At 47.6% G+C, this 123476-nt stretch overlaps 1 protein-coding gene across 2 annotated transcripts; it reads left to right on the top strand.

Annotated features, from left to right (window-relative positions):
- The first annotated feature begins 11934 nt into the window (after positions 1 to 11934).
- Positions 11935 to 91425, top strand: LOC136579835 (uncharacterized). 2 transcript variants are annotated; one of them, XM_066579899.1, is made up of 4 exons: positions 11935 to 13231; positions 13590 to 13743; positions 14093 to 14184; positions 91355 to 91425. In XM_066579899.1, exons 1-4 carry the CDS (start codon positions 13057 to 13059, stop codon positions 91384 to 91386), a joined length of 453 nt encoding a protein of 150 aa, XP_066435996.1. In that variant the 5' UTR covers positions 11935 to 13056; the 3' UTR covers positions 91387 to 91425. The 2 variants fall into 2 exon arrangements, with proteins under 2 accessions (XP_066435996.1, XP_066435988.1); XM_066579891.1 differs by lacking the exon at positions 91355 to 91425 and having other exon boundaries at positions 14093 to 14769.
- The last annotated feature ends 32051 nt before the right edge of the window (positions 91426 to 123476 follow it).

Below are 123476 nucleotides of genomic sequence, written 5' to 3'. Positions count from 1 at the left end.
CAGGGACACATGTTTCCAATCCTCACTGCTGAGACCCCTGCTAATCTCAAGAACAGGGGGTCACATGTCCCCCATCCTCAGTGCTGAGACCCCTGCCAATCTCAAGAACAGGGGGTCACATGTCCCCCATCCTCAGTGCTGAGACCCCCACCAATCTCAAGAACAGGGGTTACGTGTCCCACATCCTCACTGCTGAGATCCCCACCAATCACAAGAATTGGGTCACGTGTCCCCCATCCTCACTGCTGAGACCCTGTCAATCTTAACAAAGGTCACATGTCTTTAATCCTCACTGCTGAGACCCCCACCAATCTCAAGAACAGGGATAACGTGTCCCCAATCCTCACCACTGAGACCCCCAACAATCTCAAGAATTGGGGTCACGTGTTCCCCATCATCACTGCTGAGACCCTGCCAATCTCAAGAACAGGAATTACATGTCCCCTATCCTCACTGTTGAGACCCCGCCAATCTCAAGAATGGGGGGCACCTGTCCCCCATCCTCACAGCTGAGACCCTGTCAATCTCAAGAACGGGGACACGTGTCCCCCATCCTCCTTACTACAGGGTTACTGCACTCCTCCAATGGGACTGCTGAGTACCTGAGCCGTCGCTCCCATTGTAGTTAATGGAGCACTGATCGCTACTGATCAGCCAACACTCCATTCAGAGCAATGTCATTGCAGGTGGAGAAGCAATTCCCACAATGACAAAAGAGCAGGATGCTGGAGTCCCGTTCTCCAGATCGTCGGACGTCTCATCGATGAGTCCCCTACTGATTAGCAAGTTAACCCCTATCTGGTGGAAAAATGAAGGGAGTTGTCAGTAAGAGTCTTTAAAGGGTTGGGCCAAGGAATAGAGTTATCCTGTGGATAAGGGATAACTTTATAGTTAGTGGGGGGCTGGTTTTCTAAACTTGCAGAATAGGGGACAGAAAAGGAGGCATTAATAATAATGGGGACAGAAAGAGCAGCATTATTAATTATGGGGACAGAAAAGGCGGAAGTATTAATAACGGGGCAGAAAAAGCATTATTAATTGGGGGGAGCGAGAACGTGTGGCATTATTCATTATAGAGCAGAAAAGGTGCAGATAGCTCCAGCTGACGAGGCATAAATAGCCACCCGTTTTGTTACGACTGATTGGTGGATCGCACCGTAAGGGTGGTTTCACATCTGCGTTGGAAGGTTCGGTTGGAGGTTCCATCGCAGATCTGGCACAAAATACTGCATGCAGCCCTTTTTCTTCTGGCTAAAAGCCAGGCATCTGGGCGGAAGGCGAATGGACCTGATTATAGTCAATGGAGTCCATTCAATGCTGTTCGATTCCGTCCTGAGACTGAGCTGTTCAGCTACAGGGATTCCCCATTTCTTCTCCCTAAATGGAGCAGGGACGTTGACCCCAAGTACAGATGTGAACCCACCCTAAGGCTGCCTTCACACGGCTGAGCGCGACACTGGGACGCGTTTCTGGTCCCGATATTGCGCTCACCAACCTGCGTTTTCTTGGCAATACGAGGCGTTGTGATGCCATGAACACGTATCACTGTGAAGTAGTGATCGCCCGATGCGGCTGTCAGCCACCACGGAGGATCGGCAAGTGGTTCTCATTTTTTCAGTGGGAACCTCTCATCACACGCCATGCGGTGTGTTTTAGGCCCGATGTCCACGGGTGGGCTTGATATGAGGAATCCGCACGGGAGATCCGCCAATCAAGACGCTAATAGGGAAACCTAGGCGTCCTCAAATGAAGTAAAGCGGGCGGATTTGATTTGCAGACCTTTTGGCCCGGAAAAAGAATAGCAATTGAATTGCGGATAGGCTGCGGATTCAGCGGGAAAGCAGCTTAAAAAAAAACTCCACTGCGCACATCCGCAGTGAAGAAGTTAGAAGACCCGCAGTGTCCTCGGCCGCGGGCAGGGTCTGAGTCCGCTACGGGCTCCCGCATGTGGAACCCGATCCGCGACACGAGGCCTTACTGTTCCACTGAAAACAATGGGCGATGCGTTCCGAGGAAGGTGAAGATATGGGGTGCAGGAAAACACCCTTATAGATACGAGAGAATGGGGTACAGATTCCTGCGCCTCGCACGCATTTCTCCACCGTGTGAAACCGTCCTATAAGTGTCTCCACCGCGTTTTTCACTTCGTTGCTGTGATTATGTCCAACATTCCGGGTTCCATCGTGACGGAACATAGGGGAGCCCTTCATGTCATTAGCGGACACGTTGGTGCCCACTTTACAAGGGTTCTGCCCGCTTCCCTTATATTCGGCGTACAGTTTGGCGCGGTTGACTACATTATTTTATCATTAAAATGTAACAGAAGTGAACAGAGCCCGTCGCCATGGCGTGTCTGCTCCACTAATGACGCCAAGGATCCCATCTCAGTGCTGTGAGGTAATCGTGAGGTAAAACCAGCGCGGCGGGAAGCCTCCTCCATGTCCCACCACCAGCCTAACATGTAGTGATACATGCCGCCGGGACCAGCAGCATATATGCCGGAGGGGAGGACTAGCAGCATTACAGGGAAGCAGCGCCATATATGAGTGTGGGAGGGGCGGAGGCTGGTGCTTGAGAAGCCGCAGCCATCTCCTCCTCCCCGGCCGTCAAGTGCCAACGTCAGCGGCTGACTGGGGGTTCCGGGCCGCAGCTGCCCCTTCCTCCTCGCCGTACATGATGTCGGAGTGATTCATTAGTGGGGGCTGCAGCCGCCCCGACAGACGTAGGAGGTTTTACCGACACTCAGCGCGTCGTGACTGTGATGTAGATGGCTGCATGGGACGGGTGATCGCTGTGATCCCCGAACACCACCCTAATGTGTAGATGGCGGGGTCTCCCCTGTAAGCCGTGTGCCGCTGGGGAGGAAGGTGCGCAGCAGCACTGCGGGGCCGGCCGCCATCTGCACTCGGTCTGCTCTGCAGTGATTCATGTTTGTACTGCAGAGCAGCGGCGCTCCGGGGTGGAAGAGGTTAAGAGCAGTGATGGCCCCCTCCCCATTAATCAGGGCTTGTTGTCTGCTAGCATGTGGCCACCGCCGCCTGTCATGTGTGCACAGAGGAGGCTGCACGTCCCGCCATCTGCCAGCCGCAGCCCCATCCATATTCACGCCGCTGCAGTAGCTGCGCCGTCAGACATTGCAGGCTGTAAACAAATGTGCCGGGAGGCTCCCTGCTTGTTTACCAGGATGCCAGTGAGTCACGCCGCTCCCGGCAGACTGCTAGTACTACCGCACAGTGCGGGGGCTTAACCCTTACAGCACCGGCTGGAGCTTCCCTGAGGACCCGCTGCTACCAGGGACGTGTTATTGCCAAGGAGACTGCCAGCTTGCACATTTCACCTGCAGCAGCCCAGTGCCCACAGCGTGGCACAGGGCGTGCAGGATGGGGGCTTCGTGCTCAGGGAGTAGTCTGTTAGCTTGTAGTCTGCTGCACAATGCAGGATTCTATTGCTGCTCCCTTCCTCCATGTATAGTACCGCATCTTGGACTGAATGTTCCCAAAGAACAGGGAAAACCGTAATGGGATCCCGTAGAGGACGCCACATTATTAGATTTTTTTTTAAATGTGGGTTTATTAAAAAAAGTAAATCTCTCTGCACATGTGGATGATTATGATTTTTCTGCTCATGGGAGAGAAAAATCCCACGGACGGCTCCCATTGCAGTCAATGGAAGCCGTCTGTCCCGCGATATTCCGCACAGTGAACACTGGGGAGTATTGCGGGAATCCACGTCATAGCCCAGCGCTGGTGCGCCGTGCCCCACACTGCGTGGACTCGCAAGACACTGGACAGGTGAGTATAGGGGGTTTGATTCCGCTGGGAGATTTCACAGTCGGAGTCCGACCCGGCTGTAGGCATGGGGGCTTAAGGCCGCTTTTACACGGCCGAGAAAATCACGCACTAATATAAAGCCCATTCTTTTGAATGGGTCACACACGTAAGCAATGCTTTTCTACATTACATGGCACCGCAATGCAGGAAACATTGCGGCATGTATTATCTTTGGGTGTGCCCTCGCATTGTTTCCAATGGGGCCGGCAGCAGCATCGCACCACTTGCTAGGTGCATGCAGTGCGATGCAAGGTCTCCCCATTGAAAACAATGGGAGGCACTCTGCGATCCAACGCTGCAGCTCTCAGCCACTCCGGAGAATCACTACTTCCCCGAAGTGATGCAAAGCGGTCTTGATATGAAAACGCCTCGCATCTGCAGGAAAATTGCATGTTGGCAAGCGCAATATCGGGGTCGTGATCCACAGCCCTACATTACACTCGCCTGTGTGAAGTAAGGGTGGACACCCACTTGGTATTTTTTTTTTTTTTTTTCCTCTGCGATGCGACAGCGATGAATATGAAACCATTTTTTTAATGGTTTCATACTCGTTTGCGATGTTTCAGCAGAGCTGTGCATTGCAGAGAAGAAATCTGCGATATCGCTCAGTGCTTTCAATGGGGCCAGCGGCAGCAGCGCTAGCCCCATTGAAAATATAGGGTGAATCTCACGGACTTCTGCCGCAGCTGTCACAGCTGTGACAGGAGTTTTCTTCAGCCCCACGGGAATGAAGGAATCCTCTGCCACAGCTGTGGCAAAAGTCTACCATGCTGTCCCATTACTTTCAATGCCGGGCGGCCCCATTGGAAGCAGTGGTTTGTGGCAACCCCCACAGTATGATTTTCGGGGAAGGGCTTGAAATATAAGCCCTTCCCCGAAAATCATCAACTGGTTAAAAAAAGAAAAAAAACTACTCACCTCTCCGCCGCTCAGACGTGTCCTCCGGCTGGCTCACCGGCACTGCTGTCGAGCACCTTCAGCAGGCGGGGATTTAAAAATTCCCACCTCTTGAAAGGGCTGTGCTGATTGGCTGAGCGCTCAGCCAATTACAGGCAGCGCTTGATAAATAGTTATGCACTGCCTCTAATTGGCTGAGTGCTCAGCCAATCAGCACAGCCCTTTTAGGAGGCGGGGATTTTTAAATCCCCGTCTACTGAAAGTGCTGGACAGCAGTGTCGGGGAGCCAGCCAGAGGACGCGTCTGAGTGGTGAGTAAATTTTTATTTTTTTTAACCAGTTCATGATGATTTTCGGGGAAGGGCTTATATTTTAAGCCCTTCCCCGAAAATCATACTGCAGAGGTTGCCACAAACCACTGCCTTCAATGGGGCCAGCAGCAGCGCCGAACAAATTGAAAGCAATAGGATAGCATTCTGCACTTCTGCCACAGCTGTGGCAGAAGTCTGTGGTATACTCCTATATGTTTTCAATGGGGCTAGCGCTGCTGCCGCTGGCCCCATTGAAAACACTGGCGACATTGCAGCGTTTTTCTTGCGCTGCAAGGCGAGTGTTTTCACTCCCTCTCGCATCGCAAGAAATAAAAACGCCAGTGGGTGTCCACCCTTACCTTGAGGCCACTCTCACACATGCCTCTCAAAATCGCAGGACTTTTTACCTTGATCTTGAGCTGCGCTTCTGAACGCATGTCATAATGTTTGACAGCACTTTTTAGGGCACCCCATCATTGTGATGGGTGATGAGGAGCATTAAAAAGCGCTAAAACGTGCAAAAATAGAACAGACAGCGCTCAAAAATAGAACAGACCGTGTTTAAAAATGGCAGCGTTAGAAATGTTGCATTTGAGCACAGGTCTACAAGGCTCCATTGAAATCAATCGGAGCGTTGTACTGCGATTAGCACGGTGCTTGGGATGCTGCTCTAATCGCGGTGAAAACCGCCTAAGGCTGCGTTCACACGTTGCCGAAATGTTGCGTATTTGTTGAGGAATTTTGCGCATCTAAAATTCCTTCATCTGAACGTTTCTATGGGAAACCATTGGATCCATTAGATCAATCTTTTCATGCGCCTATAATGCACTAAAACCACGCTCGTGTGTACAAAGCCAAATAGAAAGGCTTTCCTCCTACTGAAATCAGTAGTAGTGATGTCTTCTATTACACTTCTGGTGATGACCGCAATGAGGAGCTGACAGTGGGATGGAAGGCATCACAATGCCGAATATGGAGCTGGGCATTTAAATGTTGCTGTCAGAATTGACAACCGTATTTAAAGGGTCAACAGCCGTGCTCATCATCCATGCTGATGGCAATTGTTGCGTGCGGGTGGCAAATGCTGTGTAATGATGTAAATGTATGACCTGGGGCGTGAAGGGGTTAAAGGACTCCAAGGTTTCCCAGCAAAACGTTGCCCAGAGTATCACACTGCCTCTGCAGGCTGGCGTTCCTTCCATGGTACATCATTATGCCATCTGTTCCCCAGGTAAGCGACACACACTAAGCCATTTACATAGTGTAAGCGAATACATGATTCATTAAACTAGGCCATCTTCATTGCTCCGTGGTCTGGCTCTGAAGCTCACATGCCCATTGTAGGTGGTTTCAGTGGTGGATAGGGCTCTGATCAGGCTCTGATCAGTGATCAGCCCTATATGTTGTAAGCTGGGCTGCAGTGGGCTTTCTATCATAGCCAGTAGTAACTTTTTCAGCAGTTTGTGCTACAGTAGCTCCTCGGTGGGATAAGACCAACTGGGATAATCTTAACTCCAAACATCTATCAGTGAGTCCTGGGCACCCATGCCCCATCACTGATTGTCTTTCCATGGGCTGTACTAGTTTATTAGATACAATAAACTTTTTTTCTTTTTTAAACTTTATTTTTTTACTTTACATGATCGCTGTTATCCAATGGATAACAGCGATCACGTGACCAGGAACCTCATGACATCTGGTACGCGTGTGCAGAAGGCGCCGTCGGAACCGGGAGGCCAGAACGTTACGGGACATCGTGGAGGACGAGGGTGAGTACTTTCAGCTGCCCTGATGGATCCGATCCATCAGGGCAGCTGAATCTTTAACTTTTATTTACTTTTCATTGACTTTCATATGTTCGCCGGCATTCAGTAAATGCCGGCAATCATGTGACCAGGGGGGAACCTGCAGTCCAGGATGACCGCTCCAGGTTGTCGGCTACCTCTGGGAGCTGTCACATCCACCGCTTGCAGGGTTTTAATCCCCGCAGGGAGCACATTTTTACGTCCCTGGGGATTAAAGCCCAGCAATCCAGGATGTAAAAACACTATAGGGTGATCACTAAGGGGTTAACTCTGTGTGTTATTTGTACTCTTATTTGTGTGGTGTTTATGTGAACCCTGGTTACATTGATCTACTACTCTCTGTTTAATAGTGCATCAGACAAGGTTAGATTGCACTAGTGATGTGCGAACGTTTGAGAAGTTTGGGTTGGCCAGTTTGCCAAACTTTTTTTCCAAAGTGTTCAGCTCAGTCCTTTTTAGTTCAGACTGAATCGGAGGTTCACCAAAGACCATAAAACTGGTGTATAACAGTCTAAAAACCATAAAAGCCCTATATAGCACACTGAAGCTGTAATACAGGGATTTCATGGTCCTTAGTGTTATACACCAGTGTTCAGGACTAGTGTTGAGCAAACTGAATCAGTAAAACCCTGTTTCAGGTAGAGCTTTACTAGAAGCTGGGTTCGGGTTCATGCTGAATGGATTTTTTTTTAGCAAAGTCTGGCCTGAGAGCGGTCTCACGCGACTGGATTTGAATTGTGCGGGGATTAAAAGCCATGTATCTTCGAATTTACTCACGGACACCAATTGCATATTCTGGGAGTAGAAAAAAGAAAAATCGCAGCATGCTCTATTTTACCACGGAATCCGTACAGAGGGCCTCCATTGATGTCAATGGAGGCGCCTGACCCGCAGCCCATATGCAAGTAGCATTGCGTATGAGCTGGGGGTACCCACATCATCGCTAAGCAAAGGCACGGGAAATAATAATAATAATAATCTGTATTTGTATAGCGCCAACATATTCCGCAGCGCTTACATAGACAGGGGGAATACAGAAAGACAAAAGTACAAAAAATTACAGAACCACGGTTACAATCGTAATCAGTTGGTGGAAACAATAGGGAAGGGTCCTGCTCCAACGAGCTTACATACTACAAGTAATGGGGGGATACAGAAGGTAAAGGGCTGGAGATGTGCACGGTATGGCGGGGTGGAGAGTGAGGGATTCTATACACAGACAATGGTCAGACATTTAGCCGTGTGACGGCAGAAACAATATGACTGCAGGAGCGGTTTATGACAGCTAGCAGGGATTGCAGTCAATAGGTCAGGGAGCATGTTATCAGGTGGCATACAGAGGAGTCGGTTTAGGGTATGCGGTATGCCTCCCTGAAAAGGTGCGTTTTTAGAGCACGCCTGAAGTTTTTCGAGTCCTGGATTGCCCGGGTATCCTTTGGTAATGCGTTCCAGAGGGCTGGTGCTGCTCTGGAGAAGTCTTGGAGGCGGGAATGAGAAGTTCGAATTAGAGGGGTGTGCAGTCTAGTTTAGTTTGCCGAGCGGAGAGCCCAGGCTGGGTGATGGATTGAGATGAGGGAGGCAATATAGGGGGGCGCTGCACTGTGGAGGGCTTTGTGGATTAGGGTAGTAAGTTTGAATTGAATTCTGTATTTAACGGGCAGCCAGTGCAGTGACTGGCACAGGGCAGAGGCGTCCGAGTAGCGGCTGGACAGGAATATCAGCCGGGCTGCGGCATTCAGGATAGATTGGAGAGGGTAGAGTCTGGTGCAGGGGAGGCCAATCAGCAACGAGTTGCAATAATCGAGTCGTGAGTGGATGAGGGCAACAACAAGTGTTTTCAGCGTGTCTACGGTGAGAAAAGAGCGGATTCTTGCGATGTTCTTGAGGTGCAGCTGACAGGTTCGGGCGAGAGATTGGATGTAGGGGGTAAATGAGAGATCGGAGTCGAATACAAGCAAAAGAAAAAAAAACCTCTACTGCGCGTGACCACCTGCAAGCCTCCGCGGTCATGTGCAATACAATTAATTGCCTACGCAAGGTCACCCGCCAGAATCAGACCCGGTTGTGTGAGCCCGGCCTGAAACGGGGTTCTTCTGGCTCTGTGTGCCCAACACTAGACAGCACATCGAAACCAAAGGGAAATAACTGTACATGCTACACGTTACTAATGCTAGACTGTAAAACAACACTTTGTATCTGCTCTGTTTCGCAGTGCTCCTAGAGCGCTACAATGTATACATGTGCCTCAGTCCCTGTCTTCCATACACAGCCTCTTTCAGCTGAATCTACATGATTTGCTTCTGTTGCAGTTATCACCACAATTCTCCTAATAGTGACACAAGCCGTTGAATGAAGCATTTCTCGTTAGCTGTGATGATGTGCATGTCTTAGGTGTCCCACACCTGACACACGACATCATCCCCCATGCGTACAGTGTAGCCGTTGTGGGGTGGGATGACACATTTGTGCTCCCTCTCCTTTCTCCTTGCATGGAGTTCTATTGAAGTCATCTGTTTTGAATGAGCGTAGTTTCCATAGTGCATCAACGGGGCGGGATTACTTTCATCTCCCTCATAAGGCAAACAATCATTTCACTCCCTGTGATGATGGCTCAGTAAAAAGCTCTTGTCTTATTGAGCGTAGGATCGCACATCTCCACCCCCTTACAAAACCCACAAACAAGCGGTGGGCTGAAGAGAATTCACAAGCGCTCCATATATGGCTGCAGTCACATATGTGTCTCCTGAGAAGACTGACAGGCTTATGTATTATGGATGGGTCTTGGAGCTGGCGTCTGACACCTCTGTCTAGAGGACCTTGCATTCATACGGTTTAGGAACACAAAAATGCTTCCGTCTTAAGGCTAATCTGAAGATAAAAAGGAAGGGATTGGTTGGAGCTTTTACGTTACTGTGTTATTATCTTCATTAGTAGTGTTAATCTTGTATATAGTTGCATATGTTCTACTACTGTAGGGCAGTATTGCCTTGAAATACACGACCACGTGTTAACCTTTTCATGACCAGAGCCGATTCATTATATTGCAAAATTCAGATATCTCTTAAAAGCTTTGGCCCATTGTGCTCCAGGCTTTTTGAATACTTTATATTTCCTCATAGATAGAACTTCATGTAGTTCTGTAGCTGAGGCGCGGCATGTAGAGCAATCTAGATTGGTGGTATCTTTATTTATGCCCATTGCCGTGACGGACTCCGCCAGCGGAATATCGCAGCGAAGTCCGCCACGGCGCCCCCCTTCCCCAAACCCCCATACTTATCACTCTGGATCCTCCGTACGCGTCCCGCATGGAGGGCCAGTGCGCATGCGCAGTACTGTGCATGACGTGCCGGCAATGTCAGATGACGCGGCCGGCGGTGGGAGGGGCCACGTATTCACGCCATACTTCCTCTGTGCTATAGCAGAAATATAGCGTGACGGATGGCTTCCATTGACTACAATGGAAACCGGCCGCGCGTATTCCCGCGGCATTTAGAACATGCCACTGTTTATTTCACTGTGCGGAATAGCTCCGGGGCAATGCCGCGGGTTTCTGCCACGTACGACGCGGCAGAAATCCGGCCGTGGGCATTAGCCCTTAAGCACAAATGTATTTTATTTTGAACACTACTAGACTGGATATATTTGTACCTATGTATCTATGTGTTGTATGGACACTCGCTCCTTTTTATGTATGTTGCTTATGTTTGTTTTATTGTGATACTGTGTAATAAAGGATGATATTCGACTTTATATTTTGGTCCTGTGCCTTAGGCCCCTCTCACACATCAATTCAATTAAACGCCACTTGAAACTGCAGCGTTTTTGAACATGTCACAGCGTGTTCAAACGCACCCCATCATTGTCTTGGTTGTTGAGGTGTGTTTAAAAAAACGCGTGTAACTCTCGTTCTTCATCCTAATACTTAATACGTTTTCAATTTGAACAGCTTCCTGTGATCTGAAACTATTGATCATTGCCGTGTTAGCAGTCATCAGTTTTATCTTCCCATCAGTGGCCATGTTCAGTTCCAGACACAAGACAAACAGCAGACTGCAGAGAAGTTACATCCGCAGTGCTTGAGCAAGCAGGAAAATCTGTGCTCCTCCAGCCTTTACTGCTGATGGGTGTCCTAGAGGAGGACTGCAGCAAGAGGAAAGCTCAGCTTGCTGTAGGAGATTTGCTGACTGCCTAGAATTCATCATGGTTTAGCCAGGTTTCTGTGGTGTGTAGCTTGCACTTTATCCCATTAACAGTACTGTCACCTCTTCCAGCGGCAGACCCTGAGCTTGGCTCAAGAAGCTGTGTAAGTATCGATCACAAGTTCTCAATGCAGAGCAGGCTACGCACTCCAGAAAGAGTAGTGATGAGTAGAGCAGCTTTCATCAGGCTTTGTACACTCTAGGGCGTCTTGATCAACAAAACCTTATAGACTGCAGTGCTTGGGGGTTTTGTAGTCAGAAGATCTCAGTTTTTTTTCAGTTTATGCAAAGTGATATGCTGTGTGTGCTGTAGAACGAATAGTTAAACAGTAACTGAGAGTTATGGTTGCCACCAAGCCAGTATTTTTACTAGGAGACCATTGCCTATAAGAATTGTGCAGTGTATATATAGAGCAGATACTGTACAGGTTATCTGCTGCAATATGTTACGTGTTTATATAGGGTAACTGTAAGTGAGGACTATGTGTTGATATAAAGTAAAATCATACTTGGTGGTAAGTGCAGCGTCCGAGGAGAGAGCAGGGTAGAGATGTTAACCTTGTCATGGGGCTCTACCATCTCCTCTCTAAGGGTAGCTTGCGACCCGACCTCGTTACTGCTGGGGGAGATCACAAGGATAGTAAATGGGAGTGATCTTAAGTCCAGTTGTCACTCGTGACGCCACCGTTCCTTTTCCTAGAATGGATCTCGCAGATTAATAAAATAGTCTAACACCAGAAGAGTATATTTTAGAACAAAACTGGGAACGGTTGATCTTGTCCATTTACTTAAACTTCTTACTAAAATAATATAACAGTACAACGGTATACAGAATTATTTCATGGTGAAGCTCATGGGGTATTGGAGCAATTCATAGGCCAAGTTATCTGCAGGTCCTTTCACTCCCGGCAATCACTTTCCCCACCGGCAACAACACTCACTCTTGCTTTCTTCTCTTCCCACTAATAAGCAGTTCCTTTCAGTACTCAGCAGTGATACAGAGGATCCCTGGGTTAAATGGGCCCAGGCTGAGCATCAGGCAATCGCTCGGCCTCCTCCATACTCTACACACCTGACAGCTTCTCTATAGTGTCTCAGACTCACCGACCGACTCTCTCCTGGAAGACTCTCTCTTTGTAGACTGACTATTGACTCTTTGCAAACACATATATTGAACATCATCACGTGCCCACAAATGATACAATTTCCAGACAGGACCGAACATATCAGATATTAACCCTTTCAGTCCTGTAAACATCCAATACACATAACCTGATGCATTACATAAACAAGACATTGACATGAGACAGAACATTCTGGAGGGGAATCCATTAACTCTGAGCCACTACAGTAAGCCACACTCAAAACGGCACCCCCACCCCCTCTTTTTTCACCTTTGGTGAGAGAAGTGGCAAACCTAGGCAGGGTCCATGATGTCAGAGCACATTTAAGAAATCCTAACAAAGGTTAGTGAGTAATGCCCCGTTTACATGGAATGATTATTGTTCAGATAATCGTTTGAGCTAACGAAACAGCGACAATCATTTAGTTTAAACACGAGCCAATGACAAACAAGAATCGTGTGCTCCTCGCTGGTAATTCATTTTCAGCCGGCATAAAAATCCGCGTCGGTTCAGGCACTTATCGTACTGTTTAAACCTTGATCATTCATAGGAATGTAAAACCCTGAACGATAAGTAACATAGTATATAAGGCCAAAGAAAGTTCAGCATATCAACTAGAATTGTACAGTCTAAACTGGCTGCCCAAGTGCAATCAAGAATTGTGAGATTTTCGGCGCGTGTAAGAGGATGGCTTAAAACATGAACGCTGCGTCTTTTTCGGAACGAGCATTGTTTTTTCGCGCACGCTTCAATGTATTTTACTACACTTTCTGCACAGAATAATAAATACATTTGCGGATTCACTGCAGATTTGTAGGGGGAATCAGGCTGGGAGGTGGGGAAAGGGGCTGTCTAGTGAAGACAAAGAGCTCCGGAAGCCATTTTGCAACCATGTTTGACATGGGAAAGTTAGTGGCATTAATGCAGGACTCCCCTGTAATCTGGAATACTGCCGATGAAAGCTTCAAGGATAGAATTCGTAAGGAGCTTGCCTGGGAGGAGTTGGGGCTCATGAAGTATGGCGACCAGTGGACTAAAGGCACTGTCACAGAAAAAAAGCATCTCTGTGAGTACTTTCTTCCCCTTATGTAATATACATGCATGCGTTTCAGCGTGAATGTAGGCATGTGTGCATAAATGTATGTGCGTGCATGTTTTCATGCATGTTTGTGTTCGCGTATTTGCATGCATGTTTGTGTTCCTGACTTCTTGTTTGCATGTTTGTACGTTTGCATGCATGTTTGCATACATGTTTGTGTTCGTGCATATTTGCATACGTTTGTGTTCACATGTTTGCATTCATATTTGCATTTGCGCATGTTTGCATGCATGTTTGCAATCCTTTTTTGAAGTTATGTGTTTTATAGCTGTATACCTGTAGAATTATATTTTCTCTTTATTTTTGCTACATGGCTCTATTGTAGTGGATGAAATAAAGAAAAAATGGCACAGTGCAAGAGACCAATTTAGGAAGGAATACACTGCAGTCCCTAGAAGTGGAGATGGTAGAAAAACAAAAGGACAGTACTTGTTCTGTACGCAGCTGCTTTACCTGGCACCGACAATGGATATGCAGGCGTAAGTACAAAATAGCACAGAATCGTGACACATGCTGAAAGTAAGACCCTCCTCACACAGGTGCTTTTTACCGCAATTAGCATGGCACTTTTAGCACTGCGCTAATCGTGGTACAACGTTCCCATAGTTTTCAAGGCTGTGCTTTTCGAGCGGTGTCTGTTATATTTTTGGAGGTGTTCCTCATCAATGATGAGGAGTGCAAAATACTGGCGTTGGCCGCAGCATCGCTGCGCCTGAAAAAAAAAGTAAAATGCAGCAAAGCACTGCAATTACAATCCGGGCGTTTACCGCAACGCCTGTGTGAGAGGCCTAAGAGGTCAACTGCCAATGATTTATCTCTTTTTCACAGGTTCAGTGACAGCTTACAAGAAGAGGCCACACCAGAGGTGCAGGATGTGGAAGACACATCCTTGACAGTTTCAGTGGACTTCCCTACTGAAGGTACGTCGGAGGGTATAGGGGCAGAGTCTGCTTCCAATAGCATGCCTAGAACCCCATCAACCTCTTGTCCAAAGAAAAGAAAAAGGGGCAGGCCAACTTCAGCAGAAGCTGCAGCAGCAACAGCATTGACCCGCCAGGAGGAATTACGTCAAGAGGTTCTTTGTGTGCTTCGCCAGCAAACACCCCAGCATATGCTGCGCAGGATATGGCCATTTTGTCACTGCAGCACTGCGAAGTATGTTGGACACACTTCACATAAGAACACATATATATCATTATATATCATTTTTAATTGAAATGACCATCCCTCCAGATAACCCCTACGAACTTCATTACTCGATTGAGCAGTTTCATCTGCACCATACACAGCAGCCTCCACGGCTGCCACAAGGCATTCACGCCTTTGGTCATTACAGCCAAGGCATGCATGGCCCAGCACCAGGTGCAGCTTGGCAGAGCTTTTTGGCAGCCCTATAGTCAAAGTGTGGAGCAAATAGACGAACTGCCATCCAGCTTACAAGGACACTCTAGCATGCAGTTTTCAGCACCCAGCAGTGATGATGGGCTGCGGTTTCAAAATTTATAAGAAAGGATTAAAAGTTTTATAAAATTTAAAAGTTGTTTGTTTCTTTTCAAAATGGCATTGCACAAGTTTAAAAAGTTTTAAAAAACAAATGTAAAAAAAAATAGTAAAAAAGTTTATATTGTTATACCTGTTTAAATATAGTTTTTTTTGGAAATGACTTGCACCCAAAACCTCCACTTTTTGTGTTTGGGCTCCCCTCTACCTCCTCCACCTCGGATAGCTTGTCCTCGAAAAAGGTGTTGTAAACCAGCCATACAAGAAGCACATTTCTACTAGCTCCAAATAAAGCCATGCTGCTTTCTCCAGTGCTGAAAAGCAAAGTAAAATGGGTCCTAGGTGTTGACCAGTGGGTTGGACAACTTATTCGGCAGGGTTTGGCTTCTTTTTCAGGGGACTGTGTTTTTTTTTTCTCCCCACGCGGATGATCCTCTCTGCCTCCACGCAGAAAAAACAAAGAATCTGCGATCTCCCGCAATCATTAAAAAATCTATTTCACGATCACTTGCTGTGCATCCACTGCGGAAATCAGCTTGCAGAATCCACGTGTCCCGTGAACATGAGGTCTAAGCCCTTGGATAGCTTTGTTTATGGATAAATGAAAGTTTTGTTTGTTTCTTTTTTAAGTGGAGAAAAGAAAATTTAGAAGAAAAATCAGTCACCTCATTAATGGGGTTAATCACGGAACATATTTAAATTCTTTTTATCAAACCGAATAGAGAGCCTATGAGAGCTGTAGAGGCATAGTGCTGAGCAGAGCAATTGTGCTCTTTCATTCTAGCAGTTGGTGGAGGTCTCCATGTCTCTGACACACCATAAGTTTAATGAAATGACAGTGACCCTCTAATTAATTTTGTCTCCTCTCGGTCAGTGCATTGGTTTACTAAACCTAGAGGGGGGTTTTGTCTTCATTTGTTTTGCAAAACTGAATGCAATCTGTTACTGGCTGTAATTACCCATTTTATAATCGGGAGATACTGACTATTGTACATAATGCTATGAGGTCCAGAATGCTGTCTGCTGTCATCATCTCTATATTATCTTACATAACTCTTGTTCTATTCTCTTAACCAATTGCTTGAAATGGAAGCACTAGCTCGGTGTGTGCATTGGGAAGTAGGGTTCAGGTTCTATGGATTGATGGAGCTCCCAGTTGATTGGCCCTGACAAATAGTGAATAGGTGATAATTGAATGGTCAACAAAGGCAGTATTCACATGTTGCTTTAGCTTTTTGTCCGCAGTGCACTAGCAAACTGAACCATTAAAGATTTTGGCAGAGTTTTAAGTGAATACAAATGAAAACACTTTAATTTTTAATGACCCATCTGGTGAACTGCCATAACTATAATGCGGCTGCAATGTGTGAACGCTGCCTCAGGGCTTGAGTCACAATGTAACAAAAAGATTCCATTGTGACTCAACTGCAAGTTATTCAATAGGCCATAAGACTTTATTGATGTGTAGTGGTAAGGCCCCGTTTATCATTCAGAACATTTTTCAAATGAACAAAACTGAATGATAATCGTTCAGTTTAAGGCCTTATTCACACGGGCTACAAAATCACGCAATTTTGTAGCACTACAAAAATCAATGTATGTGAAGCCCATGGTTTGCAATGGGTTCTTTCGCATGAGAGATGTTTTGTAGCCTGAAAGAACCCATTGGAAACCATGGGCTTCATATGCATGCGTTTTTGTAGCGCTACAAAGTTGTGCGATTTTGTAGCCCGTGTGAATAAGGCCTAAATGCAGGCAAATGACTGAACAAGTAGCGAGAATCGCGAGGTTCTCAATTGTTGTTCAGTTTCAGCCGGCATAAAAATTAGTGCCGGCTCAAGAACTTATCGTGCCATTTAAACACTGATCAGTCAGTGTTTCACATAGGAATGTGAAACACTGCACGATAAATGCCTAAGAACTTCACAATACTCTTGTGCTGTCCAAGTAGGCTGGCCAAGAGCAGACGAGCCGATGATGACGTCACTAGCTCTTTCCATTGGGCAAATGAGAATTGTGAGATTCTCGGCCCTTGTAAAGGGGGCCATAAAGCTTCATTTACACTAGCACTATTCGTTTCCTTTCTTCATTTCCTTCCTTGGAGCTGAACAACAGAGAACCAAAAGTGCCGAATGTGGCATACTCTGGACCCAGACAGCACCAAATAGACCCCATTGACTATGATGTGGTCTGTCTAGCTTCGAACAGATCCTCTGTCGCAGATATGAATGTAGCACAGATATTATTCTCATGGTTTGCATCACTTTCATCTTAAAGTAGTAGTTCTAAAAAAATATTTAGAAAACTACATTGTTGACTTGTTTTCAGTATTGTACTCTCCATATTGAACTCAGTGGAGAAAAACGTAACAAGCCCACGAATGATAGCCCATGATAGTATGCTCCAAAATACTGCCAAATATACAATATAGTATTTTTTAATAAATTGCATTTTTTTCCCAACTTTTTTTGCCCTTATTGACACCACAATTGCTGTTGATCTCAGGGGTTGGATGGTTGTGATGGCAGGACACTAGACACATCCAAAACCACAAGAACAATAAGATAGAATACTTTAGTTCACTGTTTGAGCCTTGTAAACTTGATTAAAGTGGCTGTTCTCTCAGGCAATACATTTTTCCTGAAGCATTGCATTAAGTCCCCCAAAGTGTGTGCAACAGCTCTTCCCTAAAGTTAATAGATGTTGTCATGGTACTGGATTTAGTGATCTGAGTGACGAAACCTGCTAGCAAAATATTCAGTTTTACTGCAAGGACACCAGAGGGAAAATGAAGCATACATTGAAATCAACGAGCAATCTGTAAAACAAAAAAGTTTAGCGCACCTTTTCACCAATAACGCTAGCTAGGATAGCGAACGCCTGCAGGCAATTTGTGAAAGTCTGCGGTATCAGTTGCCACCGCCTCTTTTTGCCTCCTCTTCTTTCTTATATTCCTTTATGTTCCCTTTGTTTAAATTAAATTTTTCCAAAGGGAGGAGAGAGAAAATTTCCACGTATTCGTCGTGCCAAATATTTTCCCCTCACCTCTTGTAAGTTTATAGTCAACTTCATACTATCAGAAATCGCATAAGTGGAGATTTTGAGATATGAAAAACCAGGGCAGAGGTAACACATTGGCCTGTTGGTGACCCCCTAACATCAATTTAGAGACTATAAACTTTCACATTGCTTGAACTAATTATTTACTGTTATGCTCATCCCTCCCTGGTATTTATCTAAGTACTATTAATCACAACACGTCTGTGCCCTCTTACCCTGTCTCTGGTATTTATCTAAGTGCAAAGTAAGTTCACCATGTTTGTGCCCTCCCATGTGATCATGTTTCTATATTTTACTATAAATACATCTTTATCTTTGTTTCATTAAGCCTGAGGAAGAACCCTGAGTAGGTTCAAAAGCTCGTTATAGCATCATGTATTTTTGTTCGCCATTTAAAGGTATCACATCTACAAGATTACTTGGTTTCTCTTACTGAGAACAATCACATGAGCAATCTGTGTAATGCACGGACAAGACCTCCAGAGAGAGATTCTTTGCAGTTGGTCTTTGATCGGGCTACTCACAAGAGGTCACAAATGAGGGACATTCCTCTTTATTTACAACACGTATGGCACATGTGTCCAGACTAATGCATCAGATGAAAAGGTCTATAGACCCCTATAAACCCAATGAATTCCAAGAGAATGTCCCTTTGGCATACATTGAACAGGTACAGCTTAGTATACATTTTTTCTATTTAAAGCACAGAATGCTACACTTTTCTATACAGTTGAACATTGCAAAAAATGCATGCAATTGCATTTGGTGTGTCTGTACATTTGCGCTATAGACTGGATTCAAGTCCGAAAGGGCAGAGCCTAAAACAGAGCATCCTATCATCATAATCTTGGAACCACTACATTTGTTTCATCAGGAAACTGCAATTTATGTGATTATGAAGGTACTTACTGTGATATATAAGGTTAGGGCTGATTTTTCAGGGTCTGAGGGCCATAAAGGAAAGCTTTCCTTCTAAGTTATGGTTTACCCATATGTTTTGACTTTTTATTGTTGCAGGAACAATTATGTTTGGAAGACTTTAATTTCCTTGACCAACCTTTAAGTTTGTTTCTCTGGCTAGGGTTTCAGGTAGGAGGTAGATGTGTGAATAAGAGGAAGATCATTACCATTCACTTTGTATTTCAAATTAAAGCCTGCAGCCATATTAATAATTTGCATTTAAACAGGATCACAAGGCATTTGCCTCTGATGCAATTACCTAAGAAATGAATAAGTCTAGGACTGCACTTAGCACGGACTCCCTGTGAATTTCAGATGGGAAGTTAAATGTGATATTAAATTAAAGAGAAGCTGCATTTATTTGCATTAGAGCAGCATTAAAAAAAAACATGGACACACTAAAATCTGTTGCTTTCCTGTCTACTTTATCGGCTTTCCACCCCATTAACATACCAGATTGGCTTAATCAAATTGTGTGTTATTTCATTTGAAAGGTGGGACAGAAGGTGCTGCCAGGCCATGCACATCTGATTTGTCACCAAATCCAATAAAATAATTGCAGGCAGCTCCAAATATTTAATTCATTGGCTGATATTTAAAGGGGTTTTACTAAAAACAACCTTTATCACCTATGCATAGGATAGGTGATAAGAGTTTGATCAGTGGGGGGGGGGGGGGGGGTCTCACCACTAATGGCCCATTTGGATGCAAAGACAATCTTTCAAACGATTGAAAGATTGACAGCTTTAGCGATCATTTTGCATAAAGCGTTAATGGACACTAATGTCTATGAACACTTTATTAGCGTCACTTGCATGTAAAAGGGCCTCAAGGAGCTGTTTGCAGAGCATGGCATGTGGTCTGAGCTCTGCACACAGCTCCTTTGTTCTCTCACGGGCTGTTGGCAGAATACAATGTATTCTCTTCCTCTCGTGCAGAACACAGCGTGTGGTCCCTGTTATCTTCTCTCCATCTGAATGATGGATTTTAGGCTCATCTTAAAATCATCATTCAGCTGAAGAGTGAACGATGGCAGCATTTACATGCAACAATTATCGCTCATATGTAGAGATGAGCGAACGTACTCGTTTCGAGTAATTACTCGATCGAGTACCGCCATTTTCGAGTACTTCAGTACTCGAGTGAAAAGTACTCGGGGGCGGGGGGCGCCGTGGGTGAGTGAGGGGTAGCAGCGCGGAACAGGGGGGAGCCCTCTCTCCCTCTCCCCCCCCCCCCCCACTCACCCACGGCGCCCCCCCGAATTTTTTCGCCCGAGTACGGAAGTACTCGAAAATCGCGGTATTCGGACGAAAAAGGGGCGTGGCCGAGCACGTTCGCTCATCTCTACTCATATGCCATCGTTTGAATGAATTTTGAGCAATAATCGTTGCATGTAGATGGGCCTTTAGACTCCCACCGATCCTGAGAATGGGACCCCTGTCTCCTCACTGAAGGCTTACTGCACTTCCTACAGTGAGGAGATTGAATAGAGCTATTGTCTCTCATGTGCAGTGCCAGTCCATTCATCTTCAATGACTGCTAGAGATAGCCAAGCAATTACCTTCAGTTCTATTGAAAAGAATGATGTGTCGCCAAGCATGTGTGACCACGGCTCTATTTGACCTCTACATCACTGCAGGTGGGTGCAGTGATGAGAAGCAGGAGACATGGGACCTCTGTTCTGAGAATTGGTGAGGGTCTCAATGGTGAGACCCTCACCAATCACACTTTCATCACCTATCCATATAGGTGATGAAAGTTGATTTTGGTACAACCTCTTTTAAGATGGGCTAATCATGGCTACACAGCCAGTGACAGTGGCAGAAGTCGCGGCTGAGCCCCGGCAGGTAAGTATAGATTTTTTTTTGTCACACCATATTAAAAGGCTTTTCAGGGAAGGTCTTATGAAGCCCTTCCCTGAAAAGCCATTGACGGCTGCCGGCGTTCAGCAGCGACTTCTGCCGCTTTCCCTGGTTCTGCACTGCTGTTTTGAGCTATCAGCAGCCGGGGATTTAAAATCCCCGCCTGCTTATAGCTCTGACTGTGATTGGCTGAAGTGCTTCAGCCAATCACAATCAGAGCTACCAGCAGCTGAAGGGAGGTGAGTATTTATTTTTTTTTAATACACTTTTTTAAATGGCTTTTCAGGGAAGGGCTTACAATGCCCTTCCCTGAAAAGCCATTGACGGGATGCCGGCAGCAGGATTCCCCCAGATGTGGCAGATGTAACCGCAGGGAATTCTTTTAACTAGTGGGTGTGAAGGAAACATCTGCCGCATGCGGCAGATGTGTTCTTCAAGCCCGGGGGTTTCACGGCAGCAGCGGAGAGGTACGTTTTTTTGGGGTTTTTTTTGCAGTAAAATGTTTCTTTTTCAGGGAAGGGCTTATATGTAAAGCTCTTCCCTGAAAAACAATTCAGGGGTGCCGGCAGACCGTTGTCTTCAATGGAGCCGTCGGCAGCAGCAGCGGTTCCATTGAAAACAATGCGTGCATTCCCTATTGTACACGCATGTCCTATCTTTGCAGGCACGCACCTGCAAAGTACAGACATGTGAACACACCATAGGAAATGCATTGTCGCAAATAGAAGCGTGTTTTTGTGCATGCGTATGTACGCACAAAAACACACTCGTGTGAACGCACCCTGAGGCCTCAGTCACACGGGCGTAAATACGCGCATATACGCGTATATACGCGCGTAAAAAAAACGCGTGACCATGTCCATTGCCACCAATATGTTCTATCTTTTGTAGGTGCGTTTTTACGCGCATATATACGCGCGTAAAAACGCTTGTGGGTTTTTAAGCGCGTATATACGCGCGTATTTACGCCCGTGTGACTAAGGCCTGAAAGCTAATACTGTGAAAAAAAAAAATCATTCTTATACTTTGGTTTTGTGCCTAGTCTGGAATGTAGACCAAGTCCCACCTGGTGTACATTTCTGGCATAATTTGATGCCAGTTTCCAGCACAAAGTATAAATAAGTGTGTTAGACCCCATTTAGACCCTTAGATTATCGTCCAATTTTCATTATAAGGATTAAAAGTGAGCGATGGTTTTGCTTTTAAAGACGGACGTTTTAACCTAACGAAAATTGTTGGAGAATGGCCGTAGCGGCCGGGCTTTTCAGTCGCTGTATTATCGTTGTGTAGTGTTTGCATTGAATGGAAAATAAACGATAATTGAGCAATAGTTTGAAAGGTGTGTGCTGGGCCTGTAGCCTGTTGTATGTACGCCCCGCCAAACGATTAAAAACTCCCCTCAAATCGTTGAACGACTGAACAAATGTTATTTTAACCAAACGAAAAATAAACGGTCGAACGATGGATTTTAAGTGGACTGAAAGACAACGATGAGTAAATCGTTAACAAAAACTGTGCGACGGGTGCAAGATAGACACAATGATTATCACTCAAACGATGGCTTTTGAGCGATAATCATTGTGTCTAAATCAACCATTAGTCAGCGGGGATATGTCTCTTTATGACAAGCCGCACTCATGGTTTTTTTTATAGAAGTGGCGAGGATGGCACAAAAATCTGAAAAGTCACAAATCTCCATATGTACAAAAATGTGCGACTTTCTTATGCCAGAAACTGGCGTGTAAGCTTTTATGAATGTCCTCTAATGTACTCTGTCTAGCATGAGACCGTTCTAGCCAAAACAATCCAATGTGACTGAGAAATGTGTTGATTATAATAACTCCTCAATGATGGATCAGTAATGGGCTTCTTGTTGTCAGTTGGCCGGAATCCTGCCTCAAAAACACCCTTTAAGAAGTAAGAGGCAGATATTCCTGCTATCTCTTGGCAAGGAGTCTTCAGTAGAGCTGAGCGAGCATACTCGCTAAGGCAAACTACTTGAGCGAGTAGTGCCCTATTCGAGTACCTGCCCGCTCGTCTCTAAAGATTCGGCTGCCGGCGCGGGTGAGAGGTGAGTTGCGGCGGTGAGCAGGGTGGAGCGGGGGGAGAGAGAGATCTTCCCTCCCTTCCTCCGCGCCATTTCCCACCCCCCGCTGACAGCCGAATCTTTAGAGACGAGCGGGCAGGTACTCAAATAAGGCACTGCTCGCTCGAGTAGTTTGCCTTAGCCTGTACGCTCGCTCATCTCTAGTCTTCAGGCCTATATTCTTATTTCTTTTTCATCACTTTAAGGGTGCTTGCACACGAGCAGAATTTCAAGCGCGTGATTTTAGGCACATAATCCGCCCCAGACCGCAGCCAATATACTCCTATGAGGATCCGCAGTTGTCCCCAGACGGACGGATGTGTATCACGTTTTTTCACGCGCGTGAAAAAATCTGCGACCTGTTCTAATTTTGGTCGGATCATGCGCGTGAAGCCTCCAATACAAGTGAATGGGTGCGTTTTTTCACGCAGTACATCCGGAGTGCAGCTGCGGATGGAGTCACTGGTTGCTATGACTACAGGAAGTAGGCATGGTAGGAGGCGTCCCAACACACAGCACAGAGCTTCACAGGCACATTTCAACTGCAGATCTGTCCTTTCAGTCCCCTCATCTACCAGAGAGCAGCCAGCAGGCACCAGCCTGCCACAAGCCATAATGATCGACATGGGGAAACTTGTGGCAATCATGCAGGACTTCCCCAGCCTATGGGACAGTAACTCCCCAGAATACCTCGACAAGAACAGAAAGGAACAATCCTGGCGTCTACTGTCCGCGCAGGTTTATGGGGATGCATGGACGAACGCAGTAGAAGCGGAACAGAAGAACTTGCGTGAGTATTATTCGCTATTGCGTCAAATGTACTTTTTTTTCATTTTAACCCCTTAGTGGCCAAGCAGTTTTACTTTTGTTTTTATTGTGCTTTTTTCCATCCCCACTTTTAACCCCTTCGTGATGGAGCTTTTTTGCTTTTTTCCTTTTTTTCCCCCTACTCCCTAAAAAATCGTAGTTCCTTTATTTATCCATCGACGTCGCTGTATAAGGGCTTGTTATTTTTTTGCGGGACGAGTTGTATTTTGCAATGGCACTATTTATTGTACCATATAATTTACTGAAAAACCTTTAAAAATTGTAATCGGAGAGAAAAAAAAAAACTTTCCACCATCTTTCGGTGCGTCCTGTTTCTGCAGCGCGCAAAGTGCAACAAAAACGACCCGATATTTTTATTCTATGGGTCAGTACGATTACTACGTTACCACACTTATATAGTATTTTTATAGTACGTCCGAAAAAAGTTACATGGATCAACCATGCCCACAAAGACATCTGCTCACCGGGTGAAAGCATGTTGCCAGAATAATTTAACGGTGCTCGCACAAGCAAGAGGGACAAAACGGAGTCTGGGTGTTGGTTTTTAAGCTGTTTTCCAGGGAATGGGCAGTTCTCTAGGGGTTGGGTTTACAATAAGGGTGTCTTCCGGATTTTTCTGCGCGTTTTTTTCCGCAACACATCCGCGTATATCCGCGCGTGATTTTTCACGCATCCGCACCTATCCGCAAGCACATTTAGGTACCATACGCGCGTGAAAATCCGCTAGTGGAATCTGGAACGCTCGTGTGCAGGCGGTCTAATGCTTTTTATTTACGAGACATATTGGAATCAATTTTAATTCTTCACTGTAGAGATGAGCGAACGTACTCGTCCGAACTTGATATTCGTGCGAATATTAGGGTGTTCGGGATGCTCGTTACTAGAGGCGAGCACCACGCGATGTTCGAGTTACTTTCACTTTCATCTCTGAGACGTTAGCGCGCTTTTCTGGCCAATAGAAAGACAGGGAAGGCATTACAACTTCCCCCTGCGACGTTCAAGCCCTATACCACCCCCCTGCTGTGAGTGGCTGGGGAGATCAGGTGTCACCCGAGTATAAAAATCGGCCCCTCCCGCGGCTCGGCTCAGATGCCTTGTGAGTTAGCTGAGGGAAAGTGCTATCGTGCTGGAGCTGCTGTAGGGAGAGCGTTAGGAGTTAGTGTAGGCTTCAAGAACCCCAACGGTCCTTCTCAGGGCCACATCTAATAGTGTGCAGTACTGTGTTAGCACTGTATTTTTTTTTTTTTTTCAAAATTGGATCTGCAGAGCATTGCGCCCTGCAATAGGGACAGAAGTGGTGGTTAGGCAGGGAGAGTGTTAGCAGTGAGTGTAGGCTTCAAGAACCCCAACGGTCCTTTCTAGGGCCACATCTATCCGTGTGCAGTACTGTCCAGGCTGCTGTTAGCAGTGTTGCATAATTTTTTTTTTTCTCAAAACCGGCTGTGCAGACCATTGCACCCGGCATTAATACTACAGGGATAGAATTGTGTAGGCAGGGCCAGAAGACATACATTATTCATTGAATAGACGCAGTGTGGCTTTTCCTTTGAAAAACAAGGGAAAAAATTCTATTTCGCCTGCCTCTGACAGTCCTCTGGGTACGTGTGTGCTGCGTGCAGAATGTTAAAAAAAATCAGACGCAGCCAGCTACGTTTTACTGCAGGCTTGCGCCAATTTTTTTCCTGCATGGGAAATCCCTGATCTGCTGTAGCGAATAACTTTGCATCACTGCAGTTCTGTGACACATTTGCAGGGCCACAACACAGTTATTAAACTTAGTAGTATTCATTGAATACACGCAGTGTGGCTTTTCCTTTGAAAAACAAGGGAAAAATTCTATTTCGCCTGCCTCTGACAGTCCTCAGGGCTCTGGGTACGTGTGCGCTGCGTGCAGAACGTTAAAAAAAATCAGACGCAGCCAGCTACGTTTTACTGCAGGCTTGCGCCAATTTTTTTCCTGCATGGGAAATCCCTGATCTGCTGTAGCGAATAACTTTGCATCACTGCAGTTCTCTGACACATTTGCAGGGCCACAACACAGTTATTAAACTTAGTAGTATTCATTGAATACACGCAGTGTGGCTTGTCCTTTGAAAAACAAGGGAAAAAATTCTATTTTGGCTGCAGGCTTGCGCCAATTTTTTTCCTGCATGGGAAATCCCTGATCTGCTGTAGCGAATAACTTTGCATCACTGCAGTTCTGTGACACATTTGCAGGGCCACAACACAGTTATTAAACTTAGTAGTATTCATTGAATACACGCAGTGTGGCTTTTCCTTTGAAAAACAAGGGAAAAAATTCTATTTCGCCTGCCTCTGACAGTCCTCAGGGCTCTGGGTACGTGTGTGCTGCGTGCAGAACGTTAAAAAAAATCAGACGCAGCCAGCTACGTTTTACTGCAGGCTTCCGCCAATTTTTTTCCTACATGGGAAATCCCTGATCTGCTGTAGCGAATAAATTTGCATCACTGCAGTTCTCTGACACATTTGCAGGGCCACAACACAGTTATTAAACTTAGTAGTATTCATTGAATACACGCAGTGTGGCTTGTCCTTTGAAAAACAAGGGAAAAAATTCTATTTTGGCTGCAGGCCTGCGCCAATTTTTTTCCTGCATGGGAAATCCCTGATCTGCTGTAGCGAATAACTTTGCATCACTGCAGTTCTGTGACACATTTGCAGGGCCACAACACAGTTATTAAACTTAGTAGTATTCATTGAATACACGCAGTGTGGCTTTTCCTTTGAAAAACAAGGGAAAAAATTCTATTTCGCCTGCCTCTGACAGTCCTCAGGGCTCTGGGTACGTGTGTGCTGCGTGCAGAACGTTAAAAAAATCAGACGCAGCCAGCTACGTTTTACTGCAGGCTTGCGCCAATTTTTTTCCTGCATGGGAAATCCCTGATCTGCTGTAGCGAATAACTTTGCATCACTGCAGTTCTCTGACACATTTGCAGGGCCACAACACAGTTATTAAACTTAGTAGTATTCATTGAATACACGCAGTGTGGCTTGTCCTTTGAAAAACAAGGGAAAAAATTCTATTTTGGCTGCAGGCTTGCGCCAATTTCTTTCCTGGCTTGGAAATCACTGGTAATACAGCATGCTGAGGGGTAGGCCTAGAGGACGTGGACGCGGCCGAGGACGCGTAGGCCCAAGTGAGGGTGTGGGCACAGGCCGAGCTCCTGATCCAGGTGTGTCGCAGCCGACTGCTGCGCGATTAGGAGAGAGGCACGTTTCTGGCGTCCCCACATTCATCGCCCAATTAATGGGTCCACGCGGGAGACCTTTATTAGAAAATGAGCAGTGTGAGCAGGTCCTGTCGTGGATGGCAGAAAGTGCTTCGAGCAAGCTATCATCCACCCAGAGTTCTGCGCCGTCCAGTGCTGCAAATCCGAATCCTCTGTCTGCTGCTCCTCCTTCCTCCCAGCCTCCTCACTCCACTACAATGACACATGCTCAGGAGCGGGAAGACTCCCAGGAACTGTTCTCGGGCCCCTGCTCAGATTGGGCAGCAGTGGTTCCTCTCCCACCAGAGGAGTTTATCGTCACTGATGCACAACCATTGGAAAGTTCCCGGGGTCCGGGGGATGAGACTGGGGACTTCCGGCAACTGTCTCAAGACCTATCAGTGGGTGAGGAGGACGATGACGATGAGACACAGTTGTCTTGCAGTGAGGTAGTAGTAAGGGCAGTAAGTCCGAGGGAGGAGCGCACAGAGGATTCGGAGGAAGAGCAGCAGGACGATGAGGTGACTGACCCCACCTGGTGTGCAACGCCTACTCAGGACAGGTCTTCAGAAGGGCAGGCAAGGGCAGCAGCAGGGCAGGTTGCAAGAGGCAGTGCGGTGGCCAGGGGTGGAGGCAGGGCCAGACCGAATAATCCACCAACTGTTTCCCAAAGCGCACCCTCGCGCCATGCCACCCTGCAGAGGCCGAGGTGCTCTAAGGTCTGGCAGTTTTTCACAGAGACGCCTGACGACCGACGAACAGTGGTGTGCAACCTTTGTCGCGCCAAGATCAGCCGGGGAGCCACCACCAACAGCCTCACCACCACCAGCATGCGCAGACATATGATGGCCAAGCACCCCACAAGGTGGGATGAAGGCCGTTCACCGCCTCCGGTTTGCACCGCTGCCTCTCCCCCTGTGCCCCAACCTGCCACTGAGATCCAACCCCCCTCTCAGGACACAGGCACTACCGTCTCCTGGCCTGCACCCACACCCTCACCTCCGCTGTCCTCGGCCCCATCCACCAATGTCTCGCACCGCACAGTCCAGCCGTCGCTAGCGCAAGTGTTGGAGCGCAAGCGCAAGTACGCCGCCACGCACCCGCACGCTCAATCGTTAACCGTCCACATAGCCAAATTTATCAGCCTTGAGATGCTGCCGTATAGGGTTGTGGAAACGGAGGCTTTCAAAGCTATGATGGCGGCGGCGGCCCCGTACTACTCAGTTCCCAGTCGCCACTACTTTTCCCGATGTGCCGTCCCAGCCCTGCACGACCACGTCTCCCGCAACATTGTACGCGCCCTCACCAATGCGGTTAGTGGCAAGGTCCACTTAACTACGGACACGTGGACAAGCACAGGCGGGCAGGGCCACTACATCTCCCTGACGGCACATTGGGTGAATTTAGTGGAGGCTGGGACAGAGTCAGAGCCTGGGACTGCTCACGTCCTACCCACCCCCAGAATTGCGGGCCCCAGCTCGGTGGTGGTATGTTCGGCGGTGTATGCTTACTCCACTAAAGCACCCTCCTCCTCCTCCTCAACCTCTGTCTCGCAATCTAGATGTGTCAGCAGCAGCAGGACGTCGCCAGCAGTCGGTGTCGCGCGGCGTGGCAGCACAGCGGTGGGCAAGCGTCAGCAGGCCGTGCTGAAACTACTCAGCTTAGGAGATAGGAGGCACACGGCCCACGAACTGCTGCAGGGTCTGACAGAGCAGACCGACCGTTGGCTTGCGCCGCTGAGCCTCCAACTGGGTATGGTCGTGTGTGACAACGGCCGTAACCTGGTGGCGGCTCTGCAGCTCGGCAGCCTCACGCACGTGCCAGGCCTGGCCCACGTCTTTAATTTGGTGGTTCAGCGCTTTCTGAAAAGCTACCCACGCTTGTCAGACCTGCTCGTAAAGGTGCGCCGGCTCTGCGCACATTTCCGCAAGTCCCACACGGACGCTGCCACCCTGCGCACCCTGCAACATCGGTTTAATCTGCCAGTGCACCGACTGCTGTGCGACGTGCCCACACGGTGGAACTCTACGCTCCACATGTTGGCCAGGCTCTATGAGCAGCGTAGAGCTATAGTGGAATACCAACTCCAACATGGGCGGCGCAGTGGGAGTCAGCCTCCTCAATTCTTTTCAGAAGAGTGGGCCTGGTTGGCAGACATCTGCCAGGTCCTTCGAAACTTTGAGCAGTCTACCCAGGTGGTGAGCGGCGATGCTGCAATCATTAGCGTCACCATTCCTCTGCTATGCATCTTGAGAAGTTCCCTGCAAACCATAAAGGCAGCCGCTTTGCGCTGGGAAACAGAGCCGGGGGAAGACAGTATGTCACTGGATAGTCAGAGCACCCTCCTGTCTATATCTCAGCGCGTTCAGGAGGAGGAGGAGGAGCATGAGGAGGATGAGGAGGAGGGGGAAGAGACAGCTTGGCCCACTGCTGACGGTACCCATGCTGCTTGCCTGTCATCATTTCAGCGTGTATGGCCTGAGGAGGAGGAGGAGGAGGATCCTGAAAGTGATCTTCCTAGTGCGGACAGCCATGTGTTGCGTACAGGTACCCTGGCACGCATGGCTGACTTCATGTTAGGATGCCTTTCTCGTGACCCTCGCGTTACACGCATTCTGGCCACTACGGATTACTGGGTGTACACACTGCTCGACCCACGCTATAAGGAGAACCTTTCCACTCTCATTCCCGAAGAGGAAAGGGGTTCGAGATTGTTGCTATACCACAGGACCCTGGCGGACAAGCTGATGGTAAAATTCCCATCCGACAGCGCTAGTGGCAGAAGGCGCAGTTCCTAGCGCCAGGTAGCAGGGGAGGTGCGGAGATCGAGCAGCATGTACAGCCCAGGCAGTGCAACAGTCTTTAAGGGCCTGGACAGCTTTATGGCTCCCCAGCAAGACTGTGTCACCGCTCCCCAGTCAAGGCTGAGTTGGCGGGAGCACTGTAAAAGGATGGTGAGGGAGTACGTAGCCGATCGCACGACCGTCCTCCGTGACGCCTCTGCCACCTACAACTACTGAGTGTCGAAGCTGTGTAAGCCGCCGACCGGGGTGGGCTTTCCAGAATACAGCGAAGTCCTGAACAAAAGACGCGACTCAAAACCAATCCGTAGCAATGAGATTTTACCTAATTTGGCAGAACCCTTAACCAACCCGAACTTCCCCAGAAAGTTACATACACTCAGCGGGGAAGCTGAGACTCTTGTGCCATGCAGCGCTGTGCTCTATAATGTGCGCCTTCAATATCCTCCAAGCTTTTGCCTAGCCGCAGGCCGTCTCTAACCAGCCGCTATTACCTTCTATCACCCTGGAAGTAGGAACAATCAGTGAGGATGCTAGGGAAGCACCGGCGGCACAGCACAAGAGCTTACAATCTTATCAACACACCCGTATTCTCCCCTTACACAACACCACTCAACAGATATAACAATATATATAGCTCACAAGTGAAGGCAAAGTACAGTTGCGTAACATGTGACTTGTAGATATCCTTAGACAGCTCTACGAGTATAGAGTTCTCTGTGTGTTAGGACTATGTCGGACAGCTCAGTCAGATTGGCGGTGCGTGCACGGTTACACCAGAGGCCTTAGTTCTCTGGCTGACCCGGGTCTGGTGGGTACCTTTAGACTTTGTCCGGAACGCAGGAATAGGATTTCATCCAAGAACCATATGAACTCACTGACGCCGCTACTTCTGAGCCCGGTCTGTAATGACCATCTTCTCCGTTAAGATGGTAGTCTGACAAACTCTGGAACAGTCTCTAATGCAGCTCCCCTCATGGAAGCTCCGGTCCTCGTTGGGGTCCTTTTTCCGGTGGATCGCAGTGTCTGTCTCGCTAGCTGCAGTCCTCACCAGCTCATCTCATCTCGCTCACACGCATCTAACCGCATTTCTCTGCTCCTCTCTGTGGTCATGATGCACTTCTTTTTTCTCTGTCCCAGTCCAGAGCACAGTGACCTCTTGTGGTCAAAAAACAAAATGACAGTTACAACAGAAACGGACATTCCCAGCAGGAGGACTGTTTCACCATCTTACATGCCACCCCACTAGATGTTGCCGTCCCCGGCAACCTCCCCCACTCAAACTCATCCTGCGCGTAGCGCTGTGGGGGTACACCAGCGGTGGATCTGGCTGTCCTGCGCAGAGTCATAGGACCAGGGATAGTTGGCACACTCGGTGGATGTGGTTCTGCTGGCTGGGCATCTCTCTCCCTGGGTGGCGAGCTTGTCACGACCGGGGACTCCGACATGGCCGGGACAGGAACTACCCACCATTCATCATCTACCAGGGGTTCCCCAATACTAGGGGTAGGGATAAGCATCTCCTTATCAGCCGCAGGTTGCTGAAAGTGACAGTGTCTCAACATGTTACGGTGGAGGTTCCTTGAGGGTCCCCCATTCCCCTCGGGCTCAACCTCATACACGGGGATATCAGGATCTACCTTCTGCTTCACTATGTATGGAACCGCCTCCCACCGCCCATCCAATTTTCCGGTTGGCCTCTTGGCTCTGACTATCACACGATCACCTGGAGCATACTCGTCCATCTGCACTGGCCCCGGGTTGGGGTGCACCACTTGTCTCAGGCGCTCACCCACAACCTTATGTATTGCTCTCAGTCGGCGACGATGATCTTGCACCCAGGCGGTGGTGCTTCTCGGCGGAGGCTGTCTCGGATCCGGCATGTGAAGATCCTCGATCTCCTGGCCTGCTCTCCCAAACATAAGCATGTGTGGAGAGTAACCAGTGGTATTGTGAACCCTATTGTTGTAGGCCCACATCAGCTCAGGTAAGTACTCTGGCCACTGGGCTTTTTGACTTTCCTCTAGAGTCCGCAGCATCTGTATCAAGGTGCGGTTGAACCGCTCACACGCCCCATTCCCTTGTGGATGGTACGGAGTCGTGCGGGAACGTTCGATACCATAGAGCTGATACAGCTCCCTCATCAAAGCACCCTGGAAACATGCCCCCTGATCTGAATGAATTCTCCGCGGACACCCAAACACTTGTATAAAGTGTTTACAGACTGCCTCAGCAGCCGATTCAGCCGTCTGATCTCTGGTGGGCACGGCCACTGCATATTTTGTAAAGTGGTCCGTCATGACCAAACAGTAGGGGCGTCCTGAGGTAGAGTACCCGATCTGTACATAATCAATCAATAAGATTTCCAGGGGGGCGGAAGTGCGGATAGTTTGCACAGGGGCCCCTTGCTCGGGGCTTTTACTCAGCCCGCAGGACCGACATTTCAGACATGCCTCGGTCACCATTTCTCCCAAATCCGGGCAATATACGAAGCGCTGGAGCCATTGGTACGTCTTCGCGCTCCCGAAATGAGCCCCCCTCTCATGGGCTTCTTGAGCGGCAGCTGGTCCCAGTGACATAGGGATGACAACCTGTTGCCGGTGCTGCAGCTCTGACTGTACGTATATGGTCCGGCACAGGAGCCCCTGGTTAATACTCAGCCTTTCCCATTGTCTCAGCAACTTCTGACCTTCCTGCGTCAGACTGGCCTGCTCGTCCGGGCGAGGCCAAACCTTAGTTCGGACCCACTCTCTCACTTTCCATAGGTCCGAGCAGCTACTTTGGACTCGTTCCCAATCTCCCAACGTCTTCCCCAACACCATCGGCATCCCTGAAGCCACCCCACTAGAATGTGTCAGATTCTGGAATGGTGGTACTCTGCCGAGGTGTGGAATTTCAGTGTCTTCTAAATCCTCTTCTCCCCTCTTGGTCGGCGACCCCACTGGAACTCGGGAGAGGGCATCGGCGTTGCCGTTCTCCCTCCCTGACCGGAACTGGATGCGGTATCGATACTTGGAAAGGCGGGCCATCCATCGCTGCTCAAGGGCGCCTAGCTTAGCGTTCTCCAAGTGCGCTAGCGGGTTATTGTCCGTCATCACAGTCACTTCTGCACCCGTCAGATACTCTGCAAACTTCTCAGTCATGGCCCAGACCAGCTCCAAAAGCTCCAACCTAAAGGAGCTATAGTTGTCAGGGTTGTGCTCCGACTCCCTTAACGACCTACTGCCATAGGCAATGACCCTCTCACGCCCGTCTTGAACTTGAGATAACACAGCTCCAAGACCATGTAAACTTCCATCCGTGTACAGCAAGAACGGGCTATCAAACTGTGCATAGGCCAGGATTGGGGCGCTGGTCAGAGTTCTTTTCAATGCCTCGAAGGCTTCTTGCTGTCGTGGCCCCCACTCAATGGGGCGATTCCTGGGCCCTCCAGTTGTGCCTCTCAGCAGCTCGTTTAGTGGACCGGCCAGATGAGAGAACTTGGGTATAAATCTCCTGTAATAACCGGCCAGGCCTAGAAACGCTTGTACTTCCCGTAGGGTTCTTGGCTGGGGCCACTTTTGCACGGCCTCCACCTTGCTAGGGGCCGGTTGTACCCCTTCTGGAGTGACCACATGTCCCAGGAACTCTATGCGCTGTTGAAGCAGTTGACACTTTTTGGGCTTGATTTTCAGACCATGATCTTGTAGTCGTCCCAGGACCTGCCGCAGTTTTTTAAGATGATCTTCGAATGAAGTCCCAAACACCACAATGTCATCCAGATATATCAATACTGATTCAAAGTTTAGGTCACCCAGACAGTGCTCCATCAACCGCTGAAACGTCCCTGGAGCGTTGGTCAGTCCGAACGGCATCCTATTGAACTCATATAGTCCCATGGGCAAGATAAAGGCTGTCTTTGCCTTGTCTTTTTCAGCTACTGGCACTTGCCAATATCCACTAGCCAGGTCGAGCGTGGAAAAGTACTTGGCTCGACCCAAGGAGGATAGTGACTCTTCGATCCGTGGTAGAGGATAAGCATCCCGGATGGTTCGGGCATTCAATTTCCGATAATCTACACAGAACCGAAGACTTCCGTCTTTCTTTCGCACCAGGACCACAGGAGCAGCCCACGGGCTTTTACTTTTCTGTATCACCTGGTTTTCCAGCATGCTGGCCACCATATTTTTCACCTCTTGATACATCTTGGGTGGGATTTGCCTGTACCGTTCTCGAACTGGCGCAGCGTCGCGGGTAGGGATTTCATGCTCGATAGCGGTGGCACACCCGAAGTCTTCATCATGCCTTGAGAACGCTTCCTGGTATTCCCATAGCGTGTCTTCCAGAAGCTTTTGTTGCCCCAGGGTCAGAGAGCGGGGGTCCACTCCCATCAGAGACATGATCACTCGACCGTTCCACTCAGCTGTTGGGGCCTGTTCTTGCTGGACCTTCACAGCAAAGGTCCAAGCTGACCTCCCATCTGGCTGTAGCGTGAAGCTCCTCCGGTGAATGACACCGCCCTCGGGCACATGAACTTCAGCCAGCAGGGTATTCCCAGGAACGATCAACTCACTGTCCCAGACATTGAGGCAGCGTATAGGCACGCACCCATCTTTCACGGTGACGAGTGCTCGGGCTACCAGTGGGCGGTTCTGCAGTTCTCCCCGTGGAGCAGGTTCGATCAGGACCTCCAGTCCATTCAGTGGCCGCCCAGGTCCCACTGGAAGCATCAAAATTTTCTCCTGGCGTGGTGGAATCTTCACTGGAGCTCTCAGCGGTACTCTCACATGCCCAATAGGACACCCTGACATGAGGCTCTTCTGTAAACTGCAGCTCCTCACCATCTGCTGTAGGACCTTTTGAGTTGGCCGGTGCGTGGTGGTCCGCTGCCAGTATTTAGGCCCTTCCTTGGCATAGAGGTGATGATCGAGGTCTCTCAGCACGTTCATGCCCAGCGTTACATCGAGTCCCTTTCGGGACGGATGATCTACCAGCACGATCCCCTTTTTGCCAATGTCCTGCCCAAACAGCCGGATTCGCATCCAGACGATCCCTTGTACATCCATTGCACCATTATTGGCAGCTGTCAACCGGATAACACTTCCATCTTCCGGTTCCATCATATGCCCGAAGTGTCTCTCGAAAAACTCCAACGGCATCAGGGTGCATTCCGATCCGGTATCCACTAGGCAGTGTACCTTTTGGCCCTCCAGCTCAGCTTCCATAATGGGACTGCTAGCATAGAGATCGCGTTCATTGCGTAGTGGGCTTAGCTCTGAGGGAATTGCCGCAGGATGCCCTGTTACTGCGGCAGTCGGAAGTTTAAAGCCAGCTCAGGTTCCGTCTGTTGGTGGCACTCTCGAGCGATATGGCCATACCGTCGGCAGCTCCAGCAAAGAGGTCCCCTTGATCCCCGCACCCCGGATGGGTCTGGATTAATGGATCCTCGCCCCCGGAACACTCTCTGTGGAGGTGGGCAGGACGATGGGGTCAATCCCGGGGCCCTGGATGAGTCCGCCTTCATCTGGGACACTTCCAGGCGGAGTTCTCTCATTTCTGCTCATAGGGCCTGGACCACATCCTTCAAGGACTCGGAGTCTTCAAGACCTCCCCGGGCCCCTGTCACTTGGGTACTACTCACTGCCTGCACACTCACAGCCGTGGGCTCTTCTTCTCTCTCTACAGCAGCCCGGTAAACGTTATAAAATGTCAGGTCAGCATCTGCCCGGGTCATCTCTTGCAGTTTATCCTGTAAAAATCTATTGGATAGTCCTAGAATAAATTGGTCTCGTAGTAGCCGGTCCACTTCCTTGAAAGCTCCCATGGCCCCTGAATCCCGTCGTTGCACTTCATTCAACACTTCCTGTAGGGTGTTAGAGTATTGTATCAACGTTTCACCCTCTCGCTGGGACCGGTTGAAGAAGCTGCTGCGCAACTGCGCTACCCTGGTTCGCCCTCCCTGTGCCCCCTCCAGCAGGGAGAATATTTTCTCCAAAGTGTCTCTTTCTGACTTGGGCTGTACCATCACGGTCCGTCTAGCGTCGCCTTCCAGGGCTCCCAATGCTATCTCTGCACGCAGCGCAGGTATCAAATTACTCAATTTAACTATACTTTGTACCCTTTCGGTCCAGTCCTGCAACACCATATTTTTACCGTTAAACTTTGGCAAGTGCTGCATTAGTGCTCCAGCCGATAAGTACCCTACTTGGGCTGGCGTGACAGGTACTGGGGCTAGGAAATCTTGTTGCGCCGGGGCACCCTGGGCCGCTGGCGCTAGGGGAATGTTTCCCGCCACGTCTCCGTCCATGACGATCGCTGTATCCTGCCGAACTACGCCAAGTGTAAGCCGCCGACCGGGGTGGGCTTTCCAGAATACAGCGAAGTCCTGAACAAAAGACGCGACTCAAAACCAATCCGTAGCAATGAGATTTTACTTAATTTGGCAGAACCCTTAACCAACCCGAACTCCCCCAGAAAGTTACATACACTCAGCGGGGAAGCTGAGACTCTTGTGCCATGCAGCGCTGTGCTCTATAATGTGCGCCTTCAATATCCTCCAAGCTTTTGCCTAGCCGCAGGCCATCTCTAACCAGCCGCTATTACCTTCTATCACCCTGGAAGTAGGAACAATCAGTGAGGATGCTAGGGAAGCACCGGCGGCACAGCACAAGAGCTTACAATCTTATCAACACACCCGTATTCTCCCCTTACACAACACCACTCAACGGATATAACAATATATATAGCTCACAAGTCAAGGCAAAGTACAGTTGCGTAACATGTGACTTGTAGATATCCTTAGACAGCTCTACGAGTATAGAGTTCTCTGTGTGTTAGGACTATGTCGGACAGCTCAGTCAGATTGGCGGTGCGTGCACGGTTACACCAGAGGCCTTAGTTCTCTGGCTGACCCGGGTCTGGTGGGTACCTTTAGACTTTGTCCGGAACGCAGGAATAGGATTTCATCCAAGAACCATATGAACTCACTGACGCCACTACTTCTGAGCCCGGTCTGTAATGACCATCTTCTCCGTTAAGATGGTAGTCTGACAAACTCTGGAACAGTCTCTAATGCAGCTCCCCTCACGGAAGCTCCGGTCCTCGTTGGGGTCCTTTTTCCGGTGGATCGCAGTGTCTGTCTCGCTAGCTGCAGTCCTCACCAGCTCATCTCATCTCGCTCACACGCATCTAACCGCTTTTCTCTGCTCCTCTCTATGGTCATGATGCACTTCTTTTTTCTCTGTCCCAGTCCAGAGCACAGTGACCTCTTGTGGTCAAAAAACAAAATGACAGTTACAACAGAAACGGACATTCCCAGCAGGAGGACTGTTTCACCATCTTACAGCTGGACACGTGGCCTGAACTAGCGCTGTATGCCCTGGAGGTGCTTGCTTGTCCTGCGGCTAGCGTCTTGTCGGAGAGGGTGTTTAGTGCGGCTGGGGGAATCATCACAGATAAGTGTACCCGCCTGTCAACCGACAGTGCCGACAGGCTAACACTCATCAAGATGAACAAAGCCTGGATTTCCCCAGACTTCTCTTCTCCACCAGCGGACAGCAGCGATACCTAAGCAATACGTAGGCTGCACCCGCGGATGGAAGCATAGTTCTCTCTCACCATCCAAAACGGGGACATTTCTGCTTCATCAATCTGTGTCTAATATTCCTCCTCCTCCTCCTGCTCTTCCTCCTGAAACCTCACGTAATCACGCTGAACGGGCAATTTTTCTTAGGGCCACAAGGCTAACTCATATAATTTTTCTAAAAATTTTTTATACGTTTCAATGCTCTTAAAAGTGTTGGAACTTTAACTTGAACCAATTTTTCGTTAAACTGGGCTGCCTCCAGGCCTAGTTACCACTTAAGCCACATTAACCAAAGCGATTAATGGGTTTCACCTGCCATCTTGGTTGGGCATGGCCAATTTTTACTGAGGTACATTAGTACTGTTGGTACACCAATTTTTTTGGGCCCTCACCTACAGTGTAATCATAGCAATTTCTATGTTCTTCGCCTGCACTCATGGTACAGAAAGGTGTGTGGGGTTGGCCTACACTTTAGCTACATAAATGTAACTTGGGCCTTGGCTATACTGCAGCTACTGAAATGGAACTAAGACTGCGCTCCCACTATACTGCTGCTTCGGAATTGTTCCTGGGGCCTGTGTAGGCTGCTACTATTACTTAAATGGAACTTAGACTATGCTCCTCCTATACTGCTGCTTCGGAATTGTTCCTGGGGCCTGTCTTGAGTGCTACTATTACTGAAATAGAACGAAGACTGCGCTCCCACTATACTGCTGCTTCGGAATTGTTACTGGTGCCTGTCTTGAGTGCTACTATTATTGAAATGGAACGAAGACTGCGCTCCCCCTATAATGCTGCTAGTGATATGTTAGTGGGGCCTGTCCTAATGCTACGGCTGAAATGTTACGAATTCTGGGCTCTGCCTATACCGCTGCTAATGGTATGTCTCTGGGGTGTGGAAACAGAGGCTTCCCAAAGACATGATGGCGGCGAGGCCATTTCCCACCAATGCGGTTACTGTTAAGGTGCATATAACCACGGACACGTGGAGAGGACACGTAGTGCCTCAAAAACATCCCCCTCCTCCTCCAACAATGAAAACATTCTTGGCAAATGCCTTTGCATTGGTTCGTCTGGTGGCAGTCCAAGAATTTCACCTTTACCGACTCAACAAGAGAGCCCCCCCACCATCCCCCCGCCACGGCCCACTTAATCCTGGCCACATTACGAAAACCAACAAAATACAACCGTGCTACTAGGTCCGCAGTCACCACCACATTACCACCAACGCGGTTACTGTTAAGGTACATATTACCAGTCTGACTGGGTCATACAGACACCTTGACAGAATGAATAGTGTGTGGCACATAGGTTCCCCATTGCTATGCCCACGTGTGCAGCTCCTGATGGAGGTGGCACAGGATTGGATTTCTCATTGCTTCTGTACAGCATTGTGGGCTATCGCCCCACCACTTTTAAAGAGGGTCGCTGCCTAGCCGTGCCAACTCTCTGCAGTGTGTGCCTGCAGTTCCTCCTCATGGCAGACGCACTTATAAATAGACATGAGGGTGGTGTGGCATGAGGGCAGCTGAAGGCTGCGCAGGGACAGTTTGGTGTGCGCTGTGGACACTGTGTCGTGCAGGGGGGAGGGGGTTGGGCAGCATGTAACCCAGGAGAAGTGGCAGCGGAGTGTCATGCAGGCAGTGATTGTGCTTTGTTGGAGGTAGTGTGGTGCTTAGCTAAGGTATGCCATGCTAATGAGGGCTTTTTTTAGAAGTAAAAGTTGTTGGGAGGGGGGCCCCACTCTTGCCGGTATTGTGGCTTAATAGTGGGACCTGTGAACTTGAGATGCAGCCCAACATGTAGCCCCTCGCCTGCCCTATCCGTTTCTGTGTCGTTCCCATCACTTTCTTGAATTGCCTAGATTTTCACACATGAAAACCTTAGCGAGCATCGGCGACATACAAAAATGCTCCTGTCGCCCATTGACTTCAATGGGGTTCGTTATTCGAAACGAACCCTCGAGCATCGGAAAAAGTTCGTCCCGAGTAACGAGCACCCGAGCATTTTGGTGCTCGCTCATCTCTACTTCACTGTAATACAAGAGACTATTATTTAGAAGAACTTCCTTACCAACTATTTACACCACAATGTGACTTCCCCGATGACAGTAGTTTTTAATATGTCAAATGTTTAAATGACTATGGCAGCAATTATTGTCAATCGATAAAAAGTCACAGGAGGGAATCTATTAAAACTGGCGTTTCTAACACTGGCCTTAATATGATTCTGGCAGGCACAAGATGCGCATAATGTATGAAGAAGTGTATGCCTTTTCATGCATTAGACACATCTCAGGTTGTCCATGAGGGTAAACAAAGAATCCTATACTATACTGGTTGATTTCTAGTATAATTCACGCCAGTTTCTCACCTTTGACTTTGGCTAAAAAAATGCATTAAAAACTGTCACACTTTTCTAAAAAATGCTGTATGTAAAACAATGCGGCAGATTCTCCTGTCAAGCCTCTCGGGCTTTCAAGCAACATACTGCACTAAAATTCAAGTGTGGAGCAATACAAGCTCTCATTTATCATTGAAGACTCAGGAAACCTAAATGCATTTGATAAAGGAAATGGTAATATACATTAACAGTTCTGTTTTACTATGTAGAGCATGGATCCAGTAAGAAGAGGGCGGAAAGAATAGTTTTCAACAAATCTCTGCATTCAAATGCAAAGTGGGCAATAAAATATGCAGAACTTTTCAAATGCAGTTGCCATCATAAAAAATCTAACTCCTAATGTCTATGCCATGGTATGTGAAGAAGAATAGCAGGATAATTTACTCTCTGAAATATGGCAGCTTTTTGTATGCAAATTGTGGAATTAGGCTAACGGCTAACTGTCAGAGGCCGGTGTGAGAGATGCACTGTATGCAGTATTTTGAAGGAGTTATCTGGGATTAAGTACTTTTTATCTTCATACATGAGCTTATTTAATAGAATTAATAACCTATATTAAAAATTCCAAGCGGTAACATCCATCACCCACTATGCCTACATCCACATAAAAACATGCTTCTGTGCACTTAAAGTCTGGATGCTTTATGAAAAACTACAGCTCGACCCTTTTAGATAGGCCAAAAACCGGTCTTTTGTAATGAGCACTAATCAGCAAAACATATTGACCAGCTTATTCACCTCTGTTCACACGTCAGAGGGGATAAACGATCGTTAACCCTTTCCAATCCACTGTCTGACGTCTAAAGACATTCTCATTGAAGGCTGTACAGCTCTGATGTCAGAAGACGTCCGGTAGGGTATTCTTACTGTATATTACTGGCTGCTCTGTTGTTGGGGGCCTCTCCAGCATGTCACATACCGCAGTACTGACTCTAGCCAGCAGATGGTGCCATTGCATAATGGCAGAAAGAAAAAGCCCCCTAGGAAACCCTGAATCCAAAATTGGATTGCAAAGGGTTAATATGATTGTTTATCACTATACAGCTAACAGTGGTCAGCTGCCCATCTCTTCTTTACACAGTGCAGCCAATGAGCAAACATTTTTACGCTTCCTAAGAAGACATAATCTGCCAACGAGCAAGTCTTTGTTGTGCGTTGGCTGATCATGGACCCTTTCACAGAACCTCATCGGGCAAATGAATGTCTGGACGAACATTCATGCCCAATAATCGAGCCTTGTAAAAGGCCCTTATAAGACATGACAAGGGCAGGTGACACACAGCCTTTCATAGAATGTATGGAGTCCATGTGCATGAAGTAAGCCATGGATGCAATCTTTACGTGGCCACAGGCTTTGAGGTGGTGTTGAGAGGAAATAGCAGCGAATTTTTAATTATTGTATATTGCCCTGATCATTTTAGCATATATATGTGTGTGTAATATATGCAATGAAAAAGAAGAATAAGTATGCAATCTTGGCCTACCCTTTGTTGGGCTACATCCATGATGTGGTCCTGACAGGTGGATAGAGATGAAGTTCACTGCACCTTCAGCCTAATTATACCCTAGACCACTTGAAACAATAGCCGTCTCTTCTATTGTTCCCCACTGGAAACCTCATAAATTGTTGAGTTGCTAACCACATTAATGCTTGTTCTGTTATAGATCGATGGAAAAATCAATGAAAAAATGTCCTCCGTAACATCCCTTCCTACCAACGTCATGTTCTTTTTATGCCAAGACAATGAAGAGTTAAGTAATGTGGTTGGCTGAGAAAACTAAGGGCTTATTCACACGAATGAGATTATCAGGTGATTTTTTTTTACGCTGCGTAAAAAACTCGCTCAAATCTGAAATCCCTTTTTTTAGATGGATTTATTCACATAAGCGATTTTTTTTTTTTTTTCCCCTCCTCGCAGCATGTCCTATATTTTGGTACCCTTCGGAACCCCTTGCCCATTGTTTCATAGGCACCTTGAAAGACATGGCATGGCACTTGCAAGCCGTGCATGCGAGTGTCATGCAAGGTTTTCCATTGACGTCAATGGGAAACACTTGTGATCCCTTCACAAGTGTGAAACATGCAATTTCACAGATGCAATGCAATTTTAATCAAAAGCACTTTGCACCGCCGCTGGCATATGACGTTTGCCCGTGTGAATGTAGCCTTTAAGCTGGCTAAATGCAGTTCACTTTTGTAATCTAAAATGTGATTTTTTTTAACCACTTATTGCCATGTTCTGCCTTTTTTTTTCATAATGCAAAAGACTGCGTCAGACACCAACTAATTCACCTATATGGTACTTTATGTGAAAATCGAATGTTGGATTTTTATTCTGTTGCTGTTGAGTGCAGTAGTTGTTATTTGTGCCCAGGATGTGCTTACAACCTAGATATTTTTCACATCTTTTACATAATTTATGTGTGGGGAGGTTCTCAAAAGAAAATATTGTGCTTAATAGGCAAAGGCAAAATGATGACCCATTATTGTATTTCCATTTTCCAGATCTTTAACTTGTCCATGTCTAGTTTTTGACAAATCTTTGTTTATAATTATGTTTCCAACTTCATTTTTCCCTATCAGGTTCATATAAAACATCAAAAAGGTGTCTTGTCTTATTGCAATCTATAAAATCGGTATATACTTACGTACATATTTTCGATAAATAAGCGGGAGATAGTTTTATAACATAGTCATAATTACAAGGAAAATAATAAAAAAGAAATAAATAGTGGTCACAGAAGATTTAGCCCCAGACTTTCTAACCTCTGTGCGTAAAAGTTCAAAAATGTCCTTTAGATTTATCACACTGGGTATTATTCACCCCACCTAATTACCGTAGCGGCTCCTACCATTGACTACTAATGCTAGGCAACTAAACACCTGCAGTGATAGTCCTGATGGATTGGATGCCGCTATTCTTTTCTATTTGCATGGCAACATCAGGTTGTTAATCAAATTGGTGCGTAAAGATGAAGGTCCTGATAGCCAGACGGATTGAATAAACTATCATTCTTGTTCTTGGATTATGCTCCTGTCTCACCTTTTTACATTTTTTGATTTGGGTCCTGTTCTCCTGATTCTGCCCCCTGACTATCCTGACATTGTTTCTGTCTTAAGCTTTGATCTGTGTCATTCTGACTGCTCTTATGATGATGACCATTCGCTCCGTTCCTGTGCACTAGGCCCATTCTGGCAATCTGCAGAATTTTGGTGGGCCACACTGCCTGTCCGCACCATGGGCTATTGATTCTGGCCTCTTTAAATTACATGATTGATCCTATGCTTTCTCCAGTCCTGGGGCAGGGATGCAGCACAAGCATGTACTCTCCTCTTCCTCAGACTTTTGGTCAATGTTCTGTGCATGAGGAGCTGCTGATGGGAACCCATGTGTCTTCCCTATCTTCAAATTATGCCTCTCACCTCTACTCTTCTTGACTGTGACCTCAGATCAAATGTTTTCAGGTCCAGATCGCCGGCATTGCACCGCAGCATGACCCTGTGACACACACAGCAGTGACTGGGTAAGTGGCCTCAGAAGTGGAGTCGGTGCACCACAGTCAACACCAACATGGCAGCATCATGTAGCCCTAGTTCTCTGTAGCCCCTAATGAGGACAACCATGGATTTTATAGACTGCTGGGCTTAGCTGCAGACATAATTTCACAGCAGGTTAAAGGGGTTGTACCAAAACCAAATATCTCCTGTACACAAGGTAGGATAATGGTGTGGATTTTGTCATGGATTTTATCTGCATTGTGTGAAAGTACCCCGAGGCACCTTTTCAGATGTGTTTATTTCAAATATCTACTTAATTTGGCAGGTTTAATTTTGCCGTGTTTTAGTTTTGGAGACCATAACATAGACTTAATGAGTATCTACAAGGCTGTTTACCTGTCTTTTTTCTTTTTTCGCTACCACATTTAATATATATATATATATTAGAGATGAGCGAACACCAAAATGTTCGGGTGTTCGTTATTCGAAACGAACTTCCCGCGATGTTCGAGGGTTCGTTTCGAATAACGAACCCCATTGAAATCAATGGGCGACCAGAGCATTTTTGTATTTCGCCGATGCTCGCTAAGGTTTTCATGTGTGAAAATCTGGGCAATTCAAGAAAGTGATGGGAATGACACAGAAACGGATAGGGCAGGCGAGGGGCTACATGTTGGGCTGCATCTCAAGTTCACAGGTCCCACTATTAAGCCACAATACCGGCAAGAGTGGGCCCCCCCCCCTCCCAACAACTTTTACTTCTGAAAAGCCCTCATTAGCATGGCATACCTTTGCTAAGCACCACACTAGCTACAACAAAGCACAATCACTGCCTGGATGACACTCCGCTGCCACTTCTCCTGGGTTACATGCTGACCAACCGCCCCCCCTCCCCCCCACAGCGCACACCAAAGTGTCCCTGCGCAGCCTTCAGCTGCCCTCATGCCACACCACCCTCATGTCTATTTAGAAGTGCGTCTGCCATGAGGAGGAACCGCAGGCACACACTGCAGAGGGTTGGCACGGCTAGGCAGCGACCCTCTTTAAAAGGGGCGGGGCGATAGCCCACAATGCTGTACAGAAGCAATGAGAAATATAATCCTGTGCCACCGCCATCAGGAGCTGCACACGTGGGCATAGCAATGGGGAACCTATGTGCCACACACAAAACAATCCAATTGCAGGAATACAGCTTTTTGTGGAAAAACTTGCTTTTTATTTTCTTGTGGTGCTTGAATAATACAGAGAACGCGTTTCGGTTATGAAACCTTGTTCACCTCTGGAGAGGTGAACAAGGTTTCATAACCGAAACGCGTTCTCTGTATTATTCAAGCACCACAAGAAAATAAAAAGCAAGTTTTTCCACAAAAAGCTGTATTCCTGCAATTGGATTGTTTTGCGTCTGTCAGAGCCAGAAGTAGCTGGATGGCAATCAGCTTGTGAGTATACTTGCTAGCGGAACTGAGGTGTGCAGCACATGAAGACAAGGTGGGACTTTTTATTGTTTGCTTCTTATGTGCCACACACTATTCATTCTGTCAAGGTGTCTGCATGCCCCAGTCAGACTGGTAATATGTACCTTAACAGTAACCGCGTTGGTGGTAATGTGGTGGTGACTGCGGACCTAGTAGCACGGTTGTATTTTGTTGGTTTTCGGAATGCGGCCAGGATTAAGTGGGCTGTGGCGGGGGGATGGTGTGGGGGCTCTCTTGTTGTGTCGGTAAAGGTGAAATTCTTGGACTGCCACCAGACGAACCAATGCAGAGGCATTTGCCAAGAATGTTTTCCCTGTTGGAGGAGGAGGGGGATGTTTTTGAGGCACTACGTGTCCTCTCCACGTGTCCGTGGTTATATGCACCTTAACAGTAACCGCGTTGGTGGTAATGTGGTGGTGACTGCGGACCTAGTAGCACGGTTGTATTTTGTTGGTTTTCGGAATGCAGCCAGGATTAAGTGGGCCGTGGCGGGGGGATGGTGTGGGGGCTCTCTTGTTGTGTCGGTAAAGGTGAAATTCTTGGACTGCCACCAGACGAACCAATGCAAAGGCATTTGCCAAGAATGTTTTCCCTGTTGGAGGAGGAGGGGGATGTTTTTGAGGCACTACGTGTCCTCTCCACGTGTCCGTGGTTATATGCACCTTAACAGTAACCGCGTTGGTGGGAAATGGCCTCGCCGCCATCATGTCTTTGGGAAGCCTCTGTTTCCACACCCCAGAGACATACCATTAGCAGCGGTATAGGCAGAGCCCAGAATTCGTAACATTTCAGCCGTAGCATTAGGACAGGCCCCACTAACATATCAGTAGCAGCATTATAGGAGGAGCGCAGTCTTCGTTCCATGTCAGCAATAGTAGCACTCAAGACAGGCCCCAGTAAGAATTCCGAAGCAGCAGTATAGCGGGAGCGCAGTCTTCGTTCCATGTCAGCAATAGTAGCACTCAAGACAGGCCCCAGTAACAATTCCGAAGCAGCAGTATAGCGGGAGCGCAGTCTTCGTTCCATGTCAGCAATAGTAGCACTCAAGACAGGCCCCAGTAACAATTCCGAAGCAGCAGTATAGCGGGAGCGCAGTCTTCGTTCCATGTCAGCAATAGTAGCACTCAAGACAGGCCCCAGTAACCATTCTGAAGCAGCAGTATAGTGGGAGCGCAGTCTTAGTTCCATTTCAGTAGCCTTAGTATAGCCAAGGCCAAAGTGACATTTATGTAGCTAAAGTGTAGGCCAACCCCACACACCTTTCTGTACCATGAGTGCAGGCGAAGAACATACAAATTGCTATGATTACACTGTAGGTGAGGGCCCCAAAAAATTGGTGTACCAACAGTACTAATGTACCTCAGTAAAAATTGGCCATGCCCAACCAAGATGGCAGGTGAATCGCTTTGGTTAATGTGGCTTAAGTGGTAACTAGGCCTGGAGGCAGCCCAGTGTAACGAAAAATTGGTTCAAGTTAAAGTTCCAACGCTTTTAAGCGCATTGAAACTTATAAAAATTGGTCAGAAAATTTATTTGAGTGAGCCTTGTGGCCCTAAGAAAAATTGCCCGTTCAGCGTGATTACGTGAGGTTTCAGGAGGAGGAGCAGGAGGAGGAGGAGGAATATTAGACACAGATTGATGAAGCAGAAATGTCCCCGTTTTGGATGGTGAGAGAGAACGTAGCTTCCATCCGCGGGTGCAGCCTACGTATTGCTTACGTATCGCTGCTGTCCGCTGGTGGAGAACAGAAGTCTGGGGAAATCCAGCCTTTGTTCATCTTGATGAGTGTTAGCCTGTCGGCACTGTCGGTTGACAAGCGGCTACGCTTATCTGTGATGATTCCCCCAGCCGCACTAAACACCCTCTCCGACAAGACGCTAGCCGCAGGACAAGCAAGCACCTCCAGGGCATACAGCGCTAGTTCAGGCCACGTGTCCAGCTTCGACACCCAGTAGTTGTAGGGGGCAGAGGCGTCACCGAGGATGGTCGTGCGATCGGCTACGTACTCCCTCACCATCCTTTTACAGTGCTCCCGCCGACTCAGCCTTGACTGGGGAGCGGTGACACAGTCTTGCTGGGGAGCCATAAAGCTGGCCAGGCCCTTAAAGATTGTTGCACTGCCTGGGATGTACATGCTGCTCGATCTCCGCACCTCCCCTGCTACCTTGCCCTCGGTACTGCGCCTTCTGCCACTAGCGCTGTCGGCTGGGAATTTTACCATCAGCTTGTCCGCAAGGGTCCTGTGGTATAGCAACACTCTCGAACCCCTTTCCTCTTCGGGAATGAGAGTGGGCAGGTTCTCCTTATAGCGTGGGTCGAGCAGTGTGTACACCCAGTAATCCGTCGTGGCCAGAATGCGTGCAACGCGAGGGTCACGAGAAAGGCATCCTAACATGAAGTCAGCCATGTGTGCCAGGGTACCTGTACGCAACACATGGCTGTCTTAACTAGGAAGATCACTGCCAGGATCCTCCTCCTCCTCCTCCTCAGGCCATACACGCTGAAAGGATGACAGGCAATCAGCCGGTGTACTGTCAGCAGCGGGCCAAGCTGTCTCTTCCCCCTCCTCCTCATCCTCCTCATGCTCCTCCTCCTCCTCCTGTACGCGCTGAGAAATAGACAGGAGGGTGCCCTGACTATCCAGCGGCATACTGTCTTCCACCGCCCCCGTTTCCGAGCGCAAAGCAGCTGCCTTTATGGTTTGCAGGGAATTTCTCAAGATGCATAGCAGAGGAATGGTGACGCTAATGATTGTAGCATCGCCGCTCACCACCTGGGTAGACTCCTCAAAATTACCAAGGACATGGCAGATGTCTGCCAACCAGGCCCACTCTTCTGAAAGGAATTGAGGAGGCTGACTCCCACTGCGCCGCCCATGTTGGAGTTGGTATTCGACTATAGCTCTACGTTGTTCATAGAGCCTGGCCAACATGTGGAGCGTAGAGTTCCACCGTGTGGGCACGTCGCACAGCAGTCGGTGCACTGGCAGCTTAAAGTGATGTTGCAGGGTGCGCAGGGTGGCAGCGTCCGTGTGGGACTTGCGGAAATGTGCGCAGAGCCGGCGCGTCTTTACGAGCAGGTCTGACAAGCGTGGGTAGCTTTTCAGAAAGCGCTGAACCACCAAATTAAAGACGTGGGCCAGGCATGGCACGTGCGTGAGGCTGCCGAGCTGCAGAGCAGCCACCAGGTTACGGCCGTTGTCACACACGACCATGCCCGGTTGGAGGCTCAGCGGCGCAAGCCAGCGGTCGGTCTGCTGTGTCAGACCCTGCAGCAGTTCGTGGGCCGTGTGCCTCTTATCGCCTAAGCTGAGTAGTTTCAGCACGGCCTGCTGACGCTTGCCCACCGCTGTGCTGCCACACCGCGCGACACCGACTGCTGGCGACATGCTGCTGCTAACACATCTTGATTGCGAGACAGAGGAGGAGGAGGAGGAGGAGGAGGGTGCTTTAGTGGAGGAAGCATACACCTCCGCAGATACCACCACCGAGCTGGGGCCCGCAATTCTGGGGGTGGGTAGGACGTGAGCGGTCCCAGGCTCTGACTCTGTCCCAGCCTCCACTAAATTCACCCAATGTGCCGTCAGGGAGATGTAGTGGCCCTGCCCGCCTGTCCTTGTCCACGTGTCCGTTGTTAAGTGGACCGTGGCAGTAACCGCGTTGGTGAGGGCGCGTACAATGTTGCGGGAGACGTGGTCGTGCAGGGCTGGGACGGCACATCGGGAAAAGTAGTGGCAACTGGGAACTGAGTAGCACGGGGCCGCCGCCTCCATGATACTTTTGAAGGACTCCGTTTCCACAACCCTATACGGCAGCATCTCAAGGCTGATGAATTTTGCTATGCGGACGGTTAACGTTTGAGCGTGCGGGTGCGTGGCGGCGTACTTGCGCTTGCGCTCCAACAGTTGCGCAAGCGACGGCTGAACGGTGCGCTGAACTACACTGCTGGATGGGGCCGAGGACAGCGGAGATGAGGGTGTGGGTGCAGGCCATGAGGCGGTAGTGCCTGTGTCCTGAGAGGGGGGTTGCATCTCAGTGGCAGGTTGGGGCACAGGGGGAGAGGCAGGGGTGCAAACCGGAGGCGCTGAACGGCCTTTGTCCCACCTTGTGGGGTGCTTGGCCATCATATGTCTGCGCATGGTGGTGGTGGTGAGGCTGTTGGTGTTGGCTCCCCGGCTGAGCTTTGCGTGACAAAGGTTGCACACCACTGTTCGTCGGTCGTCAGGCGTCTCTGTGAAAAACTGCCAGACCTTAGAGCACCTCGGCCTCTGCAGGGTGGCATGGCGCGAGGAGGCGCTTTGGGAAACAGTTGGGGGATTATTCGGTCTGGCCCTGCCTCTACCCCTGGCCTCCGCACTGCCTCTTGCAACCTGCCCTGCTGATGCCCTTGACTCCCCCTCTGAAGACCTGTCCTCCTGAGTAAGCGTTGCACACCAGGTGGGGTCAGTCACCTCATCGTCCTGCTGCTCTTCCTCCGAATCCTCTGTGCGCTGCTCCCTTGGACTTACTGCCCTTACTACTACCTCACTGCAAGACAACTGTGTCTGATCGTCATCGTCCTCCTCACCCACAGAAAGTTGTTGAGACAGTTGGCGGAAGTCCCCAGCCTCTTCCCTCGGACCCCGGGAACTTTCGAATGGTTGGGCATCAGTGACGATAAACTCCTCTGGTGGGAGAGGAACCGCTGCTGCCCAATCTAAGCAGGGGCCCGAGAACAGTTCCTGGGAGTGTTCCCGCTCCTGACCGGTGTCATTGTAGTGGAGTGAGGAGGCTGGGAGGAAGGAGGAGCAGCAGACAGAGGATTCGGATTTGCAGCAGTGGACGGCGCAGAACTGCGGGTTGACGATAGGTTGCTCGAAGCACTTTCTGCCATCCAGGACAGGACCTGCTCACACTGCTCATTTTCTAATAACCGTCTCCCGCGTGGACCCATTAATTGGGCGATGAATGTGGGGACGCCAGAAACGTGCCTCTCTCCTAATCGCGCAGCAGTCGGCTGCGACACACCGGGACCAGGAGCTCGGCCTGTGCCCACACCCTGACTTGCCCCTCCGCGTCCTCGGCCGCGTCCACGTCCTCTAGGCCTACCCCTACCCCTCAGCATGCTGTATTACCAGTGATTTGATTTCACAGGCAGGAAATAAATTGGCGCAAGACTGCAGGCCAAATATAATTTTTTCCCTTTTTATAACTTATAAGTTATAACTGTGCTGTGGCCCTGCTAATGTGTCACAGAACGTGAGGGTAGCAGAGTTATTATAACTCTGGCAGAGCAGGTATTTTTTTCCCAATTAAGGAAAGCAAATGGCGAAGCCAGCAGTAAAACGTAGCTGGGTGCGTCTTATTTTTAAACGTTGCACACGCAGCCGACACGTACACACAGCCCGTAAGGACGGACAGAGGCAGGACAAATAGATTTTTTTTCAGTTTTTTTCCACCAAAAGGCAGCACTGCGTATATTCAATGAACATGAGAAGTTTAATAACTGTGCTGTGGCCCTGCTAATGTGTCACAGAACGTGAGGGTAGCAGAGTTATTATAACTCTGGCAGAGCAGGTACTTTTTTCCCAATTAAGGAAAGCAAATGGCGAAGCCAGCAGTAAAACGTAGCTGGGTGCGTCTGATTTTTAAACGTTGCACACACAGCCCTTAGGACGGACAGAGGCAGGACAAATAGATTTTTTTTCAGTTTTTTTCCACCAAAAGGCAGCACTGCGTATATTCAATGAACATGAGAAGTTTAATAACTGTGCTGTGGCCCTGCTAATGTGTCACAGAACGTGAGGGTAGCAGAGTTATTATAACTCTGGCAGAGCTGGTATTTTTTTCCCAATTAAGGAAAGCAAATGGCGAAGCCAGCAGTAAAACGTAGCTGGGTGCGTCTGATTTTTAAACGTTGCACACGCAGCCGACACGTACACAGAGCCCTTAAGACGGACAGAGGCAGGACAAATAGATTTTTTTTCAGTTTTTTTCCACCAAAAGGCAGCACTGCGTATATTCAATGAACATGAGAAGTTTAATAACTGTGCTGTGGCCCTGATAATGTGTCACAGAACGTGAGGGTAGCAGAGTTATTATAACTCTGGCAGAGCAGGTATTTTTTTCCCAATTAAGGAAAGCAAATGGCGAAGCCAGGAGTAAAACGTAGCTGGGTGCGTCTGATTTTTAAACGTTGCACACGCAGCCGACACGTGTCCACAGCCCTTAGGATGGACAGAGGCTGGACAAATAGAATTTTTTTCACTTGTTTTACAAGCAAAAGGCCGCACTGCGTATATTCAATGAATAATAACTGTGTTGTGGCCCTGCCTACACAATTCTTTCCCTGCAGTATCAATGGAGGGTGCAATGCTCTGCAGAGGCGATTTTGAGAAGAAAAAAAATATGCAGCACAGCTAACAGCAGCCAGCACAGTACTGCACACAGTTAAATATGGCCCTAGAAAGGACCGTTGAGGTTCTTGAAGGCTACACTCACTCCTAACACTCTCCCTGCCTATGCAACACTTCTGTCCCTAATGCCGGGTGCAACGCTCTGCAGAGCCGATTTTGAGAAAAAAAAAAATTGCCACTGCTAACAGCAGCCAACACACAGCTATCAGTGGCCCTAATAAGGACCTTTGCGGGTCTTGAAGCCTACACTAACTACCAATTCTTTCCCTACAGCAGCTCCGGTACAAACAGCACTGTCCCTCATCTAACTCACCAGGCATCTGAGGCGAGCCGCGGGAGGGGCCGACTTTTATATTAGGCGGACACCTGATCTCCCCAGCCACTCACTGCAGGGGGGTGGTATAGGGCTTGAACGACGCAGGGGGAAGTTGTAATGCCTTCCCTGTCTTTCAATTGGCCAGAAAAGCGCGCTAACGTCTCAGGGAAGGAAGTGAAAGTAACCCGAACACCGCATGGTGTTCGTTACGAATAACGAACATCCCGAACACCCTAATATCCGCACGGATATCAAGTTCGGACGAACACGTTCGCTCATCTCTAATATATATACATATGGCATGTGCTTTTGTCCCTCATTGATGAAAATACATGCATTTTAGTCTATGAAAAGTGATGCATACATAGGTCACCAGTATTTGATCTAGATTTGATTTTATTGGCATTATTTTTACTGGGAAAAAAATAAATACATTTTTACCCAGTACAAAATAAAACCAATGGAAGCAAATACGGAGCCAAATACAAATCTCATACTGATGCAATTTCAGCTGAAATACTTCCGCATTTCAGATGTATACAAATACACTTGCCTGGAAGAGGTCTAAGGTTTTGTTTATTGACAGGATCGTATGACCACTGCTTGCCGAGGGTGGTTTTTCGCTGTGTGGAAGCTCAGTGTAAGGGTAGAGATGTGCAATGGGTGCAGTTTTCAAATAATTACTGTCCCTCAGCGCTACTGGCACCAATTGGTGACTTATCTATGGAAGGCAACCTGGAAACCCAACCAGAAAAGTTCACACCTGCTTGCGGGAGTAAATGGGAGTCTGTCAGCTTGAACATGTTGTCCAAACCACAGGCGTGATGTTATAAAGTAGGAGGAGCTGAGCAGATTGTATATAGTTTTATAGGGAAAGATTCAGTAGAACTTGTGTTTCATTCATTTATATTTCCGCTTATTCTGAGCTGAACAGTCCAATGGGCGGAGCCATCAGTGGTTGATCCATATCTTTGTATTACTGTGATGAGCTTCAGTTTTTAGTGACAAGCAGAGAGATGCACTGGTAAAGTTGTTTCTTTCTTTAAAAAAAAACACATTGGGGCACCGTTGACTAAAATATGAAGTATTCGATTTGCACTTTTTGAATTTTGGTTCTGTGCCATTCACATCTTATTAACAACTTCCATATTTTTTAAGCCGCTTTCACGCGGTCGAGAAAATTGTGCGAGATTAGTGCGTTGAAAGAATTGTACAAATCTCGCATGAATATGAACTCTGTTCTTTTGAATAGGGCCATATAAATGACCCTACTTTTCTCTTCTTTATTTGTTCCGCATCACGGTGCAGGAAGAAAGTGGTGGTACACCATGTCTTTGAGCGTCGTTGGGCATTGTTTTCAACGGGGCTGGGAAAAACATCTCATGGCATGTGAAGTGCACGCGAGTGCAATGCAAGGTTTTCCATCGAAAACAATGGAAAGCGCTTACGAATCCTCTAGCTCGACTGAATCAATACAAGGCATTTTTTAAACAAAAATGTCTCACATCCGCTGAGAAATTGCAAGTTTTCCGAGCGTGATATCAGGCCGAATTTCATGGCCTGATATAGTGCTCGCCCTTGTGAAATTAGCGTTTGGGTAGTGGACAAGTACGAATGTTTTTCTTATTTTGCACTTTGTAGGCTTTGGCCCAAACTAATATCTATTGTGAACCTTGTTTCTGCAACTGGCAGCAGTTGTTATTTAATGCTGAACATCATACCAATTATTTTAACTGTTTGGTTGAAAGGTATAAAAAAAAGACATTCATCATGAAATTTTTTTCATCTCCCTGGCTTGGTTTTGAATTCCACCGCCGTCAGTGCTGTGTAACTAAGTGATACTAGAGCCTCCTTACAAGGGATTCAGTTTTCCCCTATAAATAATCCTGGCTGTGATTGGCTGGTGCTCGATCGAATCACTGTGCTTAGTTACACAGCGCTGATGGCAGGGGAATTCAAAACCAAGCCAAGGAGATGACAGCAGGGAGAAGTCTGAAGCAGCTTGCTGCACAGCCAGGGAGAGCGTTGCGCCAGGGACACAGATACCGGCTGAGAGGTGAGTATTGTGTTTTTTTTTAACTTAGTATATACTCGAGTATAGCTAGGCTTATACTCGAATCAATAAGTTTTACCAGTTCTTTGCGGTAAAACTTATTGACTCGGCTTATACTCGGGTCGGCTAATACTCGAGTATATACGGTATTCCAAACAGCTAAATATTGCAATACCTTACTTAAACTGCAAACATTCATTACGTTATATCAAACTTACTGCAAGATGCTGAGCAGCTTTTCCTCAGCAGAGATTGCATTGCTCATGATAGTATCTGTATCGGGATGCAGATGATTCAGTAAGTTAACAAAGCCAAACTGGACAACCGAGGGATGAAATTTGTTGAGATATCTAAAAAAAACCTGAAGAATAGACTGCTCTTACCTTCCCAAATCTTTATGCAAATTCTTGAAATGTCCTTTCTAGTGCCTTTCAAGTAACAGTGTACACAAATTATTTTTCTTTCTGATACATGTTTGAAAAGATTATTGAGCCAAAGCTAAAATGTATAATTTTTTTACTTCATTTTGGGAGCATAATGAAATGTTTCATAGCAAAAATATCTAGCTACCTGACATTTTTGGTGCTGTTTAACAAGTCACATAGTAACATAGTATGTTAGGCTGAACTAAATGGAGATATGTCTTTTTTTCGGCCTATTACACCCACCTAACCCCCCCCCCCTTCCCCTCCAACCCCCACATCCCCTTCAGTGTTGATCCGGAGAAATGCAAAAAAAGCCCCAAATGAGGTAGAAGCTAATTTCCCTCATTTAAGGGAAAAAATTCCTTTTTGACTCCAAGTCTGGCAACCAAAATTATCCCTTGCTCAACAACCCTTCTGAAATAATTAGTGACTATAATATGTAATTTTACACTCAAGAAAGGCATACAGGCATCTCTTGAACTCTTTTAGTGAGTTCACTAGCACTACATCCTCAGGCAGAGAGTTCCACAGTCTCACTCCTTTTACAGTAAAGACCCCCATCTATGGCGGTGTACTACTTTTTCCCCCTTCTAGACGTAGATGATGCCCCCATGTCACAGTCCTTGGTATAAATAGATGATGTGAGAGATCTCTGTATAGACCTCTAATATTTATCTTTACATAGTTATGAAGTCGCCCCATAGCCATCTTTTTTCTAAACTAAGTAACCCCAATTTTGATAGTCTCTCTGGGTACTGTAGTCCGACCATTCCATTTAATAATGTAGTTGCCGCCTTTGTACCCACCAACTCCTTCTTGAGTACCAGTGCCCAAAACTGTTCGTAATTAGAGATGAGCGAACGTACTCGGTAAGGGCGATTTCGCAATCGAGCACCGCGATTTTCGAGTACTTCACTACTCGGGTGAAAAGTACTCGGGTGCGCTGTGGGTGAGCGGGGGGTTGCAGCGGCGAGAGGGGGTGAGAGGGAGAGAGAGAGGGCTCACCCCTGTTCCCCGCTGCTACCCCCCACTCCCCTCTGCAACCCCCCGCCCCACAGTGCACCCGAGTAGTGAAGTACTCGAAAATCGCGGTGCTCGATTGCGAAATCGCCCTTACCGAGTACGTTCGCTCATCTCTATTCGTAATATTCCATGTGTAGTTTGACCAGTGATTTTGAAAAGAGGAAGAACAATGTTTTCGTCGTGTGCACCAAGACCTCTAATAATAAAAAGGAGCAAAACTCTTAAATACGGCTTCTTCAACCACAAGAATCTAGTTAAATTATTTGGCTGCTTTGCAACTGCACCACAAAGGAGGCAACACAGTAGGAACAAAATGGCTTGAAATGCACAAATGTCGCACAATTTTCTCGGTCATGTGAAAGCGGCTTTAGTGTAAAACAAACATTTTAAAGTTCCTGTGTTTTGCTCAAGCACATACTATGTGTGTATAAACTATCATTGTTTTTTTACTTCAAGTATATCAGAATAAGCATATATTTTAGTGTTTTATCTGTTCTCTAAGTTATTTGCGCATTCAAAGAGCACTTACCATATTCCAGAAGATCAGCCCCATCTATGCATTCCTCTTTTGAATTTTTACCAGTTACAACCCTTGTCACAGATGTTTTATATTACTGATGTGCCTTATTCTTTCTGAAGCACTTTTTGTTATGACTTAACACAATAAAGTAATATTAAGATGAAACCAAGCTGTTTGACATAAAGGATTTTTATATAAAGATATAATATTTGAAGTACTTTTCGAGAAATGCATTTAGGGACTTTCTGAGGCACTTTTATATAAATAATTCTTATGGCTTTTGAACACAACACAGAGGTGTGCCTGAAGCCAGTATGGTGGCACTTAAAATCCCAGTTAGGGCTCAGTCAGACGAGCGTTTTTTTCACAGATGTATAGGTCCATAAAACCAAAATGCATGTATAAAAAACGCCGAGACAGAGGGCACTAGGGCTTATTTAAGGTCTTTGACAGTAGGATTTCCTACTGTCAAAGTTGCATCGATTTGCATGAACACTGTGCAAATCGAAAAACGCGTCCTATTTTTCCTGGAGCGAATTCTAAACACATGTGACCGCTTTCATTGGGAAGCATTGGCTCTAATTGGTCAGTTTCAAATATGTGCCTACTAGAGATGAGCGAACGTACTCGTCCGAGCTTGATACTCGTTCGAGTATTAGCGTGTTCGAGATGCTTGTTACTAGAGGCGAGCACCGCGCGATGTTCGAGTTACTTTCACTTTCATCTCTGAGACGTTAGCGCGCTTTTCTGGCCAATAGAAAGACAGGGAAGGCATTACAACTTCCCCCTGCGACGTTCAAGCCCTATACCACCCCCCTGCAGTGAGTGTCTGGCGAGATCAGGTGTCACCCGAGAATATAAATCGGCCCCTCCCGCGGCTCGCCACAGATGCATTCTGACATAGCTCAGGGAAAGTGCTGCTGATGGTGGAGCTGCTATAGGGAGAGTGTTAGGAGTGATTTTAAGCTTCAAGAACCCCAACGGTCCTTCTTAGGGCCACATCTGACCGTGTGCAGTACTGTTGAGGCTGCTTTTTGCAGTGTTGCACTTTTTTTTTGTATATTGGCCGTGCAGAGCATTGCGTCCAGAGCATTGCGTCCTGCAGTAATTTTACATAGTCCACGGTCAGTAGTGGTGGTGAGGCAGGGACAGTGAAAGACATATCCAGTCTATATAGGCAGTGGGCTTTTCCAAAAAAATTTGGGAAAAAAAATCTATTTGGGCTGCCTGTGACCGTCCTGACTGTACTGCGTCTCTGCTGGGGGTAGTTGTCCTAATTCATACGCAGCCAGCTAAGTGTTACAGCAGGCTTGCGCAAAATTCTTTCCTGGCTCTACGTTGCCACTTACATCACCGCTGTCATCCTGTCCAGAGTGAAACAGTCTGCAGTAATTTTACATAGTCCAGGGCCAGTAGTGGTGGTGAGGCAGGGACAGTGAAAGACATATCCAGTCTATATAGGCAGTGGGCTTCCCCAAAAAAAATTTGGGAAAAAAAATCTATTTGGGTTGCCTGTGACCGTCCTGACTGTACTGCGTCTCTGCTGGGGGTAGTTGTCCTAATTCATACGCAGCCAGCTAAGTGTTACAGCAGGCTTGCGCAAAATTCTTTCCTGTCTCTGCTGTGCGTTCCGTAAGCGAAGTCAGCCTCCAACCACAGGCCAATAGGCGGCACATTTAATTACAGCGTTCTGTTTCTGCACTACTGGTAATACAGCATGCTGAGGGGTAGGGGTAGGCCTAGAGGACGTGGACGCGGGTGAGGACGCGGAGGCCCAAGTCAGGGTGTGGGCACAGGCCGAGCTCCTGATCCAGGTGTATCGCAGCCGACTGCTGCGGGATTAGGAGAGAGGCACGTTTCTGGCGTCCCCACATTCATCTCACAATTAATGGGTCCACGCGGTAGACCTTTATTAGAAAATGAGCAGTATGAGCACGTCCTGTCGTGGATGGCAGAAAGTGCATCCAGCAATCTATCGACCACCCAGAATTCTGCGCCATCCACTGCTGCAACTCTGAATCCTCTGGCTGCTGCTCCTCCTTCCTCCCAGCCTCCTCACTCCATTACAGTGACACATTCTGAGGAGCAGGCAGACTCCCAGGAACTGTTCTCGGGCCCCTGCCCAGAATGGGCAGCAATGGTTCCGAATCCTCTCCCACTGGAGGAGTTTGTCGTGACCGATGCCCAACCTTTAGAAAGTTCCCGGGGTCCGGGGGATGAGGCTGGGGACTTCCGGCAACTGTCTCAAGAGCTTTCAGTGGGTGAGGAGGACGATGAGACACAGTTGTCTATCACTCAGGTAGTAGTAATTGGATGAGGTCCGAGGGAGGAGCGCACAGAGGATTCGGAGGAAGTGCAGCAGGACGATGAGTTGACTGACCCCACCTGGTTTGCTATGCCTACTGAGGACAGGTCTTCAGAGGGGGAGGCAAGGGCAGCAGCAGGGCAGGTTGCAAGAGGCAGTGCGGTGGCCAGGGGTAGAGGCAGGGCCAGACTGAATAATCCACCAACTGTTTCCCAAAGCGCCCCCTCGCGCCATGCCACCCTGCAGAGGCCAAGGTGCTCAAAGGTCTGGCAGTTTTTCACTGAGAGTGCAGACGACCGACGAACAGCGGTGTGCAACCTTTGTCGCACCAAGATCAGCCGGGGAACCACCACCACTAGCCTCACCACCACCAGCATGCGCAGACATATGATGGCCAAGCACCCCACAAGGTGGGACAAAGACCGTTCACCGCCTCCGGTTTGCACCGCTGCCTCTCCCCCTGTGCCCCAACCTGTCACCTCTCAGGACACAGGCACTACCATCTCCTGGCCTGCACCCACACCCTCAACTCCGCTGACCTAGGCCCCATCCACCAATGTCTCTCAGCGCACCGTCCAGCCGTCGCTAGCGCAAGTGTTGGAGCGCAAGTGCAAGTACGCCGCCACGCACCCGCACGCTCAAGCGTTAAACGTGCACATAGCCAAATTTATCAGCCTGGAGATGCTGTCGTATAGGGTTGTGGAAACGGAGGCTTTCAAAGGTATGATGGCGGCGGCGGCCCCGCGCTACTCAGTTCCCAGTCGCCACTACTTTTCCCGATGTGCCGTCCCAGCCCTGCACGACCACGTCTCCCGCAACATTGTACGCGCCCTCACCAAAGTGGTTACTGCCAAGGTCCACTTGACAATGGACACGTGGACAAGCACAGGCGGGCAGGGCCACTATATCTCCCTGACGGCACATTGGGTGAATTTAGTGGAGGCTGGGACAGAGTCAGAGCCTGGGACCGCTCACGTCCTACCCACCCCCAGAATTGCGGGCCCCAGCTCGGTGGTGGTATCTGCGGCGGTGTATGCTTCCTCCACTAAACCACCCTCCTCCTCCTACGCAACCTCTGTCTCGCAATCAAGATGTGTCAGCAGCAGCACGTCGCCAGCAGTCGGTGTCGCGCGGCACGGCAGCACAGCGGTGGGCAAGCGTCAGCAGGCCGTGCTGAAACTACTCAGCTAAGGAGAGAAGAGGCACACGGCCCACGAACTGCTGCAGGGTCTGACAGAGCAGACCGACCACTGGCTTGCGCCGCTGAGCCTCCAACCGGGCATGGTCGTGTGTGACAATGGCCGTAACCTGGTGGTAGCTCGGCGGCCTCACGCACGTGCCATGCCTGGCCCACGTCTTTAATTTGGTGGTTCAGCGCTTTCTGAAAAGCTACCCATGCTTGTCAGACCTGCTCGGAAAGGTGCGCCGGCTCTGCGCACATTTCCGCAAGTCCCACACGGACGCTGCCACCCTGCAACATCGGTTTCATCTGCCAGTGCACCGACTGCTGTGCGACATGCCCACACGGTGGAACTCTACGCTCCACATGTTGGCCAGGCTCTATGAGCAGCGTAGAGCTATAGTGGAATACCAACTCCAACATGGGCGGCGCAGTGGGAGTCAGCCTCCTCAATTCTTTACAGAAGAGTGGGCCTGGTTGGCAGACATCTGCCAGGTCCTTGGAAACTTTGAGGAGTCTACCCAGATGGTGAGCGGGGATGCTGCAATAATTAGCGTCACCATTCCTCTGCTATGCCTCTTGAGAAGTTCCCTGCAAAGCATAAAGGCAGACGCTTTGCGCTCGGAAACAGAGGCGGGGGAAGACAGTATGTCGCTGGATAGTCAGAGCACCCTCCTGTCTATATCTCAGCGCGTTGAGGAGGAGGAGGAGCATGAGGAGGATGAGGAGGAGGGGGAAGAGACAGCTTGGCCCACTGCTGAGGGTACCCATGCTGCTTGCCTGTCATCCTTTCAGCGTGTATGGCCTGAGGAGGAGGAGGAGGAGGAGGATCCTGAAAGTGATCTTCCTAGTGAGGACAGCCATGTGTTGCGTACAGGTATCCTGGCACACATGGCTGACTTCATGTTAGGATGCCTTTCTCGTGACCCTCGCGTTACACGCATTCTGGCCACTACGGATTACTGGGTGTACACACTGCTCGACCCACGGTATAAGGAGAACCTTTCCACTCTCATACCCGAAGAGGAAAGGGGTTCGAGAGTAATGCTATACCACAGGACCCTGGCGGACAAACTGATGGTAAAATTCCCATCCGACAGCGCTAGTGGTCGAAGGCGCAGTCCGAGGGCCAGGTAGCAGGGGAGGCGCGGAGATCAGGCAGCATGTACAGCACAGGCAGGGGAACACTCTCTAAGGCCTTTGACAGCTTTCTGGCTCCCCAGCAAGACTGTGTCACCACTCCCCAGTCAAGGCTGAGTCGGCGGGAGCACTGTAAAAGGATGGTGAGGGAGTACGTAGCCGATCGCACGACCGTCCTCCGTGACGCCTCTGCCCCCTACAACTACTGGGTGTCGAAGCTGGACACGTGGCCTGAACTCGCGCTGTATGCCCTGGAGGTGCTTGCTTGTCCTGTGGCTAGCGTCTTGTCAGAGAGGGTGTTTAGTGCGGCTGGGGGAATCATCACAGATAAGCGTACCCGCCTGTCAACCGACAGTGCCGACAGGCTTACACTCATCAAGATGAACAAAGCCTGGATTTCCCCAGACTTCTCTTCTCCACCAGCGGACAGCAGCAATACCTAAACAATACGTAGGCTGCACCCGCGGATGGAAGCATTGTTCTCTATCACCATCAAAAACGTGGACCTTTTAGCTTCATCAATCTGTGTATAATATTCATCCTCCTCCTCCTGCTCCTCCTCCTGAAACCTGACGTAATCACGCCGAACGGGCAATTTTTCTTAGGCCCACAAGGCTCAGTCATATAATTTTTGTAAACAATTTTTATACATTTCAATGCTCATTAAAGCGTTGAAACTTGCACCTGAACCAATTTTTATTTTAACTGGGCTGCCTCCAGGCCTAGTTACAAATTAAGCCACATTAACCAAAGCGATTAATGGGTTTCACCTGCCCTCTTGGTTGGGCATGGGCAATTTTTCTGATGTACATTAGTACTGTTGGTACAGCAATTTTTTGGGGCCCTCACCTACAGTGTAATCCAATTAATTTTTTGCCCACCTGCATTAAAGCTGACGTTACATCAGCTGTGCTGGGCACTGCAATGGGATATATTTATGTACCGCCGGTGGCTTCCTGGCACCCACCCATGCTGTCGGTCCACACGGAGTTGTAACTGCATGTGTCCACTTCTAAAGAACCCCAGTCTGACTGGGGCATGCAGTGTGGGCCGAAGCCCACCTGCATTAAACATGACATTACCTCAGCTGTGCTGGGCACTGCAATGGGATATATTTATGTACTGTCGGTGGGTTCCAGGGAGCCACCCATGCTGTCGGTCCACATGGAGTTGTAACTACATGTGTCCACTTCTAAAGAACCCCAGTCTGACTGGGGCATGCAGTGTGGGCCGAAGCCCACCTGCATTAAACATGACATTACCTCAGCTGTGATGGGCAATGCAATGGGATATATTTATGTACCGCCGGTGGGTTCCAGGGAGCCACCCATGCTGTGGGTCCACAGGGAGTTGTAACTGCATGTGTCTACTTCTAAAGAACCCCAGTCTAACTGCCGCATGCAGTGTGGGCCGAAGCCCACCTGCATTAAACATGACATTACCTCAGCTGTGCTGGGCACTGCAATGGGATATATTTATGTACCGTCGGTGGGTTACAGGGAGCCACCCATGCTGTCGGTCCACACGGAGTTGTAACTGCATGTGTCCACTTCTAAAGAACCCCAGTCTGACTGGGGCATGCAGTGTGGGCCGAAGCCCACCTGCATTAAACATGACATTACCTCAGCTGTGATGGGCAATGCAATGGGATATATTTATGTACCGCCGGTGGGTTCCAGGGAGCCACCCATGCTGTCGGTCCACACGGAGTTGTAACTGCATGTGTCCACTTCTAAAGAACCCCAGTCTGACTGGGGCATGCAGTGTGGGCCGAAGCCCACCTGCATTAAACATGACATTACCTCAGCTGTGATGGGCAATGCAATGGGATATATTTATGTACCGTCGGTGGGTTCCAGGGAGCCACCCATGCTGTCGGTCCACACGGAGTTGTAACTGCATGTGTCCACTTCTAAAGAACCCCAGTCTGACTGGGGCATGCAGTGTGGGCCGAGCCACCTGCATTAAACATGATATTACCTCAGCTGTGATGGGCAATGCAATGGGATATATTTATGTACCGCCGGTGGGTTCCAGGGAGCCACCCATGCTGTCGGTCCACACGGAGTTGTAACTGCATGTGTCCACTTCTAAAGAACCCCAGTCTGACTGGGGCATGCAGTGTGGGCCGAAGCCCACCTGCATTAAACATGGCATTACCTCAGCTGTGATGGGCAATGCAATGGGATATATTTATGTACCGCCTGTGGCTTCCTGGGACCCTCCCATGCTGTCGGTCCACACGGACTTCACAATAGGGAGTTGTACCTGCCTGTGTCTACTTATAAAGAACCCCAGTCTGACTGGGGCATGCAGTGTGGGCCAAAGCCCACCTGCATTAAACATGACATTACCTCAGCTGTGATGGGCAATGCAATGGGATATATTTATGTACCGCCGGTGGCTTCCTGGCACCCACCCATGCTGTCGGTCCACAGGGACTTCACAATAGGGAGTTGTACCTGCCTGTGTCTATGAATTAAAAACCCTGGTCAGGTTGGGGCATGCAGTGTGGGCCGAAGCCCACCTGCATTTAATCTGACGTTAGCTCTGCTGTCCAGGGCACTGCAATGGGATACATTTATGTACAGCCGGTGTATTCTAGGGAGCCACCCATGCTGTGGGTGCACATGGAATTCCCATTGCGGAGTTGTACCTGTCTGTGACTATTTATAAAAAAACGCGGTCTGACTGGGGCATGCAAACACCTTGACAGAATGAATAGTGTGTGGCACATAGGTTCCCCATTGCTATGCCCACGTGTGCAGCTCCTGATGGCGGTGGCACAGGATTATATTTCTCATTGCTTCTGTACAGCATTGTGGGCTATCGCCCCGCCCCTTTTAAAGAGGGTCGCTGCCTAGCCCTCTGCAGTGTGTGCCTGCGGTCCCTCCTCATGGCAGACGCACTTATAAATAGACATGAGGGTGGTGTGGCATGAGGGCAGCTGAAGGCTGCGCAGGGACACTTTGGTGTGCGCTGTGGACACTGGGTCGTGCAGGGGGGGGGGGGGGGGTTGGGCAGCATGTAACCCAGGAGAAGTGGCAGCGAGTGTCATGCAGGCAGTGATTGTGCTTTGTTGGAGGTAGTGTGGTGCTTAGCTAAGGTATGCATTGCTAATGAGGGCTTTTTAGAAGTAAAAATTGTTGGGAGGGGGGGGCACTCTTGCCGCTATTGTGGCTTAATAGTGGGACCTGGGAACTTGAGATGCAGCCCAACATGTAGCCCCTCGCCTGCCCTATCCGTTGCTGTGTCGTTCCCATCACTTTCTTGAATTGCCCAGATTCTCACAAATGAAAACCTTAGCGAGCATCGGCGATATACAAAAATGCTCGGGTCGCCCATTGACTTCAATGGGGTTCGTTACTCGAAACGAACCCTCGAGCATTGCGAAAATTTCGTCCCGAGTAACGAGCACCCGAGCATTTTGGTGCTCACTCATTTCTAGTGCCTACACATGTGTTTAAAATTCACTCGTCTGACTGAGCTCTTATACTATATTTTGAATATATTCTCCTAATTCTTCATCTGATAGGACATGATTCTTCTGCTTGGTTCCTTGAAACCTGGTAAGTGATGTCCTAGAATACAGCAGCAAGAATTGTCTCTTTTACAGTAGGGGTGGCATAATGACTTTAGCATGACTGAAGATGCCTGATAGGTTGGCAAGCAAAGCAATCAACAATCTCAGTCAGAATGTAGTTTTACATATGTAAATAGCCCTTTAACCCCTTAACGACCGTCAATACGCCTTTTATCTGTGGTCTGTGTATGAAGAGAGATCGCGACCCGACCTCTCTTCATACAGCACGGGCGTCAGCTGTTTATTGCAGCTGACACCCGCGGGCAATAGCTGCAATCGGCCCTCAATTCTGAATTTAGTTTTACATATGTAAATAATCTTTTAAACTTCAACACTAGAGATGAGCGAACACCAAAATGTTCGGGTGTTCGTTATTCGGAACGAACTTCCCGTGATGCTCGAGGGTTCGTTTCGAACAACGAACCCCATTGAAGTCAATGGGCGACCAGAACATTTTTGTATTTCGCCGATGCTCGCTAAGGTTTTCATGTGTGAAAATCTGGGCAATTCAGGAAAGTGATGGGAATGACACAGTGACGGATAGGGCAGGCGAGGGGCTACGTGTTGGGCTGCATCTCAAGTTCACAGGTCCCACTATTAAGCCACAATACCGGCAAGAGTGGGCCCCCCCCCCCCTCCCAACAACTTTTACTTCTGAAAAGCCCTCATTAGCATGGCATACCTTTGCTAAGCACCACACTACCTCCAACAAAGCACAATCACTGCCTGCATGACACTCCACTGACACTTCTCCTGGGTTACATGCTGCCCAACCGCCCCCCCTCCCCCCCCACAGCGCACACCAAAGTGTCCCTGGGCAGCCTTCAGCTGCCCTCATGCCACACCACGCTCATGTCTATTTAGAATTGCGTCTGCCATGACGAGGGACCGCAGGCACACACTGCAGAGGTTGGCACGGCTAGGCAGCGACCCTCTTTAAAAGTGGCGGAGCGATAGCCCACAATGCTGTACAGAAGCAATGAGAAATAGAATCCTGTGCCACCGCCATCAGGAGCTGCACACGTGGGCATAGCAATGGGGAACCTATGTGCCACACACTATTCATTCTGTCAAGGTGTCTGCATGCCCCAGTCAGACCGGGCTTTTTAATTCATAGACACAGGCAGGTACAACTCCCTATTGTGAAGTCCCTGTCGACCCACAGCATGGGTGGCTCCCTGGAACCCACCGGCGGTACACAGAAATATCCCATTGCATTGCCCAACACAGCTGAGGTAGTAATGTCGTGCTTAATGCAGGTGGGCTTCGGCCCACACTGCATGCCCCAGTCTGACTGGGGTTCTTTATAAGTGTACAGATGTAGTAAAAACTCTGTGTGCACCTACAGCATGGGTGGGTGCCAGGAAGCCACCGGCGGTACATAGAAATATCCCATTGCATTGCCCAACACAGCTGAGGTAGTAATGTTGTGCTTAACCCTTTCCAATCCAATTTGTATATGGTTTTCCTAGGGGGCTTACTCTTTTTCTGCTGTTATACAACGGCGCTATATGCTGGCTAAAGCCAGTACTGCATGAGCTGACACGTAGGATAGGCTCCGACAGCAGAGAGGCTGGCAATATACAGTAAGAGAACCCCGACGGACGTCTACCAACAACGGAGCTGTACAGCCTTAAACCCTAATGTCTTCACAGGTCACACAGTGGACTGGAAAGGGTTAATGCAGGTGGGTTTCGGCCCACACTGCATGCCCCAGTCAGACTGGGGTTCTTTACAAGTGGACACATGTAGGTTAAACTCCCTGTGGACCCACTGCCTGGGTGGGTGCCAGGAAGCCACCGGCGGTACATAGAAATATCCCATTGCATTGCCCAACACAGCTGAGGTAGTAATGTCGTGCGTAATACAGGTGGGCTTCGGCCCACACTGCATGCCCCAGTCAGACGGGTTCTTTAGAAGTGTACAGATGTATTAAAAACTCAGTGTGCACCTACAGCATGGGTGGCTCCCTGGAACCCACCGGCGGTACATAAAAATATCCCATTGCATTGCCCAACACAGCTGAGGTAACGTCAGCTGTAATGCAGGTGGCCTAAAAATTAATTTGATTACACTGTAGGCGAGGGCCCACAAAAATTGCTGTATCAACAGTACTAATGTACATCCCAAAAATTGGCCATGGCCAGCCAAGAGGGCAGGTGAAACCCATTAATCGCTTTGGTTAATGTGGCTTAAGTGGTAACTAGGCCTGGAGGCAGCCCAGTGTAACGAAAAATTGGTTCAAGTTAAAGTTCCAATGCTTTTAAGCGCATTGAAACTTATAAAAATTGTTCTGAAAAATGATTTGAGTGAGCCTTGTGGCCCTAAGAAAAATTGCCCGTTCAGCGTGATTACGTGAGGTTTCAGGAGGAGGAGCAGGAGGAGGAGGAGGAGGAATATTAGACACAGATTGATGAAGCAGAAATGTCCCCGTTTTGGATGGTGAGAGAGAACGTAGCTTCCATCCGCGGGTGCAGCCTACGTATTGCTTACGTATCGCTGCTGTCCGCTGGTGGAGAACAGAAGTCTGGGGAAATCCAGCCTTTGTTCATCTTGATGAGTGTTAGCCTGTCGGCACTGTCGGTTGACAAGCGGCTACGCTTATCTGTGATGATTCCCCCAGCCGCACTAAACACCCTCTCCGACAACACGCTAGCCGCAGGACAAGCAAGCACCTCCAGGGCATACAGCGCTAGTTCAGGCCACATGTCCAGCTTCGACACCCAGTAGTTGTAGGGGGCAGAGGCGTCACCAAGGATGGTCGTGCGATCCGCTACGTACTCCCTCACCATCCTTTTACAGTGCTCCCGCCGACTCAGCCGTGACTGGGGAGCGGTGACACAGTCTTGGTGGGGAGCCATAAAGCTGGCCAGGCCCTTAAAGACTGTTGCACTGCCTGGGATGTACATGCTGCTCGATCTACGCACATCCCCTGCTACCTTGCCCTCGGTACTGCGCCTTCTGCCACTAGCGCTGTCGGCTGGGAATTTTACCATCAGCTTGTCCGCAAGGGTCCTGTGGTATAGCAACACTCTCGAACCCCTTTCCTCTTCGGGAATCAGAGTGGGCAGGTTCTCCTTATACCGTGGATCGAGCAGTGTGTACACCCAGTAATCCGTAGTGGCCAGAATGCGTGCAACGCGAGGGTCACGAGAAAGGCATCCTAACATGAAGTCAGCCATGTGTGCCAGGGTACCTGTACGCAACACATGGCTGTCTTCACTAGGAAGATCACTTTCAGGATCCTCCTCCTCCTCCTCCTCCTCCTCCTCAGGCCATACACGCTGAAAGGATGACAGGCAATCAGCCGGTGTACCGTCAGCAGCGGCCCAAGCTGTCTCTTCCCCCTCCTCCTCATCCTCCTCATGCTCCTCCTCCTCCTCCTGTACGCGCTGAGAAATAGACAGGAGGGTGCCCTGACTATCCAGCGGCATACTGTCTTCCCCCGCCCCCGTTTCCGAGCGCAAAGCAGCTGCCTTTATGGTTTGCAGGGAATTTCTCAAGATGCATAGCAGAGGAATGGTGACGCTAATGATTGTAGCATCGCCGCTCACCACCTGGGTAGACTCCTCAAAATTACCAAGGACATGGCAGATGTCTGCCAACCAGGCCCACTCTTCTGAAAGGAATTGAGGAGGCTGACTCCCACTGCGCCGCCCATGTTGGAGTTGGTATTCGACTATAGCTCTACGTTGTTCATAGAGCCTGGCCAACATGTGGAGCGTAGAGTTCCACCGTGTGGGCACGTCGCACAGCAGTCGGTGCACTGGCAGCTTAAAGTGATGTTGCAGGGTGCGCAGGGTGGCAGCGTCCGTGTGGGACTTGCGGAAATGTGCGCAGAGCCGGCGCGCCTTTACGAGCAGGTCTGACAAGCGTGGGTAGCTTTTCAGAAACCGCTGAACCACCAAATTAAAGACGTGGGCCAGGCATGGCACGTGCGTGAGGCTGCCAAGCTGCAGAGCCGCCACCAGGTTACGCCCGTTGTCACACACGACCATGCCCGGTTGGAGGCTCAGCGGCGCAAGCCAGCGGTCGGTCTGCTCTGTCAGACCCTGCAGCAGTTCGTGGGCCGTGTGCCTCTTATCGCCTAAGCTGAGTAGTTTCAGCACGGCCTGCTGACGCTTGCCCACCGCTGTGCTGCCACACCGCGCGACACCGACTGCTGGCGACATGCTGCTGCTAACACATCTTGATTGCGAGACAGAGGAGGAGGAGGAGGAGGAGGGTGCTTTAGTGGAGGAAGCATACACCTCCGCAGATACCAGCACCGAGCTGGGGCCCGCAATTCTGGGGGTAGGTAGGACGTGAGCGGTTCCAGGCTCTGACTCTGTCCCAGCCTCCACTAAATTCACCCAATGTGCCGTCAGGGAGATGTAGTGGCCCTGCCCGCCTGTGCTTGTCCACGTGTCCGTAGTTAAGTGGACCGTGGCAGTAACCGCGTTGGTGAGGGCGCGCACAATGTTGCGGGAGACGTGGTCGTGCAGGGCTGGGACGGCACATCGGGAAAAGTAGTGGCGACTGGGAACTGAGTAGCGCGGGGCCGCCGCCTCCATGATACTTTTGAAGGACTCAGTTTCCACAACCCTATACGGCAGCATCTCAAGGCTGATGAATTTTGCTATGCGGAGGGTTAACGTTTGAGCGTGCGGGTGCGTGGCGGCGTACTTGCGCTTGCGCTCGAACACTTGCGCAAGCGACGGCTGAACGGTGCGCTGAACTACACTGCTGGATGGGGCCGAGGACAGCGGAGATGAGGGTGTGGGTGCAGGCCATGAGGCGGTAGTGCCTGTGTCCTGAGAGGGGGGTTGCATCTCAGTGGCAGGTTGGGGCACAGGGGGAGAGGCAGGGGTGCAAACCGGAGGCGGTGAACGGCCTTCGTCCCACCTTGTGGGGTGCTTGGCCATCATATGTCTGCGCATGGTGGTGGTGGTGAGGCTGTTGGTGTTGGCTCCCCGGCTGAGCTTTGCACAACAAAGGTTGCACACCACTGTTCGTCGGTCGTCAGGCGTCTCTGTGAAAAACTGCCAGACCTTAGAGCACCTCGGCCTCTGCAGGGTGGCATGGCGCGAGGGGGCGCTTTGGGAAACACTTGGTGGATTATTCGGTCTGGCCCTGCCTCTACCCCTGGCCCTGGCCACCGCACTGCCTCTTGCAACCTGCCCTGCTGATGCCCTTCACTCCCCCTCTGAAGACCTGTCCTCCTGAGTAAGCGTTGCACACCAGGTGGGGTCAGTCACCTCATCGTCCTGCTGCTCTTCCTCCGAATCCTCTGTGCGCTGCTCCCTTGGACTTACTGCCCTTACTACTACCTCACTGCAAGACAACTGTGTCTGATCGTCATCGTCCTCCTCACCCACAGAAAGTTGTTGAGACAGTTGGCGGAAGTCCCCAGCCTCTTCCCTCGGACCCCGGGAACTTTCGAATGGTTGGGCATCAGTGACGATAAACTCCTCTGGTGGGAGAGGAACCGCTGCTGCCCAATCTAAGCAGGGGCCCGAGAACAGTTCCTGGGAGTGTTCCCGCTCCTGAGCAGGTGTCATTGTAGTGGAGTGAGGAGGCTGGGAGGAAGGAGGAGCAGCAGACAGAGGATTCGGATTTGCAGCAGTGGACGGCGCAGAACTGCGTGTTGACGATAGGTTGCTCGAAGCACTTTCTGCCATCCAGGACAGGACCTGCTCACACTGCTCATTTTCTAATAACCGTCTCCCGCGTGGACCCATTAATTGGGCGATGAATGTGGGGACGCCAGAAACGTGCCTCTCTCCTAATCGCGCAGCAGTCGGCTGCGACACACCGGGATCAGGAGCTCGGCCTGTGCCCACACCCTGACTTGGCCCTCCGCGTCCTCGGCCGCGTCCACGTCCTCTAGGCCTACCCCTACCCCTCAGCATGCTGTATTACCAGTGATTTGATTTCACAGGCAGGAAATAAATTGGCGCAAGACTGCAGGCCAAATATAATTTTTACCCTTTTTGGAAAACGAAAGGCCCCACTGCCTCTAGTGAATGAATAATCTAAGTTTAATAACTGTGCTGTGTCCCTGCTAATGTGTCACAGAACGTGAGGGTAGCAGAGTTATTATAACTCTGGCAGAGCAGGTATTTTTTTTCCCAATTAAGGAAAGCAAATGGCGAAGCCAGCAGTAAAGCGTAGCTGGGTGCGTATGATTTAGCAATGTTTTTCACGCAGCTCACACGTGTCCACCGCCCGTAAGGACGGACAGAGGCTGGACAAATAGATTTGTTTTCACTTGTTTTTCCACCAAAAGGCAGCACTGCGTATATTCAATGAACATGAGAAGTTTAATAACTGTGCTGTGTCCCTGCTAATGTGTCACAGAACGTGAGGGTAGCAGAGTTATTATAACTCTGGCAGAGCAGGTATTTTTTTTCCCAATTAAGGAAAGCAAATGGCGAAGCCAGCAGTAAAGCGTAGCTGGGTGCGTATGATTTAGCAATGTTTTTCACGCAGCTCACACGTGTCCACCGCCCGTAAGGACGGACAGAGGCTGGACAAATAGATTTGTTTTCACTTGTTTTTCCACCAAAAGGCAGCACTGCGTATATTCAATGAACATGAGAAGTTTAATAACTGTGCTGTGTCCCTGCTAATGTGTCACAGAACGTGAGGGTAGCAGAGTTATTATAACTCTGGCAGAGCAGGTATTTTTTTTCCCAATTAAGGAAAGCAAATGGCGAACCCAGCAGTAAAGCGTAGCTGGGTGCGTATGATTTAGCAATGTTTTTCACGCAGCTCACACGTGTCCACCGCCCGTAAGGACGGACAGAGGCTGGACAAATAGATTTGTTTTCACTTGTTTTTCCACCAAAAGGCAGCACTGCGTATATTCAATGAACATGAGAAGTTTAATAACTGTGCTGTGTCCCTGCTAATGTGTCACAGAACGTGAGGGTAGCAGAGTTATTATAACTCTGGCAGAGCAGGTATTTTTTTTTCCCAATTAAGGAAAGCAAATGGCGAAGCCAGCAGTAAAGCGTAGCTGGGTGCGTATGATTTAGCAATGTTTTTCACGCAGCTCACACGTGTCCACCGCCCGTAAGGACGGACAGAGGCTGGACAAATAGATTTGTTTTCACTTGTTTTTCCACCAAAAGGCAGCACTGCGTATATTCTATGAATAATAACTGTGTTGTGGCCCTGCCTATACAATTCTTTCCCTGCAGTATCAATGGAGGGTGGAATGCTCTGCAGAGGCGATTTTGAGAAGCCCAAAAAAAATGCAGCACAGCTAACAGCAGCCTGGACAGTACTGCACACGGATAAATATGGCCCTAGAAAGGACCGTTGAGGTTCTTGAAGGCTACACTCACTCCTAACACTCTCCCTGCCTATGCAGCACTTCTGTCCCTAATGCCAGGTGCAACGCTCTGCAGAGCCGATTTTGAGAAAAAAAAAATGCCACTGCTAACAGCAGCCAACACACAGCTATCAGTGGCCCTAATAAGGACCTTTGGGGGGTCTTGAAGCCTACACTAACTACCAATTCTTTCCCTACGGCAGCTCCGGTATAAACAGCACTGTCCCTCATCTAACTCACCAGGCATCTGAGGCGAGCCGCGGGAGGGGCCGACTTTTATATTAGGCGAACACCTGATCTCGCCAGCCACTCACAGCAGGGGGGTGGTATAGGGCTTAAACGTTGCAGGGGGAAGTTGTAATGCCTTCCCTGTCTTTCAATTGGCCAGAAAAGCGCGCTAACGTCTCAGGGAAGGAAGTGAAAGTAACCAGAACACCGCATGGTGTTCGTTACGAATAACGAACATCCCGAACACCCTAATATTCGCACGAATATCAAGCTCGGACGAACGCGTTCGCTCATCTCTACTCAACACCATTATACCAAGATAACTTGATGTGAGAATGAGAGATTGGAAAGTTTTCTGGGTTTCCTCCATAGTGTTAAAGGGGATAATCTAGTATATGCTTCCTGTTTGTACTATTACTGCGTGAAGAATGATAACAAAATAGGACAACAAATGTTGTTACTTCATCTCCAATGGCAAACAGAGCAATGGAAAGTATGAAGCTAGCTGTATCTTCAAAGAGTGCGTTTTATCAGCATTCAGACATGCAGCTTCAGCTATGTGTCTTCGCTGAGTCTATCCATTGCATTTTAATGAGATCTTGAGACAGATTGTATGGGTGCTGCATTTTCTCAAAGATATATTACCTGATAATGAGGACAAGTTTTAGAATAATGTTGCATTTTCACATGTAACAGGAAATATTTAGGTAAAGGTACTTTTTTAGATGGACGATTATCGCCTGAATAATCGGTGGAAACAGCTGTTTTGGCCGATAGTCGTCCCGTGTACACCTGGCCACCAACAGGGCACTGAGTGAGAAATTACTCACTTGTCGGAGTTGCTTGGTTTTTTAGCTCAGCTAAAAACCAAGTGACTATCAGCCCATGTAAACAGGCAGACTATGAACATCTGCCTGTTTGTGATGAGTGGAGGCAGGCGGGTAGCCAGAAGATATCTGCAACGCTTTCCACTTCCATTCTCTGTGATCCTTCTGTTTTTGAAAGGGTCCCAAGTAGAGATGAGCGAGCATACTCGTCTGAGCTTGATACTCGTTCGAGTATTAGGGTGTTCGAGATGCTCGTTACTCGAGACGAGTACCACGCGATGTTCGAGTCACTTTCATTTTCTTCCCTGAGAAATTTGCGCGCTTTTCTGGCCAATAGAAAGACAGGGGAGGCATTACAACTTCCCCCTGCAACGTTCAAGCCCTATACCACCCCCCTGCAGTGAGTGGCTGGCGAGATTAGGTGTCACCCGAGTATTAAAATCTGCCCGCCCGCGGCTCGCCACAGATGCGTTCTGACAGAGATCAGGGAAAGTGCTGTTGATGCCGGAGCTGCTATAGGGAGAGCGTTAGGAGTTATTTTAGGCTTCAAGAACCCTAACGGTCCTTCTTAGGCCATAGAAATCGCAGATCGCACCTATCTGCGATCTGCGATTCCTGTTCTCTTCTCTATATGCGCTCAATGGGGCCGGCGGCAGCAGCGCCGACCCCATTGAGAACATATAGAAGACAAATCATTCTTCTCTGCCACAGCTGTAACAGCTGTGGCAGAGAAGAACGATGTTTGCCCATTGAATTCAATGGAGCCGGCAATACAGCAGGTTCCACTGAAAGCAATGGGCTGTCGGCGATCGCGGGATGAATTGTCGGGAAGGGCTTAAATATATAAGCCCTTCCCTGCAATTCATCCAGATATGTGTTACAATAGAAATATATACCGTATATACCGGCGTATAAGGCAACGGGGCGTATAAGACGACCTTCCAACTGTCACCTTATATGCCGGGAATACAGCGGAGCAAAGAATAAAAATCATTACTCACCTCCCCCGGCGTTCTGCGGCGCTGCTGCAGGATGTCGCTCCCTCTTGGTCCCTGGCAGAGCATTGCTTTCTGGACGCAGGGCTTGAAATCCCCGCCTCCAGAAAGCTACTGTGATTAGCTAACACATGCCGTCAGCCAATCACAGCCATTCAATGACATCATTGTCATTGGCCGTGATTGGCTGAAGGCACGTGTGTTTTCTGGAGGCGGGGATTTCAAGCCCTGCGTCCAGAAAGCAATGCTCTGCCGGGGACCAGGAGGGAGCGACAGCCTGCAGCAGCGCCGCAGAACTCCGGGGGAAGTGAGTAATGATTTTTATTCTTTGCTCCGCTGTATTCCCGGCGTATAAGGTGACAGTTGGGGGGTCGTCTTATACGCCCCGTCGCCTTATACGCCGGTATATACGGTATATATTTTTATTGTAACACATTCCTGGATGAATTGCAGGGAAGGGCTTATATATTTAAGCCCTTCCCGACAATTCATACCGCGCACGCCGGCAGCCCATTGCTTTCAGTGGAACCTGCTGTATTGCCGGCTCTATTGAATTTAATGGGCTAACATCGTTCTTCTCTGCCACAGCTGTTACAGCTGTGGCAGAGGAGAACGATCTTTATGCTGACAGTGCGGGGGGGGGGGAGGGCCCACTCTTGCCGCTATTGTGGCTTAATAGTGGGACCTGGGAACTTGAGATGCAGCCCAACATGTAGCCCCTCGCCTGCCCTATCCGTTGCTGTGTTGTTCCCATCACTTTCTTGAATTGCCCAGATTTTCACAAATGAAAACCTTAGCGAGCATCGGCGATATACAAAAATGCTCGGGTCGCCCATTGACTTCAATGGGGTTCGTTACTCGAAACGAACCCTCGAGCATCGCGAAAATTTCGTCCCGAGTAACGAGCACCCGAGCATTTTGGTGCTCGCTCATCTCTAGTCCCAAGGAATGCTTATGATCCTATTCAATTATAATAGGGTTATAATAGGATCTGCCTGGTTTGTGTGATCTGCTAATTTTCCCATCAAAATTTCAAAAACGTGACAAAAAGAAAACAAATGAATATAAAGGCCCTGTTACACAGCTTGAGGGTTGGGCAAGTACATAAAAAGGAACACAGGATCATCGGGCCATGTAAAACTGCACTCAATCAGCTTCTGAACGAGCAAAAACTTGCTGATCTTATCTCTTATGTAGCCGAAAAAATGTACTGCCAAGAAAGATGAAACTATATGGAGGAACAAACTATTCTATGCGCAATCATTCATCCCCAATATATTCTGTACTGGCCTACATGAATACCAGGTAAATGAGCACCAATTTTGATTGTCAATAGTTGTCAATAGGTTGAGATTCACACATGCCAAAGGACCTCTAATCAAAATGATTAGTGCTACAATCAGTTTAAATTTAACTACTACTAGTCTGACAATCTAAAGTTTGTGCGCCCATTCAGCCGGCACGGGCCCTGGTGGGTATACGCTGAGGCTGCAATGCCATTGCCTCCCCTTTTCTCCTCCTCGCTGGCTCACCTCCTCTCCCCTTCCCTCCGCCTGTTTACAGTGGGAGTGGGCGGGACGGGGGCCGAGCTAAGCACCTGAGCCTTGTCTGCAGCCAGCAATGGAATGGTGCAGAGCTTAGCTTCGCCCCTGCCCCCTCCCATTGCAAACAGCCGGAGGGGAGGAGAAAGGAGGAGAGAAGAAGGAGGGAGTTTGGCAGTCACGCTGCTAAACTATCTCTCTTCTCCGGCAGCTGTTATTTGCTCCCATAGGAGCCCATGCACCGGCCGACATATTCCATGCGGAAAGATAGTTCCAGGACTATCTTTTCGGGCCGGCATGAAAGCGCTCAGCGCTATATTTGCCAGGCGCATTTATGCTATGGGAGTACAGCCATGTGACTTGCTGCATTGGAATCCAGTGTATCAGATCGTAGTTTAGATCGACCGGTGGTGAAAACAGTGGCCGATATATGCGCGTGTGAAACAGCCCTTATTTTGACATATGAAATATGTGGGCCTTTAATTATTTGTACCGGTTTCACTCATTAATCTTCTAATGTAATTACTTGATTGATGTCGTTCCCTATATTATTTCATGAGAAATATATAGTGTTTGATATTTCTGTGTGTACACTTCTTATATTGGTAGCAATGGCGGTAGTAGTAACTATTGATGACATTTTTATTATCTTTCTTGGTGCTATTAATTAGTGCAGTATTTGTATTAATACTATTGTTTTATGGATATATTTACCATTAAAAATAGCCTTTTTAATATTAAAATGATGCAAACAAAATGAAAAGTCAATAGAGTAATAAATCTAAGATGTAAAAATTATACAGATATTTTCCTTATTGGAAGGAATGAATAAAATGAAATCTCACAAAAGGTTCAATGCATTTTTCATACTTCCTTCTGCAACCCTGTTCCTAGAGCTGAAATCCATTCAAATTTTTATTTGGAGTAGATGTCAGTAATAATAAAGCTGGAATCTTTCATTCACAATTAATCTTGTTTGACATGAAAATGGATTAAATTAATCATTATTTCTGCTAATTTTGCTTGATACTTCGCACAAACTCTGAGACAATAGAAGGGTAATTTTTTCAAGGTGACAGCTTTTCAAATTCAGAAATCAATTCATTTTGGACAACATTAATGTCGAAGATCAAGGTTTACTGTAGGTCAGAAAGTCACCATAACAGGAATTTAAGAAGGACCGTCAGTTGTAGACGAAGTATTGATTTATGTTCAGCATTATTTACATTTGACAATTAAATAGGGAAACAGTCTTGCATTTTGTGGTGTATACTATTTATATGGCCAGTAGTTGTTTTTAATTTTGAGAATTTACTTTGAAATGAGAATGTAATGAATTCCTCTCTTGAAGTATTGCAATCCATGCTTTCCCTTGTTATAAATACCTTAAATAGATGGATCTTAAGCAGTTTAATTTTTTCTGTTTGATTCACTACTTTCCATATACATTGACCTCATTAGATAATACACATAAATAATTTTACACATTATTACATAACATACATATATTTTTGTATAAATATTGGAATTCTTATTCAACTTTAGGCTGGGTTCACACAGGGTGGATTTGTCACAGAAATTCTGTGCGGAGTTTCGCTGCGGCAAATCCGCCTGTGGCCGCTAATCCTGAGATTAGCTAGCCATGTGGACGAGATTTGTCAAAAATCTCGTCCACACGGGACAGTCAATCCATCACGGCTAATCCGGCGTTGTGGCATGGATTCTCCGGCCACAGCATGTCTATTTTTTTTTTTCCGTTGCGGATGCGCTCCTCATTAAAAAATACAAGAAACAAGATCTTACAAAATTATTGCAGTGGAAAAATAAAAAAGGTGGGGATGAAAAAAACAAGACTAATGCCGCCTGCAGACAGTCAGGTCGGATCCTGCTGTGAGAGTTCTCGCAGCGGGATCCGACCAGCTCCCCTTCAGTGAGCAGTGCGGCTCACCTGCTTCTGTGTTTTTTCCCCTCTGTGATGTGTCGGCTGCTGCCCAGCCGGTGCATGCACAGAGCGGAGCCGGCTCATCACCACTGACATTTCTGTGCGGGCCTCTGAGAGACCCCCACAAAAATAAAACATGCCGCTATTTGTTTTTTCGCATGTGTTTTCACGCGGACAAATCACGTCCGTCTGCATAGGATTGCATCTTGCAATGCAATCCTATGCAGGTGGGCACGGGCGGAAATTCTGCAGGAAATCCCGCCGCGGAATTTCCGCCCGTGTGCAGGGGGCCTAAAAAAGTGAAAAACCTCTGAATCTGAAGGTGTTAAGGAACTCATTCATAATACTCACATGTGTTATTTCTTTAGTTTTTTAATGTACCACTTAGATGAACTGTAGCATTTTAACCAATAGGGGAAATCTTAACTTCCATCCTCACAATGTAGTAGTGGATTTTGCGTTTTCAGTAGTATTTTTCATCAGAAAACCATTCTGGGAAGCCTATTGATCTTATATTATTCAAAAATGCAGTATATATGAAGGTGCAATGTGTGGACCTTGTCAGGTCGACATGTTTTTTTAATAGCTGTTGAAATTTGGTAATACGTCTCTTGTAATAACAATGAAAATAAAGTCTGTGTTATTCTCTCGACTTCATCAGGAAGCCAATTACATGAAATGCTTCCTGTTGGAAGTGCTTTCTGAACAATGAGCTCTGCATAAAACTCACCAAAACAAATATAAGCACACAGACATAGCTAAGTAGATTAATAGACTTAAATACCTGAAAGACACGCAACCCATGGAATATTTCAAATTTAGCAGTAATACATTGGCCACCCTATTTGCATTTTAGGGAAAACAAGTCCCCTAATTGCTTTATTTTATTGTAGGAGTTTAACAAATTACTAAATTTAAATAATACTAGCTTAAAAAGGAAGTATTGAAAGCCCATCCACATGGTTGACAATTTTGAGTCCCTGAGTTTAGTAACCAGGAGTGACTGCACTATGGTTTAGAATACACAGCTTGGGCCTTGGTAATAATGCATGACCTATACCTCCTCGCACTTCATATCAGATTATTGTGATAATTTTTAAGAGCTTGAACAAAAAACAATTTGGGCTGAAGATTTCCTATGTTAATCATTTGAAAGAGTGAAGATCCTAGTGTCCATCTCACTTCGACCAGCTCAATCACTGCCCTATGTAAGGAGGGGGGGGGGGGGCATAGAGGAGTTATAGATCCATACTCCTAACAGCCAAAATGATACAAAAAGTGATGTGCTCTTTGGCTCTAAGGAGTGCTGAAGGAATATATTCATACACATATTTTATAAATCTGCTGTATTTATGAAAAGAGTGCTCCCCCACCTCTCAGGGTGATGATTGACAGGCTGCTGAGTACTCATTCATATACAGCAGCCTGCCAATCACTACAGAGAGAGGTGGGGGGTTCCTCTTGAATATAGTGGACTATGTATACAATGTATTCTTTTAGCACTCCTAGCAGCAAAAGAGCACAACATTTTTTGTGCCATTTTGGCTACTAGGATAAGGAAGGATTATAGCTGTTTTAGGGGCAGCATTTTAAGCTGACTGGTGCACTTTAATAAAATGAGGGTCAGGGAATACTGTAGTAGACATGATAATTAGTATAAAATGTCTATTGATTTATATAAACCAATGTGTTATGCTGTTGTAATGACTTTTAGCTCTGGAGTGTAATGGCCACACAATTTCATCATGGTAGTTGCCGGACAATGGCATGGAGAAAGATGTGTGGTATAATGTTAGCTGAATATATATATATAGGTTACACAAGCAGCCTCTAAGAGTTAAAGGTCCTAGTGTTATACATATATATATATATATACACCTGTATTCAATATTGAGTGTTTTCCCAGTCCCTCCCCATCCCCCACACAGGACCTTCTCCAACAAAGGGATATCTACTTTCACTTTCAGATTTGGACACATGTTAAAGACAAAGGCTTCTACTTGAGAGAGTTGGGGAGAGGGGGAGGCGGGGAATTCTATATAACCCAGCGAATAAGAATATATATATGTTACTGATGTAATCTGTTAAACGCCCATAAAGGGCAGGTGTTATACTTTTTCAATAAAAGGCCCTGTCTGGATGTTCCTCCCACAAGAGCCATTTTTAACATGAGATTCATACCTTGTGTTTGACTTGGTCAGTGTGCGCATACTGCTTCCACACAATTAGGAAAGCTGCAGAATACCCTGAAGCCTGCTGGAGAAAACCCTATTCCAGCTCAGTGGCGTCCCTGGGTGGGCGGTGGATCTGTGAGGTCACAGCCTGGAACGTATAGAGACCGGCAGATAGCACGCGGAACTCAGGGGCCCAAAAACTACAGAACACGGTTAGATTGCTTTATCTACCTGTGTCAAAACTGATTTCTAACTGCTAAATCTGCCTGTATCTGATCCAGACTAGACCTTCACTGAAAGACAGGTAATAACTCTAGTTCTGTCCACCCGAAAAACCACCATGTTACCTGTCTAGGGGTATTCTGTATGCTGTTGCTGTTGTGTCTGAGACGGTTAAAGACTGTGTACCTAAGACCAAGAGACAAATTCTGTGAGGATTAACCTTTTGTGTGTAGAGGGGCGGACTCGAGTGTATAGCAGGACATAGTCTGTGTTCCTATACGCTTTGAGGGTGCACGCCCGAGGGCCACGCTCCCCTAGGTAATAGGGCACGGTTGCTCTAATACGCTTGGAGAGCGGGCAGGTAAATTTGAAAAACGTGTATTCATTTGTATGATTGAGCTCGGTATATGCTCTTGTACAAAGGGAGGAATACGTGGGAATTTTAGCCGTGCGTTGTGACGGCTGACGGCTCCGGATACTGTTGAGGTCTTTGGTCACTGAATATAATCGTCAGTCTCTGTATAGTTAAATGTCCTGTCCAAACTGTGTTCAGGGAGTGTTGTTGGGGATTACAAGTGGAGGGTGGGCTGTTGCTAAGGTAGGTGAGCCATATACCTTGAGCCGTTGTGGGTATTCTCCAGTAATCCCGTCTGTACCGTTTGTTCGGTGTTATAGAATTAATGTGCATTGTGATCTGAGTGGGAAAGAGGGGTTATATTGGAAGGATTTGAAGAAAGCAGATTTTACAAGAGGAACATTACTGTGTCCAGAAACTTCGGATAGGATAGACTTGGTAGGTAGGATAGAGTTGAGCAGATTGAGAAGGTTAGGCATAGACGCAGGTTGTTTAGAAAATGGGGAACAAAGTGAGCAAGGACAAAGGTCATAGAGCTTGTGATTTGGTTGCTGAAAGGGAGGGAGCAGAGTTTGCTGAACAATGGGAGAGGATCAGAAAAGCTGCAGGATGGGAGAAGATTAGGGGTGGTAGATTACAGCCAGAACAATGGAGGAAAGTTTTGAAGGACAAAAAGGGGGCTCTGGCAGACAGGGGGGTGCTGCAGTCTGCTGAGGCGTGGTATAGAGTAGCAAAAGGGATACATGAGCAGAGTTGGGTGGAGGAGGAGGTGAAGGAGGGGGGGGGGATGTGTATTACTTGTATCATGAACAGTGTAATGCCTTTGTGTCCACTATACCCCCTCCCTATGATGGCGGCCATCCCAGCTGGACTTGCCTTGTTTGTAATGTTCAAAATCCCACATGGCGTGAGGTCTGCAGTAATTGTGGGGCGCCCCGCCCCTACCGTGATGTTACTTCTTCCTTTGTGTCCACTTCTAGTGTCGGTAACATCACTTCCGGTCCCTCCCCATCAGGGACAGGCCTGGCCCCGCCCCTTCCTCCAGCGGCCATCTTGCCTCACCTGGCCCCGCCCCTTCCTCCAGCGGCCATCTTGCCTCACCTGGCCCTGCCCCTTCCTCCAGCGGCCATCTTGCCTCACCTGGCCCCGCCCCTTCCTCCAGCGGCCATCTTGCCTCACCTGGCTCCGCCCCTTCCTCCAGCGGCCATCTTGCCTCACCTGGCCCCGCCCCTTCCTCTGGCGGCCATCTTGCCTCACCTGGCCCCGCCCCTTCCTCTAGCGGCCATCTTGCCTCACCTGGCCCCACCCCTTCCTCTAGCGGCCATCTTGCCTCACCTGGCCCCGCCCCTTCCTCCGGCGGCCATCTTGCTACACCCGGGAATCCTAATTCTCTGACATCCCTGTATCCAGTGCTACATGCAGATGGCTCTTTTCATGTGCCATCCAACACTGTGCCTCTATCCCTAGAAGGCACTGTAGAGCAAGCTAACCAGTTAAATTCTGGCAGCCTTCCCCTCATGATGTTAGGGGAAGATGGTTCCCCGAGCGTTGCCCCTGGCTACGGACTCCATCCATGGGCAGATCCATCCCCCGCTAGTGCCAATGTAGCCCGTAGCCTCCTGGGGGAGTTCCAAGGAGTACAGAGAGATATCCGAAGTGCGCAGGATCGCCTTGAACACTTCATAAACGCAAGTGGAGACCAGCGGGCCCGGATGCCAGGGCCCGCACGTTTAGCCCACAGCCAACAGCCTCCCAAGTCCGCGGGAGTCCGGCTTCCAGCTGATGCTCCTGTGTTGTACGTTTCTTTTACTCCCACTCAGGCGTCTACCCTTAACACCAGTCTCCCTGACCCGGAGAGACAGCCGATGCCTTTTTACCGGAGACTGGTGCAAATTCAGAAGAATTTTAGTGCTACCTGGAAGGACCTCCAGGCCCTTACTGAAGTTAAAGCAGGAGACACCTATTGGCCAGTGATTGAAAAGCACCTGGACCCACTGAAGGTGGAGAGCGACGTTACATATGAATCCGGTATTCAGTTCTGTGAACAGATCAAGGTGTGGGCCCAGGATCGTCTTGCAGATCAAGCGACCATCATCCAAGACGTCACCCAGGAAAAGGGGGAATCTGTGGAGAAGTACCACACTCGCCTGATTCAGTTGTTTAATGACCTAGGCTTTTCCACGCAAACCAAAGCGCATGCCCAAATGCTTTCATCTGCCTTTGCGTCAGGACTTCGTGAACCCATACGGAAAGGCCTCATCACATCTCGTCCGGAATACAAGACATTGTCCATGGATACACTGTTACTGGTAGCAAAGGGGCTAGAAGGGAAAGGACACACACTTGCAATGCTGGCAGAGGACCCATCCCTGCAGAGATTTCGGGTGCCACAGCCTGGACAACCAGATCTGCGTACATGCTACAATTGTGGTCGCCCTGGACACCTCCGCCGTGACTGCCGCGCTCCAAGAAGGCGACGTTCCGGCCAAAGTACCAGAGAGCAACTTCCTCCCCCACCTCCTCCAGCCACTGACCTTCTGCAATAGGACAGTGGCAAGCCTGCGTCCATTATGGCCATGTCTCAGCGGGATACCAACATTGATCTGCCGGGTCCACAAGCCCAGGTTACCCTCTCCGTTGCAGGCCGTCCCACTACCTTCCTCCTGGACACAGGTGCAGCCAGAAGTGTGATTAAGGAAGCGGATTTCCCTTTCAAGACCCTGCTGGACAATGTCGAAATCTTGACCATGGGCATAGAAGGACGTCCTACCTCTCACCGCCTTTCAAAACCCCTACGGATTGGCTCTCTCCCTAATGTGTTAGCACGGTTTGTGATCCACAAGACATCTCCGCTAAACCTGCTGGGAGCAGACCTGCTATCCAAGCTACAAGCCACCATCACCTATACCGAGGATGGAGGAATAAAGGTGTCATCGCCTTTGTCGGAAGAAGATACGATGATTCTGGCATCAGAACCTTTACTCCTTGCAGTCAGCACGGAAAACCCTAATACAGTGCCGGCCGATGTCCTCCAGCGAATTCCAGATAAACTGTGGTCCAAAGGCCCGGAAGACATCGGTAAACTCCAAGTTAAACTGAAACCTGGAGCCAGCCTACCACGTCGGCCGCAGTATCCACTCAAGATTTCTGTCTCACAGGCTATCGCAGGGCAAGTGAAGGCACTCTTGGAAAATGGGGCACTCATACCCTGTGAATCTCCCTGCAACACCCCGTTGTTTCCAGTAAAGAAGAAGACACCCAAGGGGATGCCGGTGAAATACCGTATGGTGCAGGACCTCCGAGCAGTGAACGAGGCCACCATTTTGGACACACCCCTTGTGCCTAATCCACATACCCTGTTGGCGGGGGTACCGCCCACCGCCACATACTTCACAGTCGTGGATCTTGCAAATGCCTTCTTCAGCATCCCGTTGGACCCGTCCTGCCAATTTCTCTTCGCCTTCACCCATGATGGCCGGCAATATACATGGACCGTGATGCCTCAGGGGGCCCAGAATTCTCCAAGTCAGTTCGCGAAAGCCATTGCATCTATCCTCGCACCATGGCAATCTGAACACACTACGGTGGTTCTCCTACAATATGTTGATGACCTCTTGCTGTGCGCCGATGATCTCCCCACAGCTGAGGCGGCGTCGGAAAGCCTGCTTTACTTCCTGGCCGACCAAGGTTGCAAAGCATCTCTATCCAAGCTCCAGTGGTGCTCCACTTCGGTGGTTTTCCTTGGTCACTGCATCACGCAGGGGGCCAGGCACCTCACCCACGAACGGATACTGGCAGTCCAGAGGATACAAGTGCCAAACTCCGCGCGGGCGTTACAGGCTTTCCTTGGCCTAATCTCCTACTGCAGATCATGGATCCCAGAAGCCTCTCTACTGATGCAACCTTTGTACGATGCTTTAAAGACGGATCCATTTCTTCTAGGACCGGAGGCGCTTGAAAGTTTCTATCTTTTGAAGACAGCCATCTCTACAGCCCCTGCATTGGGCCTGCCGGACTATAACAAGGACTTCCACCTTTTCGTCAGCGAACGGCAGGGACATGCGACGGGTGTCCTTGCCCAATCTCACGGCCCCAGAATGAGGCCAGTTGGCTACTACTCTGCACAGCTAGACACAGTAGCCCGAAGAGGGCCCTCCTGCCTAAGGGCCGTTTTTGCTGCTCAGGTCCTGTTGGACAAAACCTCGGACCTTGTTTTGGGACACTCTTTGATTGTTCAAGCTCCTCATGACATTACGGCCATCCTCAATCAAACGCAACCCAAACATCTTTCGGCAGCAAGACACCTCAGACTGCAATGTTCGCTCCTCCTGCCGGATAATGTGACTCTACGCCGATGCCATATACTCAACCCCTCCACTCTCCTCCCACTTCCTGAGGGGGGTGTAGAGTCAGAAGAGGAAAAAGAAACAAATGATCCGGGGGTGCCCGAACATGATTGCTTTGAGCTCATGAAACAACAAACCTCACACCTACCTACTGTCCTAGATACCCCACTGCAGAATCCCGAACTTACAATTTTTATTGACGGTTCCAGGTACGCGGACAGCAAGGGAAAGTTTCACACGGGGTATGCAATCACTACGGAAGACACCATCCTCCAAGCTCAGAGACTGCCTTCAACGATGTCTGCACAAGAAGCAGAACTGCAAGCCCTGATTTCAGCCTGTAAATTGGCCAAAGGGAAGAGTGCAAATATCTACACGGACTCCAGGTATGCTCTTGGGGTGGCACACGACTTTGGACTAATATGGAAAACCAGGGGATTCCTGACGACAGCTGGTACTCCAGTGAAACATCATGAGGCTATCGGAGAACTGATGGATGCGCTGCTTCTACCTACCCAAGTGGCTGTGCTGAAAGTCAAGGCTCACGGAAAGTTAAATTCACCAGAAGCTAGAGGAAACTATCTAGCCGACAAGGCAGCTAAAGAAGCAGCAGCAGGTCCAGACGAAGGAAGTGAGACTCGAGTGGAGGATCAGCCAATGGAAATGGTCGCTCGGACGGGACCAGAAGTGCCTACCACCCCAGATGTAAGAAGTCTTTCAGAAGCACAGGCGAGAGTTACGCCAGAAGAGCTGAAGATCTGGGAAGATAAGGGGGCTACCAGAGACAGAAGAGGGCTGTATCAAATCTCAAGGAAACCCTGTCTTCCAAGATCTCTGTACCCGGCAGTGGTACAATGGGCTCATGGACCCACGCACTTATCCAAAATGCTGATGAACGCCCTCATTCAGAAGTACTACGTGGCCCCTGGAATCTCGGTTCTGACTGACCGATACTGTAAGTCGTGCGTTACTTGTGCGGAATGCAACCCAGGACGTATGGAGAGGGTTCCTGCAAAACACCTGGCCAGACCCATGTATCCCTTTCAACGGATCCAGATTGACCACATCCAAATGCCAAAGAGCGGGCGATACGAATACGCCCTAGTAGTAGTAGATGTCTTCTCCGGCTGGCCAGAAGCATACGCAGTGAGCAATATGACTGCAAAGACTACTGCTAAGAAACTACTCTCAGAACTCGTCTGCAGGTTCGGAATCCCAGAGGTCATCGAAAGTGACCAAGGTCCAGCGTTCACTGCCAACGTCACCAAAGAAATTTGGCAGGCCCTTGGTAGCAGTCTGCTGTTCCACACACCTTACCACCCCCAGAGTAGTGGAAAGGTAGAGAGACTTAATGGCACACTAAAGAGCAAAATGCTCAAAATGACGCAGGAAACAGGGCTAGCCTGGACAGACTGTCTCCCAATAGCCCTGTTCAGTGTGAGATATACACCCAGGGGGGATCACGCACTATCCCCCTATGAGATCCTGTTTGGGTCAGCCCCAAGGTTAGGTTGTTACTACCCCCAACAGTTACAACTGCAATCTGATGTGTTGACTAAGTATGTAACTTCCCTTGCCAAAGAACTAACCAGGGTCCATGCACAGGTGTTCTCTTCCATTCCAGATCCAGAGGCGGACACCGGGACCCATACCTTGAAGCCTGGGGATTGGGTGTATGTCAAGAAGTTCCTCAGGAAGCACTCCCTCGAGCCTCGATTTGATGGTCCCTACCAGGTGCTTCTGACTACTGCCACAGCTGTGAAACTAGCCGGAAGACCCACCTGGATCCACGCTTCGCACTGTAAGAAAGTTCCAGATCTGGGAGACCATGTCTAGTCATGCTGTGGACATTATTCTGGTTGGGACTCGTCAGAGTGGGAGGTGGGTCTCGAGCAGTAATCACGAGAGAGGAGGGTGGCAACTGGAATCCTTGGTCGGAGGAATATGAGGGTACTGTTACCTTTTGGTATAACTCATCCAACACTCAGGTGGCCACATATTCCTTCGACTATTGTACTGTGGTCCCGTGTCTAAAAACAAAACCCCACCATGGGCCGGATTTAGCCCGATCCAGTTGGTTATATGACTTGTACACCCGGGGAATTCAATATATTTGTGTTACTGATAACGTCTGGGGAGAAGACTGTCGCTATTGGGGATCAGTGGGATGGAACACAGGAACAGACTGGTCCTACAAACCGCGAAGTGCCGTAAATAAAAAAGATAAGAGCGGGAAATCCCTAATTAGTCGTATGACCCTCCTTAAAAATAATAAGGATAGTGGGAACTGGAAGGCTGAACTCATCATGTTGCTTGGCTTTAATATGGTTCTTACACTAACCATAGAAAATCCAAGCCCGGGAGACGAGGGGACTTATTGTTTGGGGACATACCGATACGGGAGGACAGATCCCTTAGGGAAGTTTAAAATAAGGGATATGGTAGATGCTCCCGAATGGAGGCCTTCACCTAGCCCCGTGCCTATATTTAACCCCCTGCGCCCCAAAATAAAGACCTTGATGAACATGATGGCCATAGCCGACCCTACCTTTGAAGACGTCATGACAGTAGAGACTGGCTACTCTGACCAGACTCTCTGGTTAGAGTGGATGAGGTACAATGCCAACAAGAGCAACAAGTCTAACTGTTACGTGTGCGGTAGTGCCCGGCCGCACTTGGGGACGGTCCCACTGAATCTCCCTGTAGATGTTGAAAAGTGTTTCCTTAGTCTCTTCACGAACGTTTCCACCAATCACACTGTTTGTGAGAAGTGGAAAAAGGAATACCCCATAATCACCCAAGTGCCTCGCCCCGGGGAGAGTATTACAATCTACCCCGGAAACTACACCTGCTATGCAAACCGACAAGGGGGGAGATTTTTGGGGAACTTCACCAATGGGTATTGCTCCTCCTACAGTACACTGGGAGGGGAATGGACGCAGAATCAGGTCCAGTCCTTAGGAGACGTTTACTGGCTTTGTGGAGACATGAGGTTGACGACCCGTCTGGAAGGTAATTGGACAGGGGAGTGTGCCTTAGCAAAAGCCCTTATACCCCTCCACATCCTGTCAGATAACATTGAGGATAATGAGGTTACCCCCAATAGTTATCATAGAGTGAGACGAGAGGCTCCTGGCGGTAGTTTCGATTTACACGTGTACATTGACGCCATAGGACAGCCAAGGGGGGTACCTGACGAGTATAAAGCTAGAGACCAAGTTAAAGCTGGATTCGAGTCCATTTTCCCAATCATTACGGTAAATAAAAACATTGACTGGATTAATTATATTTATTACAATCAGCAGCGATTTATAAATTACACCAGAGATGCCTTACAGGGACTAGCTGACCAATTAGGACCTGCCTCGACTATGACTTTTCAAAATAGAATGGCTTTAGACATGATTTTAGCTGAGAAGGGGGGTGTCTGTAAGATGATAGGGGAGACTTGTTGTACCTACATCCCAGACAATACAGGACCCACGGGTAAAGTCACAGTTGCCATTAAAAAGTTGACCGCACTATCGGAAGAATTAAAAAGAAACTCAGGGATAACTGACCCTTGGGACCAGTACTTTTCATGGATGAGCAGGTGGCAGAGAATTCTGGTGCAGATAGGCATTGCTGTTCTATGTGTACTGATTATCTTTTCTATTCTAGCCTGCTGTGTTGTCCCCTGTGTCAAAAAGACCTGTGAAACAGCTGTTGAAAAAGCCGCTCCCACAATGAGTTTACTGGATGCATCCCCAGATGGAGTGGACAAGTCCTACACCCCCTTGAAGACTCTAAATCCAACCTACAACGCGCTCCAGTTATAGGGTCAGACCACCCTCCTTGGAATTACGAGTCGGTGACTACGGGGGACCCAGGCCAGCTGTGGTCCAGTCGCAAGGGCTGTGAAGAACCCGTGGTTGGCTTAGAGAGCTTACCTTGGTATGCTCGATGGGCCTGCCTAGATTTGGGACCCCAAGGAGGGTCACTCGCAGGGGATTTTGGAATTACTAGGGAAAGTTAGAGAATAGACATTTCAAGGGGGGATTGTAGTAGACATGATAATTAGTATAAAATGTCTATTGATTTATATAAACCAATGTGTTATGCTGTTGTAATGACTTTTAGCTCTGGAGTGTAATGGCCACACAATTTCATCATGGTAGTTGCCGGACAATGGCATGGAGAAAGATGTGTGGTATAATGTTAGCTGAATATATATATATAGGTTACACAAGCAGCCTCTAAGAGTTAAAGGTCCTAGTGTTATACATATATATATATATATATATATATATATATATACACCTGTATTCAATATTGAGTGTTTTCCCAGTCCCTCCCCATCCCCCACACAGGACCTTCTCCAACAAAGGGATATCTACTTTCACTTTCAGATTTGGACACATGTTAAAGACAAAGGCTTCTACTTGAGAGAGTTGGGGAGAGGGGGAGGCGGGGAATTCTATATAACCCAGCGAATAAGAATATATATATGTTACTGATGTAATCTGTTAAACGCCCATAAAGGGCAGGTGTTATACTTTTTCAATAAAAGGCCCTGTCTGGATGTTCCTCCCAGAAGAGCCATTTTTAACATGAGATTCATACCTTGTGTTTGACTTGGTCAGTGTGCGCATACTGCTTCCACACAATTAGGAAAGCTGCAGAATACCCTGAAGCCTGCTGGAGAAAACCCTATTCCAGCTCAATACTACAAGTTTCAGTATCTTGTGAATATTCCATTAATATCTTATCTGAAAGGAGAGTTCTACAGCGAGAACAAATTGAGTAAATTTATTACTTAAAGTGATCAATAGATATAAATGCACATTATCAAGAAAGATGTAATCAAAAAAGACATGTAAGATCAAAAGATACAAACCGAATATACAAATAGTATATCAGCAAGATACGGAAAAGCAAAACAATATTATTGTTACGTCTGCTGCTGGTATCTGTAGTACTAAGGTTCTTAGCAGCACAGCTTCACAGGTTGGGGTTAATTGAGCTGGCTGGGTGTGGTAGTCTCCAGTAGCCAATCTCCTTTAGCCTGCAGCACATATAAACCCAGCTCCTGTCAGTAGTTGTGGCTGGTCTTGTACTATTTGGATGTATCGGTCTTGTTCCCACTCAGATCTGTGTTTGCATGTAGGTCTGTTGTGTCTCTCTGCTTCCCTAAAGACGGTATGGACACCTGTAGTCCTAGTCTGCAGCACATGCAGCTCCTCTTTTCCCTTCCCCTGACAGGTGCTGCCTCCAAACGTCTTATGTCTCTTCTGTGTGTCAGTTGGTGGATCCCTGACACAGTTCCCTATGTCAGCTCGGTTACTGACTGTCTATCCCCCCTGTATGAGGACACTTGGACTTGCTGTGGAGTATCATCTGTGTGCATGTAAGCTCTAGGTGGAGTCTGTGGTTTGCACTATATGTTAGTGTCTGTGCCGGTAGAGTCCATGCCGGTAGAGTCCTGTTCCTGTCCTGTTGCAGCTTGCTGTGTGACCTGTGTTCTGTTCCTGTCCTGTTGCAGCTTGCTGTTTGACCTGTGTCCGGTACGGCTGGACTCCGGGTTAGTATAGGGACTAGCAGTATAGCCAGGAGCCTTGAAGTGGCCCGCTAGCTTCCACGTTTTGATCTAAATGTCAACTAATACCTGGTATTTATATATAGCTTATCATCTGTTTCTAGTCGTTGCATTTTGACTGCTGTATGCTGTGTTTTCTGGCTCCATGTGTCCTGTTGTTCTGTCCTTGTCATGTGGCATGAGTATGTGTCCCATTCTGTGGCGTGGTTCCTAGGAGCAACTAGGGCCCAGATCCAAAGACCACTGGGCCGCCTTTTATCAGGGCGATGTCCCCGCTCACGTAGGGCCATGTCATCCTCCCTGTAGTTCAGGGCCAGTTGTCTGAAACCTGCGTGTATCCGTCTCTTTGGTCAGGATCGTGTGGGCCCTGTGCTGAGTTTGCCAGCACGATCGTAACATAGTGCCCCCCCTTTTGTAACTGGGGGGGCATTGTGTTACGATTACTGTGAAGCGGTGCTACTAGGAACCTTAGGGCTACAGATCCCAGCAGCACACATAACAATTATAATTAGCAATTTAAGGTGAAATTCTCCAACAGCCCCCGAGGAAGAGAATAGATTTCTCTAACACTGTTCCATGGTAAAGAAGCATGGATGATGCTACATGATATGTCTATGACATTTTATAGCCATTCTGTCAGCCTTTGTAATGTAAAGCCTACCTCTAATCTATGAAAGAGGCACTGTGCAGGTCAGAATATCATTCCTTAAGCAATGTTCAACTAAACTGGCAATACATGGATAACCAGATCAACCTGTAGTTCCCAAGAGTTCTTTTAAACAGGTGTGTCCATAAACTCTTGAAACCTCCTGAATAAGAAATGTTTTAAGTGTTATCGAGGTTTTCCAGGCACAAATGCTATTTTTAATACATGGATAACCAGGTCAACCTGTAGTTCCCAAGAGTTCTTTTAAACAGGTGTGTCCATAAACTCTTGAAACCTCCTGAATAAGAAATGTTTTAAGTGTTATCGAGGTTTTCCAGGCACAAATGCTATTGATAAGCTGTCCTCAAGATAGGTCATCAATGGTTGATCAACCAGATTCCACCGCTTGAGAACACAGCTGAGCGGGTGCATACTGTCAGCATCACTATATACAGCAGTCTGTGGAATCAGTGAGAGCTGTGCTTGCAATTACAAGTGCTGGTCACTACACAGGGGTCGGAGTAGCGGCCTCCGCTCCCACTGCTGTGTATAGCAGTGCTGACAGCATGTACCTGCTCAGCTGATCGGCCACGGAGCCTGACTGATCAATTATTGCTGACCTATCCTGAGGATAAGTCATCAATAGTATTTGTACTTGGAAAACCCCTTTGACTTTGGTGATGGGTGTAAAAATCAGGGGCTTTCCAAGCTTTGAGTATATCTTTAATACTTCTAAGCAGCTGGCTTAAAGGGATAGAGGCAAAATACTCCTTCCATACACATGTCTAATGTGGCAAAGTTCTTTTAAACTCTTCCCTTTACATTTTCAGAAGTGCTACAGTAATTATTTTTTCTCAGCACCTCTGTCTGCTGCTGTAAATGTTAGTCATATGCTTTGAAAGATTTGATTTATACAATCCCCTTATACTCAGAAATAGCATTTTCAGGCATAAACTTATCAATGAAATAAACTGACTAGCTGACTTACCTTACGGATGTGTAACTGAGAAATGTGGACTTCTCTAGTATAGGAACTTCTCATTGAGCAGGACCCATGCTATTAACGAGTGATTTATTTTCCTTATGGAGTTAAGGCGGCTATTTACCCGGTGTAGACAAACTATTTTTAAATTCTCAAACATTTAACCACACTAATTCAAAGACTGAAAAGGATCCTTAGAATTTCAAGTGATGACCAAAGCTAATTTGAAAAAGCCAATGCCAGTCTTTGTATTATATATATGGAGAATAAATCGCAGCATGCTGTGATTTTGTGCGGGTTACACACGTCCAGCTTCCATTGAAGTCAATGTAAGCCATCCATCCTGCGCACTTCTGCAGTAAGCACTGCAGAATTATCGCAGGATACGCGTCACCCCCCCCCCAGCTCCGGTGGCTACTGTGCATGCACGATGGAGTGCTGGCCAGCACATCCGCAGCGTATGCAGAAGTCACTAGACAAGTCAGCAGGGGTGACGAGCCAGGCACCGGGTCGAACTCCTCTGCAGGAATCCTGCATGTGTGATTCGAGCCGCCCATGTGCAGGAGGCCAAAATGCAAATATTGAGTGCATGATTTTAGTGCATTGAAATCTATTAAGGCAATTAACAACAATTGCATTTAATTCTAAAGAAAAGGGCCATAAAATCTAACCCTACAGCTCACATTTTGAAACAAAGTACTCTTTTCCTAATGTATTTGTTGCATTTTTTAGATGCTATGAATATTTTACTTGGAAGACTCTGAAAAAAACATAACTAAACTGATCTTCGGAATGCAAGAGGGATATGCACAAAATCTTCATATTCAAAATGGGCTGTAGCTGCATCGAGAAAGACATTGAAAAGTCAAGAGGATTGCACATAGCTGGCTAACTTGAAGTTTCAAGTTCTCTGCTGTACAGTCGTTACCTAGCTGTCCACCTCGTAGACTGTTTTGTTACAAAATATGCCTTCTAAAGTGCCTATCAAGAAGGTCTGATTTTGTAATAGCTGGGAGTTGGAGATCCCTTGGCAACAAGTAGTACAAAACATTTCCAGTGTTATTGTTGAAAGTAAAAACTTGCAGATGTCTATTTTCTATTTAGACTCCTAGCAAATCATTTAGTTGAAGCGGTTAGAAAAGCCCCCACACTCACAATTTCTTTTCATTTTGTAAATGATATACAGTAAATCTCCAGTGTGTCAGTTCTATGGAAACCAGACTTCAGATGACTATTAGCTTATGCAAGACTGTTTTTCCTATTAGTAGGGCAGGAGACAGCAGAATGTATTTGTAAATTGGGTATGAAGTAAATGTAAGTAAACTGTTGATTTAATTTTGAAGCATTCTGCTTAGCTCCTTCACTACCAGTCATTCATCAGGGGATTTTTTTTTTAAATTTTCGCCTTTCAAGAACGATTGCTTATTTATTTTCTCATCAACATAGCCATATGGGACCATTTAATGTACCATATAATACATTGGACCCAAAAATAAATGTCCAAGACAGGACTGCAGAAATGTATCATTAAATAAATGTTGATTGAGAAGTACAAATATAATAAAGGCATTTAAAAAAGAGAACATAAAGGAAATGAAGCATCAATACAAGGGAAATACATCACCTCACTCACACGTATAAGAAGTTCCCAAAGAAAATCAGTCCCCTCTGGATGCTAAGGGCAAAATGTGCGCAACAGGGTGCAGGGATTTCCAAATCCTCGGTCACATGGCAACACTTAATTATTTGCATGACATTGAGATTAGTTGCGCCTATTGCAGGTTTATATAAGCATGATTTTCTTTGGGAACTTCTTATACGTGTGAGCTGCGGTGATGTATTTCCCTTGTATCAATGCTGCATTTCCTTTATGTTCCTTTTTTAAAATGCTTTTACTATATTTGTAATATTTTACTACTTTTAAACCATTAAAAACCCTTTTGTGTGAAAAAAAATTGCTTTTTGTCGTCATATTCTGAACCCTATAACTTTTTTATTTTTCCGTCAATGGAGGTTTATAAATGCTCATTTCAACCGTTGTTAGCTATAGTTTTTATTGCAAAACTTTTGGGCTGAATATGGCTTTTTGATCATTTCTAATTCAATTTTCATTGGACAGTGTGACCAAAAAGATGTAATTCTGTCATTTTTGTATGTTTCCTTTTTTTTTTTACAGCTTTTACCATGTGGGATAAATAGCACAATACTTTGATAGTTTGTGCTTTTTCAAATGCAGTGATACCAATTATGTTTATTGTTTTAATTGTGGGGAATAATGGCAAAAGTGTTTTTTTTAAATATTTTTTTTCATTTAAAAATGTCCCCTTGGGAGACTTGAACTTGTGATTGTTTGATCATTACAATATACTGCAGTGCTTCAGTATTACAGTATATTGTATTATTAATGGTACATATTATGTCCTGCCGCAGACAAGGCTTAATAGAGTTAAATACATGGCAGCTCTGGGCACCTTTACAAGGCTACCATGATAACCAGCAGCCCTCTGCATTTGGATCACATGAAGCAGATAGTGAGTTTGAGGTGGGACTTTCCTCTCTTCGACTAACATTTTACATGTTACTGCCAGGATTGGTAATGCCTGTAAGCTGTCAAACAGCTATGACTGGAGCTAGCTGAAATGGGCTCAGCTAGTCTGTTCCATACTCAACCTGCGTCTCTGTGACATATATGCAGATCACAGAAGACAATCAAGTTAAAGGGATTGACCGCTTTATAGAATAATTACCTAATATAAACTGCTTATTGTGTCACATTAACGTGTGATTTTACTTATGTGACAAAATATAAAACAGTTTATGGCTGAAAATTGATACATTTGTAACCAGCAGCGATTTCATCTTTGGTTTGTCATTTAGACAAATGCTTAATGAAAGAAGATACTTAAGGTGGTTACACTGAAAAATAGGCAAGATGTGTATTATTATCAGTTGAGTAAGCAGCACAGTGTAATTTAATTACATTCACATATAGCTAAATTGTATGGAACTGCAATTTTCTTGCTTCATCATATAAATGCCATGTCAAATCATTTTCTTTATTAGTAATAGATTTAATATTTTGCAAAATAAATTAGTTGAGGTGACTCTTTGTCATCTAATATACAGTATGTGGGGGTCTTTTTCCTGCCATTGGTGCCATTAAAGGGGTTGTCTCGCGAAAGCAAGTGGGGTTAAGCACTTCTGTATGGCCATGACACCCAGCTATACACCTCTTCCCGTGACATCTCTGCACCTTTACTCCAAAACATCACTAACTGTCTGTCCGCTGTCTCTAACACCATGTCCTCTCTCTACCTAAAACTAAACCTCTCTAAAACTGACCTGCTGGTATTTCCACCCTCCACTAACCGACCTCCTCCTGACATCTCCATCTCAGTGTGTGGTGCCACCATAACTCCTAGACAACATGCCCGCTGCCTTGGAGTCATATTTGATTCTGATCTCTCTTTTACCCCCTACATTCAATCTCTGGCCCGAACATGTCAGCTGCACCTCAAGAATATCGCAAGAATCCGCTCTTTTCTCACTGTGGACACGTTAACGCTTACTGTTGTCCTCATCCACTCCCGGCTCGATTATTGCAACTCGTTGCTGATCGGCCTCCCCTGCACCAGACTCTACCCTCTCCAATCCATCCTGAATGCGGCAGCCAGGCTCATCTTCCTGTCCAGACGCTACTCTGACACCTCTGCCCTGTGCCGGTCACTGCACTGGCTGCCCGTTAAATACAGAATTCAATTTAAACTCGCCACCTTCATCCACAAAGCCCTCCACAGTGCAGCGCCCCCCCTATATCGCCTCCCTCATCTCAATCCATCAACCAGCCCAGGCTCTCCGCTCTGCTAACGAAACCAGATTGTGCGCCCCTTTAATTCGAACTTCTCATTCCCGCCTCCAAGACTTCTCCAGAGCAGCACCGGTCCTCTGGAACGCACTACCAAAGGCTACCCGAGCAATCCAGGACTCGCAGAACTTCAGGCGTGCTCTAAAAACACACCTCTTCAGGGAGGCATACCAAATTCCCTAAACAAACCCCTCTGTACTCCGCCTGATAACATGCTCCCTGACCTACTGACTGCAATCCCTGCTAGCCATCATAAACCGCTCCTGCAGTCATACTGTTTCTGCCGTCACACGGCTAAATGTCTGACCATTGTCTATGTGTATATCACCCCTCACTCTCCACCTTGCCATACAGTGCACATCTCCAGCCCCTTTACCTTCTGTATCACCCCATTACTTGTAGTATGTAAGCTCGTTGGAGCAGGACCCGCACCCCTATTGTTTCCATCAATTGATTACTATGTAACTGTGGTTCTGTAATGTTTGTACTTTTGTCTTTCTGTATCCCCTGTCTATGTAAGCGCTGTGGAATATGTTGGCGCTATACAAATAAAGTTTATTATTATTATTATATTAATGCACTTTGTAATATATATCATGCATTAAATATGAGCCATACAGAAGTTATTCACTTACCTTCCCTGCGCTGGCGTCTCCATCTCCATAGCTCCGTCTAACTTCAGCATATAATCGCCCGATTAGACGTGCTTACGCAGAAGGGTCTTCTGCCTTCAGGTCTGTCCGGCAGCAGCGGCGTTCTGGCTCCGCCCCTTCTACGCGTCATCGCGTAGCTCCACCCCGTCACGTGTGCCAATTCCAGCCTCCTGATTGGCTGGAATCGACACACGTGACAGGGCGGAGCTATGCGATGACGCGTAGAAGGGGGCGGAGCCAGAACGTCGCTCGTGCCAGACCGAGCTGAAGGCAGAAGACCCTTCTGCGCAAGCGTGTCTAATCGGGCGATTAGACGCTGAAGTTAGACGGAGCCATGGAGACGGGGACGCCAGCGCAGGGAAGGTAAGTGAATAACTTCTGTATGGCTCATATTTAATGCACGATGTATATTACAAAGTGCATTAATATGGCCATACAGAAGTGCTTAACCCCACTTGCTTTCGCGAGACAACCCCTTTAACTTCCAGGGCACTGTAAATAATAAATCTATAAGGCCTTAGTCAGACGGGCGTTTTTTGCCGCGATTTGCGCATGCGCATGCGTCCGGCGATTTTATAAAAGCATTGCTTTGCAATGGTATCAGACACATGAGCGCTTTTTATGCGCTCGTCCGATAAATTATAGAACAGAAATCGCAGATCGCACCTATCTGCGATTCCTGTTCTCTTCTCTATATGCGCTCAATGGGGCCGGCGGCAGCAGCGCCGACCCCATTGAGAACATATAGAAGACAAATCCTTCTTCTCTGCCACAGCTGTAACAGCTGGCTCAGCGCTGAGCCAATCAGGGGGCAGGTCTGACTCACACCCCCTTCACACCCACTGCAGGCCGGCCGCGCGGAACTCCAGCTGCCGGGAGCAGGTGAGTATATATATATTTTTTATTTTAACACTTTTCTGGATGAATTGCAGGGAAGGGCTTATATATTTAAGCCCTTCCCGACAATTCATCCCACACTCGCCTGCAGCGCATTGCTTTCAATGGAGCGGGCTGTATTGCCGGCTCCATTGAATTCAATGCGCTGGACAGCTCCGGCCCGCTTCTAATGAAACGCGGCTAGGAGCAGATTTTCGGGTGATTTTCGGGCACCGGTCACGCGATTTGCGGATGCGCATCCGTCATGCGATCCGCAAATCGCGCGAAAAAACGCCCGTCTGACTAAGGCCTAAGGGTGCATAACAAACTCTAAAAACAAGCCAATAAAATAAACATCTTACTGAGTGACAGGCTACTACAGAATGAGGGAGGACCCTGCCTATGATGGCTTGCATTATATTGTACAAAGGAAAGATAGAAAGACAATAAGTAAGGGTAAAAACTGTTTACATATTGGGTCCAGAATTATTTGGACAGTGACAGAATTTTCAAAATGTAGCCTCTGTAGGTACTATTGTACCTTGTCACCACCGGAGGCTAGGGGTGGCAACATAATACAGCTGTCAAAAAATTCAGTAACGCCTCCAGCTTCTGATTGGCTGGGGGCATGTTTAATCCCCAAGTGCTATTCTGACATGGCAGGAGGACCTTGCCAAGAGTACGAGCGGCGACGGCAGAGGCGGCAACTGAGGCAGAGGGACAGCAGACTACAACAGTGAGTGACTAGGGCAATTGGCGGCCGTGACAGAGCTGACAAGGCGGCCCGGACTGAGCTGACAAGGTAGCCGGGACGGAGCTGACAGCCGGCGCAGCGGCTGCAAAAAAGTGACCGCATTGATCACTGAGGGAGCGCAGGGACAGCTGCAGCGTGTGTATTGATTTTGTGCCTGGGCTGGAGGGTTAGGGTTAGTTTTCCTGGTAGGTTTCTGCATTTATAGCTAATAATGTAAGCCTAACAGGAAAACAAACCCTAACCCTCCAGCACAGGCATAAGATCAATACACACGCTGCTAGGACATTCAGAAATTCAGCCAATCGGGAGCTAAGGGTGTGACAGGGAAGTTCCCCCATGCAAACTCTGTCAACCTCCTAGCTTCCGGTGATGACAAGGTACAATAGTACTGCCTTTATACACTTCTGACCCATTCATATATCCATAGGCACTGGCATGACTATAGAGGATGCGGTTTCACCTGGGCCCAGGAGCCTTAGGGGAACCATATGGCCTCTGTTCTCCATATAGGGAGCCCAGAATTATAAATAAAGTATTACAGTTGGGGGTCCTGTTACAGGTTTTGCATTGGGGGACTAGGAGGTGCAAGTTACACCTCTGACCAAAGGGTTGCTACCTTACTCACCATAAAATACTGGACAAGCTTAAAAAGGGGTTTGGTTTGGGGGTTATGGCTTAAAGGGGTTGTCCCGCGCCGAAACGTTTTTTTTTTTTGCATAGGCCCCCCGTTCAGCGCAGGACAAACCCAAGGGATGTGTTGAAATTTAAACAAAAAATTTTACTTACCCGAATCCCCTCTCTGCAAGTTCTTCCTTCTTTTCCTCCAAGATGGCCACCGGGATCTTCACCCACGATGCACCGCGGATCTTCTCCCATGGTGCACCATGGGCTCTGTGCGTTCCATTGCCGATTCCAGCCTCCTGATTGGCTGGAATCGGCACACGTAATGGGGCGGAGCTACGCAATGATGCGTAGAAGGGGGCGGAGCCAGGACGCCGCTCGTGCCCGGACCGTCCAGAAGGGAGAAGACCCTTCTGTGCAAGTGCATCTAATCGGGCGATTAGACACTGAAATTAGACGGCACCATGGAGACGAGGACGCCAGCAACGGAGTGGGTAAGTGAATAACTTCTGTATGGCTCATATTTAATGCACGATGTACATTACAAAGTACATTAATATGGCCATACAGAAGTGTATAACCCCACTTGCTTTCGCGGGACAACCCCTTTAACACAGAGTGGGATTTGACAGTTATGTCCACTTTATCAGCACATAGTCCCCCTGTACAGCTATCCTAAATACATATGTATCATATCTCACCAGATAAACTATATAGTGCCTGCTGTATATATACAACACAGTACTTGCTGGCACCAGCCTCTAAGGAAAAATACCAGCCAGCCAGGCTCGGTGCCAACTCTACATACCTAGTGAAGCAGAGAAGGAAGCAACACTGAGCGGGAAACACTTACTGTGCTGGACACAAAATAGAGACAGTGAGTGGTGTTATTCTACCATTAGTCATGGAGTATATGGGGTATGAGCATTTTTTTATAAGTGTAAATACAAAACATGTTTAAAATTATGGGCTGAATGTAATTGTAACCAATATTTTTGTAGGACAAGCTCTTTTAAAGCTGACAATCTACACTTAAGGCCGCATTCACAAAGACGTGTCGAATTCCGGTCCTAGCAGCAGCGCCGTCCGCACGTACCTGCTTTCTTTTTCTTCATTCTGTATTGCGGATAGTCCGTACGGCTCACCGTCAGACATGTGCAGTACAGATTTTTTCTTAAAAACTTTCGTTTTTTTAACCTGCGGAATCCGCATCCTGTCCGTCATGTCAATGGTGGATGGACCGCGGGCTGGACGACTTCCGTTGACCTCAATGGAAGCTGTCCATCCGCAGGTAAATGGAGCATGCCGCGATTTTTCATCCGCGAGCTGAAATCGCAATTGGTTTCCTCTCGTGCACATGAACAATCGCTTGCATGCTATAGGCAGTATTTGCTGCGGAATCCGGAGGCGGTTGCCCGCTCTGGATTCCGCAATTCAAATCCGCCCGTGTGCATTCACCCTAATTTACATCTTGATGGCTTTGTTTCGAATCTATTGTGGGGCTGCAGAAAGGTGAAAATATTAAAATTCTGTCACTGACCAAATACTACTTGGGGTACATAAAATGTATTCTATTACTTTTATTGTTTGTTTAAGGGGAATTAAAATTAAAAAAAAGCAAAATAAATAAATAAATTCTGCCATTGTATTTTGATTCCATTTTTACGGTGTTCTGCATACAGAATAAATACTGTGATAGCATTATTCTCTGAGTTAGCATGATTTCAATTAAACTAAATTTATATATATTTTTTTATTTTTCTAACTTTGTACACTAAAGACACTTACTTACTTTTCTTAAGATGTGCTTTTCTGTCGCCACACTCCAAGAGCCATAACATTTTGATTTTTTCATCGACAGAGCTCTATGGGGATTTTTTTTTTTTGCAGGATGAGCTCTGGTCTTCATTTATCAAATTTTTTGGAACTTATAATATTTTTGTCAAGCTTTGCTTCCTTTTTCTTTTTAGGCCTCGGTCACACGGGCGATTTTTCGCGCGATTTGCGCATGCGATCTGCGATTTTATAGAACCAGTGCTTTGCAATGGTATTGGACACATGGGCGCTTGTTATGCGCTTGTCCGATAAATTATAGGACAAGAAATCGCAGATCGCGGCTATCTGCGATCTGCGATTCCTTGTGTTATCTATATGCGCTCAATGGGGCCGGCAGCAGCAGCGCCGACCCCATTGAGAACATATACTAAACAAATCATTCTCCTCTGCCACAGCTGTAACAGCTGTGGCAGAGAAGAATGATATTTGCCCATTGAATTCAATGGAGCCGGCAATACAGCTGGCTCCATTGAAAGCAATGGGCTGCCGGCGAGCGCGGGATGAATTTTCGGGAAGGCTTAAAAATATAAGCCCTTCCCTGAAAATCATCCAAAAACGTGTAAAAAAAATAAATAAAATAAAAAAAAAAATAAAAAAAAAAAAATATATATATATATATATATATATATACTCACCTTGTCTGTGCAGCTGGAGTTCAGCCGCGGCTGGCCGGCAGTTCTCCTGAGCTGCTCTGAGTAGTATTCAGCAGGCAAGGATTTAAAATCCCCGCCTGCTGAATGGTCTGCCTCTGATTGGTCACAGCCCTCACCAATCAGAGGCAGCTCTCACTCACTCATTCATGAATTCATGAATGGGTGAGTGAGTGCTGCCTCTGATTGGCTCAGCGCAGGGACCAATCAGGGGCAGCTCTCAGCTGTCATTCAATTTTAAATCCCCGGCTGCTGAATACTAGAGAGAGCAGTTCAGGAGAACTGCCGGCGGCCGCGGCAGAACTCCATCTGCCGGGACAAGGTGAGTATATATATTTTTTTCATTTTTACACATTTCTGGATGAATTGCAGGGAAGGGCTTATATATTTAAGCCCTTCCCGACAATTCATCCCGCGATCGCCGGCAGCCCATTGCTTTCAATGGAGCCGGCTGTATTGCCGGCTCCATTGAATTCAATGGGCAAACATCGTTCTTCTCTGCCACAGCTGTTACAGCTGTGGTAGAGAAGAATGATTTGTCTACCATGTGTTCCCATTGAGCGCATATAGAAGAGAGAACAGGAATCGCAGATCGCAGATAGGTGCGATCTGCGATTTCTGTTCTATAATTTATCGGACGAGCGCATAAAAAGTGCTCATGTGTCCAATACCATTGCAAAGCAATGGTTTTATAAAATCGCCGGACGCATGCGCAAATCGCGTGAAAAAATGCATGTCTGACTAAGCCCTTAGGGTGCATTTGCAAGAGTGAGATAAACGTGTGAGTTTCGTGCTTTGCGATATTCAGAAAACTTGTACAAAAATACAACCCATTATTTGCAGTGGGTGGATTTAAATGGGCATTTTTTCTTTTACAGTGATTCTGCGAGATGGAACAATCAGGGCATGTTCTATATTCGTGCGAGCCTCACACAGGAATAGAACATGCTGATATATGGTCTCCCGCACATCACAGCACATGTACAAGTTGTCCGTATGCTGTGCAATGCAAGTCGTGTCAATGTGAATGCACCCTTAGGGCTTATTCACATAACAAGGTATTTTGGCGCAAAAAAAATGTACCTAAAGCGAGACCATGCGAAGCATTGGATTTCAATGGCTTCATTCAGATAAACGTTTTTTCCCGCATAAACTATATGCAAGTGAAAAAATAGGACAAACACAATCATTTTCGGATGTATATTATTTATGGCATGAAAAATGATGAGTCTGGACCTAACTGTAGACGTGATACCCAGTAAGCTCCCATAGACTTCTATGGCAGCTGGAAAAAAGGGAGGGGGAGGGAGTTACCCTGCGTTCATCGCTGGCAAAAGAAGACAACACACCCTAATTAGTCATTTTAATGCCATTCCGAGGATTTCTGCCAATCGTTGCTTGTCATCGCTTCTGCGTATTTTTTAACATTCAGGCCTCAGTCACACGGGCGCATCAGCACCCGTACACCGGCGCCGATGCGCGTGTGTGACTGCAGGAAGGAGACGGACGTACCTGCAGACGGCCGCCTCTCTGCAGCGCCGGAGGAAAGAACACATGACCGGCAATGAAGCGCTGCAGTGAGACGGCCGTCTGCAGGTACGTCCGTCTGCTGCTGTCAGTCACACGGGCGCATCGGCGCTAGTGTACGCGTGCCGATGCGCCCGTGTGACTGAGGCCTCACGCAGCAGCGCCCTGCGTGAATGGCTTTAAATACACGAATGAAGATCGGGATTCAATTGTGTCAAAAAGTCGTTCATGCGTAACTATGCTGCATACAGGCGAACGTAAAAATGCATACAGTCATGTGAAGGAGGCCTTAGGCTAACTTTGCTAGTGTATACTCCCTTATGTGTGCTCTATCATAGAATGCATGATTGTATCTATGTCCACATTATTGAACTGCTGGCTATTTGTGTGGATGCATATAAACCCACGGGACTAAGAGTTCTGCCTGAATTTCACCATGTGGAAACGATTGTTAGTAATGAATGTGTATATTATATAAAGCAAGTATTATGTAGTTTGTCCTATAGGTTTTTACTCCTGAGGAAGGCAATTGTACTTATTCCCCAAAAAAGTGTTGCATGTATAGCTGTTCTGTAAATAAAAACCTATCTGGATTAGTGAACCAGATGATCCATACTGTTTAACCCTTTACATGTAGCGGTCAATGCGATTGCAGCATGCAAGGGCTGACGGAGGAGAGGGACTTCCTGTTGTAACCCATTGGAGCCTTGGGATGTGATCGCGAGGTCCCAATGGATTGCTATGACACCTGGAGGCTTAAAGATGGACTCCAGGTTTGCCTGGTACGGTGACCTATGAGCCTCAGTCTCTGGCTGAGCTTCATAATACACTGCTTTAGTAAAGTATAACAGTGTATTACAAGAACAATGAAAAGTGGTGAAATTCAAGTCCCCTAGTGGAAATGCAAAGTCCAACATCTGGGCAAGAAAAATGAAGAAAGCACATACAGAACGGGAGGAATTGGACTAAGCAGCATCAAATGTGAAAAAGACTTGGGTATACTAATAGATCATAGACTGAACATGAGTCAACAATGTGATGCAGCAGCCAAAAAGGCAAAAACAATTCTGGGATGTATTAAGAGAAGCATAGAGTCTAGATCATGTGAGGTAATTATCCCCCTCTACTCTTCCTTAGACAGACCTCATGTGGAATACTGTGTCCAGTTCTGGGCACCCCACTTTAAAAAAGACATAGACAAACTGGAGCAAGTTCAGAGAAGATGGTGAGCGGTCTGCAAGTCATGTCCTATGAAGAACGGTTAAAGGATCTGGGAATGTTTAGCTTGCAAAAAAGAAGCCTGAGAGGAGACTTAATAACTGTCTACAAATATCTGAAGGGCTGTCACAGTGCAGAGGGATCAGCCCTATTCTCATTTGCACAAGGAAAGACTAGAAGCAATGGGATGAAACTGAAAGAGAGGTGACTCAAATTAGATATTAGAAAAAACTTTCTGCCAGTGAAGGTGATCAATGAGTGGAACAGGTTACTGCAGGAGGTGGTGAGTTCTCCTTCAATGGAAGTGTTCAAACTAAGGCTGGACAAATATCTGTCTGGGATAATTCAGTAAATCCTGCACTGAGCAGGGGGCTGGACCCGATGACCCAGGAGGTTCTTTCCAACTCTACCATTCTATGATTCTAACAAAAAGTTTTTTTAAAAAGTGAACTAAAAATAGTAAAAAAATATATATATTTTTTTTAAGTCAAACCCCCTTATTCCCCTGATTAGTATGTAAAAAAAAACACACGCATGAAAAAAAACCACCACAAATTTTTTATCCTCGTTTTCATAGGCACCCAAGTAAAAAAGTGCAAGCTGTGAATAAAATACAAAAAATATAGTGAAAATAGCCATTTTGCCTATTTACCTTACAAAAAAATTGGTCCCTGCGCTGAGCCAATCAGAAGCAGCTCTCACTCACACCCATTCATGAATTCATGAATGGGTGTGAGTGAGAGCTGTCTCTGATTGGTCAGGCTGTGACCAATCAGAGGCAGCTCATTCAGCAGGCGGCGATTTTAAATCCCCGGCTGCTGAATTCTAGAGAGAGCAGTTCAGGAGAACTCCGTCTGCCGGGACAAGGTGAGTATATATTTTTTTTTATTTTTACACATTTCTGGATGAATTGCAGGAAAGGGCTTATATATTTAGGCCCTTCCTGACAGTTCATCCCGCGATCGCCCGCAGCGCATTGCTTTCAATGGAGCCGGCTGTATTGCCGGCTCCATTGAATTCAATGCGCTGGACAGCTCTGGCCCGTTTCTATTGAAACGCGGCTAGGAGCAGTATTTTCGGGCGATTTTGCCCCGGTCACGCGATTTGCGGATGCGCATCCGTCATGCGATCCGCAAATTGCGGGGAAAAAAATGCCCGTGTGACTAAGGCCTAAGGCTGGCTTTACATGGGCGATAAAATCGCACAAGATTTGTGGGTTTGGAGATGCTCAAATCTCGCACAAATATGAACCCCATTCTTTTGAATAGAGTCATACACATGAGCAATGTCTTCCTGCCTGGCACTGTGATGCGGGAAACAAATCGCGGCATGTTCTATTTGGCTGTATGATCTCGCATTGCAGTCCCATTGGTTTCAATGGGGCCACCGTCAGCGGGCCGGGCCCCATTAAAAGCAATGAGAGAAACTCTGCAATCCTCTCCAATGGTTCTGATAGCCTTGGTGGAGGTTCCCTACATCCCTGAGATGATGCAAGGCTGTTTTGCCATGAAAACGCCATACATCCACGAAGATTTTACATGGCCGGGTGCGCGGAATGGGGATGGGATTCAGGGCCCCATATCGAGCATTGCCTGTGTGAAGTTAGCCTAAGAAAGATCTTAGGCTGCACCCCATTTTTTCTCAGTTTTGGCACAAAAAATGTAAGCCAACCGAAGATTGTGTAACAAGTCTGGCAATGTGCAACAATTCTATCACACAGCAAATGCTATGGAGATTAGTTTGGTGCGTTTCCTGTCTGCCTGGTTAAGTTTTAAATTGTCTAAGTTTCAGGCAGTAATAATCTCTCCCACGGTGTGTATTTTTACATCAACCACATTTAACCTGTTGTAGTTCTTAACATGCATTAAAGAGAAAAAAAATCCCCGGAAGTGGAGCAACGTGAAGTAAACAATAGATTTCTCTCCAAATTTTTAAAAATATGTCATTTGGCTTGACAGATACATTTATTCTGACTCACTTAAAAGCTACATTCTTCAAACAGCATTTAATTCCCAATGTAAATAACTCGATCATTGAGTAAACCAGCTTCTGAGTGCATTTATGTAATGCCGCTTTCAGTATAAAAAAGTCAGTTAGTCCCTGAATAAAAATAAACTTCGGTTTCTAGAAACTTGAACAAATGATATACAGATATTTTCTAAGATGTAAGACATTTTGACAAAGTTTCATGCAGTGTTAATAGAAACTTTAATAGGATCTTGTACAGGTTTTGTAATCATAATAATCATAATAGCCTTTTTATGAAAGAGAAAATATTCAAAGTCTAACTTGACTCAAAAGGTGAAAATTTGGATGTGATTGGAAAAGAGTCACGCTGCTGGCAAGTGTGGATTTCGGGCACACTGCGCAGGAACGGGGTGCCCGGTAAGTATAAAACACCGCTCCCTGGGCACCCTATTCCCTGACCTTTGAGCCCCATAACGTATTTTATAGTGCTAAAAGGTCATAGCAGGTTTCTTTTAACCCTTTCCAATCCATTTTGTATCCTGGTTTTCCTAGGGGGCTTACTCTTTTTATGCCGTTATACAACGGCGCTATCTGTTGGCTAAAGCCAGTACTGCATGGGGTGACACGTTGGATAGGCTCAGACAGCAGAGAGGCTGGCAATATACAGTAAGAGAACCCCAACGGACGTCTTCCAATATCCAAGCTGTACAGCCTTAAATCATAATGTCTTATGACGTCAGACAGTGGATTGGAAAGGGTTAAATATAAAACAAGGGAAATATAAGTAATCTTTGTGGACCTCTGAAAGTATGCTTTATAGGGATCGGGTTATTAGTCTAACTGAATTTCACCAGATTTTATGCTTTTCAGTAGCTTTTTCTTGGGCTCAAGTAAAGAACATCTTTTAGATCCCTCCTTGGCACTGAGGTACCTGTGTAGGACATACCCTAGAGGGGGCAGTTATGACTAAAATATATAACCTTTTGAATTGTCCGCTTATTTCTAGTAATATGAACTCCATTATTCTCAGCATGTCATATTAATAAAACAATAGTATACAGTATTACAAAGCTACCAGTTAAGAACTTCTCAGCAAATTAAAAAGAGAAAAAAGGAGAAATAGAAGTCCTTCATGCTTTCTGGAATATTCCCCTATAATTGGTAAAGTTGTACAGATTCCTGAGTTTAACATGATCATAAACCGTACATCTACAGTTGCTAGAAAAAGAAGTGAATCCTTTGGAAATACATGGATTTCTGCAATTTTTTTAACAAAAAATATGGTCTGATTGCTATTTGCAGTAAGTGCAGTCTAAGGCCTCATGTCCACGGGGAAAATCGGGCCCGCTACGGATTCTACATGTAGAATCTGCAGCAGGTCCCTCCTGCCCCGCGGACATGAGCGCTGAAAATAAGAATAAAGGACAATAAACTCACCTCCCATCCGCTCCGTTTCTTCTCTTCGCGGCGGCGTCATCTTCTCTCGTCGCGGCCGGATCTTCATTCTTCGGCTCGGCGGATGTGCACGATGACGTCGGTGACGTGCCCCGCGCATGCGCCGGGCCAAAGCAAAATGATCCGGCCGCGGCTGAGAGAGGATGGCGCGGCGCCGAAGAGAAGAACCGGAGCGGGTAAGTAAAATGTGATTTTTGTGTCCCGCGGATCCGGACGGCTTCCATAGGCTTCAATAGAAGCCCGCGGGAGCCGTCCCCGCGGGAGACCCGCATGAAAATGGAGCATGGTCCAGATTTTTTCATGCTCCATTTTTTTTAAATCACTTTTATTGACGATCCGCGGGTATTTATCTACCCGCGGGTGTTCAATGCATCCCTATGGGGTGCGGATCCGCGCGCGGGAGAAGAGTTAAAATCCGCTGCGGATTTTAATTCTTCTTTTCCCCGTGGACATGAGCCCTTAGGGCTCAGTCAGATGAGCATTTTTTTTCCCGCGAGCCTATGAGATCAAACAAAAGTGTGTCTGATAGAACCATTACTTCCCTATAAAGTGTTCACATGTCCGTCTTTTACAGGCACAAAATACTCGCAACTGCAAAAGATAGGGGAGTACCCTCAACACTGAACACTGAATTCAATGAATGGCTGAGCGCTCCCTCTAATTGGCTGAGTGCTGTGACCAATCACATACAGCGCTCATCTGTCATTCAATGAATGGCTGAGCGCTCAGCCAATCAGACCAGCACTTTCTGGAGGCGGAAAGGTGATGTATATTTTTTTTACTTTTTACAGCAGCTAGGAATGATTTTCAGGGAAGGGCTTATATTCCAAGACCTTCCCCAAAAATCACTGCGGGGCTTGCCAGCATCTCATTGCTTTCAATGGGCATGGAGCTTTGGTCACACGCATTTTTAACATGCGTGGAGCAGGGGTTTTTATGCACATAGGTGTGCAAAAAAAACAAACACTTGTCTGGCTGAGCCCTTAGACAAACACAATAACTTAACTAATAACACACAAGTAGTTGTATTTTATGTCTTTTATTAAGCACACGGAGTAAATATAAAGTGCAGGAAGAAAAAGTAAGTGAATTCCCCTTTAGCAACAATCACCTCCAGCAAACATTTCTTGTTGCTGGAAATACGATTTGCTCAAATTTGATGGGTAATTGTGGACCATACCTCCATGAAAATGAGCAACAATGTTTCTAGGATGCTTTGCATGAACAAAACTCTTCAAGTCATGCCATAGCATCTTGATAAGGTTAAGGTCTGCACTTTGACTTAGCCACTACAAATCACACATCCTCGCTTTTTCAAGCATTTTTGGTTGACTTTCTTGTGTGCTTTTAGTCACTGTCCTGTTCCATCACCCAACATCTCTTCAGCTTGATATCACAGACTGGTGCTGTAAGTGTCTTACCGGCGGTGGATTGGAGCCGCTGTGTAGTAGCCAAGCCGGTCAGTGGAGACTAGTCAGAATAGCCGGGAGTTGTTATCAGGAAGTCATGAAATGCGGTAGAAATGGATAAGATGGAAGCAAAGTCAATGGAAGCCAAAGGTCAGCAGCTAGAGGTATTGATATGCAGTACAAATGGGATGAGACAGAAGCGTAGTCAATGGAAGTCGATATACGCTCATGTGAATAAGCCTTCAGTGAGATGACTGCTGCAAACTATTGTCTACATATCAGAAGTTATGGACTAGTATTAGGTTCTGTGGTCAGTGTGAAAAATGCAGAATTTTAGGATTTTTTTATTTAAATAAAATCATCAAAAATTCTTAAAAAATATGTATAACACAAAAATGTAATTTATATGATAGGTCATTTTTAGAGATGAGCGAGCAAACTCGCTAAGGACCATTGCTCGATCGAGCATTGCCTTTAGCGAGTACCTGCCCGCTCGGGAGCAAAGATTCGGCTGCCGGCGGCGGGCGGGGAGCGGCGGGGGAGAGCGGGGAGGAACGGAGGGGAGATCTCTCTCTCCCTCTCCCCCCCCCACTTCCCGTGCTCATGGCCGCAACTCACCTGTCACCCGCGTCGGCAGCCGAACCTTTTCTTCCGAGCAGGGAGATACTCGCTAAGGACAATGCTTGATTGAGCAATTGTCCTTAGCGAGTATGCTCGCTCATCTCTAGTCATTTTCTGATGACACATTTCCTTTAAGCATATAGCTTTATTAAGCTACATTACATCTACCATCAGAAATAAATACATTCAATCCCCTTTATGACCTTTACTACTAGGACATATTTTGTTAATTTCCTTCTTTTTCTTCCTACTTTATTTGCCTATTCCTTTTCTTTCCTGATTGAAGCAATGCTAAGACATACATTTGCATGTGGTTATGGTTTCTTCCTCATTCCTTCACATTTATTATCATTCAATGTGCAGCCATCTCATGCCAACATATGATTTATTCTAAAAATGGTTTGTTTTTGCAGGTTATTGTACACCTGTACATGAACATTACAATTCATTCTGCTTTGCTGCACTGAATTGCTTGTAGTTGTTTATAATAAATTGGGTTGTTAGTAGGTGAATGCTGATATACCAGTCTTCATGCATGTGTAAAGTAAATTATATAGTTTTGTGTAAATAACAGTAATCTCTAACCATTTGAAAAGTTGATGGCGCACATAGTTGTACATTTACAGCGCGCAACAGATGTGGATCACATATTACAAATCATTCATTTCCTTTGCACTTTCAAGGCCACATTCAAACAACCATGAGCGACCTTGAGAAGTGTTTAACTAGGGCAATTTTTTTTCATTCTATTGAGGATTTGCTAATTGTTTTAAGATAAACCATTCGTTAAGTTGGCAATCTATTTATGTAGTTTGAGTTTCACTAAAGGCCTATTTACACGCAACGATTAACGCTCAAAATTCGTTCAACGATCGAAAGTAAGCAATAGTTTTGCTTTTAAAGACGAGCGTTTAAAGCTAACGATTAGAGATGAGCGAGCATACTCGTCCGAGCTTGATGCTCGTTCGAGCATTAGGGTGCTCGAGATGCTCGTTACTCGAGACGAGCACCACGCGGTACTCGTCTCGGTTAAACGAGCACTGACCATTGAATTCAATGGAGCCAGCAATACAGCCGGCTCCATTGAAAGCAATGGGCTGCCGGCGATCGGACAGAGTGCAGCGCGGCCGGCGGCAGTCCTCCTGAACTGCTCTGAATAGCTGTGAGTAGTATTCAGCAGCCGGGGATTTAAAATCCCCACCTGCTGAATGAGCTGCCTTTAATTGGTCACAGCCTGACCAATCAGAGGCAGATCTCACTCACACACCCATTCATGAATTCATGAATGGGTGAGTGACTGCTGCCTCTCATTGGCTCAAGCAGGGACCAATCTGATTGGTCCCGCTGAGCCAATGAGAGGCAGCAGTCACTCACCCATTCATAAATTCATGAATGGGTGGTGAATGAGATCTGCCTCTGATTGGTCAGGCTGTGACCAATCAGAGGCAGCTAATTCAGCAGGCAGGGATTTTAAATCCCCAGCTGCTGAATACTACTCACAGCTGTTCAGAGCAGTTCAGGAGGACTGCCGCCGGCCGCGCTGAACTCCGTCTGCCAGGGCCAGGTGAGTATATATATATTTTTTATTTTTACACATTTCTGGATGAATTGCAGGGAAGAGCTTATTTATTTAAGCCCTTTCCGACAATTCATCCCGCGATCGCCGGCAGCCCACTGCTTTCAATGGAGCCAGCTGTATTGCCGGCTCCATTGAATTCAATGGGCTAACATTGTTCTGCCGGGACAAGGTGAGTATATATTTTTTTTATTTTTACACATTTCTGGATGAATTGCAGGGAAGGGCTTATATATTCCCGACAATTCATCCCACGATCGCCGGCAGCCCATTGCTTTCAATGGAGCCGGCTGTATTGCCGGCTCCATTGAATTCAATGGGCTAACATCGTTCTTCTCTGCCACAGCTGTTACAGCTGTGGCAGAGAAGAATGATCTTTATGCTGATAGTGCGAGGGGGGGGGGGGTCTCACTCTTGCCACTATTGTGGCTTAATAGTGGGACCTGGGAACTTGAGATGCAGCCCAACATGTAGCCCCTCGCCTGCCCTATCCATTTCTGTGTTGTTTCCATCACTTTCTTGAATTTCCCAGGTTTTCACAAATGAAAACCTTAGCGAACATCGGCGATATACAAAAATGCTCGAGTCGCCCATTGACTTCAATGGGGTTCGTTACTCGAAAAGAACTCTCGAGCATCACTGAAAGTTCGACTCGAGTAACGAGCACCCGAGCATTTTGGTGCTCGCTCATCTCTACTAACGATTATTGATAGAAATGGACCACCTGCTGGCTAGAGCCAGTACTGCAGTATGGGACATGCTGGAGACACCCCCGATAACAGAGCGGCCAGTAATATACAGTAAGAGTACCCTGCTGGATGTCTTCTGACATCAGAAGCTGTACAGCCTTCAATCAGAATGTCTTTCGACTTCAGACAGTGGATTGGAAAAGGTTAAAGTAGCTCTAATTTGGTGGGTGTGCATAATTTGAGTACAATGGCTAATATAGGAGTTCTCCAAATAGGCATTGCAAAAGAATCAGTAGGTGGCAAGTTATGCAACAAAAAAAAGGGGTTTTGTAAATTGACCTTTAAGAGAATCTCTAGGTGTCAAGTTTGTAATCGCTGAAAAGAAAAAAGGCAATGGCTAGTATAGGTGTTCTCGGCATTGGCATTGAGAAAAAATCAGTAGATGGTAGGTTTATGCGAAACAAAAAGGATTTTTGTGAATTGACCTTTAAAAGATGCCGTGACCCTAGCATGCGAAATAAAAGATGACAAATGTATTTTTGATGCTCTTTGTAGCTTCTGCGGTGTGCATCAGAACGGCCCATGATTTACTAGCCAATGGTTGAGCACTAGGAGTGTAAAAAGAGTTACTTTCTTTACCCAACAGCCAATTGCTTTTCCTTTTTGGACGCAAGAAAGTTCACCCTGCCAAACGATAACCCCCCCCCCATGAATCGCTAAACAATTGTCATTTAAACCAAGTGAAAAGCGAGCAGCCAAACGACAGGTTTTATGCAGACTAAAGGCGCCCACCCACTGGCGTTTGCGATTTCCGTGCGTGAAAAACGCAGCGTTTTCGGCGCGTTTTTGGCGAGTTTTCCGTGCGTTTTTTGCGGCGTTTTCGCGGCTTTTTTGTGGCTTTTCCGTTAATTTCCATTGACATTCATGGGTGCATTAAGAGAAAAATAAGGACACATATGCAACTGACAGTTCCTATGTTAAAAATTGCAACGGACCGAAAAAAAACCCGCCAGTGGACAGGAACACATTCAAAACTAATTGCTCTTGAGAAAAAACGCAAAACGCAAAGGAAAAAAAATCGCCAGTGGGTGGGCGTCCTAAGGGTGTATTTCCACGAACGTATATCGGCTCGGTTTTCACGCCGAGCTTATATACGTCGTCCTCGTGTGCAGGGGGGGGGGAGGATGGAAGAGCCAGGAGCAGGAACTGAGCTCCCGCCCCCTCTCTGCCTCCTTTCCGCCCCTCTGCACTGTTTGCAATGAAAGGAGGTGGGACGGGGGCGGGACTAAGTTCCAAGAATTAGCCCCGCCCCCATCCCACCTCTCCCCATTGCAAATAGTGCAGAGGGGCGGAGAGGAGGCAGAGAGGGGGCGGGAGCTCAGTTCCTGCTCCTGGCTCTTCCATCCTCCCCCCCCCCGCAGATGGGGACGACGTATATCGGCTCGGCGTGAAAACCGAGCCGATATACGTTCGTGGGAATGCAGCCTAAAAGTCAAAGATGAAGGACTATTGAATGACAAAAGCGCGACTGCCCGCGTTTATACATAACGATTATCGCTCACTTTCGATCGTTTGAATGAATTTTGAGCGATAATCGTCACGTGTAAATGGGCCGTTAGGCCTCTTTTCCAATTAACAATTATGGTCCAGATACTCACTGGATCGCGTGAATCTGAATGATATCGTTTAGTGTAAATCCCCACATGATCTGAATGACGATCAAAAATATGTTTGTCTTTTGGATTGTGCAGGCATAAAACTCAAATGACGATTGGCCTGTGTAAATATGCCGCCGTTCATCTACGAACAACTGTCTGCTTACTGTGAATGGAGGCGATGGGCAGAAATAATCTACGGCCCGCTCTGTTGCCATTCTCTGAGTGAAGATCTCTCTTGTGTAAAAGCACAGAGGTGATCATTACTAGAACAGCTATCAGGCGCTAAAGTACCTAACAATCATCCTGTGTCATAGGGCTCTTATGAAAATAACATAAATGAAACCCTGACTGTATCCTATAGACAAAAAAAGTCCGGGGTCACATGAGGTTTATGAATCGTGTATTACGCACGCAATGTACGCTCGCATAATACATTATGAATGGCATCAATGAAAGTACATTGATTTTTATTGGTCTATTCACACTTGCATATATTTATTGCGTATATTACGCACATTAAAAAGAGTGCAGGATATTCTGTTTTACCACGTTTATTGTTCTCTATGGGTGTGTTCGGAATGTACAGTGTTTTTATGCATCTTGCTAGGAGACATGAGAAGGAAGTTAAAAAAAGAAAGAACAAACCATGAAGCCAGTGCAGGACAGAGTGCATAAAATACGCTGTTCATGCCCAGGCATATGCTGCAAAAACGCGATCATACGCAGGGATATGCAGTTCTGTAGTTCCGTATTTTGGTAAAACGCTGCAATTTTTCTGCAGTGTATTAGCATATGGTGGTGTGAGCCCGGCCTCAAGCCTGCAACATGATTCGCTCATAGCCAACTACAACTATGTGTGACTATATGTGCTACATGTTCATCTACACATACAGTAGATCATAGCTTGCTTTGTCGTAATGCATATGGCACTGTCCCCATGATGTACGTGGTGATATGGATCTCTATTGTGCGAATTTGATTGATTATTGTATAGTGTAAACACAGCAAACGATTGAACTACAAATTATAATTCGTTTGCTTACCATTCATTGTTCATTTTATCCAGGCATTAAAATCATTGTTCATTACGTGTAAATGGCGTTTTTTCAGTCATTCACATTCACTGGTAAATCGTTTACACGTGTGAATGAGTGAATTCTGTCATTTTTTGCTTATCCACTTGTATGAATGATTTATAGCTCCATGTAAAAGGAGTCTTACCAGATATTATGTTATGCTTGCCGATATGGTCGGCTAATGTGCTTATGTTTCTTTGTAAGAAAAGCAACATAGCTAAAAATCCTAGACAAGAAACGTATCAAAGCATCTTGCCACATCATCACATATATACTCCAAGGTTATAAAAATACCATGGATTCCAGTGCATCAGATCACACAGGCGTATTCCCGTGGCATAAAAGCACACAACCGGCCAAAATAGCACCAGGCGCTTTTTCACCGGGCAGAAATGATAGTCCTGGAACTATATATCTGCCCGGAATACTTTGGCCGCTGCATAGACTCGTATGGGAGCCAATGACATCGGCCAGAGAAGGGAGGTGGGAGGGAGTTTAGCAGCATGACTGCTAAATTCCCTCCCCTTCTCTTATTCCCTCCAACTGTTTGCAATGGGAGGGGGCGGGATGGAGGCGGAGCTAAGCTCCACCCTCTCCCATTGCTAGCTGCAGACAAGGGGCGAGAGCTTAGCTCCACCCCCGCCCCACCCTCTCCCATTGTGAACAGCCGGAGGGGAGGAGAGAGGAGGTGAGCCGGCAAGGTGGAGGGAAGGGGGAGACAGGTTAGCAGAGCTAAGCTGTCTCTCCCCACCCAACAGCATTGCGGCCTCGGCAAATATGCGCTGGGCCTAGGCCGCCTGAACGGACACACAAACGTTAGTTTTTTGCGCCCGTTCACGCGTTTTTAAGGCGCTGGCGGGCGCACGTAAAAATACCTACAGCTTTTAGACAGAACTATTATTGGTCAAAAAAATCATTCAAATAAGTGAAAGTGAACGTTAATCTTTCAGTCTAAATGTGAGCCAATGAGCAAATAACGAATGTTTGATTTTAATGCAGGCATATAAATTATTGTTGGTTCTGTCCTGCAATGCCTTATCGCTTGTTATAGCGATCATAGGGAATGGCAAAGCAGGATGTCTGTATCTGGCATCCTCTTGCCATAGTAACCCAACGGCACTCTGCGATTACATTGAGGAAGTCACAGAGGGAGTGCGATACCTCTGTGAATCCTTTACATGCTGCGATCTACATAGATCGCAGCGTGTAAGGGGTTAACAGCAGGGGTCACTGTCCCGATGCACCCCCCTTGTTGCAGCGGGAGGCCGGCTATCGGTGACAGACAGCCAGTTTCCGCTGCCGGATAGCGTGGGATCGCTTCTGATCTCGCAGTATCTACAGGGCGTAACTGTACGTCCTGTGACATTAAGTACCCCTCTGCCAGGACATACAGTTATGCCCTGTGGTGTTAAGGGGTTAAACAGCACTTGTTCAGTCTTTCACATTCACTTATACAGCGAATTTGAAAGACTGAGTGAGTTCTTGTTTGAATGAGCCAATGATGTATCTGCCTGTCCAAACAGGCTGCATGAGTGAACGAGCAAATAGTGACATTATGAGCGAACGATGATATATCGAAATATGGATATATGGCTAATGCTTTGGCGATACTTTTCATCGATATTGTTATGTCCGATATGTCGGTAACATCAATAGTTTAAGGCGATATTATATCGATTTTTGTATTGAAGAAACGTGTCTTGTGGTCCGGTGACCAGATCGTCTTTCTTTACATTCTGCCCTTTCCTTTGTATTGGTACAGGATGTAGTTTTGCTCGCGGCACTAATGCACTTATAAACAAGTTCTAGAAACTTTTGGAAAGTGTCAGGTGACTCTTTGTCACCAATAAGGTTTGCTGCAGGCAAAATGACTCTCAGAAACAGTGGGGTCTTAGGCCCCTTTTCCACATGTTCATAGCGTTAGACGAGGCTCTGAACGCTTGCATCTAACGCCATGGCTGTGGGCAATGCTTTCTAAATGAAAGCATTTCCACATGCAGATGGAGGGCTGCGCTGAACGCACGAAGGTCGCGTCCAGGAAAAGGAACGTGACATGTCGTGTGTTCAGCGTCTAACGCGAACGCACTGCCCATAGAAAAGATAGGAGACCCAACTAACGCAATTACAATTGCGTTCGGGGCACTGCATTCGCATTGCCAGGCCCTGCATTGTTTACAGGTTGCCATGGAGACCGTTGGTCCATCAGCGGCAACTTAAAAAATTGCAGGGCACGCAGCCCCACAAACACACAGAGATCATGCTGACATCCTGTCAAGTCCAGCGTCCTTCTTCTGGCTTTCTTGTAGTTGGTGGGACCTTGTTTCAGTGCGTTTGTTGGCTGATTAGATAATGATTATTGGGGCCAATGTTTAAAAACTTCTTTTCATATACCTAATTTTATTTATATGTTTCATCTGTAATTTTTTATTTTCGTTTGTAACTTTAGTATATTTTCATGTTATTAATAGTTAGAAGTTAATAATAAATTCAACAGTTTAAAAAAAACACTATATATTTTTTTGTTGATTGTGTTGCTTAATTAATCCCAGACCTGTTTTATTTTTATACAGCATTTAAAAAAGTTGATATATCAAAATATCGATATTTTCCACCAATATTTTGCAGTAATCGATAGTTTGTTCAGCGATAGTCGATACTATCGACTATCCATAGTTTTGTGTCGATGTCCCAACCCTAGGTAAAACCTATATGTAAGTAACACAGGACTCGCCATTAATAATAGGTGATGAGCTGTGACTATCTACTGCTCCTCCCTGCACAATAACCTCTCCACAGGTCACATGTCTAGAACAGTCTCCCATACAAGTCAATGGGTCCCCTTCCTATCTGTTGTGTAAATGGTCTATGATGCAGCCATAAAGCAAAGGAAAGATGGCAGCCCCCATAGTCATGTACAGACAACAGAATAAAAAGAATCTATAATCATAAAGTAAACACTTAGGTCAGGTCCATATATGGCTAAAAGATCGTCACAAACCTATGACAAATCTACAGCAAATCTGCAAGTGTATTATGCGGTGGATTTGTAGTGGATTTCACCACAGTTTTCGTCCCTCTGCATTGCAAGGAGTGAAATCTGCAGTGAAAATGGGTAACAGAAATTGACATGAAAATCACCTGTACTGTGGGAAACATTTTTACGTGTGTGTCCTCGTGTTTCAATGGTTTTTTAATGATTTTTTTCAATTTCAAAACCAGATTTAGCAAGTTGAGTAATCGACTTTCCTGTACAAAATTATACAGTCACAGTATGTCATATAATGTTCAAAACCAAATGTACATTAGGTAAGCAATAAAACTGAAATGTAACAATATGTAACTGAAAAGTAAAAGCAAACAGAAAACTATATACGTAGTTACCAGGTTTGTAAAAAGTGATTTGGTTAGAGCTCCCCATATTTGCCATCTCAACATGGTGGCTCGTGGGCTTGACCTGGGAATGGGATTTGTACTCAACCCACTATACAATAGGTACTAGATAGAGATGAGCGAACGTACTCGTCCGAGCTTGATACTCGTTCGAGTATTAGCGTGTTCGAGATGCTCGTTACTCGTAACGAGTACCACGCAATGTTCGAGTTACTTTCACTTTCATCTCTGAGACGTTAGCGCGCTTTTCTGGCCAATTGAAAGACAGGAAAGGCATTACAACTTCCCCCTGTGACGTTCAAGCCCTATACCACCCCCCTGCAGTGAGTGGCTGGCGAGATCAGGTGTCACCCGAGTATAAAAATCGGCCCCTCCCGCGGCTCGCCTCAGATGCGTTCTGACAGAGATCAGGGAAAGTGCTATCTTGTTGGAGCTGCTATAGGGAGAGTGTTAGGGGTATTTTAGGCTTCAAGAACCCCAACGGTCCTTCTTAGGGCCACATCTAACCGTGTGCAGTACTGTGGAGGCTGCTTTTTGCAGTGTTGCACATTTTTTTTTTTTTTTTTGTATATCGGCCGTGCAGAGCATTGCGCCCTGCAGTAATACTCCAGGGCCAGAAGCGCTTAGGCAGGGACAGAAGACATATTGATTGAATATAGGCAGTGGGCCTTTGCAAAAAAATTTGGGGAAAAAATCTATCTGGGCTGCCTGTGACTGTCCTCAGTGTTCTGGGTCTGTGCTGGGTGTAGTAGTTCTCCAAATTCATACGCAGCCAGCTAAGTGTTACAGCAGGCTTGCGCAAAATTATTTCCTGGCTCTGTCTGGGCTGTGAAATCACCGCTGTATTGCAGTTCACAGTGCAACACTCTGCAGTTCTTTGACATACTCCAGGGCCAGAAGCGCTTAGGCAGGGACAGAAGACATATTGATTGAATATAGGCAGTGGGCCTTTGCAAAAAAATTTGGGGAAAAAAATCTATCTGGGCTGCCTGTGACTGTCCTCAGTGTTTTGGGTCTGTGCTGGGTGTAGTAGTTCTCCAAATTCATACGCAGCCAGCTAAGTGTTACAGCAGGCTTGCGCAAAATTATTTCCTGGCGTTCCGTAAGCGAAGTCAGCCTCCAACCACAGGCCAATAAGCGGCACATTTAATTACAGCGTTCTGTTTCTGCATTACTGGTAATACAGCATGCTGAGGGGTAGGGGTAGGCCTAGAGGACGTGGACGCGGCCGAGGACGCGGAGGCCCAAGTCAGGGTGTGGGCACAGGCCGAGCTCTTGATCCAGGTGTATCGCAGCCGACTGCTGCGGGATTAGAAGAGAGGCACGTTTCTGGCATCCCCACATTCATCGCACAATTAATGGGTCCACGCGGTAGATCTTTATTAGAAAATGAGCAGTGTGAGCAGGTCCTGTCGTGGATGGCAGAAAGTGCTTCCAGCAATCTATCGTCCACCCACAGTTCTGCGCCGTCCACTGCTGCAACTGCTCCTCCTTCCTCCCAGCCTCCTCACTCCATTACAATGAGACATTCTGAGGAGCGGGCAGACTCCCAGGAACTGTTCTCGGGCCCCTGCTCAGATTGGGCAGCAGTGGTTCCTCTCCCACCAGAGGAGTTTATCGTGACTGATGCCCAACCATTGGAAAGTTCCCGGGGTCCGGGGGATGAGGCTGGGGACTTCCGGCAACTGTCTCAAGACCTTTCAGTGGGTGAGGAGGACAATGACGTTGAGACACAGTTGTCTATCAGTGAGGTAGTAGTAAGGGCAGTAAGTCCGAGGGAGGAGCGCACAGAGGATTCAGAGGAAGAGCAGCAGGACAATGAGGTGACTGACCCCACCTGGTTTGCTACGCCTACTGAGGACAGGTCTTCAGAGGGGGAGGCAAGGGCAGCAGCAGGGCAGGTTGCAAGAGGCAGTGCAGTGTCCAGGGGTAGAGGCAGGGCCAGACCGAATAATCCACCAACTGTTTCCCAAAGCGCCCCCTCGCGCCATGCCACCCTGCAGAGGCCGAGGTGCTCAAAGGTCTGGCAGTTTTTCACTGAGAGTGCAGACGACCGACGAACAGTGGTGTGCAACCTTTGTCGCGCCAAGATCAGCCGGGGAGCCACCACTACCAGCCTCACCACCACCAGCATGTGCAGACATATGATGGCCAAGCACCCCACAAGGTGGGACGAAGGCCGTTCACCGCCTCCGGTTTGCACCGCTGCCTCTCCCCCTGTGCCCCAACCTGCCACTGAGATCCAACCCCGCTCTGAGGACACAGGCACTACCGTCTCCTGGCCTGCACCCACACCCTCACCTTCGCTGTCCTCGGCCCCATCCAGCAATGTCTGTCAGCGCAGCGTCCAGCCGTCGCTAGCGCAAGTGTTTGAGCGCAAGCGCAAGTACGCCGCCACGCACCCGCACGCTCAAGCGTTAAACGTGTACATAGCCAAATTTATCAGCCTGGAGATGCTGCCGCATAGGGTTGTGGAAACGGAGTACTTCAAAAGTATGATGGCGACGGCGGCCCCACGCTACTCAGTTCCCAGTCGCCACTACTTTTCCCGATGTGCCGTCCCAGCCCTGCACGACAACGTCTCCCGCAACATTGTACGTGCCCTCACCAATGCGGTTACTGCCAAGGTCCACTTAACAACGGACATGTGGACAAGCACAGGCGGGCAGGGCCACTATATCTCCCTGACGGCACATTGGGTGAATTTAGTGGAGGCTGGGACAAAGTCAGAGCCTGGGACCGCTCACGTCCTACCCACCCCCAGAATTGCGGGCCCCAGCTCGGTGCTGGTATCTGCGGCGGTGTATGTTTCCTCCACTAAAGCACCCTCCTCCTCCTCCTCCTCCAACGCAACCTCTGTCTCGCAATCAAGATGTGTCAGCAGCAGCACGTCGCCAGCAGTCGGTGTCGCGCGGCGTGGCAGCACAGCGGTGGGCAAGCGTCAGCAGGCCGTGCTGAAACTACTCAGCTTAGGAGATAAGAGGCACACGGCCCACGAACTGCTGCAGGGTCTGACAGAGCAGACCGACCGCTGGCTTGCGCCGCTGAGCCTCCAACCGGGCATGGTCGTGTGTGACAACGGCCGTAACCTGGTGGCGGCTCTGAAGCTCGGCAGCCTCACGCACGTGCCATGCCTGGCCCACGTCTTTAATTTGGTGGTTCAGCGCGTTCTGAAAAGCTACCCACGCTTGTCAGACCTGCTCGGAAAGGTGCGCCGGCTCTGTGCACATTTCTGCAAGTCCCACACGGACGCTGCCACCCTGCGCACCCTGCAACATCGGTTTAATCTGCCAGTGCACCGACTGCTGTGCGACGTGCCCACACAGTGGAACTCTACGCTCCACATGTTGGCCAGGCTCTATGAGCAGCGTAGAGCTATAGTGGAATACCAACTCCAACATGGGCGGTGCAGTGGGAGTCAGCCTCCTCAATTCTTTTCAGAAGAGTGGGCCTGGTTGGCAGCCATCTGCCAGGTCCTTGGAAAGTTTGAGGAGTCTACCCAGGTGGTGAGCGGCGATGCTGCAATCATTAGCGTCAGCATTCCTCTGCTATGCCTCTTGAGAAGTTCCCTGCAAAGCATAAAGGCAGACGCTTTGCGCTCGGAAACAGAGGCGGGGGAAGACAGTATGTCGCTGGATAGTCAGAGCACCCTCCTGTCTATATCTCAGCGCGGTGAGGAGGAGAAGGAGGAGGAAGATGAGGAGGAGAGGGAAGAGACAGCTTGGCCCACTGCTGAGGGTACACATGCTGCTTGCCTGTCATCCTTTCAGCGTGTATGGCCTGAGGAGGAGGAGGAGGAGGATCCTGAAAGTGATCGTCCTAGTGAGGACAGCCATGTGTTGCGTACAGGTACCCTGGCACACATGGCTGACTTCATGTTAGGATGCCTTTCTCGTGACCCTCGCGTTACACGCATTCTGGCCACTATGGATTACTGGGTGTACACACTGCTTGACCCACGGTATAAGGAGAACCTTTCCACTCTCACACCCGAAGAGGAAAGGGGTTCGAGAGTGATGCTATACCTTAGGACCCTGGCGGACAAACTGATGGTAAACTTCCCATCCGACAGCGCTAGTGGCCGAAGGCGCAGTTCCAAGGGCCAGGTAGCAGGGGAGGCGCGGAGATCAGGCAGCATGTACAGCACAGGCAGGGGAACACTCTCTAAGGCCCTTGACAGCTTTATGGCTCCCCAGCAAGACTGTGTCACCGCTCCCCAGTCAAGACTGAGTCGGCGGGAGCACTGTAAAAGGATGGTGAGGGAGTACGTAGCCGATCGCACGACCGTCCTCCGTGACGCCTCTGCCCCCTACAACTACTGGGGGTCGAAGCTGGACACGTGGCCTGAACTCGCGCTGTATGCCCTGGAGGTGCTTGCTTGTCCTGCGGCTAGCGTCTTGTCAGAGAGGGTGTTTAGTGTGGCTGGGGGAATCATCACAGATAAGCGTACCCGCCTGTCAACCGACAGTGCCGACAGGCTTACACTCATCAAGATGAACAAAGCCTGGATTTCCCCAGACTTCTCTTCTCCACCAGCGGACAGCAGCGATACCTAAGCAATACGTAGGCTGCACCCGCGGATGGAAGCATCGTTCTCTATCCCCATCAAAAACGGGGACCTTTTTGCTTCATCAATCTGTGTATAATATTCCTCCTCCTCCTCCTGCTCCTTCTCCTGAAACCTCACATAATCACGCCGAACGGGCAATTTTTCTCAGGCCCACAAGGCTCAGTCATATAATTTTTATAAACAATTTTTATACTTTTCAATGCTCATTAAAGCGTTGAAACTTTCACCCCCACCAATTTTTATTTTTACTGCGCTGCCTCCAGGCCTAGTTACCAATTAAGCCACATTAACCAAAGCGATTAATGGGTTTCACCTGCCCTCTTGGTTGGGCATGGGCAATTTTTCTCAGGTACATTAGTACTGTTGGTACACCAATTTTTGGGGGCCCTCGCCTACAGTGTAATCCAATTAATTTTTAGCCCATCTGCATTACAGCTGACATTGTATCAGCTGTGTTGGGCACTGCAATGGGATATATTTATGTACCGCCGGTGGGTTCCAGGGAGCCACCCATGCTGTGGGTCCACAGGGAGTTGTAACTGCATGTGTCCACTTCTAAAGAACCCCAGTCTGACTGGGGCATGCAGTGTGGGCCGAAGCCCACCTGCATTAAACATGACATTACCTCAGCTGTGATGGGCAATTCAATGGGATATTTCTATGTACCGCCGCTGGCTTCCTGGCACCCACCCATGCTGTCGGTCCACAGGGACTTCACAATAGGGAGTCGTACCTGCCTGTGTCTATGAATTAAAAACCCCGGTCAGGTTGGGGCATGCAGTGTGGGCCGAAGCCCACCTGCATTTAATCTGACGTTAGCTCTGCTGTCCAGGGCACTGCAATGGGATACATTTATGTACAGCCGGTGGGTTCCAGGGAGCCACCCATGCTGTGGGTGCACACGGAATTCCCATTGCGGAGTTGTACCTGCCTGTGACTAATTATAAAAAAACGCGGTCTGACTGGGGCATGCAGACACCTTGACAGAATGAATAGTGTGTGGCACATAGGTTTCCCATTGCTATGCCCACGTGTGCAGCTCCAGATGGAGGTGGCACAGGATTGGATTTCTCATTGCTTATGTACAGCATTGTGGACTATCGCCCCGCCCCTTTTAAAGAGGGTCGCTGCCGAGCCGTGCCAACCCTCTGCAGTGTGTGCCTGCGGTTCCTCCTCATGGCAGACGCACTTATAAATAGATATGAGGGTGGCGTGGCATGAGGGCAGCTGAAGGCTGGGCAGGGACAGTTTGGTGTGCGCTGTAGACACTGGGTCGTGGGGGGGGGGGTTGGGCAGCATGTATCCCAGGAGAAGTGGCAGCGGAGTGTCATGCAGGCAGTGATCGTGCTTTGTTGGAGGTAGTGTGGTGCTTAGCTAAGGTATGCATTGCTAATGAGGGCTTTTCAGAAGTAAAAGTTGTTGGGAGGGGGGGGGGCCCACTCTTGCCGCTATTGTGGCTTAATAGTGGGACCTGGGAACTTGAGATGCAGCCCAACATGTAGCACCTCGCCTGCCCTATCCGTTGCTGTGTCGTTCCCATCACTTTCTTGAATTGCCCAGATTTATACAAACAAAATCCTTAGCGAGCATCGGCGATATACAAAAATGCTCGGGTCGCCCATTGACTTCAATGGGGTTCGTTATTCGAAACGAACCCTCGAGCATCGCGAAAAGTTCGTCTCGAGTAACGAGTACCCGAGCATTTTGGTGCTCGCTCATCTCTAGTACTAGACGACCATTCACTCCATATTTAGTGGAATTTGGGAAGTATTAAAGTGTTGCAAACAAGCATTCTCTCATATATATGATTGATTTAATAAGATTATAGTTTCTCCTACACTAGGGACGTCCACACTTTTCCAGTGAAATTTCAGTGCGATTGTGTGTGAACCAATATTGAACAGTGCTAGGGATGAAGTCTTCAATACTTTATGTCCCACCAAAGAGGATAGCAACTGAAACACAGAATCCCAATATTGCTGGAGAAGTGGGCAGCTTCACAAAATATGCCACACTGTCCCTCAGTTGCCATAATCTCTCTAACAATTGGATGTGCACTTAGGATACATCTGGGCCAATAGGACTGTGGTATAATAGCATCTCAACTTTACATTCATTAGTGTCTGAACAGGTGAGCTACATTCAAGTGCTTTGCGTATGAATAAAGGCATGTTTCCATTCTTTATCCCTGAACACTTGAGCTAGCTCCCTCTCCTATTCCCTTAGTGGATATATTTTTTTGGAAGTTTACATGGCCATGTAATATAATATAAATACGTTTTAGCCCCTTGGTTTCTTTGGAAAATATCTTGAATATGTTCAGGTTGCCCTGAAACAGAGAGAGTTTATGGACATTCAAAAATATTGAATTAGTAAATATTTGCTGCATTTTCCTGGAGTCAAATAATATTGACATACCAACTGTTCATATGGTATGAGTGA

The sequence above is a fragment of the Eleutherodactylus coqui genome, chromosome 1 (genome assembly GCF_035609145.1).
Source record: "Eleutherodactylus coqui strain aEleCoq1 chromosome 1, aEleCoq1.hap1, whole genome shotgun sequence".
NCBI lineage: Eukaryota > Metazoa > Chordata > Amphibia > Anura > Eleutherodactylidae > Eleutherodactylus > Eleutherodactylus coqui.
Note: the sequence above shows the minus strand (reverse complement) of the source record. Positions and strands in the feature narration are given on the sequence as shown.

Excerpts from the sequence above, each read along its gene's own strand:
- LOC136579835 (XM_066579891.1), top strand. The coding sequence starts at position 13,057 with ATGTTTGACATGGGAAAGTTAGTGGCATTAATGCAGGACTCCCCTGTA. Across the intron at positions 13,232-13,589 it reads CACAGAAAAAAAGCATCTCT|TGGATGAAATAAAGAAAAAA; the intron begins GTGAGTACTTTC and ends GCTCTATTGTAG. Across the intron at positions 13,744-14,092 it reads CCGACAATGGATATGCAGGC|GTTCAGTGACAGCTTACAAG; the intron begins GTAAGTACAAAA and ends TCTTTTTCACAG.